Source organism: Thamnophis sirtalis, unplaced genomic scaffold, assembly GCF_051295495.1.
Source record: "Thamnophis sirtalis isolate CommonGarterSnake01/CBP01778 unplaced genomic scaffold, rThaSir2_p1.2 scaffold_13, whole genome shotgun sequence".
NCBI classification, from domain to species: domain Eukaryota; kingdom Metazoa; phylum Chordata; class Lepidosauria; order Squamata; family Natricidae; genus Thamnophis; species Thamnophis sirtalis.
Window position 1 is genome coordinate 16,295,314 of NW_028261393.1, and position 112,071 is coordinate 16,407,384.

The 112,071-nt window shown below is 45.3% G+C and overlaps 1 protein-coding gene across 2 annotated transcripts; it reads left to right on the plus strand.

Annotated features, from left to right (window-relative positions):
- The first annotated feature begins 7,114 nt into the window (after positions 1 to 7,114).
- ASAP3 (ArfGAP with SH3 domain, ankyrin repeat and PH domain 3) lies at positions 7,115 to 98,788 on the plus strand. 2 transcript variants are annotated; one of them, XM_087728128.1, is made up of 26 exons: positions 7,115 to 7,269; positions 28,611 to 28,683; positions 33,064 to 33,209; positions 42,292 to 42,366; positions 49,028 to 49,077; positions 51,747 to 51,873; positions 65,975 to 66,060; positions 68,036 to 68,111; positions 70,759 to 70,845; positions 74,063 to 74,172; positions 75,475 to 75,544; positions 77,773 to 77,860; positions 80,015 to 80,063; positions 82,168 to 82,355; positions 83,693 to 83,826; positions 84,089 to 84,183; positions 85,985 to 86,165; positions 87,599 to 87,684; positions 88,975 to 89,090; positions 90,341 to 90,408; positions 91,345 to 91,452; positions 91,663 to 91,891; positions 92,059 to 92,332; positions 95,614 to 95,788; positions 96,997 to 97,119; positions 97,880 to 98,788. In XM_087728128.1, exons 1-26 carry the CDS (start codon positions 7,144 to 7,146, stop codon positions 97,952 to 97,954), a joined length of 3,015 nt encoding a protein of 1,004 aa, XP_087584254.1. In that variant the 5' UTR covers positions 7,115 to 7,143; the 3' UTR covers positions 97,955 to 98,788. The 2 variants fall into 2 exon arrangements, with proteins under 2 accessions (XP_087584254.1, XP_087584253.1); XM_087728127.1 differs by lacking the exon at positions 97,880 to 98,788 and adding an exon at positions 97,353 to 97,560.
- The last annotated feature ends 13,283 nt before the right edge of the window (positions 98,789 to 112,071 follow it).

Below are 112,071 nucleotides of genomic sequence, written 5' to 3' on the forward strand. Positions count from 1 at the left end.
CGCTTCTCTGAATACACTCGCTCTCCCAAAAGGGTGCTTACCTAACATAGTGCATGCACCGAAGCACTTCTGGCTTGAAAGGATTAGCCGGTGACATCACCATTGCCCAGGGGCTGCCTAGTTGAGGGTTTCTTTCATATCCTTATTAATGTGCCCACCGAAGTGGTACCTATCAATCTACTTGCAACCACTGACTTTTGAACTGCTAAGTTGGCAGGAGCTGGAGCGAATGACGAGATCTCGCCCTGTCACAGCAGCACCTGGGTCTCAAACACAAGCTTGCTGATTGTCAACCCAGAGTCCTAACCATACGAGCCACCCCCAATCCTCGGTTGTTAAGTTGGTAACACGGTTGTAGAATGACTCTGGGCTTCCCCACTGACTTTCCTTGTCACAAGGTCACAAACGATGATAACAATGACCAGGGGACACTGCAACCTTCATAAGTATGATCCTCTACCAGGCGTGTGAATTTTGATCACATGACCATGGGGATGCGGCAATGTCGTAAGAGTGAAAAATGGTCATGTTACTTTTTCTGGTGCTGTTTTAACTTTGAATGGTCACTAAGTGAAAGACTGCAAATCACCTGTCTATGTTTTACAAAGGAAGCTGCTATGGCCTGTGAGATGTAGTCAGATAGCCCACCTATTGTGGTTTTCTCTTCTTGCAGGATCTCTTTGCAAGATGTCAACCTTTCTCCTCGTATGTAAAACCAGTCCTCTGCCAACTTTGGACTTTAGAAACCATTTCCTAACAATAAAAGCCAGCCAACAAGGGCCCAGAAGGTGGGAGCGTAGTCTCTGCTGGATATGAGCAAAAGCTAGATGACCATCTATCGAAGATGCTATTGTGAGCGGGATCTTGGGAGCCTTAGTGGACAACCAGTTAAATATGAGCCAACAGTGTGCAGCGGCAGCCAAAAAAGCCAATGCAATCCTAACTTGAATTAACAGAGGGATTCAATCAAGATCAAGTGAGGCACTAATACCACTCTATAAAGACTTTAGTAAGACCACACCTAGAGTACTGCATCAGGTTTTGGTCACCACACTATAAAAAAGATGTTGGGACTCTAGAAAAAGTGCAGAGAAGAGCAACCAGGATGATCAGGGGACTGGAGGCTAAACGTATGATGAATGGTTGCAGGAACTGGGAATGGCTAGTATAATGAAGAGAAGGACCAGGGATAGCAGCCTCCCAATATTTGAGGGGCTGCCACAGAGAGGAAGGGGTCAAGCTATTTTCCAAGGCACCTGAAGGCCAGACAAGGAATAATGGATGGAAACTAAACAAGGAGAGATTCAACCTTGAAGTAAGGACACATTTTCGGGCCATGAGATCAACCAACCAATGGAACGGGCTTTCCTTCTGAAGTTGTGGGAGCTTCATCACTGGAGGCTTTCAAGAAGAGATTGGAAAGAAGAAAGAGGGGTAGAGAGGGTGGGAGAGAGGATGGGAGGGAGGGTGAGAAGGAAGGGAGGGAGTGTACTGGGAGAGAGGAGTGGTAGAGGGGGAGGGGAAGTAGGGTAGAGGGGAATGTTGGAGGGAAGATGGAAAGTTGGAGGGGGGTGAAAGAAAGGGTGTATGGAGGGTCGAAGAGGTACATTGGGTTTCTATTTTGGGGGGTATTGTTGACAAGAGGAATGGCTGTGTTTATTGTTTAATGTTATATGGCCCCGGTTATGCACAGTATATATGTGACTGTACGAAATGAAAATGGAAAAAAATAAAAACACATTTATTAAAAAAAAAAAAAGAAGAAGAGATTGGACTGCCATTTGTCAGAAATGGTGTAGGGTGTCCTGCTTGGGTGGAGGGTTGGACTAGATGACCTACAAGGTCCCTTCCAACTCTGTTAATCTATTGTGGACTCCTGGATCAGATGGTCTCCTCTGTCTTTTCAACCAAAATGTTAGATGAGCCAATGACCTCTTTAAAGTAGAGATGGGAGGAACTGGACACCCTACTCATTCTGCATCTTGGCAGCTTTAAGATATGCAGACTTCAACTCCCAGAATTCCCAGAATTCCCCAAGCATGCCGACATGCACACTTTTTAAAGTTCCCAAGGTTGAGAAAGTCCTGCATTAGATATCAAAGAAATATTCAAATCAGTGAGATTTACTTTCGAATGATGGGGTTCAGGCAGCTGATGTGACAATCCACATACAAATATGTGGGAGTAAACCCATTGAACTTCCTAGGATTTACACATAAACAAACAAGACAATTTGCATCTTGTTCCCAGCAACATCTTCGAGAAATTGGCTTACATTTTGCAGCCACAGCCATAGTCCATCCATTGCAAAATGGATGGTCCCTGAGAATCAATGCTGTGATTTCTACTGGCTGGGGAATTCTGGGAGTTGAAGTCCACCTATCTTAAAGTGGCCAAGGTTGAGAAACACCTGGATGGATGGACTTCAGGTTGACGTCAAAGTGGAGAAATACCTGGATGGATGGATTTGAACTTCCACAGAAAAGCTGTGCTAGCTGGGGAATTCTGGGAATTGAAGTCTACCCAACTTCCAGTTGCCAAAATTGAAAAACATTGATCTAAGAGCATGTCCTATCTTCCAAACAACCTGCAATAGCAATAGAATAGCACTTAGAGTTATATATCGCTTTACAGCGCTTTGCAGCCCCCTCTAAGCTGTTTACAGAGTCAGCTTCTTGACTCCAACAATCTGGGTCCTCATTTTACCAACCTCGGAAGGATGGAAGGCCAAGTCAACCTTGAGCCTGGTGAGATTCGAACTGCCAAATTGCAGGCATATGCTATAAGGCAGTGTTTCTCAACCTTGTCAACTTGAAGATGTCTGGACTTCAACTCCCAGAATTCCCCAGCCAGCATTCGCTGGCTGGGGAATTCTGGGAGTTGAAGTCCAGACATCTTCAAGTTGACAAGGTTGAGAAACACTGCTATAAGGTTTCCTACCTTGAGCAAGGGGTAGGACTAGAAGACCTCCAAGGTCCCTTCCAACCCTGTGACTCTATGCTTCTATTCTTTTATTTGCTTCTAAATGGGCTACCAGATTTTTGTCTGTTTTTTCCTGCAACAGATTAATCAAACTTCTTTTGGAGAGCTTCCTGAGTCCTCCAGACATATGTTGTATCCATATACCGTATATACTCGAGTATAGGCCGACCCGAATATAAGCCGAGGCACCTAATTTTACCACAAAAAACTGGAAAAGTTATTGACTCGAGTATAAGCCTAGGGTGGGAAATGCAGCAGCTACCGGTAAATTTCAAAAATAAAAATAGATACCAATAATGTTTTTGAATATTTATTTCAAAGAAAAACAGTAAACTAGCGGTGTATTCAATGAAATACTTCACTCACCTCATGATGCTGATGTCCCGCTGTGATGATGATGTCCCGTGCTGCCGCGGGAGCGATGTCCCGCCTCCTATGACACACGGCACAGTGATTTCTATCATTGGATCACTGTACCAGAGGAGGTGGGACATAGCTATGTGGCTGCTTGCCATAACAAGGAGGAGGTGGGACATCGTTGCAGAGCGGCAGGAGGGGGAGGAAGGGGAATCATAAGACAGCCCTGCATTACATTAGAACGTGAGGAGGGGTGGTGGTGCGGTGCGCGCTGCGCGGCAAACTGAAACAGAGGGAGGGGAAACTCACAGGGGCGCCGGGCCATTCACGAGCCTCACCCAGCGGCATGGCCCCACCCCTTTTTCTCCTCCATTTCAGGCAAATTTTTCACTGACTCGAGTATAAGCCGAGTCGGCTTTTTTCAGCCCAAAAAGTGGGCTGAAAAACTAGGCTTATACTTGAGTATATACAGTAACTGCCATAAACAGACTTTATATCACTTCACCTGGGGAATCTTATGGCCTGGGTATCATATACAGATCCTATTAAATCACAAGGGCGGAAATGACCTTGAAAAATACTCCTTGTAAAAAAAAAAAAATCTATGGTAGAGATCTTCACGAGGGCCCCTGAAGGAAATTTTCTGCAGCAATGAACAGAGAGCTCAACTCAGTTGCTGGAAAAGCCAGAAATGGATATACCCCAAAGAGAGTTCAAGGAATCCTCGATTTGCAACAGTCCACTTAATGACACTGAAAAAAAATGACTTAGGACCATTTTCCCCACACTTACCACTCTTGCAGCTTCTCCACGGGGGTCATGTGATTTATATTCGGATGCTTGACAACTGACTCACATTTATGACGATTGCAGCATCCCGTGTGTGTGTGTGTGTCCTGTAATCCCCTTTTGCAAACTTTCTGACAGGCAGAGTCAATGGGGAAACCATAGGTAAAGGTAAAGATTCCCCTTGCACATATGTGCTAGTTGTTCCTGACTCTAGGGGGCGGTGCTCATCTCTGTTTCAAAGCCAAAGAGTCAGCGCTGTCCAAAGACGTCTCCGTGGCCATGTGGCCAGCATGACTAAACACAAAAGGCGCACAGAATGCTGTTACCTTCCCACCAAAGGTGGTCCCTATTTTTCTACTTGCATTTTTACATGCTTTCGAACTGCTAAGATGGCAGAAGCTGGGACAAGTCACGGGAGCTCACTCCGTTATGCAGTGCTAGGGATTCGAGCCACCAAACTGCTGACCTTTCTGATCGACAAGCTCAGCGTCTTAGCCACTGAGCCACCGCATCCCGGGGAAAACCATAGTCACTTTAATAACTGTATTACTCATTTAATGACTGAAACGGTTCACTTAACAACAGTGGCAAGAAAAGTCAGAAAAACAGGGCAAAACTCACTTAACAAATTTTTCACTGTGCAACATAAAATGGTGGGCTTCATTATGGTCGTAAGTCGAGGAATACCTGCAATAGTGCTGGCCCCCCCGCCCATTGCTGGGTGGATTACTCTGGCCCAACCACCGTGCCTGCCCTCTCCCTCACGCAAGTTTTGCTCCTTGAAAGTGAAAACCTCGAAGCTTTCCCTTTCAAGCTTCCCTCCCCCATGAGCCACTTTGCTTTTTGCACTGGGAGTCACCTTTCAAAGTGGAATAATAATGTCTATGGAGATTCTCAGTCATCCAGGGTATTTCACGAGAAGAGTCCTCCACTCCTCTGCTCACAATAGAATCTCTTATGCCACCAGTCTTGAAATTTTGGGCCTGGACAACCTAGAACTACGCCACTTACGGTCTGACTTAAGCCTAGTACACAAAATTATCTGCTACAATGTCCTACCTGTCAGTGACTTCTTCAGCTTCAGCCTCAATAATACACAGGCAAACAATAGATACAATCTCAAGGTAAACCGCTCCAAACTCGATTGCAGAAAATACGACTTCAGCAACAGAGTGGTCAACACCTGGAATGCTCTACCTGACTCCGTTATTACAGCCTCAAACCCCCACAGCTTCAACCTCAAACTGTCTACTGTGGACCTCGCCCCATTCCTAAGAGGTCCGTAAAAGAGGGCGTGCATAAGCGCACCAGCGTTCCTGCCATCCCTGTCCTACTGTCTCCGTTTATTTGTACTCATTTCTTATGTACCGTGTTTCCCCGAAAATAAGGCAGGCTCTTAATTTCTTTTGACCTCCAAAATAAGCGCTTGGCCTTATTTTCGCGGAGGTCTTATTATTCTTGAGGTGCAGGAGGCGGAGAGCGTGGTCACCTCCTGGCTGCTGCTGTGTTGCCATATTTTCGGGGAGGGCTTAATTTTTTGGGGGTGTGTGTTTATTTTACTGCATGCGCTCAAAAGCCCAGTTGGGCTTATTATCCGGGGAGGTCTTATTTTGGGGAAAACAAGGTAAATATACTTATGCCTGCTTCTACTTATATGTTTATATGCTACATTCTTGTTTTCTTATACACGCTTGTCAAACCAAAATAAAAATAAATAAATAAATAAATAAGTAAGTAAGTATGTAAGTAAGTAAAGTAAATAAATAAGTAAATAAGTAAGTAAATAAGTAAATAAGTAAGTAAATAAGTAAATAAGTAAGTAAATAAGTAAATAAGTAAGTAAATAAGTAAATAAGTAAGTAAATAAGTAAATAAGTAAGTAAATAAGTAACTGTTCCGATATCTCAGGGGTTGCCACAAAGAAGAGGGAGTCAAACTATTCTCCAAAGCACCTAAGGGCAGAACAAGAAGCAATGGGTGGAAACTAATCAAGGAGAGAAGCAACCTAGAACTAAGGACAAATTTCCTGACAGAACAATTAATAAGTGGAACACCGTGTCTCCCGAAGTTATAAGTGCTCCAACACTTGAAGTTTTTAAGAAGATGTTGGATAGCCATTTGTCTGAAACGGTGTTGGGTTTCCTGCCTAGGCAGGGGGTTGGACTAGAAGACCTCCAAGGTCCCTTCCAGCTCTGCTATTGTATTGTATTGTAAATAAATAAATGAATAAGTCAATAAGTAAGCAAATAAGCAAATAAACAAACAAATAAATAAATAAACAAATAAATAAATAGACAAATAAATACATGTCCCAAAGGTGCTTTCGGACTTTCTGTCCAGTTGTGCCTCTTGGGGGGGGAAAAAGATTTCAACGAGGAAATACAGTTTGCAAACAACCGACAAGAAACAGGTGGAAGCTGCTTGGTTCGCTGTTTTGACAGAGGATCCACTCCGGTGTGTGTGGGGGGGGGGTGCGGGGGCATGAAAGACGTGGAAGGGGTTTGGGGGGCAGAGAGAGAGAGAGCGAGGCATAAGGTTACTGCTGGGTGCGCTTTGTCTTTAACGGGCGGGGGTCCAAAAAAGCTCCGGCGGCGTAACAATCTGCCCACGTGACGTCTAGGAAAGTCTTCCGACGGAGGGGGAGTAAACTTCCAAACGCGCTTGGAGGCGCCTCGAGTCCATTGGCGCACCGGAGCGGAGCCGGAGCGAGGGATGTGAAGCGACGCCGAGCCGCTTTGGAGGGGTCTCCTTAACCGCTCGGACCCAACGGGGGAGGCTTCGTAGCCCTCTTTTTTTTTTTTTGCAACCAAGGGAGACTGACTCCCCCTCTCCTCTCCCTACCAGCTCCCCAACCAACCCCCCCGGACTCCTTCCTATGCCCCGGTGGCGTCGCCCCCTCCCCAGCCTTGGGTGACTTTCTCCCACCCCGCCTCCCCTTCCTTCGGGCTCAGCAGCACCTCCTCCGATCGCACCGGGCGACCTTCCTTCCCCCCCCCCCCGCCCCCTCGCTCCAACATGCCCGAACAGCTCAGCGTCTCGGAGTTCGTGGCCGCCACTTCGGAGGATCTCAGCTCGCCGCTGGCGTCCGGCTTCGCCGCCAAGATGCAGAAGTGCCGGGGCTCAGTGGGGGCGCTGGAAGAGGTCAGTAGTGGGGATGGTGTGTGTGTGTGTGTGGGGGGGGAGACAGAGACGAGAAGGGGGGGGGAGAGGCTGCTCGCTCCCCAGAAAGAGAAAGTTGACTTTCTCTTGTTTGCAAAAACTTTCCTTTGCGCCGGGAAGGGAGACGCGGCGCTCTGCTGGCGATGGATGGCGCGCACCTGACTGGCTGCGGTGTTTATGCCCCAGCCCTGTTTACCCGGAAGGAAGCCACCTTCCCTTTGTTCAGCGGGGCAGGTACTTGGCAGGTGAGCGGTTCTGCGGCCGCCTTGCCTTAATTCGGCTTTTGAGTGCTCTGCCACTTTATTATACCTGTAGCCTTTATTGTCATTGTACAAAATAAATGCAACGAAATTGGTTATTATTTCATGAATACTTATTGGAAATTATTTTATTTATTTCTTTAGTTTGCCAAACATGTACCGGATAACAGGTATAAGTGTAAACATGGGTATGAACACAGGAAATGGGCATGAATAAATGAGGACAGTAGGACAAGGACAGAAGGTACGCTGGTGCAGTTATGCACACCCCTTTTACTGACATCTTAGGAAAGGGGTGAGGTCCACGCTAGACAATTTGAGGTTGAAGTTACGAGGGTTTGGGGATGTAACAACAGAGTCGGGTGGTGCATTTCTAGGCATTGACCGGTCATATTTGAAATCATATTCTCTGCAATTGAGTCGTATTTTCTGCAGTCGAGTTTGGAGCGGTTTACCTTGAGTTTGTATCGATTGTTTGCAGGTGTATTATTGCGGTTGAAGCTGAGGTAGTCATTGACAGGTAGGACGCTGTAGCAGATAATTTTGTGTACTACGTTTAGGTCAGACCTTAGTCGGCGTAGTTCTAGGTTGTCCAAGCCCCAAATTTCAAGCCTGATGGCATAAACTGGAAATATTTTGAAGAAAAATCTACTTGGGGGGAAGAGGCTACCGCCCGCCTTCTCCAGCTATAAATGATCTAGCCACAATTTAAGCCTAGCGGGTGGGCTGACCCCCATCCCGTTTAGCTGGCTTATGCCCGGTTCAGTGCTGTCGTGCAAACCTGGAACATGGGCTTAAGTCCAGAAAGTCAGTTAAGTTCACCGTGGGGCAGCTTTCTCGAGGGAGGGAGGGAGGGAGGAGCTCAACCAAGTTGTCTGCTACAACATTTTACCTGCCAACAACTACTTCAGCTTCAACCTCAATAATACACAGGCAAACAATCGATACAAACTCAAGGTAACCACTCCAAACTCGACTGCAGAAAATACGACTTTAGCAACAGAATCTTCAATCCCTGGAATGCTCTACCCAACTCCATTGTTATAGTTTCAAACAGCTTCAACCTCAAACTGTCTTCTGTGGACCTCACCCCATTCCTAAGAGGTCCGTAAAGGGGGAGTGCATAAGCGCACCAGCGTGCCTACCGTCCCTGTCATACTGTCCCCATTAATTTGTACTCATTTCGTTCATGTCCATGTTTACATTAATACCTGCTACCTTGTACATGTTTGACAAACTAATAAAATACAAAAATACAAATACAAAACTTAAAGAGGAGCAAAGTTGTTACTAACCAGGTTCCCCGGTCTAAATCTCCCAAACCCTCAACTTTTCAATGTCTTTCATCCCAAGCCCAGCTCTAAGGGAAGAGCTTCAAGACTTGGAAGTCAGAAATCCTGCTTCGTATGGGGTGTAGTAGAGCCCACACGGCATCTGTCCCAGCTGCAAGGCATCACAAACTGAGTTAAGGGAGGGTTGGATACCCCTTTCAGAGGAGAAATACAGGTAATTGAGAAGCTGAAGCTGAAATGTAAGGGGAGAAGGCTCTATACTCGGGGCATCCAATGTGGGCAGCTTTAAGACTTGTAGAATTCAACTCGCAGAATTCAACTCGCAGAATTCAACTCGCAGAATTCAACTCGCAGAATTCCCCACCAGTTTTAAAGTTGCCAAGGTGGAACAACTCCTCTTTATGTACTTTTTAAAATAATCTATAAAGGATATTGAAGCAGCTTTTCTTCCTCTAATATCCCCTAAGCCTGTCATGGCGAACCTATGGCACCTGGGCCACAGGGGGCACACAGTGGCCCTCTCTTTTGGCATGTGCGCTGTTGCCCCAGTTCAGCTCTACAGCGCATCCGCGCACGCCTCCTGCCAGCCAGTTGGTTGCTGGGTCTCTGCAGCGCATGCACGGGGGAAGGGCACATGTGGCTGGCGTGCATGCATGCGTAGGGTGGTGGTGTGTGTGTGGGGGATACACATGCATGCACAGTGGTGGGGCACGTACAGGGGCATGCGGGAAGGTGATGTGTGCATGCATAGGGGGTGGAAAACATGCGAGGAATGTGCACACAAGGGGAGGGCAAGATGCATGTGCGGGGGCCACACACACATTGCATTTTGGGGGTTCATGCACCTGCTTTGGCCACTCGGTCCAGAAAAGGTTACCTATCACCGTCCTGAGCTTATTAGATTTAAAACTCCATAGCTCCCAGTTATTGTGCTGGAAAAGGCAGCTGGCTAAAAAAAAATGCTGGTTGCTGTAATTGCAATGTATGTTGAGGCCCTCTTAACACTCAAGCTTTATAGAAACTGGATGTCAGGAAACCCACACCTGCCTGGGGCCAACCTAGGAAACCTGTGGAAGGTGTCTGTGTGCAATTCATCTGTCTTGCAGGATTTACACCTCATGCTCCATAGTGATATAGTTGGTTTTGCTGTTGTAGACCAGACCGTGGGCTCATTAAATGGTTTATAGCCTGTTGTGTCTTATTCGGCTACCTGTAGTTAAATCCTTGTTTCAGGTAAAAGGTGATAATCTAGTCACAAGTTCTTTACATCGTGTTGTCATAGAACTTAACTTTTCCCAGATTTTTCCAATTCTCCTTTGTGAAAGTGAAATACGTCCGAGGAGATGAGTGCAAAAGAGCCACAAAGGGAGAGATGCTTGAGACATGCTTGTGTCGTCCCCACTGTATTTACTTTATTTGCTTCTACAAATAACTCGAGGTGAAAAAAAAAATATCCAACACAACTTCCTCCTCCTATTTTCCCCACAACGACAACAATAATCCTGTGAGGTGAGTTGGACTGAGAGAGAATGACAGTCCCAAAGTCTTTCGTGGGACTTGAACTCAGGGTCTCCTGCTTTCTAACCTGGTTCTTAACCACTAGACCAGTGATGGCTAACTTTTTTGTCGTCGTGTGCTGAAAGCGCCCGCACGCATGCCTGCATGCATGCCTGCACCTATAATGCAATGCGCACAGCAGAGACCCAAAAATCAGATGGCCGGCGGGAGACATGCAGGCATGCAAGGTGGAACTGAGCTGGGGCAACAGTTTGTATGCCCGCAGGTTCGCCATCATAGCACTAGGACAGGGGTCGGCAAATGTAAACACTCAAAGAGCCATTTGGACCCATTTCCCACAGAAAAGAAAACTCCGGGAGCCACAAAGGTCCTAACCGGAATCCCCCTGTTCAATTCTGGAGCTGACCAGAAGTTCAGTTTCCCCACCATAGAGTCTCCTCCTAGCGCAGCATACTTTTTCCTCTATCTGTCCTAACAGAAAGCCCTATCAATTGTGGAGACAACTGGAAAACCCTCCCTTTCCCATAGAGTCTTGTCCTGGCGCACTGTGCTTCGCTCCCCCTCCCCCACTGGAAGTTCCTCTCAAAATTGTGGCGCCGGCAGCAGAGCCGCAGCAGAGGGAGGAAAGAGCCACATGTGGCTCCAGAGCCGCAGTTTGCTGACCCCTGCGCTAGACCAAACGGGCTCTCATTTCCGGTTCTTCAAAAAAGGTCCCAAGAATCCTGGTGCACCTGCATTATATTTCCCTCTGACTTTTCTGGAATTGGTCAAGGCTACTTGGTTCTTTCATGCATCAAATCCACTGCCGACCACACCAGCAATGACATTCACTATTCCCGGTTAGGATGATTCTTCTGCCTCAACTTGTCTCTGTTCCCAATTCCCCCGAGGTCACCTGACATTGCTCCAAGGTTATGGGTGACAGGTGTAGGTGATTTTATGCACATTTGAAGCTACCATTGGGCAAAGTACTGTTGTAACGCTGGTTCATTAAATGTATTAAATTTGTTTGCTGCCCATCTCGCTGGAAGGCGACTCTTAAGCTTAAGGGAGTTTTTACTAATGGCTTGGAGTGAGAAAAGGGTCGTCATATCCCAGGGACGAGGGAGAAAGTAAGGCTTGCCAGGGCACATAATTATGTGGTAGGTCGGTGCAAGAAGTGATATCATAATCAGGCAGATTCAGAATGAATCAGATTTGACTCCTGGTAGCAGCACAGAACAGGGATGCGGTGGCTCAGTGGCTAAGACGCTGAGCTTGTCGATCAGAAATGTCGGCAGTTCGGCGGTTCGAATCCCTAGCGCTGCGTAACGGAGTGATTTCCCGTTACCTGTCCCAGCTTCTGCCAACCGAGCAGTTCGAAAGCACGTAAAAATGCAAGTAGAAAAATAGGAACCACCTTTGGTGGGAAGGTAACAGCGTTCCGTGTGCCTTTGGCATTTATTCATGCCGGCCACATGACCATGGAGACATCTTTAGACAGTGCTGGCTCTTTGGCTTTGAAACGGAGATGAGCACCGCCTCCTAGAGTTGGGAACGACTAGCATATATGTGGAAGGGAAACCTTTACCCAGCAGCACGGATGAGAGATCAATTGCCAGTTATTGAGTTATTTCCAGCTGCAACTTGTCCTTTGCTAAAGGCGGTCCTGTAATTTATTTGATCCAGTCTGTTCTCCTTATCTCTCCTCTTTCCCTTCTATTTCCAGCAAGTTAGCAACGGTAAGTTTTGTTCTTCTGCCTAGCATGTCGATGAAGCTTCTTAGATTCAGTGGAGGAGATGTTACTCCTTCCAATGAAGATCATATGATTCCTTCCTTCAATTCTCTTGCAACTTACAGAATGCTGAAATAAGAATTTCCCCTACTTGGACATTCTTCTCTCTGCAAAAGAGGACTCTATCGTTTTCTCCGGCTGGTTGAGAATTTCTATCACATTTTTTTTGTTGCCGTTTTTGAATTTAGTAGCTGGTTGGAATGCTGACAGTATTGTACCAGGTAGTCCTTGACTTGTGATCACAATTGAGCCCACATTTTGCTAAGCGAGACATTTGTTAAGTGAGTTTTGCCCCATTTTAAGATCTTTCTTGCCACGGTTGTTAAGTGAATCACTGCACTTGTTAAAGTTAGTAACAGGGTTGTTAAGTGAATCTGGCTTCCCCACGGACTTTGCCTGTCAGAAGGTCGCAAAAGGGGATCACATGACTCCAGGACACCTCAACCGTCGTAAATATGAGTCGGCTGCCAAGCGTCTGAATTTTGACCATGTGACCATGAGGATGTTGTAATGCTTGTGTGACAAATCATCAAAAGTCACTTTTTTCAGCGCTGTTGTAACTTTGAACTGTCGCTAAATGAACTGTTATAAGTCAAGGACTACCTGTAGTTGCTTTTTAAAAAAAACTACAAGGGTTTTTCTCCTTTGTAATCTTGGCTGCTTATCTGCTGTGTATAAATTAGATAGAAATGAAATTGCCTTGATAAATCCGTTTCCAGGTTTCAACCTTTTGTCTTGCTTTCACCGTACTGATGGCTTAATGCAGGGGTCGGCAAACTTAAACACTCAAAGAGCCATTTGGACCCATTTCCCACATAAAAGAAAACACTGGGAGCCACAAAGTTCCTAACCGGAAGCCCCCTGTTCAATTCTGGAGCTGACCAGAAGTTCAGTTTCCCCACCATAGAGTCTCCTCCTAGCGCGGCATACTTTTTCCTCTACCTGTCATAACCAAAAGCCCTATCAATTGTGGAGACAACTGGAAAACCCTCCCCTTGCCATAGAGTCTTCTCCTGGCGCACTGTGCTTCTCTCCTACCCCCTGAAAGCTCCTCTCAAAATTGTGGGGCCGATCGGTGACGGAGCCGCAGGAGAGGGAGGAAAGAGCCACATGCGGCTCCAGAGCTGCAGTTTGCTGACCCCTGCCTTAATGTTCCATTTGTGGAAAGGGTTTACCATGGTCTCTTGCGGGTGGAATTGTCTGTTTTACCCCTTGTGGACTGGATGGGTGGATGGATAGTTGCAAAGGGAGAGAAAGAGAAAAAGAAAGAGAAAGAGAGAGAGAAAGAGAAAGAAAGACAAAGACGCCACAGTTTTACCATTTTCTCTTTTACGAACTAGAAAAGAAAGTGGCAACATTCTTTTAGCTCTGACTTTGTTAAAACAAACCAAAAAAGTCCCCATGTTGCATTTGTCTCATCCATGATATTGGGGAGGAGGAGAATTTACCATTACAGGCAGTCTTGCCGATAGGAGTGGCAAGCTTTGCTTATACAGGACTGAATTGCAGCAGGCAAACCAAAGGCTGCAGAAGTTTATTTATAATGGAAGTTTATTTATATTCCATCTTTGTTATGTTAATACATCAAGGTGGGGAAAGTATGTAATATTCCTTCCTCCTCTTCGCTTTTCCCACAATTACAAACCTGCCAAGTAGATTGGGCTGAGAGAGAGAGGGAGGGAGGGAGGGAGGGAGAGAGAGAGAGAGAGACTGGCCCAAGGGTGGTTTGAGGTTAATAGCATGCATATTGGCCTTCCAAGAATGGTGAGAGTGGGTGCTGCCTTTGGGATAAACTGGAAATGTGGGTCTGCCCTAGGATGCGTCTGCCACTCTCCAGCCTCCCTGGATGCTTCTACTTCCCAGTCTGAAAAGGCCCCGTGGGAGGAAATTCCCTTGGCGTGTCCTGCTCTGGAATGTAATGCAAAGAGAGAAAGCAGACAGATTGCAGACAGATTGAGAAAGGGCTGTGAAGTGGAAGACCAGGCCTTTATCGAACTCTGGAGGCTAAAGCATACTAAGAACGGTTGCGGGAATTGGTTATGTCAAGTCTAGGGGTGTCAACAGGGGAGGGCTTCAAAATATTTAGCAAGGGGTTCTCTGCCACTCTGATGGGTGGGCGTGGTCATGGTGGGTGTGGCCTAGTCGGCCTCTTGCGCCACAGGGAGGGGGCATTTTCCCCCTCCCCTGACTCCGGGGGCTTTCCTCGAGCCTCTGGGAGGGCGGAAACATTTCCAGTCTCCCCGAACTTCCGGTAGGACTGTTTTTCACCCTCCCCAAGCCTCCGTGCATGCCCTGCATCCAATTTGGGGTTCTCCAAACTGTGCAGAATCTTAGCTAGAGCTTCTCCAGAACCCCCAGCAGCCAATCCCTGGACCATGTCAAACTCGATTTCATTGAGGGCTGCATCAGGATTGTGTTGGACCTCATGGGGGCTGTGGTGAGTGTGGCCAGGATGGGCGTTGGCCAGCTTGACGTCACTCATGTCGGGGGCACCTGTGGTGGCCCAAGTGCTCTGCCAGGGAAAATAGGCTTCCGAGATCCGTTTCTGGCTGCGATGGCCTCCTACAACTGCCTGCCAGCCAAAACGGAGCTCAGGAGGGCTGCCTGCAGAGGTGTTGAAGGCCGGTCCTTTGCTGTTTCCAGGAAAAAAAATAGATGAAAACTAATCAAGGAGTAAACCCATCTAGAATTAAGGAGAAACTCTCTAACAGTGAGGACAATTAACCAATGGAACAGCTTTGCCTTCAGAAGTTGTGGGTTGCTCCATCACTGGAGATTTTTAAGAAGAGACTGGAACAGTCACTTGTCTGTAATGGTATAGGAGCTCCTGCTTGAGCAGAGGGCTGGACTAGAAGACCTCCAAGATCCCTTCCAGCTCTATTCTAAATTCTAAAATGTGAGAAATGGTCAGAAATGGTGTAGGGCAGTGTTTCTCAACCTTGGCAACTTGAAGATGTCTGGACCTCAACTCCCAGAATTCCCCAGCCAGCGTTCGCTGGCTGGGGAATTCTGGGAGTTGAAGTCCAGACATCTTCAGGTTGCCAAGGTTGAGAAACACTGGTGTAGGGTCTCCTGTATTGCATTGGTGAGAATGTCAGTATTTTACCTTCTCCTCCTGCCACCTCTGCGCATGTGCTCAGCCTTCCCCACATGTACTTTTGGCTAAAAAAAAGGGGCCTAAATGGGATGCCATGGGACAGGTGTGCAGGGCTACCTGCTATTTCGGTTGCCAGTTGGGATGAACTGGTCCGAACCAGTAGAATGCTACCTCTGGGGTGAACAGTTTTTTTGGAAGGGAAAAGAGAAATAGGGAAATGGCAGCATCATGGACTTCCCTCTCTCCCTTGGAGCTCCTAGAAGTAGAATATGAGTGTAATCAATAAATGTGCTCAAGCATTTAATCTTTGATTTAATGTGAAACATCTGTTTTGGCATCTCCGATAAACGGTCTCTGTGGCATTTCCCCTTCTCCTTTTTCACTCTAGCAATAATTGAGTGCTAAACATCCGGCCTGTTTGAAATGGTGGCAGTATCTTGACAGGCCCTTGCAGCTTTCTAGCGGCAAATGTTTATTTTAAATTATGTGCATTAAGTTGACGCAAGAGGCTGGTGGAAGAAACCAAATTGCCTTTTCCTTCGGGGGTTCGAAACGGTCACTGCTTGCGGGCTTAGTTTGTGATATATACCCCCCAGGGAATAAAAAGGAAGGCTGTATATCAGGGGTGTTAAAACTCCATTTCATTGAGGGCCACATCAGGGTTGTGTTTGATCTGGGGGTGGGTGGGCGTGGCCAGAGTGGGCATGGCCAGCTTGACATCACAAGTGTTCGGGGGGCGCCTGTGGTGGCCCGAGTGCTCTGCCAGTGAAAACAGGCTCCCAATCTCTGTTTTCATCTGGGACATCCTGAGCTCCATTTTCGCTGGCAGAGGGTTGCAGGAGGCCATCCCAGCCAAAAATGGAAATTGGGAGCCTGATTTTGCTGGCAGAGGCACTGCAGGCCAGTTCTTCGCTGTTTCCAGTGCAGCCCCCTGGGCCACATCTAAGCACCGCATGGGCCGGAACTGGCCCCTGGGCCTTGAGTTTGACACTCCAGCTATGGATCTTTAATGTTTCTAACCAGGAAGACAAATTGTTTCCGGTAAGAATTTTTACATATATACACACACAGACGGAGGCAGTCCTTGACTTACAACCATTTGATCAGAGATCAAAGTTACGATGACGCTGAAAAAGGTGACTTGCAACTGGTCCTCACACTTAAGCCCATTGTAGCATCTCCGTGGTCATGTGATTCAAATTCGGGCACTTGGCAACTGGCAGGTATTTAGAATGGTTTTTAGCGTCCCAGGACCATGTGATTGTCACGTAAGACCTTTCCAGTTGATTTCCAACAAGCAGAGCCAATGGGGAAAGCTGGATTTGCTTAGTGGCCATGCGAGTCACTTAATGACTGCAGTGATTCAGTTAACAATCGTGGTAAAAATTTGGTATAATTGGGTGCCACTCTCTTAACAACAGCCTTGCTTGGTAAGGCGTGTCAAATTTTTCAACTTTAAATTTCCAAACATTAGGGGTGCTCAAAAGTTGTGACATGCCTTGGGGATTGTAAAGATGTAACAGATTGAACAGATTGACAGAGTTGGAAGGACCTTATAGGTCATCTAGTCCAACCCCGCTCAAGCAGGAGACCCTACATCCTTTACCTACACAATCTATTTTGGTTACTTTAATATAATTTAGATGTGCTTGGTAAGTTAACTGCATAAATATTATAACTTCTAAACATTTTTTCTTTTCTTTTTTCCCTGTTGGGTAATGGAAATTATATATAACAACTTTAATAATTTTTATTAACATATTTTTTTAAAAAAGGAAGATAAAACTAATAAAAAACAAAGGGCTAAACAAAGCTAAAAATTCAGGAAAAGAAGAAAAGTAAAAACAGTAGAAAAATAAATACAACAAAGTAGTTTCTGATCTTCTTTACAGAAAGTTACAGCTACTGTTATAAATGTATCTCTTATCTCTGGTTAGAACATCACTCTCTTCTTTCTATAGTTTATCCTGTCTAACCATAAAAACTGTAAATCATAAGGCCCTTGGCAAGCATTTAAGTTAATCTCTTGTGAACTGCGGTTCCTCTGGATCACAGGGCTGATTTCCCACAGATTGCAAGTATATGCCTGCTCAGGATAGTAGTACCTCTAACTGAAACTCATTGATTTAAGCAGCAGTTTGGGGAAAGCCAATTTAGGGATTGAGAATTCTTAAACCTCCAATCAAAATCCAATGTAATCCTCTCACATCACCCTGTTGGTTATCCTCCTTGTTATCCGATTACAGATACAAGCTTGTTTCCATCTCTTGTAGCAACACAAGCTATGCACCGGAGACAAATTCCTTGTGTATCCAATCACACTTGGCCAATAAAGAAATTCTATTCTGTCCTGTCCTGTCCCGTCCCTTCTCCTCTCCCCTCCTCTCCCTTCCCTGAGGTGGCGCAGTGGTTAAGTGCAGCACTGCAGGCTACTTCAGCTGACTGCAGTTCTGCAGTTCGGCTGTTCAAATCTCACCGGCTCAAGGTTGACTCAGCCTTCCATCCTTCCGAGGTGGGTAAAATGAGGACCCGGATTGTTGTTGGGGGCAATATGCTGACTCTGTAAACCGCTTAGAGAGGGCTGAAAGCCCTATGAAGCGGTATATAAGTCTAACTGCTATTGCTATTCCCCACCTGTGGCGGCCCGTGGTGCCTCTGCCAGCAAAAATGGGCTCCCAATCTGCCTCCTGCAACCCTCTGTGTGCAGCCCTCCTGAGCTCCATTTTCTCTGGCAGAGGGTTGCAGGAGCAGTCCGAGCTGAAAACGGAGATTGGGAGCCCATTTTCGCTGGCAGAGGAACCACGACCCATCAGAGGAGGGGGGAGGGGAGAGGAGAGAGGACAGGACATTGAAAGCCCATTTTCGCTGGCAGAGTGCCTGGGCCACCACAGGTGCCCCCGACATGACTGATGTCAAGCTGGCCACGCCCACCCACCCCCAGATCAAACACAACCCCGATGTGGCCCTCAATGAAATTGAGTTTGACACCCCTGTCCTATGCAGTGCTAGGTGAATAAAAATACTCATATCAAAAGTCTTATATCACAGATTTTGCCACCTATATGTATCCCGATCGCAACTGTTCCATTTTAGAGTGTGCAGCATTATGCAGAACACAGAAAAGGGGTCGGAAGTGGCAAGCTGAGGAAATTGGAAGCTAGAGCTAAGGAAAAAGAAGAGGAAGCCACTAAATCTATTTTGCATTCTTTTATAATTGTTCGGTGTTTCGAACAAAGCTTTTTAAGGCTCCGAGTCTCCCTATTTGGCATTGAGAGGGTGCCCTTAATTTACCTGTCCTGGGGCCAGATAAACTTACTGACTTTTGGGATAAATATTTATTCTTGTCACCCCATGCCACACAGAGCAATAGTTTTGCAAGATTCCAGATGACCTGGGATTTTCTAGGATTTGTGTGTTTTTATGTAATTGCTCGGTTGTGTTAAACTGATCCAATGCTCTGGCTCTTTGAAAAGAAAGTTTCCACTTTTTAATACCACAGTTTCTGGATACTTCCGGAAGTGCAAATAACGCTGAAAAAGCTGGTTGCTTTCCTCTAAATCAGGGATGTTTAACTCAAGGCCCGCGGGCCGCATCTGGCCCAGAGGTGCTTAGATCTGGGCCACAGAGCCACCCTGGAAACAGCAAAAGATTGTTTGACCACACTGTCTTTGCCCCCCCCTAAAGGTGGAGTTGAAGTCCACAGGACTTAAAGTCGCCAAGGTTGAGAAACACTGCCTTAGCATCAGCCATCACGGGTACCCCCGACACGAGTGACATTGATCTGGCCACGCCCACCCCATCCATGCCCAACCCCCCTGAGGTCCAAAACCCTGATGCGGCCCTCAATGAAATCAAGTTTGACACCCCTGCTCTAAATCAGTGGCCCCCAACCTTTTGGGCACCAGGGATTGATTCCGTGGTGAGAGGTTTTTTCACAGACCGGTGGGGCCATGGTTTTGCATGCTGCCTGTATCCCGGGGATGGGACTTCGCTTGTTTGCATGGTCCGGCTGCCGGCAGGCCATGGACTGGTATTCCACAGACCTGGGTTGGGGACCCCTGCTCTAAATCATCATGGGATTTAGATTTGTATGAAGTTTGCAACCCAGACTCTTCCAGGTTTGCAATGCTTGGCTGTGCCGTGAATTAATCATCCTTCTCTCCATTGTCCCACCCGGCTGTCTCTGGTTTTGAAATAGGATTCTATCTGTGTAGAGGGTTGAATAGTCAGGAGACTGGGCGAAGCCTGTTTCTTACCATCTCTCCTGCGCCAACAAAGAATTAACATTTTTTTTTCATAGGCCAGTGTTTCAAGGGGAGGAGGGCAGTTTGAAGCAGAGGGGAAACTTTCTACACAGATTATTTGCTTTGGCTGTCCCAAAGCGTGACCCGTCAAAACCGCGGTCCACTAAAGTGCGCCCGATCAAAGCGCGTACGTGACGTCATCAGCAGCGCGACAAATAAAATTAAAAATAAATTAAATTAAAATTAAAATAAAATTAAAGCAAGTCGATTCACGTAAAGGTAAGGGTTAGGTTTAGGGCTAGGGTTAGGGTTAGGTTAAGGGTTAGGGTTAGGTTTAGGGTTACGTTAAGCGTTAGGGTTAGGTTTAGGGTTAGGTTAAGGGTTAGCGTTAGGTTTAGCGTTAGGTTAAGGGTTAGGGTTAGGTTTAGGGTTAGGTTAAGGGTTAGGCTTAGGGTTAGGTTTAGGGTTAGGTTTGGGGGGGTTAGGTTTAGATTTACGCGTTAATTTTAAGTTTACCGCTCACAGCGTGGTGTTTTCGTCGCACTGTGATGACGTCACGTACGCGCTTTCGTCGAGCGTGCTTTAGTCTACCGCGGTTTTGTGGTGGAACCGTCCCAAAGGTGCTTTTTCAAGAGGTAGCTGGACTTTCTGGTTTTTCTTTGAAGATATTTCGCTTCTCATCCAAGAAGCTTCTTCAGTTCTGGGACAAGCATGACCCTTTGGGGCAACTATGACCTGAATGATTGAGAATCTCCATTAAACACTATTCTTGGGCAATCCAAAGCTGCTTTTTCAAGGGGCAACTGGACTTTCTGGTTTTTCTTTGAAGATGTTTTGCTTTTCATCCAAGAAGCTGGTTGAGAAGTGAAACGTCTTCAAAGAAAAGAAAAAAAAAACAGAAAGTCCAATTGCCTCTTGAAAAAGTATCTTTGGGACAACCATGACCTGGATGACTGAGAATCTCCCTAGAGATTTGATCAATGTATATGGCCACCAATTTACCAAGTGAATTATTTCCTCGTGACCCGTCAAAACCGCGGTCCACTAAAGTGCGCCCGATCAAAGCGCGTACGTGACGTCATCAGCAGCGCGACAAATAAAATTAAAAATAAATTAAATTGAAATAAAAATAAAATTAAAGCAAGCCGATTCACATAAAGGTAAGGGTTAGGTTTAGGGTTAGGGTTAGGTTAAGGGTTAGAGTTAGGTTTAGAGCGTTAGGGTTAGGTTTAGAGCGTTAGGGTTAGGTTTAGCGTTAGATTAAGGGTTAGCGTTAGGTCTAGCGTTAGGTTAAGGGTTAGGTTTAGGGTTAGGTTTAGGGTTAGGTTAAGGGTTAGGTTTAGGGTTAGGTTTAGGGTTAGGTTTGTGGGGTTAGGGTAACGTTTTCGCTTTAATTTTACATTTACCAATCACAGCGCGATGTTTTCGTCGCGCTGTGATGATGTCACGTACGCGCTTTCGTCGAGCGCGCTTTTGTCTACCGCGGTTTTGTGGTGGAACCTTATTTCCTTGCCCAAAATTAAATCAAGGCTGGAAAATACCTTCCCGATACCCAGTGCTTATGCTAGGACAACCTTACCCCAGACGTCTATGGAGATTCTCAGTCATCCAGGTCATGTTGTCCCAAAGATACTTTTTCAAGAGGCAACTGGTCTTTCTATTTTTTTTGAAGACGCTTCACTTCTGATCCAGCTTCTTGGATGAAAAGCAAAACATCTTCAAAGAAAAACCAGAAAGTCCAGTTGCCTCTTGAAAAAGCACCTTTGGATTGCCCCAAGAATAGTGTTTAATGGAGATTCTCAGTCATTCAGGTCATAGTTGCCCCAAAGGGTCATGCTTGTCCCAGAATTGAAGAAGCTTCTTGGATGAGAAGCAAAATGTCTTCAAAGAAAAACAAAGGAAGTCCAGTTGCCTCTTGAAAAAGCACCTTTGGATTGCCCAAGAATAGTGTTGATGGAGATTCTCAGTTATCTAGGCCAGTGTTTCTCAACCTTGGCAACTTGAAGATGTCTGGACTTCAATTCCCAGAATTCCCCAGCCAGCGAATGCTGGCTGGGGAATTCTGGGAGTTGAAGTCCGGACATCTTCAAGTTGCCAAGGTTGAGAAACACTGATCTAGGCCATGGGTGACCCAAAGGAGCTTTTTTCAAGAGGGAACTGGATTTCTTGGTTTTTCTTTGAAGACGTTTCACTTCTCATCCAAGAAACGTCTTCCTCCGAAGAGCTGAAGAAGCTTCTTGGATGAGAAGTGAAACGTCTTCAAAAGAAAAACCAGGAAGTCCAGTTGCCTCTTGAAAAAAAGCACCTCTAGGACAACCATGACCTGGATGACTCAGAGCCCCCAGTGACATTTCGCTTTGGCTGGTTAGAGTCCACAATTTCTGCAAGTTTATCAGGCATTTGGCATTCCGAGTGAACATTTATTTAATTTTATTCTGGCATCGCTGGAGTACATTGAGAGTAACCCTGGGCAGCTCTCAATGTACTACAAACACTGCCCATGTACTAACATTATGTACCAGGAGAGAATTTCTTGGCAGAGCATGTGACTTTGTTGCCCTCCCCCTCCCCTCCCCGGCCTGGCCATTGTTCAATAGGGTCCTTTGCGGTTGCACAATTTTGCATTTCTGTGTGTATGCTGCATCTCTGTTTGGAGCTGGAAAATCTGCATTAATTTCCCTTCTCTTACACGTCTTCCATTTTTTCTTATTTTTTTGTGTTTGTTCCTGTTGGTCTGATAGCCATAATAAAACTTTGATTTGATTAGGAGGAAGAGGTATTATTTCTGTTTATCGCGAATGTGACCCGTCAAAACCGCGGAGGACAAAATCGCGCTCGACGAAAGCGCACATTTGACGTCATCACAGCGCGACGGAAAAAATTAAAAATTGAAATAAAAATAAAATTAAAGCAAGCCGAATCACATAAAGGTAAGGGTTAGGTTTAGGGTTAGGGTTAGGGTTAGGTTAAGGGTTAGGGTTAGGTTTAGAGCGTTAGGGTTACGTTTAGCATTAGGTTAAGGGTTAGCGTTAGGTTTAGCGTTAGGTTAAGGGTTACGTTTAGGGTTACATTTAGGGTTAGGTTAAGGGTTAGGTTTAGGGTTAGGTTTAGGGTTAGGTTTGGGGGGGTTAGGGTAAGGTTTTCGCTTTATTTTTACATTTTTCGATCACAGCGCGATGTTTTCGTTGCGCTGTGATGACGTCAAATGCACGCTTTTGTCGAGCGCAATTTTGTCCTCCGCGGTTTTGTGGTGGAACCATCGCGAAAGCTCCTACAGTATTCATCATGTTCAAAACTAGAGAACGATTTGGGGACAGTTGAAAGACTCTGTTTTAGAACGAAACATTCTGTCTTATCTACATGGAACTCTGAGCTCTTGACTCCCTTTTAGTAAACCAGGTGAGTCTTTACCTGCTTGCAGTTCCTGGAGAGCTGCATCACATGCTTCTCTTACTGCTTTTGTGTTTTCTGAATATGCATTGGCCCCAAAAGGAGAAGAATGAAAGTTGGAAGATCTGGACTTTCTTTGGATGGGCCTGCCAACAATCATTAACTGCTCTAAAGACCCCACCAAAATTATGGTCTAGTTAAGATGGGAGGAGATCATGATACACTGAGTGAACATCAGTAAGAGTTATGGGTGTGCCAAAGAGGTGGTTTGTTATTCTTCTTTGTCAGGTTTTGATGGGAAAGAAATTGCTTTTGAATATTTGGGGGATGGATGAGGTGTTGAGGGAAGGAGAAAACATTCCCATCAAACCTCAGAGCAAATAGTATGGGTTTACCTTATTATGAAGTTCAAGAGAGGATCTTGATGCTCTCTCAGTTTGATTGTTTGTCTTGCAGACGTTTCCATTACCAAATTAGGTAACATCATCACTGCACTGGTGATATCTAGTTCAGTAATGAAACATCTACAAGAAAACAGGTGTTCCGACCTTGGCTGCTTTAAGATCTGGAGGCTTCAACTTCCAGAATTACCCAGCCAGCCAATCTGGGAGTTGAAATCCACAGATCTTAAAGCTGCCAAACTCGGACGACTCTGATGTAAGCCATTTGACTTTTAATTATAAAAATGATCAATAGATGAAAAAACATTGAGGAACATTAACCTAACTTGGATCCCTCTTAAAAATCCACTTTTGCAGAATGACTAAATGGCATTTAACTAGAACTTTAAAAAAATGCAATTTCTACTGGCCTAGTGAGGTTAAACTTAGATTTGTTTGGAGGTGAGGGTCTTATCCTGGACTCTACATTCCAAGACCGAAGAGTGTTTAGGAAATTTACCAGGTCTCTTTCTCTCTGTGTGTGTCCCTCCCTTCCCCAACAATAAAGGTAGAAGATCTCATAACTTCCTGGGCTATCAAGTTTTACTAGCAACTGTCAGATTCTATATGAATCTCTTTCCGTTCTCCTCTTGGGCAGCTGTCTACATCCTTGTTCCAAAGTATTGTATAGTCATTAGTTGTTTTTTTAAAAACAGGGTAGCGATGGTGGTAAAAACAATGCAAAAGAGGCATTTTTACGCCAGTCTCCATTTCCCACTAAAGACAAAACGAATGACCCCAAAAGAAGTCCCGATTTGCATGAAATGCCTAGATGCCAATTCATAAGCACATTGAAAAATAGTTGTACTGTATCTCAACATTTGGGGAATCTGGAGTTTTGGGGAGGAAAGCGCGTGCTTGCTGAATGTTGAAGGAGAATTCCATCTATGCCTTAACTCTTCCTGTGAGGAAATGTGTCTGGGAACTCACAGCCTTTCAGTTTTTACCATGTTTCCCCAAAAATAAGACAGGGTCTTATTTTCTTTTGACCCCTTGAAATAAGCGCTTGGCCTTATTTTCGGGGAGGTCTTATTGTTTTTGAGGTGCAGGAGGCGGTGAATGTGGTCACCTCATGACTGCTGCTGTGCTGCAACATTTTCAGGGAGGGCTTATTTTCAGGGAGGGCTTATTTTAGCGCATGCGCTCAAAAGCCCAATTGGGCTTATTATCCAGGGAGGTCTTATTTTCAGGGAAACAGGGTAGCTGGTGCCTTCCATCAAACTAGAGATACGTTGCCAAGTTGAGTAAGGTGGTATATTTTGAATCAGCCTGAAAGGGCACTTTCTCTGTTTGCTTTCCCTTGTGATGATTCAAATTCCTGGAGGTAAAAAACCAGTGACCGGACGGCATGCTGAATTCTTGGCATCTCGTAATTCTTGGAAAGGAATTGAGAGGCTTATAATCCTGGGTTGACCTGATTTCCGTTTTTGGGCTCCTTGGCATGGCAGCTGCCCAGACTGCCCACTGTTGAGTAGCCTGTGCCAGTCTCTGTCTTGCTCCCTGAGGATTTCCTTTTGTTTGTTTTGTGAGTATGTATTACGCTCCTCCTAAATTTAGATTACATTGCTGTCATTCTTGGGCCAGGTTTCCTTGCCAATTGGCGGCTTCTGTGCTGTACTAACTGGTACTCGCTGCATTGAGATTGAGAAGATGGAGAATGGGCCCATTGACTGACTGGTGTCCATTATGCAATAGAGAGAGAGAGAGAAACGCTGCCAAGGAGACCCTATTTTTGAAGCTTGCTGTGATTCTTGCTGGCTGGCAAAGTCCATTTCGAACGGGTTCAAGGCCCTTTCTCGAAATCTAAGTGTCAATGGGATCCTTGCACAGAGAGATCTGTAGATCTAATAGAATTGGACAGAAGGGGGTTTTGTAAGGACATCTCCAGCTGCAGAACCGATGTCTCTCATCTCTTTTTTTCCGAAGAAAGTCTACTTTTCTCCTTTATTCTGGATCTCATCTCTTGGGCTGAGTCATTTGTCTGGGGATGGGTGCTCAAGGATTGTCCACTCCAATAGATCAGGCCAGGTGTTTGGCTTGTTTTCTGTTGGCAGGAACAGCCAAAACAACAATGAAAAGTCTCTCAAAATACAATGTGTACACCCCAATTCTCCTTTAAGAAATCCCTTTTCAATCATTGATGATAGCAATATAGCAATAGCAATAGCAGTAGACTTATATACCGCTTCATAGGCCTTTCAGGCCTCTCTAAGCGGTTTACAGAGAGTCAGCATATTGCCCCCAACAATCTGGGTCCTCATTTTACCCACCTCGGAAGGATGGAAGGCTGAGTCAACCCTGAGCCGGTGAGATTTGAACCGCTGACCTGCTGATCTAGCAGTAGCCTGCAGTAGCCTGCAGTGCTGCATTTAACCACTGCGCCACCTTGGCTCCTTACTGATTACAGTAAGACTGTCAAACAGAAGCAGTCCCCTGATCTTGCTATACCAGTCTGTTGTACCTTAACCCGGGGTGGGCTACTATGGGTTTGCCCAGGTTTGGGAGAACCCATAGCTAACATTATGGCCAGTTTGGAGAACCTCCAAATCGCATTCCTGGCTGGCTGCACCCCGCCCTCCCCTCCCAGGAATCTCCATGTTGCCAGTATTGGATGCGAGGTAAATGCAGCTTCTGTGTGGAGGCTTGGGGAGGGGGGAAAGCGGGCCAGCACAGCTTTTCTGTGGAAGTTCAAGTCCATCCATCCAGGTGTTTCTCCACCTTGACGTCAACCTGAAGTCCATCCATCCAGGTGTTTCTCCACCTTGACGTCAACCTGAAGTCCATCCATCCAGGTGTTCCTCCACCTTGACGTCAACCTGAAGTCCATCCATCCAGGTGTTCCTCTACCTTGACGTCAACCTGAAGTCCATTTCTCCAAGTGTTTCTCTGCTATTGCTGTACTCTCCTAACAGAACAATAAAAAGCATTGCAAGATTTGCACTGTGTTGCAATGAATGTGATTCCTTCCTTCCAGCTTGATTCCTCTTGATGGATCTTGCACTGCTGGATAATAACACCTCAACCGACAGCCTGTCTCCGTTGTGCACGGGATCCACCTGGGAGAGACGCCCCTCCCTGGATCCTCTTGCAGTTCCTCTAACAAGATCAGGCATGCCAAGACTTCTGCTGTCGGGTCTGCCTTCCCCAGGTGAACTCTTGTCATGTGAGGTACGGGAGAAACTGGAGGCTGACTCAGGTAGTTTGGGTCCAATTCACAGCCTCTCTGACCTTTTGCAGGTAACAAATTCCCGGTTCAGCTCCAGGCAAAAGAGAATTGGCAGCAGATGGGAAAGACCTTGCTAGTTGGAATAGATCTGTGTTTCTCCACCTTGGCATCTTTAGAATAGAATAGAATAGAAATAGAAATAGAATAGGAATGGAATGGAGTGGAGTGGTGTAAAGTAGAACAGAGCAGAGCAGAACAATAGATTTGGAAGGGATCTTGTAGGTCTTCTAGTCCAACCCTCTGCTTAGGCAGGAAACCCTACAGCCCTTCAGACAAATGGTTATCCAATCTCTTCTTAAAAACTTCCAGTGTTGGAGCATTCACAACTTCTGGAGGCAAGTTGTTCTACTGATGATTTGTTCTAACTGCCAGGAAATTTCTTAGTTCTAGGTTGCTGCTTTCCTTGATTAGTTTCCACCCATTACTTCTTGCCCTGCCTTCAGGTGCTTTGAAGAATAACTTGACTCCCTCTTCTTTGTGGCAGCCCCCAAGATATTGGAACACTGCTATCATGTCACCCCTAGTCCTTATTTTCATTAAACATTTGAGGGAGGAGGGCAGTGCAGAAATGTGAAAAATACATTAATAAATAAAAAATCCAGATCAGTGTTTCCCCAGCCATTGTATCCATGTGTCTCGAGCAGCATGATGTTCCTACTTCTCACTGCCATCCCAGCATTCAGTCCTGATTTTGATAAATTTCATGGGGTCGTTAAAAATGATGATGATGATTTGCATGCTTTCAAACCGGACAGGAGCTGAGGCAAGGAATGGGAGCTCACCCCAACCCACGGTGCTCAGATCTCAAACCTGCTTTCAGCTTTCCAGCTGACAAGCTGAGCATCTTTAACTGCTTTCCCTGCATCTCTACCAATGTCTAAAATCAGGAACCAAAAATGCTAAAATTTCATCGGATCAAAGGAGGCCGTAGAAGAACTGATACTGTACAAGTTCTCTTTCCAAGCTAACTTTCCCAACAGTGGGGAAACCATCTTCTCTTATTCAGTACTGCAAATGTTATCCCTTGTTTGACCTTAAACAATGATTTTCCCTCCTGCCAACGATTACACTCCTCAAGTGTTTTCCAGCACTGTTATCATGACTGAAGCTTCGCCAAACTGCAATTAACTCTTTGCTGATTCAAGCTTTTCTCCCTCTTTTCCATATCACTTGTATAGTTGTGCCTATTGTTGTTCAGAGCAGGGGCCTACAATGATTTGATTGCTTATTTGCACCCTATAACTCTCATTAAGTGTTGTACCTTATGATTCGTGACGAATGTATCTCTTTTATGTACACTTAGAGCATATGCACCAAAGACCAATTCCTTGTGTGTCCAATCACACGGCCAATAAATAATCCTATCCGGTCCTGTCCTATCCTGTCCTGTCCTGTCCTGTCCTGTCCTGTCCTGTCCTATCCTATCCTATCCTATCCTATCCTATCCTATCCTATCCTATCCTATCCTATCCTATCCTAACCCAACTCAACCCGTTCTGTTCTGTTCTATTCTTAGATCACCATACATTCAACCATCCTGGTTAGGTTATGTAAGTTTATACCTCCTTTATACCATTTGCATGCTTTCAAACCGCTAAGAGCCATGGTGGCGCAGTGGTTAGAGTGCAGAACTGCAGGCTACTTCTGCTGCCTGCCGGCTGCCTGCAATTTAGCAGTTCAAATCTCAGCAGGCTCAAGGTTGACTCAGCCTTCCATCCTTCCAAGGTGGGTAAAATAAGGACCCAGATTGTTGGGAGGCAATAGGCTGACTCTGTAAACTGCTTGGAGAGGGCTGTAAAGCACTGTGAAGTGGTGTATAAGTCTAAGTATTATTGCTATGCTCTTGCTACACTGGCAAGGAGATGGTGACAGATACACACTGTTGCATTACCAGCTAGGGTGGTTCAAGATTTCATTTTGTGTGTAAACTCCTCCACTGATTAAGTGAACACTTGTGACATACAGTCCTGCAAAGATGTCACTGGTTTTCTGTTTTTTTTTTTGTTTGAAAAGGGGCTTAAATTAGCTACATTAACCCAACATTTAAAAGCCTTTGCAATTTTCCCCTTTTTGTATTTCAGAGTTTGGATGGAGACCAAGCCATTCTTCAGCGGATCAGGAAATACGTGAAAGCGATTCATGTTTCTGGACTCAGTAAGTTAATGCTCTTTATCAGCTGGTGCATCAGCCTAGGAGGCCATCTGGCTGATCACCCGTGGGAGGGGTGTGGGTTTGTGATGTGCCATCTGGCTTTGTAGATACAGGCTTGAAAGCAGCCGCATGTTAAGCTGTAGGCACAAAAGCCAGCGCGGCTCAACGTTGGCAGCTTTCAGGTGTATGAACTTCAAGTCCCATGCTGGCTGGGAAATTCTTGGGTTGAACATTGCCAAGGTTGAAAAAGACCTAGGCAAAAACTGCCCCCACCAAGGGGGAAAACAATTACAACTCTCATACCCTCAAGCAAAATCTCTACAGTAAAACCTCCCATTTGTAGCATGGGAGCATTTGCAGCATCCTAAGTTCTAATGGCTAATAGAATAGAATAACAGAGTTGTTACTCTAATAATAACAGAGGTCTTCTAGTCCAACCCCCTGCTTAGACAGGAAACCCTACACCACTTCAGACAAATGGTTAACCAACATCTTCTTAAAAACTTCCAGTGTTGGAGAATTCACAACTTCTGGAGGCAAGTTGTTCCACTGATTAATTGTTCTAACTGTCAGGAAATTTCTCCTTAGTTCTAAGTTGCTTCTCTCCTTGATGAGTTTCCATCCATTGCTTCTTGTCCTGCCCTCAGGTGCTTTGGAGAATAGTTGGACTCTCTCTTCTTTGTGGAAGCCCCTGAGATATCTACTATCATGTCTTCCCTAGTCCTTCTTTTCATTGAACTAGACATACCCAGTTCCTTTATTGGCCAAGTGTGATTGGCGTGGCACGACAAAACCGCGGTCCACTAAAGCGCGCCCGATTAAAGCGCGTACCTGACGTCATCAGCAGCGCGACAAATACGACCGCGGAGAAAAAAGGGTGCTTTAAAAAGCGCTTTTAAAGCAAGCCGATTCACGTAAAGGTAAGGGTTAGGTTTAGGGTTAGGGTTAGGGTTAGGGTTAGGTTAAGGGTTAGGGTTAGGTTTAGGGTTACGTTAAGCGTTAGGGTTAGGGTTAGGGTTAGGTTAAGGGTTAGCGTTAGGTTTAGCATTAGATTAAGGGTTAGGTTTAGGGTTAGGTTTAGGGTTAGGTTAAGGGTTAGGTTTAGGGTTAGGTTTAGGGTTAAGTTTAGGGTTAGGTTTGGGGGGGTTAGGGTAAGGTTTTCGCGTTAATTTTAACTTTACCGCTCACAGCGTGATGTTTTCGTCGCGCTGTGATGATGTCAGGTACGCGCTTTCGTCGAGCGCGCTTTAGTCTACAGCGGTTTTGTGGTGGAACCGTGATTGGACACACAAGGAATTTGTCTTTGGTGCATACGCTCTCAGTGTACATCAGGAGAATAAAATACATTCATCAGGAATAAAAAGATACAACACTTAGTGATAGTCAAGGTTACTTATAAGCTATCAAATCATACTAGGAAACAAATAAAAGAATATAAATTGAAAGATACAAGCAACCTGGTTATAGTCATAATTGGGAAGAGATAGATACTAGGAAGGAAGAGAAGAATAATAGTAGTACAGCCTTAGTAGATAATTTGACAGTGTTGTGGGAATTAGTTGTTAAGCAGAGTGATGGCATTTGGGGAAAAAACTGTCCTTGTGTCTAGTTGTCTTGGTGTGCAGTGCTCTATAGCGTCGTTTTGAAGGTAGGAGTTGAAACAATTTATGTCCAGGATGTGAGGGTTCTGTAGATATTTTCACAGCCCTCTTTTTGACTCATGCAGTATACAGGTCCTCAATGGAAGGCAGGTTGGTAGCCATTGTTTTTTCCCCCCTGCAGTTCTAATTTTCCGTTGAAGTCTTTGTCTGTCTTGTTGGGTTGCAGAGCCAAATGAACTGTTGTAAGTCAAGGACTACCTGCATTGTCATGAAACGTACTGCAGATTGATCCTGATGTTCAGCTAAAGCCAAGAGACCTGTATTCGGTCTCACAAACTTTTCCTAATCCTTTTCTTTTTCCTTATCGCCTCCTCTCCTTAAACGTCTCAAAGGTTTCTGCTTTTCCTACACCGTTTATAAACATCCCTTGACGGCTCGTTTCCTCCTCAGCAGCCAAGAATGTCTGCTTGTTTTCTCAGGTTAATATTACGTTGGGGGTTGGATTCCTAGGTAGCCCATGATACCTGGTCTCCCTTCAGGGCCTTACGGTGTTGGTCTGCTGTGATTCCTTCGTCAAAGTCAATGCTGCAAACCCGGGAGTCGATTCAGGCGTCTCTTCTTTTCAGACCCAACTACAGGTTGTGCTCGGCTTACTTGGGCCACAATTCGAGCCCCAAATTTCTGCGGTTCAGTGATACATTGGTTAAGTGAGTTTTGCCCCATTTTACAACCCTCCTTGCCGCGGTTGTTAAGTGAATCGCTGCAGTTGTTAAGTTAGTAACATGTTTTTAAGCAGTGGTGAAATTCAAATTTTTTTACTACCGGTTCTGTGGGCTTGGCTTGGTGAGTGTGGCATGGTTTGGTGGGCATTGCAGGGGAAGGATACTGCAAAATCCCCGTTCCCACCCCACTCTGGGGCCAGCCAGAGGTGGCATTTGCCGTTTCTCCGAACTACTCAAAATTTCTGCTACTGGTTCTCTGAAGTACTCAAAATTTCTACTACTAGTTCTCTGAACTACTCAAAATTTCCGTTACCAGTTCTCTGAGTTACTCAAAATTTCTGCTACTGGTTCTCTGAACTACTTAAAAGCTACTGGTTCTCTGAACTACTCAAAATTTCTACTACTAGTTCTCTGAACTACTCAAAATTTCCGTTACCAGTTCTCTGAGTTACTCAAAATTTCTGCTACTGGTTCTCTGAACTACTCAAAATTTCCGTTACCAGTTCTCTGAACTACTTAAAAGCTACCGGTTCTCTGAACTACTCAAAATTTCTGCTACTGGTTCTCTGAACTACTTAAAAGCTACCGGTTCTCTGAAGTACTCAAACTTTCCGCTACCGGTTCTCCAGAACCTGCTGGATTTCACCCCTTGTTTTAAGTGAATCTGGCTTCCCCATGGATTTTGCTTATCAGAAGGTTGCAAAAGGGGATCACATAGACCCCAGGACACAGCAATGGTCATAAATATGACCCAGTGGCCAAGCATCTGGATTTTGCAGCATTCCCGTGATCCTGTGATTAAAGGTCGTAACTGTGAAAAACGGCCCTAAATAACATTTTCCACATTTTGAACGGTCTGAAAACGAACTGTTGTAAATCGAGGACTGCCTGCAGTTTGTATGTCTTGTTTTAAAGGACTAAGAGATTGCTTTATCAGATCCCTCATTCTAGAATCACTTGCAAGGATTCCAACAAGCCACTTCTGCAAAAGTCATCAACCCATTTATGCATTGTCATTTGGTTTCCTTTTGCCCTAAAAAGGGCAGTTAACCCACAAGGGTACAAAAATAAGGGATTGTTTCTTTTGTTCCGGTTCATTTAATTCACCTTCATGCTGACGCTGAGAAGTGGGCTTGCTTGGAAAATGAATCAATGATCATCCAGATGATTGTGTGTTTCCCCCCCCCTCCCCACTCTCTGGAAGTTCAACTATAAAACCCATTGCTATTTCTTCCCAAGGTCTGCTGGGGCTCACCACTTGCTGAAGGAGTGCAGGGGGCGTCCCTGGCTGATTCATTTTCATGGCTGCACAGGGGGCACAGCTTTTTCCATAGTCTTCCACCGCATTTGCTTTCATCTTTGGCCACCAAAATTGTTTTCTGGGGAGGTGCAGAATTTTCAGGAATCCAAGCTAGCTTCCAGTCATGGCTGCGCTGAAGCACTTCCGGTCTCAAGATCGCAGGGACATACAGTTGGGATCCCTTCCATGCTAGTCCCTCCCTCATAGTTGAGACATCTTTATTGTCTGTCAGCCACTGGTAGTGTGGTTTTAATGCAGTTGTCAAGTTTGTCCCGGTTGTAGTCAGGTGCAGGGGTGGGTTTCAACCGGTTCGCGGCGGTCCCTGCGAACCAGTTGGTCGGCGAACCCGGAAGTAAGTAACTTCCGGGAACGGCGAAGGGCCCACCCGCCCGCCCGCGGTCCTTACCTGGTTTTGACGAGTTCTGCGCTTCCATGCATGCGCAGGACGCATACAGCGCCTGCGTGATCCTCCAGGAGCAGCTGGAGCATCGCACAGACGCTAGTACGCATGCGTGCACCGCGCGCGTGCACGAGGACGCCGCCGGCCCCGTTCCAACCGACCCGGTTGGAACAGGGCGAGAAACCCACCCCTGGTCAGGTGCCATCTGGTTTGGCTTCTAGTGGTGACTTGCGCTGCTGGTTGTGTGGGGAGGGAGTGGGGAGTGTGGGGAGGGAGGTGGGGAGATGGCTTCCAGGTCTGACAGTCCGCCCCCCCTTCCATCCTCACCTTTATTTCCCCTCTCCCGTTTTATTTTGTCAGCTCACGTGGAAAACGAGGAACAATACAGCGAAACTCTGGAGAACTTTGGCAATAACCATCTGTCTCAGAACAACCACGAACTTTCCACCGGCTTCCTCAACCTCGCTGTTTTCACCAGGGAAGTGACTGCGCTTTTCAAAAACCTGGTAAGGGGCAGAATTGGGCATGGATTGTCCCTGGCTGGTCAGGTTTGCTGATTTTCTTTTTCTTTTCAAGATGCGAATTTGAGTTGTGGGCCCCTGGGCACGGCTTCCCCAGTTCAAAAGTAGTGAGCATAGCCAAGACAAAACCTCTCTGGAGAAGCCAACGATGATGGTTGATTACGGCCCAGGCAGTCACAAAAAGCCGGCCTCATGGTGGGCAACTGTTTCCTATGTTAGCTTGGCTGCTCTTATCCCAAACACATGTTTTTTCCCCCCCTTCCTGGCGGGCTGCCAATTCCCTGAGCTGAATGGCTGCCAGTGAGGAACCGCAGAGAAGTTGTTTCAAGGTGGTCTGTTCAACAGGAGGGTGGAGTAAGATAAGAGGAGCTTTGCTCTACAGCTGGGGTTTGTTTGGGTTAAGTGCAGCCCCCCCCCTCCCTACTCATTAACCAGGCACGATTTAGCATTTGTTGAGCCTTTCCTGCGTCAGAAAACCCTTGCATCCATTCTGTTGCTAACTCTCTAGAGTGGTGTTTCTCAATCATGGCAATTTAAGAGGTCTGGAACAGTGGTGGGATTCAATTTTTTTTACTACCGGTTCTATGGGCGTGGCTTGGTGGCCGTGGCATGGGTTGGTGGTTGTGGCTTGTTGCCGTGGCAGGGGAAGGATACTGTAAAATCTCCATTCCCTCCCGATCAGCTGGGAATCGGGAGGCAGAGAATGGATGGGGGCGGGGCCAGCCACAGCCGGTATTTACCGGTTCTCCGAACTACTCAAAATTTCCACTACCGGTTCTCCAGAACTGGTCATAACCTGCTGAATGCCACCTCTGGTCTGGAACTTTAACTCTCAGAATTCCCAGCATGCTGGCTAGGGAGTTCTGGGAGTTGAAGTCCTAACTTCTTGAAGTTGCCACAATTGAGCAACACTGCTCTGGAGAAACTTTTAAGCAGCTGGGTTGCAGCCATGGGCACTAAGGGGAATGGTCTGGGGTCAAAAGTCTCCAGCCCAGCCTGGTGAAAATCTGGAAGTAGAGATGGCAATTTCGGTGGTGCAGTGGTTAAAGTGCAGTACTGCAGGCCACTTCTGCTGCTGCCGGCTGCCTGCAATTTGGCAGTTCAAATCCCACCGGACTCAAGGTTGGTTCAGCCTTCCATCCTTCCGAGGTGTGTAAAATGAGGACCCAGATTGTTTGGGGGGGGGGCAATGTGCTGACTCTGTAAACCGCTTAGAGGGGGCTGTAAAGCACTGTGAAGCGGTATATAAGTGTAAGTGCTATTGCTATTATGCTAAGTCTATCAAATTCAGCCCCTGTAGTTGCTTCTCTGGGATTTTTTGCTAAGAAGGGAAGAAAAGTTTCCAAGCCTGAGGTTTGAGGGTTGAGGAAATTGCATAGGAACGGAATTGCAATTCCATTTGGATTTGTACCGGGTCCAGTGTTTGGGGTTTCTCTCTCTCCATATGAAGTCTGCATTTTAATTTTATAAAACATCCCAAATAATCATCTTTTAGTAGTACGACATGATTTATTGCAGTTTACGGTCTCATAATTTTTACTGTGCTAACCTTGGTTCCTTATATTTATGCTTTGCTCATAGCTTAATAGCGGTTGTCAAGCTTTTAAAATGACATGATATATCTAGTTATTCACAACTATTCACGGTGTGCTAGAAAATTATAGTCTTGATGACATTTGTAAATCCCTGGTTGACTCATGTGTAGCCTATTCTTTTATCCCTGGTTTTTTGTTGTTGTTCTATTCTTCCTTCCCTGTTTATGTATTTTTTTGTAAAATGTCTAATAAAGATATATTACAAGAGAGAAAAGAGAGTGGCATTGCAAATCAACAGCTGTGTTGTGGCCCACCAGCGGCTAGTGGAGTTGGCAGCAGAGTCTGACAGTGAAGAGGTTGGGGAGGAACATGGGCTACTCCTGGAGGCTGGGGACGACTCACATGAGGACTCTGCCTTGGAGGCAGAGACGGGGCCAAGGCCGTCTGGCAGTTCTCAGCTGCCTTCAGAACTAGAAAGAAATGAGGCAGAGGAACAGCTGGAGCCTGTTCCCAGTGTGTGCATGCGCAGAGCTGCCAGAAGAAAAGAACATCTAAGAAATCAGGGTTGACTTGGGAGGAAAGCCACAGGTGGACAGTGAATGGTCCCTCCCACAGGAAATAAAAGAGGAGTGGAGGGGGAGTGGGCTTTTGCAGGAAACAATTCGCTAGTTCCAGGAGTGTGAAGATCTGTCCGTGAATCTCCGAGACTCTGTGCCAAGTCTTTCCTTGCACAGCACCTCATTTGGGAAATATTTACATGGCAGCTTTCCAAGATAGATAAGGTCTGTGGTCATAACTTCACCTTTGAAAGACTGTTTGCCAGGCCTTTGCTGAATATGAATGAGAGGAATTTAATAAAAGGGGTTTTGTTGTGATTAGGAATCTGCTTCGTGCTTTTTGGAGAAGCCTAGGTCAGATCAAGCTGGGCCTTTAAGCCTGAAAAGAAATATTCACGAACAGATTTAAATGTCTATGGAGATTCTCAGTCATCCAGGTCGTGCTGGTGCCAAAGATGCTTTTTCAAGAAGTAACTGGACTTTCTGGTAAAAAAAAGGCCAGTTGCCTCTTTAAAAAACAGCACCTTTGGGACAACAGACTTAAATATTTCTCAAAATCAGGACAGGGTGCTGGGATGGCAGTGGGAAGTAGGAACATCATGCTGCTGGAAACACATGGATGCAATGGCTGGGGAAACATTGATCTGGATTTTCATTTATTCGTCTATTTTTCACATTTCTGCACAGTCCATCTCCCTCAAATGTTTAATGAAAAGAAGGACCAGGGATGATATGATACCAGTCTTCCAATATCTCAGGGGCTGCCACAAAGAAGAGGGAGTCAAGCTATTCTCCAAAGCACCTGAGGGCAGGACAAGAAGCAATGGATGGGTTCTGCCAGTCACTACTGCTGGTTTGCTCGTGGGCGCTTCGCGTGCACTTGATGTGTGCTGCACGGGCATGCACAGTGCAAAAAAAATTATTCTGCACATGGGCAGAAGCAAAAAACAAGATGGCGCCTATGGTGCTGCTGAAAGAACCGGTTCGAGGGGCGTGGCGAGCCTGGGTCGCTGCCAGTTCCAGCAACCCAAGCCGTCAAACCACTATCGGTTTGGCCGAACCGATTCAAACTGATAGGAGCCAACCACTGAATGAGTGGAAACTAATCAAGGAGAGAAGCAACTTAGAACTAAGAAGACATTTCCTGACAGTTATAACAATTAATCAGTGGAACAGCTTCCCTCCAGAAGTTGTGGGTGCTCCAACACTAGAAGTAATACAATAGCAGAGTTGGAAGGGACCTTGGAGGTCTTCTAGTCCAACCCCCTGCCTAGGCAGGAAATCCTATACTATGCTAAACAAATAATTCCCTCACCAAGGCTGCATTACTATTACTATTAGTCTTCTCATCGTTTCTATCACCCATCTCCTTCCACTTATGCTCATACGCACCGGGCGCTTGCTTTTCTGGTTTCCAGTGTTCCCGCACACCGTGTGAAGACCAACTGGCTGGTGCGCCAGAGCCAGAAGAGCAATGGTTTAACAGCTCTTGTGCCCAGAGAAATGGCTTTGCATGCCACTTCCAGCATGTGTGCCATAGATTTGCCATCACAGATATAGATGGTGCATTTTGGCATGCCTTGCTGCCTTGAATGGCTGTCTTTGCAGATCCTCTCTCAAAACCCCAAATATTGACTTAGTGTGATGTGTAAACTGGCTGTGGTTTGTTTGAAGCATGACTTGTCGAAGAATCCTCTGGGGCTGGGATCCTCATGTTATGCTAAGTCATAATTATGGTTTACAGTCCGTGATGGCTGGCTGGCTTCAAAAATAGAGGGTTGTGTCTGCTTCGGAGTGAACCTCACATCTTTTTAACTGATCTTGAATGATTCAGTCATTCCTGTAAGTTGTGGGACGTTCGTCCTTCCGCACACATGAATTTGGTTAGGCATGAAGAGGTGGTCCTCTACTAATCTCCTGCATCCTGAGTTGGGAAGGTTTTCTTCTTAAGGTAGAACTATGCATGTTGTCAGCATCCTTAACCAGCAGGATAGTTGGCTTGGCTGGAAGAAGATGATGGAAATTGTCCCTGAAGCACATCTACAGCTCATAAGTAGATGGAGCCGAGGTGGCGCAGTGGGTAGAGTGCAGTACTGCCGCCACTTCAGCTGACTGCTAGCTGCAGTTCGGCGGTTCAAATCTCACCGGCTCCAGGTTGACTCAGCCTTCTATCCTTCCGAGGGTAAAATGAGGACCCAGACTGTGGGGGCAATATGCTGACTCTGTAAACCGCTTAGAGAGGGCTGAAAGCCCTGTGAAGCGGTATATAAGTCTAACTGCTATTGCTATTGCTATAAGGTTGTTGTTTATCCAGTTACATAGAATAGAATAGAATTCTTTATTGGCCAAGTGTGATTGGATAACAAGGAATTTGTCTTTGGTGCATAGGCTCTCAGTGTACATAAGGAGAACTTAATACATTCATCAAGAATAAAAAGATACAACACTTAGCGATAGTCAAGGTTACTAATAAGCTATCAAATCGTACTGGGAAACAAATAAAAACAATATAAATTGAAAGATACAAGCAACATGGTTGCAGTCATAAGTGGGGAGAGATAGGTACTAGGAAGGAAGAGAAGAAGAATATATTCTTAGTAAATTATTTGACAGTGTTGTGGGAATTATTTATTTAGCAGAGTGATGGCATTCGAGAAAAAACTGTCCTTGTGTCTAGTTGTCTTGGTGTGCAGTGCCCTATAGCATCGTTTTGAGGGCAGGAGTTGAAGCAATTTATGTCCAGGATGTGAGGGGTCTGTAAATATTTTCACAGCCCTCTTTTTGACTTGTGCAGTGTACAGGTCCTCAATGGAAGGCAGATTGGTAGCAATTGTTTTTTCTGCAGTTCTAATTATCCGTTGAAGCCTGTGCCTGTCTTGTTGAGTTGCAGAGCCAAACCAGACAGTTATAGAGGTGCAGATGACAGACTCAATAATTCCTCTGTAGAACTGAATCGGTTCATTTACATATGAATATTTTACAAAGATTTGCATACTACATCTTTTACATACGAAGCTGCCAGAGCTTCCTGTTAGAAGCCTCAATTATATCATTATATCAGGTAGCCCTCAACCTACAGCCATTTAATTCAATGACTGTTCCAAGTTACAACGGCACTAAAAAAAAGTGATTGATGACCATTTTTCACACTTATGACCATGCTTATGAATATTTCCAAGTCACATGATTCAGAAACAGGCATGTATTTATGATGGTTGCACCATCCCAGGGTCATATAATGACCACCTGAGACCTTCCCAGCTGGCTTTTGACAAATAAAGTCAATGGGGGAAGCTGGGTGTCAGCATTCCAAATAGCATCCAAAATTAAATCAGAGTCCAAGGCAAAGTATTGCTCAAAGTTCCAATTTATTAAGAGAGCCATGTTGACACATCTGGGAGAACTCGAATCTGAAAGTTTCCTAGTTTTCCCCACCCAGTTGAAAGTTCAAGATCTTGCCCCCATACTCACAAGTCCATCACATGGTCCAATCTCCCACTGCCATGCTTGCAGTTCCGCCCATCCAATTCCGGTCAGGTACAGAAGTGCAGAGACAAAGAATGACCTTGGCTTTCTAGAAAGAATGTTGTTATGGCTACATAGCATCGAACTCCATACAATCCCCCCTGCCATTTTCCCACAATAGAAAAATGCATAGTAGAATAATAGAAAGTGTGGCAGGCCCAAGATCCAAAAGAAAAGATGGCTGCAGGCCTGACACCGGGTTTACTTAATGACCACCTCATTCACTTAACAACTCTTGTGGTTCGCTTAACAACCATGGGGGAAAAAAGGGGTTGTAAAATTAGACGCAGCACACCTAAGAACCATCTTGCTTAGGTCCAAATTGTAAGCTGAGAGCCGTATGCTATGACTTCGGGGTGCACATTATAGTACATGCGTCATTTTCATGACGCGGGAGAAGCCCCTTGGATATACCCATGGATGTTCCACCTTTTCCTTGCTCAAAAGAAAAGCCAGTTTTAGGTGGAGGCTTTGATTTTCCTAGCAGCGTCTCTAGCACATCTGTACCTGATCAAAAACTATCCCATAGCTTCTGTTTATTTCTAGCCTGTGGGTGGCACCTTTAAAAAAAAAAATTGGGGGTGCAGCCATTTGGGCTCCGATGATGGTGGCTTTGCCCCCCCCTCCAGTTCTTCTCCTTTTCCAAATCCATTCCTTCCCGTGGAGGTTAGTTGGAGTCTTGGATGTTGCCATGTGGTTTCGTCTCCTGGCTCTTTTGGACTTCTGGCTGAATCGAAAGGATTTCTCTGTCTTTTGGCGGTTTTGGATTTGGGGCTTTGGGAATCCCCACCCCAGTTTTAGAATGTGGCCTTTGGGGAAGGGCTGCCTGCCTGCATGGCTAAACAGGAAAGGTGGTTTGTGGCAGGATTCAACTGCCAACATTCTTCTGAGGCCGTCCTAAAAACTCTGGAAGTGGGAAAAGGCCTCTCTAGCCATAGAAGGGAGGGAAGCTGTTGTAGCTTATGGCCCACATCTCATCTTTTGTACATTGAAATTCACACAAAAAAAGCTTTGCTGAAATCTATTCAGGTTGTCCTTTATTATGACTGCAAATGGAAATATTGTTTTCAAACGGTATGGACATTAAGTGTTGTGGCCCGCCAGCTGCCAATGGAGCTAGCAGTAGATTCGGACAGTGAGGAGGTTAGCAATAGCAATAGCAATAGCAGTAGACTTATATACCGCTTCATAGGCCTTTCAGGCCTCTCTAAGCGGTTTACAGAGAGTCAGCATATTGCCCCCAACAATCTGGGTCCTCATTTTACCCACCTCGGAAGGATGGAAGGCTGAGTCAACCCTGAGCCGGTGAGATTTGAACCGCTGACCTGCTGATCTAGCAGTAGCCTGCAGTGCTGCATTTAACCACTGCGCCACCTTGGCGCAGGTTAGGGAGGAACATGGGCCAGTCCTGGAGTCTGGGGAAGGCTCTGATGAGGGCTCTGTGTCGGAGGCAGAGAGGGAGCCAGGGCCGTCTGACAGATACCAGCTGAGTCAGACATCAGTGAGGCAGACAAACAGCTGGAGCCTGTTCTCAGTGGACGCATGCGCAGAGTTGCCAGACAAAAGGAACAGCTAAAGAACAGGGGTCGACTTGGGAGTAAGGCCACAGGTGGACAATGAATGGCCCCTCCCAGAGGAAATAAAAGAGGAGCAAAAGGGGAGGGGAGTTTGCTGGAGACAATTAGTTCGCTTAATTGGTTCGTGACTCTCTGAGACTCCTTGCCAAGTTTTGCAGGTATCGGGCTGGCAGCTCTCCAAGCCAGATAAGGTCTGTGACTGTAAATCCTCCCTTGAAAGACTTTGCTGGAGGTGAATGAGCAGAATTCACAATAAACTAATAAAAGGTTTTTTTTTGTCGGGAGAAGGAGTTTGCTTCATGCTCTTGGGAAGCCTAAGTCAGAACATTAAGTGAGGACCTTCCCTTCCAGCTTTCCCATTGACTTTGCTTGTTGGAAGCCAGCTGGGAAGCTTGCAGGTGGCAATTGTGCAACCCGGGTATGCTGCAACCATTGTAAATATGAGCTGGTTGCCAAGCGCACCGAGATCATAACTGCATGAACCTTGGGATGCTGCAATGGTGATAAGTGCGAGGACGGGACGTCAATCATTTTTTTCAGCACCATCGTGACTTCAAGCAGTCACTAAATGAATGTTTGTAAACGGAGGACTGCCTGTAGTATTTGCATGACTTTCCATCATTACAGTCAGTAGTTTATTTCATTGTTATGATTTTAAATACCCAGCAGTTTGAGAAGGGTTTGTTGGGAGTATACTCCGAGTGTTGGGTAGGCAATATAGATTCATATATAATAACAAATGGTCGATGTTGCTTTAACTGGGTGAATGTACTTATCAGCTGTAATTAACTTTACAATAAGAGGGAGTCAGGAAAGCTCTCTCTCTCTCTCTCTCTCTCTCTCTCCCTCCCTCCCTCCCTCCCTCCCTCCCTCTCTCTCTCTCTCTCTGCTTGTCCTATGCTTGATGACTCCTTGCTCGCTTGATGACTGGAACGTGAACTGTGACTGTAAGCAATTGTTTGTTTTTTGAATTGTGTTTTGGACACACATCTACTATCACTGCTTGTGAAGCTATTGTTAGTAGTAAAGCTACTTGTTTTTACTAGCAGTGTCTGAGACTCTATTCGTGTGTTTCTTCTACTAGCAACGTTCCTTCTCTCTCTTTCTGTACATTCCGCTGCGCTACTTTCTGTCTCCCAACGGAGATACCCCTAACAGAGTTGTACGGAGTTCTCTTGTTGCTCAGATGGCTGAAGCGTTGAATGCTGTTTTGAACTGAACAATACTGTATTTTTCGGAGTATAAGATGCACTGGAGTATAAGACGCACAAAGGTTTTAAATAGGCACATTTTTAAAAAAAAGGTTTTGCACTCTGCAAATCTCCCAAAAATTTTTTCACAAAAAATGGGCCTGTTTCCCCCCCAAAAGGCATGAATAGCCTTTAGGGGGGTTGCAGAGTGCTCCTAGAGGGTGCCCCCCCCATGAGCAAAAAATGCCCCATTTCTGTGAAAACAGGCCCGTTTTTTGTAAAAAAAAAATTGCATGCATAGCTTTTAGGAGGCTGATAGAGTACTCCTGGGGGCTGGGGGCAAATAATGGCCTGTTTTTCACTCAATTCTTCCTTCCCCAGTCCCCAGGAGGTTTCTGAAAGCCTTCTACAGGCTCTGCATGGCCATTTTGGTGAAGGGGGCGAGGCTTCGGGAGGCAAAAAATGCTGTATTCAGTGTATAAGACGCACCCAGATTTTCAGCCTCTTTTTTGAAAATACAGTAATTTTTCTCTCTCTGTACTAACTGTGATTATTTTCAACCGTTTGAAAATTGGACATTACAAATTACTGATGAGCCTGGGCAGATTTGATGATAATTCAAGATTGCTTTTTTTGTTTGCTTGGAGGTATGTAAACGAGTCTCCTCTTCCATCTTTTCCCAGGTGCAGAATCTGAACAACATAGTCTCTTTTCCTCTGGACAATCTGTTGAAAGGACAGTTGAAGGACACCCGGCTGGTAGGTTTATTTTTTTCTCTTAAGGAATCAGGAATCATTTACCTGGGGGAGAAATGTAGGCTTGGAATTGGGGTGGGCCAGACATATATTTGAGAGAGACCTGGTGGTACAGTGGTTAGGATGCAGTATTGCAGGATGACTTCCTGTGTTTTTTTAGCTTGTGACTTAGCTTGATATTTAAAAAAAGTGCTATTTAGATCTGTCAGAGTTTGTTGCAGCAATCACATCCAGGAAGCACACACAGGTAACTGATTCAGCAGGATTCATTAACTTCTCTTTATATATAATAAAACACATGAAGTAAATATGCAATACCAAAAGCAGGTTTTCCAATGTGGTAGTAAATACAAGCAAACATAGGCAGAGGAGAAAACAGTTTCAGTTTCAGTTCAGAGCAGTAGACTAATTTTTGAGCTCAGCACAGACTCAGAGCTATAGAGCTAAGCTACATCCAGGCTCCTAGCTGTCTCCAGAAAATACTGTTTCCAAACAGCCCTCATTGGCTGACCTTGTTGCCATGTCTATTCCAGTCTATGAACATACTCTGACAAGATCTGACTTGCCTCCATGCATGATTATTTATTTATGTTTGGATTTACGTACTTCTATTCAGAAGCAGGTTGCAGGTGACCATAATAATGGTGGGGACTGTTTATTTTTAGTTACCTCATTCCATACTATGGGTGTCGGAAATATCGGCAGATTACAAGTTTATTTCTTTAACTGGAATTTGGGTTGAATTGATGCGTGACTTCTGATTTAGAAAATGGCACCTTTGCAGGGACAAATATAAATTTCTTAACTCATTTGCATGATTGGACTCTGTATGTTTATTTGTTTGTGGAAAGCTTATTTTTATTTCCTGCTAGCAAAAATGCTTACAACAGCTCTTGCAACGTAAGATAGGCCAAGAATAGAGGCTCCTGTCATGGCCATAGAAAAGGCTACTTTGCTCTGCTCGCTTTTGTTAAGTTCCCATTCCACTCTGAGGTTTTCCAGACTCTTCAGAATCATCTCATATTGGTAACTTGCTTTTTTCATTTTGTTTCACTTCAGTTCCTTTCAAGCTACTGCAGTTGCATAGCATAGTGGCTCTATAGACAGACCATGATTCTGTACTGTTCGAACGACGGCTGTCAATGCGTGTGCACACAGTTAAAATCAAGCACCAATGCCTCTTGTTTTTTTCCTTTTCTTGCTGTGTTTCTCTGCTTTCTCTCCCCCCCCCCCAAGCGCCTAATCCATTGTAAACTGGCTAAACAGGAAAACCCGCTTTGTTCCATAAAACAGGCTCACTCAGTTTTCTGTTTTCTTTGCGGGCCCTTTCTGTGGAGTTGATTTTCTGGCAGAGGGAAAGATTTTCCCCCCATTGCTACAGGCCATTTCTTTACATCAGATAGTTCATTGCGTGCTGTTTCTAAGGAACCGAGTCTTTGGAAGCGCTGTGGGCTGCCAATCAGTGGGATTTAACAGATCACAACGGGTTAAGTAAAGCAGGCTGGACAGGAAGTAGTAGAGGTTGCTTACCCCACTACTTAAGAACAAATATTGGGGAATACATGAATGGGCACCTCTTGTCCAGTGATCTGTTGGCAGATGTAAGAGAGACTTGCAATCATTAAAAGAAATACTTTTTACTCCGTTCATAATTAAATTGCAGAATTCACTGCTGTCTGTTGGGGTAAAGGCAACCTGTTGGGTTTTGAAAGAAGAGTAGAGTATCAGGATATGATGGCTGTTGGCATTAAAGGTTGCTTGCTAATTAGTGAGATGTGGTGGTCCAGCAGCGAAAGATGCTGTGCTTGTCAGCTGGAGAGCCGACATCCCAGACATTGAGGCCCTTACCAGCCCCAATTCCTGCCTACTTAGCAGCTTGAAAGCATGCAAATGCGAGTAGATCAATAGCTACCACTGCAGTGAGAAAGTAACAGTGTTCTGTGTGCCTTTGGCATATAGCCATGCTGGCTACATGACCATGGAAATTGTCTTTGGACAATGCTGGCTCCCTTGGCCAAGAAACGGAAATGAGCACCGCTCATCCTGGACACAACTGGACAGGGAAACTTTTTTTTTTTTTTAAAAAATAATTTTTATTGAATGTTTTGAATCTTTAAAAACAGTAAAGAAGACACAACAAGGAAAAAAAAACACAGAACATAGATAACAATGTACAGTAATTTTACAGCTTTTTATATCGACTTTCCTGCTTAGCTTTTATAATTCTCCCTTCTGCGCTGCCTTCCTATTACTTTAACCTTGCCCTATAATGTAGCAAATGTAGTATTAACACTTATGTTGAATGTTGAATGTTGATTTTATTTATATGCCGCCCTTTTCCCCCGAAGGGGACTCAGGGCGGCTCACAACTCAACCAGGGAAGGGGGATACAAACAAGAATTTAAAACGACATAAAAAACAATGCATGATTAAAACACAACAGTAATACCAATTTGAGACGGGGGCAACAGTTCTTTAGCCCCAGGCCTGTCGGAACAGCCAGGTTTTAAGGGCTTTGCGGAAGGCCTGGAGGGTGGTGAGGGTTCGAATCTCCACGGGGAGTTCGTTCCAGAGGGTCGGAGCAGCCACAGAGAAGGCTCTCCTCCGAGTAGTCGCCAGTCGACACTGGCCGGCGGATGGAATTCGGAGGAGGCCTAATCTATGGGATCTAATCGGTCTAGTGGAGGTAATTGGCAGCAGGCGGTCTCTCAAGTACCCAGGTCCAATACCATGAAGGGCTTATAATAATATTCATCATCTGTATCACCATATATTTGTATTCTCTATTTTCTGTTTTGGCTTCTGATTTCTAGCCACTTATACATTTTATTCCGTACTTTATAGACGTCCGATTCTTCTCTTTCTTTTAGTTCTATTGTCATTTTATCCATTTCTGTGCATTCGAGTATTTTCCTGCTTGTACTTTCATCTGAGGGTGTATTGATTTCTTTCCAGTTTTGTGCGAAAGCAATCCTGGCTTTAGTGAATATGTGTATGATTATGTATTGAGATTATTTGTCCATGTTTTGGTCTAGTGGTACTAATAAGAATGCTTCTGGTCTGAGTTCTATTTGTCGCTCAGTAATTTCTTCCAACCATTTCCGAATTTTGCACCACTACTTCCTTGTGATGGGGCACGTCCACCAAATATGAGAGAATGTTCCAGGCTTGTGGCTGCATCTTCAACACTGGGGGATAAATTTGGGTACATTTTGGCCAATCTCGCTGGAGGCAAATGCCATCTATAAAACATTTTAAAATCTATAAAACGTTTTCTTTATAAGCTACTGCTTATAAAGCTAATTTATAATTTCTTTCCATAGTTTATCAGGACAGGGACAGGGAAATTTAACTACCGTATTTTTTGGTCTATAAGATGCATTGGGTGGAAATACCTGTGCAACTTACAGAGCGAATATTGCAGGGGAGGGAGGGGGGTTGGTACTTGTCACCGCCACCCGCCACCACTGAGGAATGCTGGAGCCTTTGCTGCTGAGCAGCTGATTGGCGGTTGGATCGGCTTCCCAGAATACCTCCGATCAGCTGTTCTAGGCAGCGGGGATTGAGACTGCTGTTTGCTGCTGCTGCTGATGGCTGCGAATCATGGCAATTGGTAGCGATGAACAGCGGCGGTGATCGAATATAACATTGTGGCGAATATAATAACAAATATGTGGCTTATGATTGTTCAATGACTGTACCCAGATCACACACTGTTTGATGGAAATGGAAAGTAATATAAATGGAACAAATAAAACATTAGCAAAAAGAGAAGAATTCGATGTGTAGGAAGGCCAATACCAGCTAAAAAAAACCTGGCAGTTATGATTTCACATTCTTGCGTGCAGAATAATAATCCTGCTGTAAGTGAGACACAGAATATTGGATTAGATGGGCTGCGGGCCTGATCCACCAAGGCTCATCAGGAAACCTTACAACTAATTGATATTTTTCCTTGGAAATGTTTTACAACCTGCTAGTTCATCTTGGTTGTCGAATGATCTAGCTGACTTTGGCTAGTCTTGCAAAAGCTAAGCAGGGATGAATCTGGCTATTCCTTGGATGGGACACCAGATTAAAGGCTGTGCTAAACACCTCCCACCTGGCTGCCAAGAAAGTTACAGAGATGCAGCTCTGAATGCAGAAGTTACATTCCAATTGAGTAAATCTTGATGCATTCGTGCTGTGCAGTGCTTTAAAGGATTTGACTCAAGCCATAAAGGGAATCACAAAGATTGGAAACTGAAGACATTTTTATTAGGCTTAACCACAACAAAATACAATAAAGAGACTTTATTGTAGAATTATATCTAATTCTGCATATTATTACAGCGGCCAGAATATTATACGCGCAGAAATGGAACAACAATACAATGCCAAGTGAAGATGAGATAATATGGAAGGTTTTAGAATGCGCAGAGATGGATAAAATGATCAAGGAAATTCAAGGAAAGGAGGAAACAGAGTACTATTTAATTTGGGAAAAATGGGGAAAAGTGGTTAGATGACAGAAGTAGGAAATAAGAATTTGGAAAAGGTAATTTGTATTCTAGAAGAAGTAGGAATTAGTGATACAAATGTAGGAAAAGTAGGATTTACAAAAGTTGGAAAAGTTATATATTAGTAGAGGAACAACAAAGAGTGTCTGATACAAATAACCAAACATAGACTGATAAGCAAAAGAGTAAGAAACAATAGGATTATGTTGTGGCCCAGCAGGAGCCATTGGAGCTGCAAACAGACTCCGCCAACGAGGGGCCTTATGAGTCGGCTCTGGAAGAGTTGGAGGACCCTGGACAGGGTTCCAACTCCGAGCAGGACGCAGAGAGGCTGGTTGGCCACCAGGAGGCGCCTGAGGCATGGAGCAGCGGTGAAGCCGAAGTGAGTGTGCTCCTGACGTCAGGCCTTGGAGTAGTGATGAGGAGACAAGGGAGGTGGTCCTGGATGCCCGGTGATGCTGGGCAGATAGATAGAGAACAGCTACACAGATACAAAAGATAATTGGACCCAGGTGGTCGTAATTAGGCTCCTCTCAAAATTGTATTTAAGGAGAGACTCTGGAAGGAGTCTGGTTTGAAGGAGTCAACTTCCTTCTTAACGCTGGAGAAGCTGTTATCTGTCTCTGTCGAAGTCTGAGTTGCTGCCAAGGTTCTTATCTGTTTGTTATGCTTGGGCTTTCAGCCACCGAGATTTATGTTTCCTGCTAATAAAGTGCTGTGGAATTCCAGCTAAGCTTGTCTCGGCATTCGTTACTGGATGGAGGAGGGGGTCAGAACAGATTATAAGTGTAAAATTACATAGAGATGTATTGAGAGGGAAATAGTGTTTGCAAAGATGCACCGATAGATACAGTATCTGCTGTAAGAAGGAATGTGTAGTTCCGATGTTGTTGGTAAATGTTGTGTATGTTTTTGTCTATGTGTATAAGTATAATACATTTTTAAAAACTAAATAAATAAAGGATTTGACTCAGAAAGAGGTGTTTTGAGACCCGGGGCTGTTACTGTAGCAGCTGTGCATGACTCATTAAAGCAGTCACATCTCTTTCCAGGATTGTGCAAAAGATGCTGAGAACCAGAAAGGAATTCTCTCACCTCACCACAAACAGAACAAACAAAAGAAACGTCTCCCATTTAATGTTGACTTTGGCCAACCCTGGGATCAACTTTTTTTGTATTATTCCTATCCATGCTTGACCTGAAAAATTCCTGAACTTAAAAATTAGGATAAATGCTATGGTGGATACCATGTTAAGTGGGGGCGGGGAGGGATGCAGTAAAGAAAAACATGGAAGTTGCTTCCAGAAGAACATCTAGTTCAGCAAATGCTGGCTGGGGAATTCTGGGAGTTGAAGTCCAGACGTCTTCAAGTTGCCAAGGTTGAGAAACACTGGTCTAGTTAATGATAATGTCACTTTTTCGTGTCCTGAGGAATGCAATAAGCACTGAGGCTAACATGTTGAACAAGAGCTTACTTTTCTTTTTAAACTTCTATTTCCCCCCACACAACTAGATTTTTACTTTATTAGACTTTTTCTGGTGGTGCAGTGGTTAATGTGCAGCATTGCAGGCAAACTCTGAAGTTCGATCCTGACTGGGCTCAAGGTAGATTCAGCCTTCGATCCTGCTGAGGTCAATACACTAGCACTTAGACTTATAAGTCTAACGATGCTTTACAGCTCTCTCTAAGTAGTTTATAGAGTCAACATATTGCCCCCCCCCCTCCAACAATCTGGGTCCTCATTTAACCCTTCTAGAAAAGATGGAAGGATGAGTCAACCTGGAGCCTGGTGAGATTCGATCTGCCAAATTGCAGACAGCCGGCAGCCAGCAGAAGTAGCCTGCAGTACTGCACTCGAACCACTGCGCCACCATGGCTCATTGAGTCCCCTTCGGGGAAAAGGGCAGCATATAAATGTAATAAATCCAATCCTAAATCCAAATCCAATTGCTTATGAAGGTGCCTGAGAAACCCAGATTTCCAGCCTCCAGCCCCCAAGGAGATGGTTCGAATATCGGCCCACAATGCAGAGATCCATATGTGTTTGAGGGTTTGCGGGGGGGGGACACTTTGCCCAATGATACGGGTGCTTGTGTGGGCGTGTTCTTACCCTCCAGTAACTCCCTTGTTGATTCTTTCTCCTTTCTTCTCTTTCCCTGGGCAGGATTCCAAGAAGCAAATTGAAAAGGCTTGGAAGGATTACGAGACCAAAGTGTGAGTAACCAACCCTTACTATTGCCTCTGGCAGGAGCGGATTGATTCTTCCATCTTCTCCTAAACAAAAGTGTTTTGTTGTGGACAAGCCAGAAGGGAGGTTGTGGGATTTGGGTGAGCCAGCCAACGCAAGTGTCCTTTACAACGTGCCCCTGGGCTATCCAGTATTTTCCTGGCCGTAGTGGTTAAAAGTGCTATGGATTCCAAAAGCAAAAAATAAATGCTTTGAAGAACACTTGGAGCTCACCTAATACCTGTCAGTCACTGTTTAAAGCAGCCGCTCCTTTTCTGGGGTTGCTTCGTTGTCTTCTGCAGCTGCAGGGCGATCCCTGGAGACACCCTTTGATTAAGAAGTTGTAGATGGGCATTTATAGGCCTAAACAAATTGTATTGGATTGTATTTGGTTTATTTGTATGCCGCCCTTCTCCAGGAGGGACTCAGGGCGGCGAACAACTCAGGGGGGAAAGGGAACATAAACAACAGTACACATAATTAAAATACATGAAAATCACACAGCCATACCAGTCGAGAGGGGAGGGGAACTCATCAACCCCAGGCCTGCCGGCACAGCCAGGTTTTGACGGCTTTCCGGAAGGCCTGGAGAGAGGTGAGGGTCCGGATCTCCACGGGGAGTTCGTTCCAAAGGGCCGGAGCTGCTACAGAGAAGGCCCTCCCCCGGGTAGTAGCCAGATGGCATTGGCTGGTGGACGGAACCCGGAGGAGGCCGAGCCTGTGAGATCTGACGGGTCTTTGGGAGGTAAATGCCACGTATTTTCTCAGGATGGCACTGCGATTCCAGAAAGCAGCCATGCAATCCTCGGGAAAGAGCCAACTGCTGTAAGGAGCGGTTGATGGGCCTAGGGCTGTGATGGCAAACCTATGGCACGCATGTCAGAGGTGGCATGCAGAGTCCTCTGGGCATGTGTGCCATCACCAGCTGCTCTTTCAGGTTCCCGGAAGAGCAGCTGCCCGGGGAAACATGCACGCTGGCCAACTGGTCTTTGCTTGTGCATGCGCACTGGAAACTGGAATAGCAACTGGCCAGTGCGCATGCATGTGCCAGAAACCGGAAGATCAGCTGCCCAGCAAGCGCATGCGAAAAGGTTAGCCAACAGTGGCCTAGGGGTCTCCAAAGTTGGCAGCTTTAAGACTTGTGGACCTCAACTCCCAGAACTGCTGCAGAGGACTTCTGGGAATTGAAGTCCATGAGTCTTTAAAGTTGCCTGGTGCGGAGACCCCTGGACTAGGAGCGAGTCCATAAAATCGTATTCACTTAAGTGGCTTTTTCCCTTTGAACCCAAAGCAGTGCGCAGCTCAAATGGAAGGTATCGTTTGCATGCTGAACCCGGGATCTTGAAAACGGGCTTGGGAAAAATATCTGTGTAAGCCCTGGGATAGATAAAGGCAGTCCTCGACTTACAACAATTCATTTAGTGACTGTTCAAAGTGACGATGGCAGTGAAAAAAGTGACACATGACCGTCTTTCAGAGTTATGTGATCAAATTTCAGACGTTTGGCAACTGGTTCATACTTATGACCAGTGGTGGGATTCAGCCAGTTCACACCTATTTGGGAGAACCGGTTGCTAACTTTCTAACCAGTTCAGAGATCGGTTGTCGGAAGAAATCTCATTTTGTTTTTCCCCACTTTATAAGGCTAATCCTGTAAGGAAGGCAAGAAGGAAATATTCTGGTGTTGTTTCTAGCCTGAACTTTATTGCCCTGATTACAGAAACTGCTGTTAACCCTTGTTACATTCTAACAGCTAAGACGAAGCGCCCATCGACATAAGTGATGTTGAATTGGCCACACCCACCCAGTCACATGACCACCAAGCCACACCTACCCAGTTGGTCATTAGGGCAGAGAACCGGTTGTTAAATTATTTGAATCCCACCACTGCTTATGAGCATTGCTGTGTCCCAAGATCATGTGATCCTCTTCTGGGACTTTCTGTCCAGTGGGAAGCCCAGATTCTTCTCCCGCTGGCGCAGTGGTTAGAGCGCAGAACTGCAGGCTACGTTTGCTGATTGCCGGCTGCCTGCAGTTTGGCAGATCAAATCCCACCAGGCTCAAGGTTGACTCATCCTTCCATCTGGCTGAGATCAATAAAACGAGGAGCCAGTTTGTTGGGGGCAAAATGCTGGCTCTGTAAAACCACTTAGAGCAAACCACTATAACCGTAAAGCACTATGAAGCGGTATATAAGTCTAAGTGCTATTCACTTAACAACTAGATTACCAACTTATTAACTGCAGGGATCTTTTGTCAAGAAAGGTCATAAAATGAGGCAAAACTCACTTCACAAACGTCTCATTTGAAAACCTAAATTTGGGGCTCAACTGTGGTCGGAAGCCGAGGACTACCCGTAGTGGTGGTAAAACGCCTCAGCGTGATCTTGGCATCTTGTGGAAAGGCCTCTGTGTGCTGAAAAGCTGGTTAGCAGCTGCCAGTCCGTCTTGAGACCTGGATTGAGCCAAGTAGATCATGGCGTGACCCAGACCTTAAGGCGTTTCCCTGCATTGCAATCTGTATTAAAATAAGACCGCAAGTAACAGACAGATGGCAGCCACAACCACCTGTAGAATTCCCCGCACACCATTTGTACATCACAAATGATTCTCACTCTTGTCTGTCTTGTTGCCTCCGGGGTTCTCTGTTGCCTTAGAGCAAAGCTGGAGAAGGAGAAGGAGCGAGCCAAGATATCGGGAGTCATCCAGACGGAACCTTCGGCCGCCGAGATCACAGAGGACCTGCAGAAGGAACGCCGCACTTTCCAGCTGCAGATGTGCGAGGTAGGAAATGGCTTCTTCCCTTTATGGCACAAAAGAATTTTTGGCCCAGCAAATCACTTCAATGCATCGGAATAGGCAACCCACCTGCGTGCTTACAGTCAACAATGGCCTTGTTAACACTTTGGTGACCCCCACAGTGATTTTTGGTGGTGGCGCAGTGGCTAGAATGCAGTATTGCAGGCTGACTCTGCTCACTGCTAAACGTTCTATCCTAACCAGCTCAAGGTTGACTTAGTCTTCCATCCTTCCGAGGTGGGTAAAATGAGGACCCATATTGTTGGGGGCAAGGGACTGACTCCGTAAACTGCTTAGAGAGGGCTGTAAAAGCACTGTATCGTGTTCCTTAACTTGCAGGTGGGAGTCTCATCTCCCCCTCTCTCCCAAGATACAAAATCAAATCAACCTATACTGCAGTCAAAGACCACATAAGGAGGGCCAGGCACAAGGAACTTAAAAATATAAAACAAAATTCTTAACAAACAAAAAAGAAATCTTAAAAAAAAAAATTCTAAAGGAGTGGCCCAAGAAACTAAAACCAGCAGGATGAAAAAGTTAAGTCGCCTTATCTCAGGGAGGAGCCAAAATGTCAATTTTATGACCTGTGGACTTCGACTCCCAGAATTCCTCTGCTGGCTCAGGAATTCTGGGAATTGAAGTCCACTCAGGTCATAAACCCGCCATAGCTGCCCAACTCTGCCCTATCCCTGTACGATGATCCAGTTTTTGTTGGCCTTCACTCTGGTCAAACTGGACTTCCTGCCCTAATTAAAATCTTTGGGAAGGCTACCAAAGGCAGGTTCTGTACTTGGAGTTACGCGACATGCTTACTCTTTGTCCCCAGTTGAATTGGATCGTAAGGTCTATGTGTGTTTTGAAGGAGTCCAATCTACCCATCTGGTTAATCATATTTCAGGCTGTAAAGACTTAGAACAGCGATGGCTTTTTGCTTCCGAGTGCTGAAAGCATATGTGTGTGTGTGTGTGTGTGTGTGTGTGTGTGTACACCCATAATGCAATGCGCGCAAGCCCTCTGACCCCATGCATGCGTGTGCGATTGCCCCTGTGCATACAGCCCCCGTGCATGCCCATGCTATCACCATGCATGCACCCCATGCATGTGTGCGTGTCTCCTGCACTCTCCCCACGCATGCATCGACCCCAAAATCAGGTGGCTGGCGGGAGTCGCATGCGCAGTGGAACTGAGCTGGGGCAATGGTTCGCGTGCCAGCAGAGAGGGTTCTGCGTGCCACAGGTTCGCCATCACGGACTTAGAACTTTCCTTGGTGCCCTTTTAGCAAACATTTTGTAGCTGAGACTCCTCTCCTTCCTAGCACATTCCCCTAGGTGCAGGGTCTGCTTTTCGGATCATTGAACATCACTTTGCACCGTCAGCTGCGTCTCCAGGCCGCAGGGCCTGTGGCTTGGATCTCTTTGTTGATGGTGTCGTTTTGGATGCCCGTGAGGTCACCAGCCTTAGTAGGCAGCCTTGGCCACGGTGGAAGGTACTGCTCTCTGGATGTGTCCATGCTATGTTTTAGCCGATGCGGTATTTAGCAAAAGACCTTAATGGAGATGGGAGACAAAGGATGGAGAGGAAACTGGGCTAATGGTAAATTGGCCTCCTTGCTTGGATAGCATCCAAACAGCTGGAAGCATTTTGGGGTTGCTGCGCGTACATACCCTCCTCGCTTGCTCTTGGCCTTCTCCCAATCTGTTGCATGAAGTCACAGTTTCCCAAAAGTGTGTTAACTCTTTTGATTGAATAACCAATCCAATATTTAGATGAGTGGGTCTCTCCCTGGATCTCACAACCAACACTGCTTGGATCACTCCCCTTTTCTCTGTGGCAAACGTCTTTTTTTTTTTAATTGCATTCTGCAAAATGCTGTTTGCTTTGCAGAATAAAATGGCTTGTGTGTACTTACAGGGAGCACCTGATCTGTAGTGTTGTCAAAAAACCTGACTTTGACTTAGGCCAAGAATTAGCGCTCTCTCTTTCTCTCTCTCTCTCTGTTGTAATAGGCGGTTTTGTGTACTGTGCACATTAAGGCTACTTCCTGGTGGTTTACAAAACCTTGTTTGGGTCTGTGTGTTCAAACTTGTTCAGCTTCTTGCCCAAGCTATTGCACGCAAGATAGACTCATTAAAGTAAATAGCTACAGTTATTGTGAAAGAAGTCTTCTCATACATCAGATGAACAGAGTTGGAAGAGACCCTGTAGGTCATCTAGACCAGTGTTTTTCAACCTTGGCAACTTGAAGATGTCCGGACTTCAACTCCCAGAATTCCCCAGCCAGCATTCGCTGGCTGGGGAATTCTGGGAGTTGAAGTCCGGACATCTTCAAGTTGCCAAGGTTGAAAAACACTGATCTAGACCAACCCCCAAGCAGAACATACACCATTTCTGACAAATGGCAGTCCAGTCTCTTCTTGAAAGCCTCCAGGGATGAAGCTCCCACAACTTCCGAAGGCAACTTCTGTTCCATGGGTTGATTGTTCTCACTGTCGGAACATTTCTTATTTCTAGGTTGAATCTCTCCTTGATCAGTTTCCATCCATTATTCCTTGTCTGGCCGCATGCACCCATCCCGAGCTCTGTTTTCACTAGCAGGGGGTTGCAGAAAGCCATGGCAGCTGAAAACAGAGCCCGGGAGCCTGTTTTCGCTGGCAGAGTGCTTGAGCCACCACAGGAGCCCCTGACAGGAGTGATGTCGAGCTGGCCATGCCCCCCCCCCCAGGCCTCCCTGAGGTCAAACACAACCCTGATACTGCCCTCGATGAAATTGAGTTTGACACCCCTGGTTCTAGAGAACAAGCCATATGATGAATGATTGAGGGACTAGTTATGTCTAGACTAGGGGTGACATGACAGCAATCTTCCAGTACTTGAGGGGCTGTCACAGAAAAACAACAGAAGGAAGGAAAAAGGGAAAATTACTATGTCTTTTATGTTTAATATGCCTCTGTTTCCTCTGAAGCAACTTGGAAAGGGATTTGAAATACTTAAAACAGTAAAAACTATGCATTAGTTAATAGGTGAAGAAGAAGAAAAATAATTGTTCTGGAGTTACAGTATGTGGACACTTAAAACCAGAACTGAATGCAAACAGCTTTTTAAGAATTGTCCACTGAACATGAGAACCATCAAAAAAATGTGCTAGAATTTTTGCTGTCCCCTTTTAATTAGAAGGGATCTGAATTGGGGGGGGGGGAATCTGGGTCAGAAATACCTGGTTTTAAGCCCGAAAATGAGGGCTTGACAGATTTTTTTAAAGGAGTTTCAAGTTCGAAATGCTATAAATTCAGCTAAAAACTCCTCCAGAATAGTTGAAAACTCCCTATTTTGCTCTCAGGCTTTTGACTATGAAGCAGGGTGATTGATTAGGAGGGTGTTTGGAATTCAAAACATTTTGCACTCGCTGTATGACAACCAACGGACATAAAAATGCTTTCAAAAGAATGCCAGATCTCGCTGTCTCTGAAGACAGTAAGCATGCTTTCCATCTGAAAGGACTTTCTCAAGTTAAGTCTTCTGATATGCCTGCGTCAGCATCTGCCACATTCAAACCTACCAGCATGTGGGAAGTTTCCAGAATGTCTTGCTGTGGGAAGTGGCAAATTTCCATTTCCCAGAATGCCCTTAAATTTAACATGGCTCTGATGCATTGTGGGAAATGCAAAATGGTAGTTTTAACCCCTAGGAGAATGGGCAGCCTCTTTTGCAGGGTTAGCCCAATTCTGAATCTTTAGCAAGGCTAATTGGTTTAGTGGTAGTTCTTCATGTGAAAAGAACTTATTAACATGACTATCAGACGCAGTGGCTCAGTGGCTAAGACGCTGGGCTTGTCGATCAGAAAGGTAGGCAGTTTGACGGTTTGAATCCCTAGCACCGTATAACGGAGTGAGCTCCCATTACTTGTCCCAGCTTCTGCCAACCATGCAGTTTGAAGGCATGTAAAAATGCAAGTAGAAAAATAGGAACAACCTTTGGTGGGAAGGTAACAGTCTTCTGTGCGCCTTTGGCATTTAGTCACGCCAGCCACATGTCCACGGACAGCACTGGCTCTTTGGCTTTGAAATGGAGACGAGTACCGCCCACTAGAGTCAGGAACGGCTAGCACATATATGCGAGGGGAACCTTTACCTTCACAGAGCAAATTGGAGGCGGTAAAGATGGTGAGCTTGTCAACTGGCAAGCTGACAGCCTGGGTTCGAGACCCAAGTGCCGCGGATGATGGGGTGAGCCCTTGCTACTTGCTCCAGCTCCCAGTGAACTTTTGACAGTTTGAAAGCAAGTAGATAAATAGGTACCACTTTGGTAGGAAGGTAACCACATACTGTGCACCTCAATGTATACTCATGCTGGCCACATGACCATGGAAACGTCGTAGGACAATGCTAGCTCTCTTGGCTAAGAAATGGAGATGACCCCTGACCCCTAGAGTCAGACATGACTGGACAGGAAAAATGTTTACCTTTACTTTTATCAGAGCAGCTGGTGAGAAATAGTCGAATGCAGTTTTTAAGATGTGTTTTCACGATACAGGCTTATTGCGTTCATCAGAGAAAGGGGGACTATTTCCCCACCCCAATTCTCATAGCAATACTGTTTGCCTGATAGAGATTTAATGGATGTTTTGGCTTTAAAGAGGTACTCAAGGGAAGCGATCCAACTCTGTATAGAAGTAAGAGAGAAAAATGGCTAAGTCGTGGCTGCTGGGGAAGAGTTGAAGAAGTTGGATAGGGTTAAAGAGTTTTGTGATGCCAGGCAGTGGTGATTTCCGTGTGTGTGTGTGTGTGTGTGTGTGTGTGTGTGTGTTTTCCTTCTTCTGGGTTCTGTGGAAGGGTTGGGGCTGGGCCAGAGGGTGAGTCACCTCTTTGAATAGCCTCACTGTTAAATAAATAGCAGCACATGGAAGCACTCAAGGATTCACTTGCAGCTTATGAGGGCAGACAGAGGAACTTGATGGAAATCGACATCTCTCTTGGAGTCTGGTGTTGGACACAGCTTCTCCCCCCCCCAAACCTATATATCAGCACCTGGAAGTTGTAGTTCAGCAAATCTGGGAAAGCGAGTGATCTATCAGAAGGCTAATTCCTCCGGAGAGCTTTGCCTGTAGAAATCAGTGGATAAACGTTCAATCACAGATTCTTTCGTTCATGTCATCGGCCTTTCCCAGCCACTTATGTCTTCAGATGTGATTGGGTAACCGTCTCCAGAATTCCCAGCCTAACACGGGTTAGAAGAAAGGTCCATCTGAGTTCAGTTCCAAGTGAGGAGAAAGACACTGGGAACATGGTGGCTGTTTGGAAAGATGGTTTAATGATGAACAGAGACACATGGTTTGAGGCCCTGGGCAAAAAGGCACTTGGGGGAGAGAGAGAGAGAGAGAGAGAGAGGGAGGAAGGGAGGGAGGGAGGGAGAGACAGAGACAGAGACAGAGACAGAGACAGAGACAGAGACATACCCTCTGTTGGGCTTTGAATTTGAGCTTGTATTCTGATTGGTTGTCAGACTCCCATGGGGCCATGCAGGGGCAACTCTGTAGGCTGTCCTGAGTCCTAAGCTTTGGTTGACTCTTGCTGGGTGATGATGTAATGAAGGGGCTTTAGGATGTTGGGGGTTGCGAATTGGTAGTAAAACTGGCAGTAACCCACCTCTGGGCTGGGAGTAGAAATAGGTTTCTATCGGTTCGGACCGGTTTGGCCAAGTAGGTAGTAACTCTGCCAGCCATGAACCGGTTCTATCGGCCCAGCCACCATCTTGTTTTTTTGCTTCTGTGCCTGTGCAGATGCATTTTTTAACCTACTGCGCATGCATCAAGCGCACGTCCAAAGTATGTCCCTCAGTGAACCGGCAGTAGAAGAAGCCGGAACCCACCCCTGGCTGAGAGATAGGGATTGGCCCAAGGCCATTCAGCTGACGTAATGCCCAAGTTAGGTCTAGAATTCCTAGTCTCCTGGTTTCTAGCCTGATGCCTTAACCACTGCACCGAACTGGCTCTCTCCCCCAAATGATTAGATCTGACCAAGTCATGTAAAGGCAACTGTATTTTGCAGATGGGAGAGGCACTCCAATGGGAAGTTATACGTGAACTCTAATGGAGTCCAACCATAGAGGGGAAGGGTAGATACAGTGATGGGATTCAGCCAATTTGCACCACTTCTGGAGAACCGGTTGTTAACTTTCTGAGCAGTTTGGTGAACCGGGTGTTGGAAGAAATTAGTAGGGCATACAATCAGTTGTTAAATTATTTGAATCCTACCACTGGGTATATACCAGCCTTCTTTCCTATAGCATATGCTAAATGGGTTAGAACTACATTACCCAAAGTTCCCAGGCATTGGGAACGTTAGTTATAGATTCTAGGACTTGTAGTTCCAGCACACCTGAGGTTGATGGTAGGTTGGGGAAAAATGAGGTAAAATCTCCTTAACTTTAATACCTTCATAGACACATATTTCTTGGCAGTAACACAGGCATGGTTTATCATTGGCTTTTACTGCACGTTTTTCAGACTTGGTCTGAAGTCCTGATTTTCTTTGGATGACTTTCACCATTCTACTCTTGATCCTAACTGGGCCTGCCCTTCTTAGTTGAGATGTGGTTGATTGTGTGCTGCCACCTACTGTTCAATCAAAGCTTTGCCCAATTTTTTGGCTTGCCTGGGCTGCACTGAGGGAATGGTTTTGGGTCGCATATAAAATATATAATGGGATAAGTACCGTGTTTTCCCCAAAATAAGACAGGGTCTTATTTTCTTTTGCCCCACGAAATATGGCCTTGGGCTTATTATAGGGGGAGGGCTTATTTTGGGGTTGCCGGGCAGATGCTCCCTTGCGAGCGGGCTCCCGAAGAGTGGGGCACAGCTAAGGGATGTGGCACTCTGCTCGCCCCCCAGCTCCCGCGGCTTGGCACATTTGGGATACCCCCTAGGTCAGTGCATGGAGCTCTGCCCGGCTGGAGAACGGGGTTGCACGAGCGCCTGTTCTGCCCCCAGCAAGCATGCCTCCCAGCCCCACCATGCCCTGGCCCAGCCGCCGCCGCTGCGCTCCGAGCATAACTTCTTCTCCGGATTCCAAACTCCAAAACTCGGCTGCCGAGTCTTCCAGCAGTGTCCGCTCTAGGAGTGCGCTCTATGGTTGTGGGCCGGCTGCCAGACAGAGAGTCTTCCGGGCGGAAAGTCCTCTGGACAGAGAGTCTTTGAGCAGCCAACTCACAACCATAGAGCACACTCCTAGAGCAACCGCTGCTGGAAGACTCAGCAGCCGAGTTTTGGAGTTTGGAAGCCAGAGAAGAAGTTATGCTCGGAGCGCAGCGGCGGTGGCTGGGTCAGGGCATGGTGAGGCTGGGAGGCATGCTTGCTGGGGGCGGAACAGGTGCTCACACAACCCCCCTCTCCAGCCGGGCAGAGCTCCATGCACTGACCTAGAGGGTATCCCTATTGTGCCAAGCCATGGGAGCTGGCACATTAGGGATACCCCCTAGGTCAGTGAATGGCGCTCTGCCCGGCTGGAGAGGGGGTTTGCCGGGCGGCTGCTTGGGAGCATGGTCACCTCATGGCTGCTTCGCCCCTGAGGCTGTGCCCGGCTCTTCGGAGCCCACTTGCAAGGCAACTCCCCCCTCCGGCCAGGCAGAACGCCACTCCCCAACCTAGCGTTATCCCAAAGGCACCAAGCAACCTGAATGCCTTTCCGCCCTCTGGCTCCCGTGGCTTGGCGCCTTCGGGATACCGCTAAGTGAGTGAGCGGAGGGGGGGGGGTTGTCCAGGGAGCTTATTTTTGGGGGGGTGGGCTTATATTTTTGCCCATGCGAAAAATGTGGAAAGGCGTTAGCTTCAGGACAGGTCATATTTTCGGGGAAACAGGGTAACAAATGTACTTTTCATATAAATTTCTACTGTATTGTGCGGACATGTGTTAGATCCACCTGCTTTAAGACAAAATTTAAAATTAGCTCTGTAAACAACAGGAAAAGTGATTTTATTTGTTTGTTTATTTATTAAAGTTTTTATGCCCCTCTCTTATGAGGTGACTCTGGGAAGCCGAGTAAAAATGAATAAAAAGAGTCTGGCTGTTAAAATAAAGGATTATAATGAGGGGAGATTAAAATCTTCAGATCGGGTTGAAATGTAGGAAGCTGTGGTAGGTTGAGCCAGGCCATTGGTTGCCTCATGTAGTGCAGTATTATTACTCTCTTCTGGAACCTTCCATTCTGGCCTGGCTTTCCTCAGTGTCTATGACGTCCTCTTTCAAGGGGAACTAGGAACGAGTTTATATTGCATTGAGTGATCCGGCTCAGCTGTAGGCTTTTTAGCCTTGGCGATAACCGTAAAATTCAATACGGTCAGCTGTTAACCACAGATCATTGAATGCTTCGATATGTATTGCATCCAAGTGCCCTCAGCGAAAAGGAAAATAAAGCACATTATGCTTTATTCAATCCGAGTTGGTCTCAGAAGACTCCCAAGTTCTGAGTTTTGGATTCGTGCCGAAACCCATCCTCAGGGAATTTCTCTCTACTGGGATGTGTGCTTTGGGCTATTCTATGTGTCTGCATCAGGGGTGGGTTGCTACTGGCATTACTGTGGGTTCGGTGCAAAAAAATGCTCCGCGCGTGTTGTGGCCCAGCAGGAGCCATTGGAGCTGCAAACAGATTCTGATAGTGAGGGACCCTATGAGTCGGCTCTGGAAGATGTGGAGGACCCTGGACAGGGTTCAGACTCTGAGCAGGGACCAGAGAGGCTGGTTGGCCACTAGGAGGTGCCTGAGGCATGGAGCAGCAGTGAAAGTCAAAGGGAGTTTGTCCCTGACGTCAGGCCCTGGAGCAGTGGGGAGGAGCTAAGGGAGTTGATCCCGGACGCCAGGCAAAGACGGGCAAATAAGCGTTGACAGCAACTATGGAGATACAGAAGATAATTGGGGCCAGGTGGTTGTGAATAGGGTCCTCCCAAGAGAGTATATAAGAAGAGACTTTGGGAGGAGGCTGTTTGCAGGATACAACTATTATACTAAAGCTGGAGAAGCTCTGGTGTGTATTTCTTATCTGTGGAAGTCTGGGTTGCTGCCAAAGTCTTGTTGGCGTGTTAATTTACTGTGAATAAATTGTCTAGCAGTAATCTTGTGTTGGCATGACTCACTGTACAGAGAGGGGTCAGAACAGCGTGTGTGCGCATTTACACCAAAAAAGGGAAAAAATAACATTTCTGCAATGGAGATTATTCTGCACATGTGCAGAACCAAAAATCAAGATGGCGCCGCCAACAATAGAGCCGGTTCAGGTGCGTTGGTGGCCGAACCGCGCCGAACCATTGGAACCCAAGTCTGATCTTCATATATTCCAGTAGAGAGGGAAGTTCCCTGAGGATGGGCTCCAGCACAAGAAGAGGCAATGGATGGAAACTAATCAAGGAGAGAAGCAACCTGGAATTGAGGAGAAACTTCCTAAATGTGAAGACAATTAGCCAATGGAACAGCTTGCCTTCAGAAATTGTGGATGCTCCAATGTTGGGAGGTTTTTAAGGAGAGACTGGACAGTCCCTTGCCTAGAATGGTATAGGGTAGAGGTGTCAAACTTCATTGAGGGCCGCAGTAGGATTGTGCTTGACTTCGGGGAAGTGGGCTGGGATGGGGGTGGCAAGGGTGGGCGTGGCCAGCTCGACATCACTCATGTCGGGTGTGTGTGTGTGTGACCTGAATACTCTGCCAGTGAAAATGGGCTCCCGAGCTCGGTTTTTGGCTTCGACGGCATCCTGCAACCCTCTGCTGTTTCCAAGATGGCCCCATGGGCCAGATCTATGCACCCTATGGGCCAGATCCGGCCTCCGGACCCTTGAGTTTGACACCCCTGGTATAGGGCATTGTTGGTGAACCTTTTTGGCACCGAGTGCCGAAATGTGGGTGCAAGCGTTCGTGCATGAATGCGTGCACGCAGAGAGCAGCCGCCCAGTGCGCATGCACACGCTGAGAAGATGATCTTCTGGATTCCGGCGCATGTATGTGCACTGGCCACCTGGTCTTCCGGTTTCTGGCATGCATGCATGCACGAAGACCAGCTGGCCGGTGTGCATGCACGCCCTGGAAATCAGAAGATCATCTTCTCGGCATACGCATGCACACCGGATGGATGCTCTTCTGATTTCTGGTGCTCCTGCGCATGTGAAGACCAGCTGGCCGGCATGCCGGAACCCGGAAGAGCAACAAGTGATGGCTCGCGTGCCCAGAGAGATGACTCTGCATGCCACTTCTGGCACGCGTGTCCTAAGGTTTGCCATCACGGTTATAGGGTCTCCTGTCTGAGCAGTGGGTTGGTCTAGACAACCTCCAAGGTTCCTTCTAGCTCAATTCTGACTGACTGACTGATTAAATCCAGAAGCTCAGAAGACTAAGCCTCTGGTCCCAGTGACCGACCCAGATTGGATCTTACACCAATGCCCAGGGACCTGTATGTTTCCCTTTATTCAGAAGCCAAACTGCTCACAGAACACCACACAGGCGTGTTACAATGAGTGACAGGACCTTGTGCACACCTCTTTATTAAATAAGTGGAAGAACACCATGCTACACCTTTCCCTACTCCTGAGAAAGAGAGGTTTGAAAGCAAATTCATTTCCATCCAGAACAGCGAGAACTGTTTGAAACATCATTATCCAACCTTTCGGCTTGTCTGGGTTGCATTGACGGAAAAGGAATTGTCTTGGGCCGCATATGAAACATATATAATACCGTTCGTGTATATAAATCACACCATAATGTTAAAACGTTTACGATCTTGTGGGGCCGCATTACTAGCTGTCCAGGGCTGCATGCGGTCCCTGGCCATGGATTGGATGCAGCTGGTTTAAAAGAAGTGCAGAGAAAGTTCTCTGCTTAGCATAAATGTCAGTACTAATAAATAAGTAATAAAATAAGGCCATATCTGGGGCCATATGAATGTCTTGGCCTGGCCATTGATGGCTTTTGCAAAGCAAGGAAATTGTATGCATGCACACATACACCCAGCTTTAAATTCCCAAGAACTCGGCCACATATGTTTAAATTTAAACAAAATTATACTGTAATGGCCTTCCCCCGGAGAAGTGCTACAGTAGAATGCAGATGAGAGCTGTTGAATGTCCATTCTAATAAGTCAAGTTTCCCAAACATACCTCCCCTCCCCTTAGCCCAGTGTTTCTCAACCTTGGCAACTTGAAGATGTCCGACTTCAACTCCCAGAATTCCCCAGCCAGCATTCGCTGGCTGGGGAATTCTGGGAGTTGAAGTCCGGACATCTTCAAGTTGCCAAGGTTGAGAAACACTGCCTTAGCCTTTTGCTTGGCTTATCCTTGGCTCTTAATATTTCTGAATCTCCAATTCTCTGGACTCTTTATTTAGTCACACTGTTGGCAGGAAAGCAGTGAAAGGCATAAATATTGTGGCTCTCTTAGCTTGCAAAGCTATGCTGTACAGAAAGCGTTTTCAAAACCCAACACTTCCCCCTGTGGGACATTACCGAGTCTTGCTTGTCAGGTTTTTCTGCAAAACCCCCATTGCAACATTTGGGGACATCTGGCAGAGAAGCTTTGCTGAATGCTTTTATTTTTTATTTTTTGCATTGTGTCACTGTGAAATCTTCCCCCAGCTGAAACATTTGGTTGAATTCTAAAGAGGGAAGGGGAGGTTGTGATGGTTTGGGGGGGAAGCACAACAGACTGTGTCCGACTCTAAAATCGCTCTGGTTTCTCACAAGACTTGGCATGTTTCAACCGACCAGATGGGGCGTGGGATTCTCTACACATGTCCGTGAGAATGTATTTTACTGTGGGAAAAAGAATCCCAATTTTATGAAAGACCGTATGGAAATGTTGATGCATTGAATGCTGAACATTTGGGGAGGGGGGGAAACTGCAAGGACCAAGGGATTGTTACATTCATGTTCAGGTTTGGTTTCTAATTTGTCTTGGGGGTTGTTTTAAGGTTCGGTAATCGTGGAGGTACTGAGGAAGCTTCTGTTGTGGCCTGCCAGAGGAGCTGGCAGCAGATTCAGATAGTGAGGAGGTTGGGGAGGAACATGGGGCAGCCCTGGAGTATGGGGAAGGCTCTGATGGGGGCTCTGTGTTGGAGGCAGAGAGGGGGCCAGAGCCATATGCCAGTTGTCAGCTGCCTTCAGAGTCAGACATCAGTGAGGCAGATGAAAGTTGGAGCCTGTTCCCAGTGTGTGCATGCACAGAGTTGCCCAATGAAGGGAACAGCTAAAGGACAGGAGTTGACTTGGGAGTGAGGCCACAGGTGGACGATGAATGGCCCCTCCCAGAGGAAGTAAAAGAGGAGCGAAAGGGGAGTGGAGTTTGCAGGAGACAATTAATTCATTCTTGCATTCTTGCCAAGTATTGCAGCATCTGAAAGATATCGGCCTGGCCATTCTCCAAGCCTGATAAAGGTCGATAATTGTGAACTATCTTAAAGACTATGGGATGGGACTTTGCTGGATAGGAATTCAGTGTAAATTAAATAAAAGAGGTTTATCAGGCTGAGGACTCAGCTTTGTACTGCTGGGGAAGCCTAGGTCAGAACAGCTTCCCATGGATGTTACACGACATTCCATGGTCTGAAATCTCCCTAGTTATCTAAAACTTTTCTATCTTAAAACACCTCCAGGTAAAAGTCCACCCCTCCATATTTTCCATTGTAGGACTTAAGTGAAGCATGGGAAGCCAAGGGTTGCAGATTGCCGCAGAAAAGATTGTACATCAAACGGCTACTGAATGATAACTAGTAGGGGGAAAAATCTACATAATGTTTATTGGTTTACTTATTTACACCCATTTAAAAAATGCCCAACTCCCAGTAAACCTTGGCATTTTACATTCTAAAAAATTACAATAAAAATGAATTGTACTCTGTAGCCTTTGGGAACCAAGAAGTACAATATTATGCAGTCAGTGATAATAATAATAAAAAGGGTGGTATGTTCTACAAACTTAACATAAGTGCTACGTCTGCATTGATCCTGGAATGCATATATCAGCATAACTGATATTTCTAGCTCAAAAGTGCTTTTTCAGGAGGCAGCCGGACTTCCTTGTTTTTCTTTGAAGATGTTTCACTTCTCATCCAGAGCTGAAGAAGCTTCTTAGATGAGAAGTGAAATGTCTTCAAAGAAAAACCAGAAAGTCCAGTTGCCTCCTGAAAAAGCACCTTTGGCATAACTATGACCTGGAAGACTGAGAATCTCCATTGGTATTTCTACATTCATGCTTCTGAGAGATTATTTCAGGAAAGGATACAGAATATGAAGGAAGCATCTTGGTCAGGCTAAGTACTTATATTGTGGTACATATTAAGAGTCGTTGGCCGGACGTCATGATTGTACAAGCTTGTTCATTTCAGTCAAGAGCAGACATTATTTTGAGAGCCTCCCTTGGTTCACTGATTGTACTGAAGCATAATGCCAAATGGACCAGTGGTGGGTTGCGGATTCCGTTCCAACTGGTATGGTTGGAACAGGCTTGCCAGTGTCCATGTGGACATGCGCAGCGCACACATGCACCTTGGCGCTTCTGCAAGCCTCTGTGATGCTCCAGCTGCTCAGCGGAGCATTTCGCAGGAACTGTATGCGCTGTGCGAGTAAGCACTGAAGATGTAAAAGGATGATAAGAAGCGTGGGCAGATGGGCCCTCCGGAGCACCAGAATGGAATGGTATCCGGTGCTCCGGGCTGTCTCCACTACACCCGTACCGGGGCGTACCGCTTGCAAGCCACCACTGAAATGGACCCATCATGTGTATGGATAGCTCTCAATTTACAACCAGTTGTTTAGTGACCATTTGAAATTAATCAGTGGAACAACTTGCCTCCAGAACAACTTGCCTTGTGGGTGATCCATCACTGGAGGTTCTCAAGGAGAGACTGGACAGCCATTTGTCCACTTGAGCAGGGGACTCTGACTAGACCTCCAAGGTCCCTTCTAATCCTATATTATTCTATGTTCTATGTTCTATGTAAGATGGTAAATAAACAACAAATAGGTTGGCTCTCTTTTACTAATAAAGTATTGACATTTTGAAGAAGCTGTTATCATTAGACCGTAACCTGTTGTTCTCATCTCCCCTTTTCTTGCCCAGTATCTTCTGAAAGCCAACGAATGCCAAATGAAGCAAGGGCCAGATTTTCTGCAGAGCCTCATCAAGTTTTATCATGCGCAACATAAGTAAGTTTGCTACTTAAGTTGGGTCTGCAGTTTATGATGGTGTGTCAGCATTAGCCCTTTGGATGGGCTTCTTGAGCAGAGCTGAAGAGTCCTTGAGGCTGTTTCAAATAATAGGAATAGGAATATTCTTTATTGGCCAAGTGTGATTGCACACACAAAGAATTTGACTCATGTGCATAAACTCTCGGTGTACATGCAAACAACAAAGTGGTAAGTCATAGATCATCAGTCATAAATCGTAAGAAACAAACAACAACTGATAAATGATAAGATACCAAAAGGAGAAGGTGGTAAGAAAGATGAGAAGATGAAAAAGATGAGAAAGATAATAACAATACAGCCCTACTTTGTGGTTAGATATCCTTAGGCATAAGACAGTTCTGTAGGAATTAGGTGTTCTGCAAAATGTTTCAGGTTTCAGGTTTCAGGTTTTGTTTTATTTATATGCCGCCCTACTCCCAGCGGGACTCAGGGCGGCTCACAAACCCAAGAGGGGAAGGGAAACACAAGAACTACAAATACAAGCATTTAAAATAACCAACAGACACACAATCGAGAGGGGAAGGCTTGGAGAGAGGTGAGGGTCCAAATCTCGGCGGGGAGTTCGTTCCAAAGGGCCGGCGCTGCCACAGAGAAGGCCCTCCCCCGGGTAGTAGCCAGATGGCATTGGCTGGTAGACGGAACCTGGAGGCCAACCCTGTGTGATCTAATGGGTCTTTGGGAGGTAATTGGCAATGATGGCATTGGGGGGTGGGGGCTGTCTTTGTGTCTAGCTGTTTTGACATGCAATGCTTTATAGCAGTGGTCACCAACTGGTGGTCCGTAGACCACTGGTGGTCCACGAGAAAATGTTGGTGGTCTGCAGAAAAATCTTTTTTTGCAGGTTTGCATTTTTTATATTGCAGGGATCCTCCCTGATTTATAAATCAGGGATCCTCAAACTACGGCCCCTGGACCAAATATGCCCCACTGAAGCAATTACTCCCACTCACTGACGGGATGAGGTCCTTCAGGCATTTAGCTTGGCTGCCTGTTTAGTAGCTCTAGCCCTTCTCTCCCTCCCTCCCTGGGAGTCCAGGCACTTCAGTGAGCAGCAAGCAAAACTTCAGCTGGGCTCTTCCAAAGACAGTTTGCAGGGAGCCGATTTAGTGCCCGGGCTGGTTACAAGACAAACATTCATTTTTGACCGTATTTGAGATTCCTAAGCTGCAATGGACAGCAAACCTAGGGTTGACTCCAGGCGCTTCTCTCCACTAACAGGCAGCCAAGCTAAGTGCCTGAAGGACCCCCATCACTTTACTAATTCATATTAGTGATCAACGGGATTTAAAATTATGAATTTAATGATCCCTGAGGTCCGAAAGTAGCAGGGGTCCCCAACCCCCAGTTCATAGACTGGTACTAGACCTCAGCAGGCCAGAAACTGGGCCACGCAAACAAGTGAAACCCCACCTGTGGGATGCAGGCAGCCTGTGAAACCACATTCCCCCTCTGGTCCGCAGAAAAACCCCTCTCCATGGAACCGGTCCCTGGTGCCCAAAAGATTGGGGACTACTGCTCTATAGTGGTGTCCTAAGGGAAGAAGTTGAAACAAGTCTGTTTCAAATGTGGTTAAAACACCTGAAGCTATGGTGGTGCAGTGGTTAGAATGCAGTACTGCAGGCTCCTTGTGCTGCCTGCAGGCTGCCTGCAATTTGGCAGTTCGAATCTCACCAGACTCAGAGTTGGCTCAACCTTCCATCCTTCTGAGGTGGGTAAAATGAGGAACCCAGATTATTGGGGGCAAATATGCTGACTCTGTAAACCGCTTAGAGAGGGCTGTAAACCACTGTAAAGCGATATACAAGTCTAAGTGCTATTGCTAATCTCTGGCAGCAAATTGAGCTAACCTCTTTCTGTTTTCTTCTTCTTCTTTTTTCCCTTCCCCATCCTTGGCTTTTCAACGTTACTCTGCTGATTTTCGAAATGTTTCCAGTTTCTTCCAAGACGGCTGGAAGGCATCTCAGAACCTCTACCCGTTCATCGAAAAACTAGCCGTCTCTTTACATGCGGTAAGTTGTCACTGGATTTCCACAGGGCCTGTGAACTAATTTTCAGCTCGGGGCTTAACAAGGATTGCTTTCCTAGCTAGGAAAAGGATTGGGTTGCTAGATCTTCAGTACTACCATTACCACCATTTACCACCATTCGTTTAGTGCAGTGTTTCTCAACCTTAGCAACTTGAAGATGTCTGGACTTCAACTCCCAGAATTCTCCAGCCACTGTGAAGCAGTATGTAAGTCTAAGGGCTATTGCTATTTCTCCCTTCCTTTCCTTGGCCCTGGTGGTGCAGTGGTTAGAATGCAATATTACAGGCTGACTCTGCTCACTGAAAGCAGTTCGAGTCTCACCAGGCTAAAGGTTGACTCAGCCTTCCATCCTTCCGAGGTGGGTAAAATGAGGACTCAGATTGTTGGGGACAAGAGGCTGACTCTGCAAACTGCTTAGAGAGGGCTGTAAAAGCACTATGAAGCGGTATATAAGTCTAAGTGCTATTGCTATAAATTGAGGCAAAACTCACTTAAAAGTTGTCTCACTTAGCAATGGGTATGTTGGAATCAACTGTGGTCATAAGTCCAGGACTACCTGCATACTTATTTTTACCATGCTTAGCCTGACCCATTCAATACCATGCTTATCCTTTCAGTTCTCTTCTGGGTTTCCTTTCCATGCATGGTGCTCTCCCTCTGTGACAGCCTAGCCGTTGCTTTCTTTCAAATCCCACATCAAAACTGTTCTTTACTGCCTATCTCTTGAATGGGAGAAGTCCATGCATCTTCAACTTGCCAAGATTGAGAAACACAAATATATATTTTATTGAGGGACGTGGTGGCTCAGTGGCTAAGGCGCTGAGCTTGTCAATCAGAAGGTTGGCATTCCGGCGGTTTGAATCCCTAGCGCCACGTAACAGAGTGAGCTCCCGTTATTTCTCCCAGCTTCTGCCAATCTAGCAGTTTGAAAGCACATAAAAATGCAAGTAGAAAGATAGGGACTACCTTTGGTGGGAAGGTAACAGTGCTTCGTGCACCTTCGACATTTAGTCATGCCCACCACGGAAATGTCTTCGGACAGTGCTGGGTCTTTGGCTTTGAAACGGAGATGAGCACTGCCCCCTAGAGTCAGGAACGAGGGGAGCCTTTACCTTTACGGCATATCCAAAGTTTTGGTCCATACTATTGAATGAGTTCTTGAAATACTCCACCAAGCTGCCCAGTGCAGAAGCTTCTGTGGATGATTTCTCTGCATTTTTGTCTGGAGAACAAGAAATTACCCAGGGATTTTTCGAAGGCAAAGAAACGCCTGTTTCTTTTAACAGAGACATTGCAACTCCGAAAACACAATGGAAGGGGCTGCTGCCTCCTGTCTCCCCTTGGGGATTTCATCCAAGCCAAAAAGATTACAAGAATGATGGGGAAAAGATGATTCATTGGAAAGCAGGAGAGCCACACGCTTCCCTTGCCAATATTGTCACTAAACAAGCCCCATCCTGTATCCCCATGGGATAATTTCTTTGGGATTTTCCCCCGTCCCCTCTTTTGAAATAAAACCCTAGAGCAATTTTTGTTTCCCCGAACCGAAGGAGACCTGGAAGATGAACAATTCTCTACCTGACTGTCTTTCTGAAGAATTAAGGATGGTGGCTGGCAACGATGAGAATCTGGGGAAAACGACACGAGGGGGGAACAGTATGATTAAATCTGCACATCTGTGTAGATGGTGCTGTTTGCATAAAAACCTCTCTGTTTCCAGAGAGGAAATTAGGAAGAAATCTTACTTTTTCTACCCTGCACACCCTAAGTGGGGCCCTTCTAAGGCCTGATGTTATGTTGCACCTTGTAATCTTCGGTTGAAGAAAGCAAAGCTTGAGGGGATCTAGGACAACTTGCCGTGGTCAACTCATTGTGGCCAACTTGGTGCAACCAACTTGGTGCGGCCAACTCGCCAAAGGACAATTCGCCTTGAGATAATTCAATTGCTTTCTGGGAGTGATGGTGAACCTATGGCACTTGTGGCACGTAGAGCCCTCTTTGTGGGCATGTGCACCGTCGCCAGCTGCTCTTCTGGTTTCCGGCAGCTGGTCTTCACGGGCACCGAAGCACTGGAAAACAGCCTGAAAATGGACCCACAAATGGCCAAAATCAGGCCTTTTGGGGGCTGTTTTCAGTTCATTTTTAGGCCATTTTCAGGTTATTTGCGGGGTGTTTTTAGGGTTGAAAATGGCCTGAAAAATGGCCTAAAAACAGCCCCCCAAACAGCCTAAAAACGGTCAGAAATGCCCCCAAAACAGGCATGCGCACACCGGCCAGCCGGTCTTCAGGTCTCTGGTGCTCCAGCACATGCACGCACATTCCAGTTTGGGTACAAAGTGCCGAAAAGGTTCCCCATCACTGCTGTATGGATTATTTCGTTCAGTTACTTTTACTATCAGTGACCACATTTTTGTCAAAATAATTGTAATTCTTGTGTTTCTGGATTATCTTTATTTTATTGTTATTATTAGCCACTGAAATGAATTCAACTTTTGTATTTGCTGACTTGTCCCAAAGTGAGTTGTCCCGCATCAAGTTGAGTTGTCCCATTCTGTGCCTGAGGATGTGCATTAAAGTGATAGGATAGCTCCAACTTGCTTGTCCTTAGCAATTTCTAATCTTATTTTAGCTTCGTCAGGCCAAGGAAGAAGAGGTGAAACAGCTTACTCGGATCCGTGATTCCCTCCGAGGCATCCTGCAGCTGGAGAACAAAGGGGTAAAGCTTCGAGGGTCCTTTGGGAAGGCGGGGAGAGGGTGGAATGGGAGTGGGGGGCCTTAATCAGGAACTCCTGGGGGGTCTATGACAAATTGCAATGGATGCAATGATTTGCTTTTTTGCAAAAGTTTGGTTGTGCATTTTGAAGGAATGTCTGGGCACTGCACTGCGCATATTAATGTATTCTATTAAATCAGACTGCATTTATAAGTATAATCTTTGCTGTCATTGTACTTAAATACAACGGAATTGGTTCGAAATTTAGCTTCGGTTTGATTGCATTGCCTACTTTTTGGCTCCCTGTATGTGCAAACGCATACCAGGGTGGTGCGATGGCCTAGAGGTGGAGCTCTTGCCTCAGGATCAGGAGGCTGTGAGTTCGATCCTGGGTAGAGGCAGATATTTGTCTCTCTGGGCACACTGAGAATATATCTGCTGAACAAAACTCTGCATTGGCAAGAGGAAGGGCATCTGGCCATTAAAACACTCTGCTGGCTCCATTCAGTTGCCCAGACTCCACCCTGGGGTCATTAAATGGAGATGATGATGATGTGCAAACACATACCCAGGTAGCCCTCCACTTACAATGAAGGTTGTTTAGTGACCATTGGAAGTTATAATAGCACTGAAAAAAGAAACGTACGACTATTTTTCATATTTAATTATCATTGCAGTACCCCAATGGTCACGTGATCAAAATTTGGATGCTTATCAACTGGTTCATACTTATGACATTAGCGGTGCCCCAGGATCAGCCTTTTGCGGCCTTCTGATGAGCAAAGTCAATGGGAGAGCCAGATTCACTTAACAACTGCCTTGCTAATTCAATAACTGCAGCAGTCACTCCAAAATAGTGGCAAGGAAGCTTGCAAAATGGGGCAACTCACATAGCTACTGTCTCGCTTAGCAACAGATATTTTGGGCTCAATTGTTGTCGTAGCTGAGGACTACCTGAAAGCAGGAGTGGTTGGATACGTATGTGTGACGTCTGTGGATATATCGGTATATGAATTGACTAAACGAAATACAATAGCTAAAAACCAAAGTAATTTCTCTAAATTTCCCGTATCCTTCCTTTCAACATTTAAGTTCTGATTTACAGTATCCATCTACACCAGTGGAAAGTGGAGTGTGTTGATTAGTTGCCAAAAAGTTGCTGATCTCTCTTTTAGATTAAGTATTTTTCAAACTTGGCATCTTTGAGATGTTTGGACTTCAACTCCCAGCATTCCCTGGGCAGCTCAGCAAAGAACTCAGCTGGCTGGAGAATTCTGGGAATTGAAGCCCACGCATTTTAAACTTGCCAAATTTGAAGAAACCCGTTTTTAGATCGTTTGGAATCCAACTGCTCCCCCATCACCCCTGATTTGTATGCCCTTTCAACAACGCTAATTAACAGGCTCTGCAGCCCTATAAAACTGTCCAAAAATATTTTTAATTTGCTGTCTTTTTTCAGCTCAGACAAGTCAGTCTGGCAGATTGGATTTTTAATAGCTTGCTTTGGCTTGCCAGTGTGTGGAAGGAAGCCATCAGATAGTTCCAAAAAGGATTTTAAGCAGTAGCATCACCATCATGAGATGCCATGAAAAACCCTAGGAATTTTTGAGTGGCACCTGGTGGGTGCCAATAAGTGTACGAGTTACTTCTTTCTGCCTTGGTGCCTACCAGCTCTTAGCCCCATGGCACGTTAGAGATGGTTTAAAAATACATGTAATTTTTTTTGCCAACTTCGGGCGTTATCTAGAAGGAGGCCTCTTGGACTCAAATAAGTTCTATTAACTTTCTTAGAAAATAAATAAAATAAATGCTCCCACGTTCAAATCAAGGTGTTGGTTTTCACCTTCATGGTGTGAGCTGGGTTATTTGAGGGACTCTTCTCCCTAGTTATATCAGCCCATCCCATTAGATGTGGGGCACACTAGGAAACTACATTTGGTGGGTGTTGTGGCCCGCCAGCAGAGCTGGCAGCAGATTTGGACAATGAGGAGGTTGGGGAGGAACATGAGCCAGTCCTGGAGTCTGGGGAAGGCTCTGAGAAGGGCTCTGTGTCAGAGGCAGAGAGGAGGCCAGAGCCGTATGCCAGTTATCAGCTGCCTTCAGAGTCAGACATCAGTGAGGCAGACAAACAGCTGGAGCCTGTTTCCAGTGTGTGCATGCACAGAGTTGCTAGATGAAAGTGAACAGCTAAAGAACAGGGGTCGACTTGCGAGTAAGGCCACAGGTGGACAATGAATGGCCCCTCCCAGAGGAAATAAAAGAGGAGCGAAAGGGGAGTGGAGTTTGCAGGAGACAATTAGTTCGCTTAATTGGTTCGTGACTCTCTGAGACTCCTGCCAAATTTTGCAGGATACGGGCCTGGCAGCTCTCTACGCCAGATAAGGTCTGTGACTGTAAATCCTCCCTTGAAAGACTTTGCTGGATGTGAATGAGCAGAATTCACAGGAAATTAATAAAAGGGGTTTTTGTCGGGACCAGGAGTTTGCTTCAGGCTCTTGGGAAGCCTAAGTCAGAACAGTGGGTTCCACAAGATAGGTCTTCTCTGCTGTGGTGTTTGCCTTATATGAGTCATCTCTCTGCCCCTGAAGTGAGGCTGGCTCCCTCCCTGCTGATATTTTGGAAGTCCCTCAAAACCTGATTATGCCATCAGGCCTGGGATCTCCAGGGAATCCATGAGGTGGTCTGTGAGGTGACTCCATTTTTACTAACATCTCCTGTTTTCTCTTGGCCTTCTGTTTTTATTTTTATTTTTTTAAAGGTTTTTATATATTAATTGTTTTATTAATTTTATTATAAATCACCTCAAACCACTTTTTTATCCGATGAGCAGCCATATAAATTTGACAATTAAATAAGTAATTGCATATATCCCAAAGCTTTTTGGAGCACCTGGCATTCCTAAATGAATAGCAAGAAGCCAGAAAAATTGAGATCGTTTATGAAGGTGAGGTTAAAGCGGTGTTTTTCAACCCTATCGACTTTAAGATTTCTGGACTTCAACTCCCAAAATTCTCCAGCCAGCACACTAACCAGGGGAATTCTGGGAGTTGGAGTCCAGCAATCTTAAAAAGTTGTTAATGTTGAGCAATACTGGGCTAAAGGATGGGGCAAATAGCAAGATGGTAAACCAGGGCTGTTCTCTGTTGCATGGATTTGCGAACCACCAGCAGCCATTTTGTCTGAGCTCTCATAACCCATAATTTATTTCTATTGCATTCAGGAGAACCTCAACAGGAAGAACTCTGGCAGTGGGTACAGCATCCATCAGCATCAAGGCAATAAACAGTACGGGACTGAGAAGTCTGGCTTCTTGTATAAGAAAAGTGATGGGTAAGCTCTCGGAATGTGCTCTGTGCTGCATCACAGGATGGGGTGGGTGCAAATAAGCATCTTCCAAAAGGCCTTAACCAACATTTTATTTTAATTGACCCGTTCATTTCTGAGATGTCATCATTTGTCAAGGGCTCACACTCTCTCCCCTCCCTGTTTTCGAGGGCAACCTGTAGGCTGCCCTCCCTCAGTTCTTCTTTCCAAACCTATCATCACCTCATCAAGAGGGCATCGTTCAGAAATCTAGAGACGTGGGCATAGCTCCAGAAATGGATTTTCATGTAGGTCACTTTTATTTCTTACCTCTGAGATAGAGATAGTAGGCCTACGATATTTTGCTTGGGAAAGTCCTCACCACGACAGGAACTGTTTAGTGAGGAGGTAGTGTGAGGAGGTCATCAAAGGTAATGTTTTCAGAAAATGAATTGTTTCAGGAATACTGGAATCTCATTTGTTTCCCTTGGATCAGACCACGTCTGCCATAAATCGTGTAGAACCAGCCCTGGAATTTACCAGACTGACATTGTCTGGAAGGTTTAAAAAAAAAAAAACCATTCTTCTCTTTCCTGGAAAGTTCCATTCCCTAAATTGTATATTTTGCACATTCCTGTTTGATTTTTACAGTGCTAAAGCCTTTTACTCAATTTCTTTCTTTTTTAACCACCTGTTTGCTTAATGATAGATTTGGGCAGCCTATACATTTAGTAGTAGACAGATAGACAGATTCATTCCTGAAGGTATGCACTCGGGCATAAAATCCTCTTACCTTTGCTACCTGTTCGGAACTGGGAGCTCACCAGAGGTGGGTTCCCACCGGTTCGGTCTGGTTCGGCTGAGTAGCTAGTAACTCGGCCAGCCACGCCCCTGAACCGGTTCTATCTGCAACGCCTTAGAGATTGCCATCTTGTTTTTTGCTTCTGCGCATGCGCAGAAGCTTTTTTATACTACTGTGCATGCGCGCATAGCATGCATCAAGCATGCATATTGTGCATCAAGCGTGCATAGCGCACATCAAGCACACGCGAAGCATGTCACCAGCAGTAGAAGAAGCTGGAACCCACCTCAGGAGCGTGTGTATGCATGCCCAAAGCGTCCGTGATGATGTCTGGGCGGGTGGGCGGAGCCTCCCACTGCCGCTACCGGTTCGCCCAAACTGGGGCGAACCGGCAGAATGCCACCTCTGGATGCACTGCTACCAAGGGGTGGCAACCCTGGATCTACAAGAACAGGAATTATGTGGCCTCTGACACAGGCTAATTCTCAATATTGTGTTCATTTGTCTTTCCTCTTTGCTTGCCCTAGAATTCGGAAAGTGTGGCAGAAGAGAAAGTGTGGGGTGAAATACGGATGTCTCACTATTTCTCACAGCACAGTAAGTGGGGTAGAGGGTGGAACTCCTTCGCTGAAAAATTACAGATTAAAATTGCTTTTTGTTGATGCACCCTTGGGGGATGTTCAAAGAAGTCTCTTCATACGCTTAACCTGGCTCTGGTGTTGTCCACGTTTTGGCTTTGAACAGCACATCGAACCATGCATTAACCGAGCAGGATGGATGCAAAGAAGGTTCTAAGACTGGACAAAAGAACTAATAGAGCGAAGTGCGTTGTATGAACATAGTTGATCGGCTTGTCTAGAGCACTCCATATCCTTCTGGATATACTATTCCATAGGATTATCCCCAGCACAGCATAGTTCTGAAAGAGGTTCTGGTGTGTTCTGGAAATAAACAGAACATTCTAGAATTCTCCAGAACTGAGGACTTTTGCACACCTCTCTTTATACTGACCTGATTAAACCTATTGCCTGAACATAGCCAATGAGAATGGCATGGGAAAGGTCCAGTATGTTATTTGATTGTGCCCTCCAAGCAGGGGTGGGTTCCTGCCAGTTCTAACCTCTTCTATAGAAGAGGTTCCACAAATCTACAGTGCCGTTCAGAACCGGTTCCAGCTCCCTCCCCCAGCCCGTCCGCACATCATCAAGATGAAGAGCGAGAGGAGGAATTCTGGGAGTTGAAGTCCACAAGTCTTAAAGCTGTCAAATTTGAACACCCCTGAGGTTTTTTTTCTAAAGGGTTAGGGGTGCAAGGGTCTTGTAACTTGACAGCTTTAAGACTTGTGTGCTTCAAATGCCAGAGTTTCTGAGCCAACATTTTGGTTGCTAAGCAAGAGCGTTGTTAAGTGAATTTCACCACGTTTTACAAGTTGGCCACGCCCACCCAGTCACATGGCTGGCAAGCCACTCCCACCCGGTCACATGGCCGGCAAGCCACTCCCACAAAGCAGGCCACATCTACAGAAGAGGTTCTAAAAACATTTGAAACCCACCACTGCCTTCAAGGAGAGTGCAAGGTACTATTTCCTGTACAGGGTATACATCATATTCTTATGGAATGTGCTCTGGCAAGCTCCAGGTCTTCGCACATGAAGAATTTAAAGATGTAATCCATCATGGCTGTCTGGGTCCCTGCACAGTAGATTTCCCTGCAGAGATGGTGGCAAATGAATAACGTTGGCTACCTATCTTGCAGGGGTGAAATTCAGCAGGTTCTGACAAGTTCTGGAGAACTGGTAGCGGAAATTTTGAGTAGTTCGGAGAACCGGCAAATGCCACCTCTGGCTGGCCCCAGAGTGGGGAAGGAATGGTGATTTTGCAGTATATTTCCCACCAAGCCATGCCCACAGAACCAGTAGTAAAAAAAAATTGAATTTCACCCCTGCTATCTTGCCTTGGCTAAAAAACTTTTAGGGGAAAAAAACCAGCCATTCATGAACATTGAAAACGAGTGAGTAAAGCTTAGAGAGAAATGGAATAAAAAGTGGAAGAGAAAAATACAGGTCGCTATTTAAAAACCTTGTAAATTACACACGAATCCACTGAGATTGCCTATACGACAGCAAATTTTCCAGACAAGTCTTAAGAAATTAATTTATGGAGAAATTTGGTGAATTTCTTTATAATTCCAGGCTTTTTCAACTTTCAGTCTTCATCTGATTATATTATCTGGTTTACACCCGGTTGCGTTCTTCTTTGCTGCACAGCAAATAAACATCTGTAATGTAGAATAAGAGCAAATGTCAGTAATTTGATTTATTGGTCATATTTCTCCACTATTATTCAATTCTGAGAATGTGATAAAAGAATGAGGAAATATAGCTTAGTCCTCGAATTACAACAGTTCATACAGTGACTATTCGAGAATACAACGGCACTGAAAAAAGTGACCTTTGACTGTTTTTCACACTTACAACCAGCCCAGCATTCCCATGGTCGTATGATCAAAATTCAGACGCGTGGCAACTGACTCATATTTATGACAGTTGCAGTGTCCTGAAGTCACGGGATCCACTTTAGTGACCGTCTGAAAAGCAAAGTCAATGGGGAAGCCAGATTCGCTTAACGACCGTGTTACTAAATTGCAGTGCAGTCACTTAACAACGGTGGCAGGGAAGGTCGTAAAATGGGGCAAAAATTCACTCAACCAATGTCTCGCTTAGCAACAGAAATTTTGGCCTCAGCTGTGGTTGTAAGTTGAGGACTACCTGTAATATTTGTATTTGATGAAGCTCCTGGTCCCTTATCCCAACTTTTCCTGAACAGATAAACCGTCCTCCAGTAAAGTTAAATCTCTTGACTTGCCAAGTGAGGCCGCATCCAGAGGATAAAAAGTCCTTTGATCTTGTGACACGTAAGTAAACATTTTATCACAATACTTGGGCTGCATTGTCCTCTTTAAATATCTTGCACCGGAATCAGTGGTGGGTTCCAGCCGGTACGGCCCGGTACGGGGGCACTGGTAGTAACCGGGAGCAGCTGACAGAATACCGGTACGGTGGCTCATTTGGCCTACCTGCCCACGTTCTATACTAGTTTTTAAAGCAACCGGCCAATTGTGCACGTGCGCACTGCGTGCGGCACCTTTGCGAGCTCCAACAAGCAGCTGGGTGTCGCAGAGGCAGTGGAGTGCGCATTCGTGTGCACAAAAAAAAGACGCACAGCCCCGTAAGCACCGCAACAGTAGCGACGGGGAGAGGAACCCACCACTGACTGGAATAGCTGAGGACAGAATGCTTTTTCTCATATTTCTTTCACAATAAGTTTAAAATTGGTTGGTTATTTGAAGCGAGGAGAACTGGATTAAAGTGGAAAGAAATTGTTATCGCCCGCCCACTTATCATAGCTATGAAATGTAGAGGGTTTTTTTTCTACAGCGAAACATATGCAGGTCTCTACGTAGGAGTAGCCGCCGTCTCTGTGCCGGTAGCAATCGTCATTCTGTCTGCACTGCTCATGAATTTTGCTCTGTGTGCCTGAGTGTCTCAGGGAAGCCAGTAATAAGCACTGTCCGGATATAGTTAATTTTTCTACCAGGTTTGAATCCCCAGGACAAGGGTTTCAGACTGTGCCTAGACGAGCCTCAAATTGCATGGCTAAAATTCAGAGACAAAATTTCCAAAATCCTGTTGCATGATTCCAAAGTACACTATATTGCCAAAAGTATTCGCTCACCCATCCAAATAATCAGAATCAGGAGTTCCAATCACTTCCATGGCCACAGGGGCATAAAATCAAGTACCTAGGCATGCAGACTGTTTTGACACACTTTTCTGAAAGAATGGGTGGCTCTCAGGAGCTCAGTGAATTCCAGCGTGGAACTGTGATAGGATGCCACCTGTGCAACAAATCCAGTCGTGAAATTTCCTCGCTCCTAAATATTACACAGTCAACTGTCAGCTGTATTATAAGAACGTGGAAGTGTTTGGGAACGAGAGCAACTCAGCCACGAAGTGGTAGGCCACGTAAACTCGTCCAACATCAGTGTGTGACCTCACAAATGCGCTTCTGGAAGAATGGTCAAAAATTCCCATAAACACACTCCTGAACCTTGTGGACAGCCTTCCCAGAAGAGTTGAAGCTGTTATAGCTGCAAAGGGTGGACCAATGTCATATTGAACCCTATGGATTAGGAATGGGATGTCACTTAAAGTAAGTTCATATGCGAGTAAAAGCAGGTAGCGAATACTTTTGGCAATATAGTGTATTTTAGGATAAATAAGCAAGGGTTTTTCGAACTCTCTCCCAGCCCTATAACCATTTTTATTTACAAAACAAGGTTGCCCAAAAGAAGGAATCTTGCTGTTGAATTCTTACAATGTAATTTTGGGCTGTTGGGGAAGGGAGCAAGGATATTACCTATGCACCACTCTCTGTCTCCCATTCTTTTTCTTTAGAAAAAGCTGGAAAAAAACAGTACAAGCTATGTTGCATATTTAATATTTGCTTTCATTATGCACTCTCTCCAGCCTCTCTCACTAACTGCCACCACTGATATTTATTCATTTCTTTTTTTAAAAAAAAATCATTTTTATTAAACATTTTTACCTTTAAAAATAGCGTGACCCATCAAATGCGCGCACGTCAAAAGCGCGCTGACAAAACCGCAGCGAGAAAACAGCGAGGATGAAATCGCGCCCACAGATGCGTGCCGATAAATGTGCGCCGATGAAAGTGTGATTAGGGTTAAGGTAAGGGTTAGGGTTAGCTTTAGGGTTAGGGTATTACGTTGTTTCGCGTTGTATCTTGATGGTGCACTTTCATTGGCGCGCATTGGCGCACGCTTCTGTGGGCGCGATTTCATCCTCGCTGTTTTCTCGCCGCGGTTTTGTCGGTGCGCTTTTGCCGAGTGCGCATTTGTCGGTGAACCAAAAATAGGGGGTGGGAACACCAATAAAAGAAAAAAAACAAGACAAACATAACAATATAAAATAGTTATACAGCTGTTTATTCATTTCTTATCTTCAAGGGATTCTATTATTATTTCTTTTTTTCCCTTTTTTTGCAGATAACAGAACATACCACTTCCAAGCCGAAGAAGAGCAAGACTGTGTCGTGTAAGTTTGAGAGTTCTCGGTCTCCTGTTGCATTTTGAATGGGAAAACCGTGAACTGGAAATATTAGTGGAGGTGTGACGATTGGATTAGGGTAGGATGCCTCAGGTCTTCTACTTTATTTATGTCGACAGGTAGTCATTGACAACAGTTCATTTAGGGACCATTCAAAGTTACAACAGCACTGAAAAAGTGACTTATGACCGCTTTGCACACTTACAACCAGTTGCAGCCATTTCCATGGTCACGTGATCAAAATCCAGGCGCCTGGCAACTGACTCATTCTTATGACGATGGCAGTGGCCCAGGGCCAACCTTCTCACAAGGAAAGTCAATGGGGAATCCAGATTCACTTAACAACTGTGGCAAGAAAAGTTGCAAAATAGGACAAAATTCACTTAGCAAATGTTCCACTTAGCAACATGAATTTTCAGTCTCAGTGGTGGTTGTAATTCAAGGACTACCTGTATTATATTTGTGTAATAAATTCAGGCCTGGACGCTAAAAGAGAATCAACGGTTCCTTTCTGCCAAATTTGCAGACTCATCGAGCATGCAAGAGGGTAGTGAAGGCAGATGGAGAGCTGAAATATCTTGATAAAGTCACTGCAGGAAGGGATTATCTATAGCAGAGGCTCCTGTAAAGGTGGGGTACGAGTAATCTAGCACAGACATTAGCAACTAGAGGAATTTATCCAACAGGCTTAATAGCAGTAGCTGTGAGAGGGATCTTGGAGTCTGAGTGGACAACCAGCTAAATATGAGCCAGTAGTGCAGCAGCCAAAAAAGCCAATGCAATCCTAAATTGCATTAACAGAGGGATACAATCAAGATCAAGGGAGGTACTAATACCACTCTATAAAGCCTTAGTAAGACCACACCTAAAGTACTGCATCCAGTTTTGGTCATCACACTATAAAAAAGATGTTGAGACTCTAGAAAGAGTGCAGAGAAGAGCAACCAAGAGGATTAGGGGATTGGTGGTTAAAACATATGGTGAATGGTTGCAGGAACTGGGCATGGCTAGTTTAGTGAAGAGAAGGACCAGGGGAGACATGATAGCAGTCTTCCAATGTTTGAGGGGCTGCCACAGAGAGGAGAGGGTCAAGCTATTTTCCAAAGCCCCTGAAGGCCAGACAAGGAATAATGGATGGAAACTAAACAAGGAGAGATTCAACCTGGAAATAAGGAGGAGCTTTCCGACAGTGAGAGCAACCAACCCATGGAACAGAAGTTGCCTTTGGAAGTTGTGGGAGCTTCATCACTGGAGCATCACTTCAAGAAGAGACTGGACTGCCATCTGTCAGAAATGGTGTAGGGTTGGACTAGATGACCTACAAGGTCCCTTCCAACTCTGTTAATCTGTTTAATCAAAGCTGAGTTGAGACATGGGGAAAGCTGGGGGGGAGACCCTGAGCGATGACGGTTGCAGAAAACGTGTGAAATGGTCAAGAATTGCTGGAAGTTTCAGTCCAGCAACATGTGGGAAATCACAGCTTGCTCTTCCCAGATGCAAAGCAGGGTGCGTCAGATTTGCATCTTTGCGTGTTTCTACAGGGAGTCCTCAATTTACAACAGTTCATTTAGTGACCATCCAAAGTTACAATGGCACTGAAAACAGTGACGTATGGCCATTGTTCACACTTACGACCATTGCAGCATCCCAATTAATCAGTGGGACAGCTTGCCTCCAGAAGTTGTGAATGCCCCAACACTGGAAGTCTTTAAGAAGATGCTGGATAGCCATCTGTCTGAAACGGTATAGAGTTTCCTGCCTAGGCAGGGGGTTGGACTAGAAGACCTCCAAGGTCCCTTCCAACTCTGCTATTGTATTGTATTATATTGTTACCCTTGACTGTGCCACAGAGAGTCAGAAATTGGTTGCCCTTTTCCTTTTTTTCTTCAAATTACACTATATCCCCTCTTTTTCCCTCCCTCTCTTCTTACTTTTCCATTTTCTTTTCCTTTTGTATTTTATACTTTGATAAACTAATAAAAAAGTTTTAATAGTGTATTCTGGCCTTTGGATTAAATAGTCAACGCCCTATGTGCTGACTTCCTTTGTTTAATTGGTTGCACCCTGGTTGATGCTTTCTCCCATTCCCCAGGTGGGTATCAGTGCTCCAGAATAGTAAGGACGAAGCCCTTAGCAATGCTTTCAAGGGGGACCCAGCAGGCTCCGTATCCTCAGCTGGAGGCGTGGCTGACAGTGGATTGCAAGAACTCGCCAAGCTCATCATCGATGAAGTGAAAAACATGCCAGGAAATCGATGGTGCTGTGATTGTGGAGCCCCAGGTGAGTTTCAACAGCTTTTTTATGCATCCTTTTTCATGCAAAGGCTCCCGTGTGCCCAAGCACTTACAGGTAGTCCTCGACTTATAACAGGGGTGGGTTCCTGCCAGTTCCTGCCTTTTAGAACCAGTTCCAGCTCCCTCCCCCTGCCCGTCCACACGACGCTTGCCCTTCCCACCACTCACTGATTGGCTGGCTCACCAATCTCCCTGCCCGCCTCTAAGAATCCTATCTAAACCTTAAAGTCTTAAACCTGTCAAGTTTGAACATCCCTGGTTTTTTTTTTCTAAAGGGTTAGGGGTGCAAGGGTCTTGTAACTTGAAAGCTTTAAGACTTGCTCACTTCAATGCCAGAGTTCCTGAGCCAACATGACTGGAGGAGGAATTCTGGGAGTTGAAGTCCACAAGTCTTAAAGCTGTCAAGTTTGAACATCCCTGGGTTTTTTTTTTCTAAAGGGTTAGGGGTGCAAGGGTCTTGTAACTTGATAGCTTTAAAACTTGTGTGCTTCAAATGCCAGAGTTTCTGAGCCAACATTTTGGTTGCTAAGCAAGAGCATTGTTAAGTGAGTTTCACCACATTTTACAAGTTGGCCAAATCCACCCAGTCACATGACTGCCAAGCCACTCCCAGCCGGTCACATGGCCCGCAAGCCACTCCCACAAAGCAGGCCACACCTACAGAAGAGGTTCTAAATTTTTTTGAAACCCACCACTGACTTATGACCTCAATTGCCCATCCGCCTGCCGTCCTTACCTTTGAGTCCTTTGAGCTCTTCGGGGCTTCCGCACATGGAGCGTACGGCGCCTGGGCGATGCTCCGCCAAGCAGCTGGAGTGTTGCGGAGGCGTTGCGGAATATTGCAGATGGTAAGTACGCATGCGCCCGCTGTGTGCGTTCTTGTGGTGGACGCCAGGCCCCGTTGCACCGTACCGGTTGCAACAGGATCCGGAATCCACCACTGGTTTGCAGAATGAGTAGGAGAAGGAGGTGTCATTATATCAGTGGTGGGATTCAAAAAATTTTCTACCGGTTCTGTGGGTGTGGCGTGGTGGGCATGGCATGGCTTGGTGGGTGTGGCAAGGGGAAGGATACTGTAAAATCTCCATTCCCACCCCATTCTCCAGGAGAAGGTTACTGCAAAATCCCGGTTTCCTCCTCATCAGCTGGGACTCGGGAGGTAGAGAATAGATGGGGGCGGGGCCAGTCAGAGGCGGTATTTAGTGGCTCTCTGAACTATTCAAAATTTCCGCTACCAGTTCTCCAGAACTGGTCTGAACCTGCTGAATACCACTTCTGCCTTATATGTATGTCACAGCTTCTTCCTGGGTTGCTATCTTGCAGATCCCACCTGGCTTTCCACCAACCTTGGCATCTTGACATGTATTGAGTGCTCGGGGATTCACCGTGAACTAGGGGTGCACTATTCCCGCATCCAATCTTTGACACTAGATGTGCTCAGCACGTCGGAATTGTTGGTAAGTGTTAACATTCAGGTTGGAGCAAACACGTCCTTTCTGCTATTCTTTGATTCCGACGTCTTCTTTTTCGTGTTAGGGCAAACTTTATTGAGTTAGTAAAGGGAGGTGGTAGAAAATAGCACACCAAGTTTCCTTTCTCAACCTCTTGCCTCCATTTTTACCTTACTGGCTAGTCCAACATGGCTTGTGGATGCTCCTTGGGATGATATGATGATTCCCCATCCTGCCAGTAACGCAGTGGCTCTTGTCTCACTCACAGCTGGCAGTCAGCATTGGAAACGCCAAGTTTAATGAAGTCATGGAAGCCACCTTGCCAATCCAGAACAGCCCCAAACCTTCCTTGAGCAGCGATATGTGAGTCATATGGGTGTTGCTTTTGGGGGGCAGAGATGGGATGGGGGAAGGCTTTGGAGATATCTGATGAGGATGGACGTGGGGCAGAGGGTAGGGCCCCATCTCTGTTGTCAGAATACAACAAGAAGAAACAAGGGTAAGGTCACTCAGAATCACTGAGAGTTAATGGGCAGCCACATAAATCCTCTAAATAAATAAATAAATAAAACAAGGTCAGGACCTGGCTCTGTGGTTTTGCATAGGATGGGCACAGCCTTGTTTCTAAAAAGAAGAGTCTGTGGAAATTTGAACTGGCTGTTGGCAACTGCAAAAAACATTCACCTGCTCCACTCCAGGGGACTGGAGGCTAAAACATAAAGAACAGTTGCTGGAACTGGGTATGTCTAGTTTAATGAAAAGAAGGACCAGGGGAGACATGATAGCAGGGTTGTAATATCTCACAGGGTTGCAACAAAGAAGAGGGAGTCAAGCTATTCTCCAAACCACCTGTGGGCAGGACAGGAAGCAATGGGTGGAAACTCATCAAGGAGAGAAGCAGCTTAGAACTAAGAAAAAAATTCCTGGCAGTTAGAACCATTAATCAGTGGAACAATTTGCCTCCAGAGGTTGTGAATTCTCCAACACTGGAAGTTTTTAAGAAGATGTTGGATAACCATTTGTCTGAAGTGGTGCAGGGTTTCCTGCCTAAACAGGGGATTGGACCAGAAGACTTCCAAGATCCCAACTCTGTTATTCTATTCTATTCTTCTTAGTTTTACTATTTTCCCTACATTTATTTTTCACACACACACACACACACACACACACACGCACGCACACACACACACACACACACACACACACACACAAACCCAATATGCTTTTACCAGTAGGAAAACTTGAATGTTGCTACCCAAGCTGTGCACAATTTTAATAAATATAAATTTAATAAATAAGCAAATACTTGTGACTTTGCAATGTAACTCTGATATTTAGAAATCTGCTCCTTTGCTTTTCCCAGCTGGATGCTTTACCAGCCATTGTCTACCAAGATTACTTTGTTAGCCATAGATCTAGCAACTTGAGGTCCCAAAATTAATATTGAATGGTGCACGCCTGTGTAGTATACATTCCCATCACATGTATAACATCTTGGGTCATGCTTAGCAGCAGTCCTTGGGCTTCGAAATGCCCTCCCTGTGGAGTTGATATATCTCTGCATCATACCAACAGCCATTTTCAATCCTTCAGTTCTTGGCAGTCCTTGCTTCTGAATATCTATTACTTGAGGATTAAACAATGGGAATGGAGAACATAGAGAAGCACATGCCCATTGAAAGTACAGTGGTACCTTGGTATGCAACTGCTTTGAATCTCATCGAATTTGGAACTCAGTGTATTTTGATGCAAAAATTTTGTTCTGGTACTCGTTTGTTTGGTACTTGACTTGTTGGGTTTAGCTACACTTGTGACTCACTATATTATGCCTTATGGGAAAAATTTGTTTGGTACTCATCATGTCTGGTACTCATCACACCTCCTGGAACCAATTAACGATGAGTACCAAGATACCACTGTAATAAAACACAGGACTGGCTGAGCTGAGCCCTTCTTATGTACCTCTAAGGCAGAGGTGGGGACAATGGCCCTTTACGACTAGTGGACTTCAACCCCCAGAATTCCTGAAGCAGCGTGGCTGGTTCAGGAATTCCGGGAGTTGAAGTCCGCAAATCATAAAAGGGCCATCATTCCCCACCCTTGCCCTAAGGTCTCAAAAAAAACCCCAACACTTTTGGAGAACTTTTCCTCTTCCCAAATGCAGGAATACCAGGAAGGAATTCATCATGGCAAAGTATATGGAACGCAAGTATGTCCACAAAGTTACCAAGGAAGATCCTTACCGAGTCTGGGAAGCTATACGAAGCAGGGATCTCTTGGCACTGCTCCAGGCTTTTGCTGAAGGCCACGATCTGTCCAAACCTCTCGTGAGTCCTGAAGGTCAGGTAAGTGGGACAAAGTGAGGCCCAAGGAACAGAAGTCGGCCAAAACATGGCTGCTTTGATAAATGACCTTCACGTTCTTGATTTTTATTTATTGGCTAGCCATTAACCCAGAGTTGCCTGGATATTTATTTGTAGGGGGAAAATGCCAGTACCAAACATAATTTCTAATGTTAGATTTTCCCCCTTACCAGAGGGAGCACCCTTGTAAGTACTGTGAAGCTGTTACCATGGCAACTCCACTACATTGTACAGTAGAAGCCATTTTACGGCCGTATAGTAGAAGCCATTTTAAGGCACAACAGGCTGTATCTTAACAGAACACACACCCCGAGAGATTGGTATTGTTTGTGGTTTCGGCTTGCGGCCACTGTGGCATGGGTATTCTTGACAAAAGAATGGACAGTTATAGGTTGAATCTCTCATAACAGAAACCCACATCTGACAGACACCTATGAGGCTTCCTTTAATATCAACTTAGGATATTAAGGAGTCCTGGTGGTGGCACAGTGGTTAAAGTGGGGTACTGCAGTCTAACTCTGCCCATAGACTGAAGCTCGATCCTGATGGGCTCAAGATTGACTAAGACTTCCATCCTTCCAGAATTGGTAAAATGAGGGCCCAGATTGTTGGGAGCAATGTGCTGACATTGTCAACTGCCCAGAGAGTGCTGTAAAACACTATGGAGTGGTATATACTGTATTTTTTGAAGTATAAGACGCGCCGAAGTATAAGATGCACCTACCTTTTGGGGAGGAAAAGAAAAAAAAATCTGTCTCTGCCTCCCAGCAATTTGCCTTCTTGCAGCAAACAGCCTGTTTCAGTTTCAATTTCAGCACAGCCTGATTAGCACAAGCAGCTGATTTTCAGCCTCCTGATGATTAGCTGTTTCAGGCTGCAGGGATTGCCATTGCCTATTGCTGCCTCTGTTCGCCCCATTTTCAGCCTCCGTGCGCCCTGTTTTCTGCCTCTGCCCATCCTGTTTTCTGCACATTCCAGGCGGCGTGGATTGGAATGTGTGGAAAATGGGGTGCACAGAGGCTGAAAACAGGGCCCACAGAGGCAGCAATAGGCCAATCCAATTGACAATCAGCTGCTTGTGCTAATCAAGCTGTGCTGAAACTGAAATAGGCTGTTTGCTGTTTGCTGCAAGGAGGCAAATTGCTAGCAGGCAGAAACCAAATGGTGGTGGCCAGCGGGTGAGTGGGACTACATTCAGTGTATAAAACATACCCAAATTTTCACCCTCTTTGAGGGGGGGAAAGTGTGTCTTATACTCTGAAAAATACAGTAAGTCTAAGTGCCATTTCTATTGCTATCGACTTGATGTAATGTAATTCAGATGTCTTTGTGGTTCATTTTTTTAGATTTTTATTTTAATTTGACTTCCATTGTAAAAAGTTCTGCAAAATGTTTGCTTCTTCTTCTTCTAATAGGAACAAGGTGAACCAGCCTTGCATTGGGCAGTACGCTATGCCAACAAAACCTCCCTTCCATTGGTGGATTTCATTATTCAGAATGGGTAAGCCTTAGTTTGAAGGATCTTTATTACTGGATTCTGAGGCCCCTTCTGGAAGTCTTCTTCTGCTCCTGGTGTGGCTAGATTAGTGCTGAAGGGAGAGTAAGAATGAAACGCACTAGTCTTGCCCACATGCTTTCAAAGCAGCAAGCATCTCTACTTATTTAGACTCCTGATGCAGTTTGCAATAGATCCTGCCCCTTTTAATCCCTTCTCGCCCCTCCTCCCAACCCATCTGCAAATTTATTTGCAATCCTCAGAGGTATAAATTGTAATATTTATTGGAAGATTGCACTGGCAGAACCGGGGAGAAAAAAAGGTAGCTGTTCAAACAAAGCTGCGTTTCTGTTTGAAATTGAAATTACTTTATTGTTATTGTACGTATATATACAGTGTATCCACACAACGAAATTCACATAACACCCAGAGACCAGGTCCAACACACATGACAATCCCAAAACACCCCCCTCACCCACCCACCAGTGGTGGGTTTCAAAAATTGTTCGAACCTACTCTGTGGGTGTGGCCTCCTTTGTGGGAGTGGCTTGCTGTCCATGTGACTGGATGGGAGTGGCTTGCCGCCCATGTGACCGGATATGAAGATGCCGACGACACTTGTCAGAACCACCTTAAATTACCTCACACACAGCACTGGCCTGCATAAGAATATGATGTACATCTGTTTTTTAAAAGGCATCTTTGGTTTGCATTAAAACAATTTCAACACAGGCAATGTTCTGATTGCACCACAAACGCAGTAGTCGTCCTTACCTTTCACAGAGGCACTGAGTTTTATAAATATGAGCATGATTGTGTAGAATAATCATATCCAAGGACCAGTGGTGGGTTTCAAAATTTTTTGGAACCTCTTCTGTAGGTGTGGCCTGCTTTCCGGGTCCACTGGTGGAACCTCTTCTAACCGGTTCGGTAGATTTGACGAACCGGTTCTACCGAATAGGTGCGAACTGGTAGGAACCCACCTCTGCCACCCACCAAAAATTCCCCACCCCATAACCACCCAAGCATCCACTTGCATATAGGAGTAAAAGATCAACTGATGATGTTATGTCCAGTGTTGTCCATGCTGTATTAAATCATTTGGAACAACAGGGAACATATGTAAAGTTGTTTGCAGGTCACTTTGGAAGTACAAATGCCTCCCTTGTGCGGTGGTGCAAATTGAAAGCACGTGTCTTATGTCCTTTTTAAGAACTGAGGTTTCCCATGATGTACTGATGGAAAAAAACCCAATCAGACCTGAAATTTGCCACTTTGCTATCCCTCTGTACGTAGGGGAAATCTGGACCGACCCACTGCGGATGGGAACACAGCCTTACATTACGGAGTCCAGTATAATCAGCCCAATTGCATCAAGTTGTTACTGAAAGGGAAAGCTTCTACAAATACAGGTAGGATGCCCACCTGGATGGATATGGAGGGAGAAAGATTGGTAACTTCAGAGTCTTACTGCAAGGGAGTATGTGGCCGATCCTACCATAAGGCAGAAGGAAGCAGCCCGCTTGGGTGGCAGATGGCTGGAAACAACCCTCATGCATTTTCCTCTTGAGCTTTTTGTTTATTCTTGCTTTCTTGGGGGATAACGTTGGGTGTGCAAAGCTTGTTTTATGGCCCTAAACCTGCCTACTGTTCTCAGCATGATAGGATACTGGAGCCCACTGCCAGTACTGCAATAAAAATAAAATATAGCTGTGTGGTCAGTTTCGGTCAATGGAATTTTCCAGGCTGGCTGAGAATATTATCTTTTGCAACATCTTGGATTCAGAAAAGCTTTGGGGATTCTTAAAAGAGAATTGCTTCCTTGGATCAATTGAATAATGTGGTGGACAAATGCAGGAAGGTTGAGTGACTGGGCTTTGATGAATGTGATACCATAAAGTAAAGGTAAAAGTTCCCTCCTGCACATATGTGCTAGTCGTTTCCGGCTCTAGGGGGCGGTGCTCATCTCTGTTTCAAAGCCGAAGAGCCAGCACTGTCCGAAGACGTCTCCGTGGTCATGTGGCCGGCATGACTAAATGCCAAAGGCGCACGGAGCGCTGTTACCTTCCCACCAAAGGTGTCCCTATTTTTCTACTTGTATTTTTACGTGCTTTTGAACTGCTAGGTTGGCAGAAGTTGGGACAAGTAACTACGTTATGTGGCGCTAGGGATACGAACCACCGAACTGACGACCTTTCTGATCAACAAGCTCAGCATCTTAGCTATTGAGCCACCCTTGTGGTGCCATACTTCTATTAAAATATATAATAAGCTTTATGAGTGATGCAGTAGCCCACAGGTGGAGCTATCGCCTCACAATCAGGAGGCTTTGAGTTCGATCCTGGGTAGAGGCAGATATTTCTCTCTCTGGGCACACTGAGAATATATCTGCTAAAAAAAACAACCTCCGCATCGGTGATAGGAAGGGCATCTGGCCAGTAAACACTCAGCTCCATTCAGTTGCCCAGACTCCACCCTGCAATGGATTATGGAGTCATTAAAAGATGATGATGATGTAATAAGCTTTATGTGATTATCCCTATGAGGTGCAAGTATCTATACATCATTCAAAATTATGGTGCACCTGTCCTCGCTGTTTGGGTAGCTCATTGTTTGAAAATCTGTGGATTCAGATTGGTGTCTCCTTTTGATTCTCCTCCAGTAAATGCAGCTGGTGAAACACCTCTCGATATGGCACGAAGATTCAAAAATGCTGAGTGCAAAGACTTGGTAGGTGGAGGTAAGGGGGCCTTAGACCTTAGGTGGGAGAATTGTGCTTTCCAGATAATGTTACTTCATGATGACCATCCTTCTTGACCAGTAGCCAGGCTGTATTGACAACTTTTCTATAGCAGGAAGGTGTTCTGAGAGCATGAAGCAGACTCCTTGCCCCCCAAAAACCCTTTTATTAATTTATTGTGAATTCTGCTCATCCACATCCAGCAAAGTGTTTCAAGGGAGGATTTATTGTCACAGACCTTATCTGACTTGGAGATCTGCCAGGCTGATATCTGCAAAACTTGGCCAGGAGTCTCAGAGAGTCACGAGTCAATTAAGCGAACTAATTGTCTCCTGCAAGCTCCACTCCCCTTTCGCTCCTCTTTTATTTCCTCTGGGAGGGGCCATTAATCGTCCATCTGTGGCCTTACTCCAAGTCGACCCCTGTTCTTTAGCTGTTTCGTTCATCTGGCAACTCTGTGCATGCGCACACTGGGAACAGGCTCCAGTTGTTTGTCTGCCTCACTGATGTCTGACTCTGAAGGCAGCTGATAACTGGTGTGTGTGGGGTGCAAAGTTCAAGCATGCTAACATTTCATTCATGGATATGATTTATGACGCAAACTGAGGGAGGGGAGAGACGGGTAAAATGCAAAGACAATTAACCGGAAATCAGTTTCGGCTCCGCAGAAGAACATGCCAAAATATTGATCGTAATAAATGACTGGATTTCTTTTGAACTTTGTCTCGAGGCTCATAAATTAATTAGGTCATCTTTTGGAAACTTCACAGTGGGCTTTTCTCAGACTGCTGTCTAAGGCAGAGGTTTCTCTCTGACTGACAGGCAGGGTGTCAACCTGAAGAATGACATCACAACCTTTGAAGGAATAGGAGAACCTCTTAGATGGTGAACTGACCAAGGATGTCCTTTTTATCCTTTTGTGATAGCTGGAGCAGGCCCAGGCTGGGAAGTTGGCTATGCAGATCCATGTGGACTACGACTGGGAAACGTCTCAGGAGTTCTCATACGACAGCGAAGATGAGCTGGATGAAAAGGTGCTGGCATAACAACTCCATTTGTTGTTGTGTCCTGTCTGATAATGTTCCAGGGGCAGGGCGGGGTGGGCGGGGCCATCTGGTCCTTGCAACAACCTGTTCGGTAAATCGGATGCAAAATTAACACCCGGTTCACCTGAACCGGTGCGAACTGGCTGAATCCCACCCCTGATTCCAGGTGCTGATGACATCTGCTGCTTTGTCTGACAGATTAGCCCACTGCAACGGTCTTTTGGGTCTTCACCATCTCCCACCACCGGCCAGCCCATTCTCTTCTCTCCAAATCGGTGGGGCTGCTCTGGCATGGATATCAGCAACAAGACCTACGAGACCATCGTGATCCCTTCGCAGCCTGGTCAACGAAACTCAGCCACTGAGAAGACCCCACCGCCACTGCCACTCAAGAAGCCTCCGAAAGGGAGCAGCAAATCAAAACCAGGTGAAGCAAAAATGTTGGCAAACCTGTATGCATGCTCGCACATTACTTTGGGGCTGGTGGGTGGAGCCTCTTGCAGCCGCCATTACCGGTTCGCCTGAACTGGAGAGAACCGGCTGAATCCCACCTCTGTTCTGCTCCCATAAGTGATTGTTTCCCTTGCTTTCCAGATGCCTCTGAATCGCTACCCCATTCGCCAGACAGCCCTGACGTTTGGAACTCATCCCTTTCCAGCATCCCCAGTGTGTTGGAGGGTGGCCCATTCTGGCAACCAGCCAACGTCCGTAACTCTATGGAAGTCAAAGCCACAGCCTATTGGGAGACCTGCTCCGATGTCGGCGGTGCCTCTCAACGGCGAAGATCAGAGCCTACTCAGATGATAGCTCTGCAGCCTTCCCCTGGGACCTCTCCGGAACCAGGACAAACACCCCCAGTCAGGTTCAGGTGAGACCAGAAGTTATCAGACCAGATGCTGTCCATGAGAAGGGTGGCCATATGCATCACATTCATAAAATAAAAACCAATCCCTTGTATGTTGAGCAGCTTAGTAGGTTGAGCCCTGGTGGCGCAGTGGTTAGAATGCAGGATTGGAGGCTAACTCTGGCCACAGCCAGGAGTTCGATCCTGACTAGCTGGAGGTTGACTCAGCCTTCCATCCTTCCGAGGTCAGTAAAATGAAGAGCCAGATTATTGTGGGCAGTACACTGACATTGTAAACTTCTCAGAGAGTGCTGTAAAGCATTATGGAGTGGTAGATAAGTCTAAGTGCTACTGCTATTGCTTCTATTATCAGCAGTTTCCATTCCCTGTACAGTTTTCAGCTAAAATCTATAGGAGGACTTGGGTTCCTTCTGTTGTCTCTGATTAAGACAAAGCATTCAACCGTTTAATGGTTTAGCCTCATAAGAACCCAGCCGCTGCAGCTTGTAAACCATCATTAGTGGCTTAGCAAGTAAGGAGCCCGGCAACTGGAGTTTATTGAATATACTATGATTAAGCAAACCATAAGGGACGCGGTGGCTCAGTGGCTAAGATGCTGAGCTTATCGATCAGAAGGTCGGCAGTTCAGCTGTTCAAATCCCTAGCGCCGCGTAACAGAGTGAGCTCCTGTTACTTGTCCCAGCTTCTGCCCACCCAGCAGTTCGAAAGCACGTAAAAAATGCAAGTAGACAAACAGGGACCACTCTGGTGGGAAGGTAACAGCGCTCCATGCACCTTCACCGTTTAATCATGCCGGCCACGTGACCACAGAGACATCTTTGGATAGCGCTGGCTCTTTGGCTTTACCTAAGCAAACCATAATTTCTAGTTCTCTGTGTTTGGGACCCAGCCATTTCCCCAGCCTGGTGCATGAAGGAGGCTGGCGCATTAAGCTTCCGTAGCATGGTTGATTTGCTTACATATCACATATCACTTGAATCCAGCTGGTAGAGTATCCAGGCCAGGTGTGTGGAGTTTCACATGTTGCTCAGATGTTTGAATCCATTTTCCATGGCTATTGACATGGTAATAGTTTTCCCTAGCGAGATAACCAGTATTTAGTTTCTCAAATAAATAAACATACTGTAATATGGTTACAGTGTTGGCAAAGGAATTGGTGACTGTACAATAATTTGGGAGGCTGTTGTAGACAAACACCACTATAAAAGTTATATATAAGTAGGTCCAAAATTAGTCTATACTGGTGTCATTTCTAAAATATTCCTTCCTTATTAATAGTATCTATCATTACATTTATTTAGGCTTCCACCTTCAAGTGCAAGCATATAAAAGCATCATATCTATAAAACTATAGTCTCTCACTTCCAAAAAGGAGCCTAGATATTAATTCTAAATTGTAACTTGAGAAGGCATTCTCCCGATTCTCCCTGCTGATACGCATGCAGGTAGTCCTCGACTTATGACCACAATTGAGCCCAAAGTTTCTGTTGTTTAAGTGGGTTTTGCCCCATTTTGCAATTTTTCTTGCCATCATTGTTAAGTGAATCACTGCAGGCATTAAATTAGTAACACAGTTGTTAAGCGAATCTTGCTTCCCCGTTGATTTTACTTGTCAGAAGCTCGCAAAAGGGGATCACATGGGACACTGCAACCATCATAAATATGAATCAGTTGCCAAGTGTCTGAATTTTGATTGCATGACCATGGGAATGTGGCAAAGGTCGTAAGTCTGAAAAACGGTCATAAGTCACTTTTTTCATTGCCGTTGTAACTTCGAACAGTCACTAAATGAACTGTTGTAAGTCAAGGATTACCTGTGCATTATTTTAACATCTGTACCAAAGTGGGCTCTATTCTCTTCTACTGTGTTTTCCCGAAAATAAGACAGGGTTTTATTTTCTTTTGACCATCCCAAAATTACCGCTTGACCTTATTTTCGGGGAGGTCTTATTATATTTGAGGTGGAGGAGGCCCCTTAACCTTGTCCTGTGGCCCACGCATCAGCTGATCCAGAGCGGGCCGGAAGTTTGGTCTCTCTTTCTGGCACACTCTTGCCAGCCCCAACATTGCTGGGCCTGCCGTTCCTTTTGCATGACCCGTCAAAAGCGCGAACGTCATAAGCGCGCCGACAACACCGCGGCGCTAAAATCGCGATTTCAAAAGCGTGCCGACAACAGCGCGCTGACAGAAACGCGATTTCATTTAAGGTAAGATTTACAGTTAGGTTTAGGGTTAGGTTTAGGGTTAGGTTTAGGGTTAGGTTTAGGGTTAGGTTTAGGGTTAGGTTTAGGGTTAGGTTTAGGGTTAGGTTTAGGGTTAGGTTTAGGGTTAGGTTTAGGGTTACGTTACAGCGCGCTTTTGTCGGCGCGCTTTTGTCGGCGCGCTTTAGGGCTAATTAGTCACTCATTCGTCGCGCGGTTTTGTCACCGGGCTTTAGACACCGCGGTTTAGTCAGGCGCGCTTTTGTTGTGCACGCATTTGTGGTGGAACCTCTTTTTGTGGCCGCCACTAAGAGAAGGGCTGTGGTAGCTAGGGTTTGCGGGAGTGGCCTCCGCAAGGCCATTCCGCATGGATGGCAGGTATATGTGGGGTGTGTGGGGCATGCTCCTCTCCCCCAGGAAATGGCAGGCTGCGCATGCAGTTAAATATTTTGGAGGAGAGCTTACTTTTGTGGGGAGGGCTTATTTTAGTGCATGCGCTCAAAAGCCCGATTGGGCTTATTATCCGGGGAGGTCTTATTTTCGGGAAAACAGGTTATACATGCTGCTGATAAATCAACAAGGAGAAACAAAACATGCTTTTCATCAAATCTCTGACCAAGCATAAAAAGAAGGGTGAATGAGGAAAGAAAAGGAACACGAGAATAAACAAACAAACTAACTAACCAGATACCAGCTCTTAATGTTTAGGGCAATGTTTCTCAACCTTGGAGACTTGAAGTCCTGTGGACTTCAACTCCCAGAATCCCCCAGCCTGCACAGCTCCAAGGTTGAGAAACACTGGTTTAGGGACTTCTGTAATGGTTTATGATGGGAATGGGTTGCAAAGGAAGAAAGAGAGACAGAGCCTCTTCTCCAAACCTTCCCCAGCCTCCAGGAGTGGCCATGCTCTTCCCCAACCTCCTCACTGCCCGACTCTGGTGCCGGCTCTGCCGGCAGGCCACAACAATAAGTTCCGGAAGTCTTATTTCCCAGGCCAAATTGGTATCTCTTTTCGATAGTCCCACAAGAAGACACTCTCCACCACCAAAAATGATTTCTGAGACACCTTCTTTTCTCCTACAGCTCAGAGAGCACCAGGTCCTATCGACGGATCAGTAGTAGCAGCTCGATGGGTAAATATTCCAGCAGCCCTCTCTCCCCGCAGAGCCCTTGTTGCCCGGATGAAGTGTCTTTATGCAAAACTGCGATGCCAGGGCCGACACCTCTGCCTGTGCCAACGCCAAGAAGATTTGCACCAGTGAGTTATGGAGAGCCCGCAAGAGGTTGTGGTTTTTTTTTTTTTTAACAGTTTGAGCCATCTGGAGTTGGGGGTCTCCTTTCTACCCAGCATTAACATGGTATCCCTGGGCAGCAATCTGGGCTCAGTTATAGAATGAGTATCCATTTCAACCTTAGAGCTGATGGCAGCAATCTCAGAAAGCCAGGGGGAGGGGACGAGGTTGGCATTTTCCTCCAAGTTTCAAAATAAGAACCCATGCCAAGAGGCAGCAGTGATGGATCTGCCATGTGTTTTCTAGACCGTAGCAGGCACAGAGTAATACTGTGTTGGCAAGCAACAGCAATTGCTTCTGAATGCCCATTTGTGTTACGGTTCCAGGATCTGAAAGGCTGCCCTGTCAATTATCACACATATGTGGATGTGTCAATTTTCCATTTTTAAAGCAATGACGCCGCCAGTTAAATTTGTTGTTGTTCATTTATGTCTCTGCATATAAATATATAGGAGTATATCTATAGCTAAGCTAGAGGGACGCGGTGGCTCAGTGGTTAAGATATGCTGAGCTTGTCGATCAGAAGGTTCAGCAGTCCGAATCCCTAGTGGTGCGTAACGGAATGAGCTCCCGTTACTTGTCCCAGCTTCTGCCAACCTAGCAGTTTGAAAGCACATAAAAATGCAAGTAGAAAAATAGGAACCACCTTTGGTGGGAAGGTAACAGCGTTCCTTTGGCATTTAGTCATGCCAGCCATATGACCATGGAGACGTCTTCGGATAATGCTGGCTCTTCGGCTTTAAAACAGAGATGAGCACCGCCCCCTAGAGTCGGGAACAGTTTCTGGATTTCTGGGGGGCCCATTTTTCACCCTCCCAGAGCCTCTGCATTGGCCCTGCACTTAACTGGCATCTAAAACGGGCCCCATGGAAATTCCTGGGAGGGGCAGAGTGGGCAGGCCGAGCCAGTCCGTGCAATGACCAGTTCGGCGAACCAGATATAAAATTAATAACCGTTACAAACTGGCTGAATCCCACCCCTGCCTATGGTCAAAGCAACTTAGAGAGATTTGTTGAATGTTCCTTAGTGCAGAGAACACCCTATGCTGCTTTCATACAAATTCGTTTGCACCCAGCACCGCTGTCACCTCTCTGCCTCTTCAGCCATAAAAGCCATCTGGAGGAAGCAAGGGATTTTATCATAAAACTGATAATTACTCTTCTGCCCTTCACAGGCCAAAGGACGGTTAAATCGAGTCAAGGCTTTGGCTGACTGCAAAGGGGACAAGGCCCGCGAGTTGACTTTCTCCAAGGGCGAAGTCATCGTAGTAACACGGGAAGAGGATGAGCAAAATTGGGTCAGTACTGCTGCTTTTCCTCACCGGATTAGAGTAGAAATATAATTTTCCTCTGAGCTTCAGTGGAGAAGGAGAAGGTTGTCCTTTAGAGAAATACCTTGGGAAGCATTCCTGAAAAGGACACTTGCGTTTTTGTCTAGATTGTGATTTTTGTTCATCTTCTCCTCTAAAATCTATCTTCTGCTTACACGCAGCCCTTGACTTAATATCTCAGCATTTCATTTTATCTTTAGATCAGTAACTTTCAAGAGCCACTTTGGGAGAAACGAGAGCTAAAATTTCAACATGCAGAAAAGAGCAAGGAAAATGACCTTCATGGAGAGAAGCTTTTGGCTCGTCAAAAGGGGATGAAATGATTTTTGAGTCCAGAGCAGCCAGAGAACATTTAGAAGTGGCGCACAGAGGCTCATCCCTAATTTAATAAACTAGCTGATAACTTGGCTTTACCTGGGTATTTATTTATCCCAATCCTCCTTCCATGAACAATTTCTGTTGGATTTTCTCCATTACCAGAGGGAACCCCCTTGTGGAGTACTGTGAATCCGTTACCATGGCGATTCCACAGTGCTGTACAGTAGAAGCCATTTTAAGGCAGTGCAGTAGAAGACCTCTTACATAGCTGCAGATCTAATGAAACAGGGTTGCTTCACATCCAGTTCTTGTCATTTCTTTCCCTATGGGAAGAAACTGGGATCAGAGCCTAATGTGCTGCTACTCTTTATTTGTAGTTTCTCGTTCTCATGGGATGTTTTCCTTCCAGGTTGGATTCATTGCAGGTGATGGCACAAGGACAGGTGTCTTTCCTTCCAACTTCGTCCAGCCGTTGCAAGACTGAGTGGACCCAGTTTGGTCTTCTCTAAACAGATGAGACAGCATGATCTGCTCTGGAGACGGACAAAGTGTGGAGGGGGCTTTGCTGGATCTCCATAGAGCTCCATGGTCTTCATGGGATGTCATTTCCTTATTCAGTTCCATGATAATGTTGCTAGGAAGAGATGGTGGAATCTGGCTTTTGAGACTCTTTTTTCTTTTTGTAAACAGAAAGGGAGAGGGACCATGGACAAAGGACCTATATGTCAATGTAACTCGATGGACCTCTTTTTGTCCCTTCAATTGTGGAGGGAAGTATGTCACCTTCGTCGTATAACGTAGAGGCTCTACCACGAAATCACCTCTATTTTGCCACTGGGTCTCATTCAGATCGTCCTGTGCCCATTTTGAGCCATGGAGGAATGGATCCAATTTCTTCAGTGCAACCACTTGATTTAATACCAGTCTCAGTTTCCATGTCAACAACCAAGAGGGAGCAGAAGCATTTAGAAAGTAGTTTTCCAGGGGTGGGGGTGGGGGGTTGGAAATTGCAAGGAATCAATGCTGAAGATTGTTTGGGAAGCCTTGGGGGGGGGGGGTTGGGCAGGGCTGCTGTTAATCCTTGCTCCAATGGTATGAGTCACCTTCGTGTTTTGTTCATGGGGAAACAAGAATATACGACTCTCTGCGATAGAAGATTCTGGATTTTGTCTCGGTCTGGTTATTATTAACTCAAGCTGAATGGATCGTCACTCACCCAAGGATCGCCATTTTGTTTCCTCAGAATCTGTCTCCCTTCTAGGACTTTTCTCTAAACAACTTCATTAAAAAGAGAACCTCACCTTGTTGGGTAAAAATCCCCTCTGTGCAAAGTTGTTTTAAAAATACTGCAGGCAAGAACTTAGTGTCTGAAAGGGGTTAGGGTCCACTTAAGAAATCTGCAAAAAAAATTGAGGCAGCACCGTCAAGCTTGCTTGTAGTCTTCAGCTATCATTTTATCTGCTCAGTGTTGAACATTATATGTCTACAGTTTGAAAGGGCTCCTGACCAGAGGTGGTATTCAGCCAGTTCTGACAGGTTCTGGAGAACCGGTAGTGGAAATTTTGAGTAGTTTGGAGAACAGGCAAATAGGCTGCCTCCTCCCCCCGCCCCCAGCCTCCCAGCTGATCTTCTTTTGTTGCTCTGCACAGGAGAACGGAGCTGGAAAGCAGGTTAGTGGGGTGGGATGCAAATGTGGATTTTGCAGTATCCTTCCCCCAGGAGTGGGGAGGGAATGGGGTTTTTGCAGTATCCTTCCCCTGCCACACCCACAAAGCCACACCACACCCACAAATTCACGCCCACAGAACCGGTAGTAAAGAGTTTTGAATCCCATCACTGCTTCTGATGCGAACAGCCGATAAAAATCTCAATTTTCAATCGGTAGAAATTTGGAAACATTTCAATGGGCTTGCTGATTTAGGGGGAAAAATGTACTGCTACCCCAAGCTTCATCATCGTTGTTAGAAAAATAATGATCAGAACTAGATTAAATAAACTGTAGATTTCCATGAACTTTATGGGTTGATGGATTGAGTCCTGACAAATTCTCTCTGAAGCCACTGGGAGTAAAATGCAACTCACTTCATTTGAATTCAGCCTTTTTCCTAAAATGCCAAATATAACTTGAAGTTTTCTCTACCTCTCGCTGAGCTCAAAGAGAGGGCACCACAGTTTTGGCTAAGTGGAAAAAAATCCAACCGAGGAAATCCAACTATGGTAATCCAAATTTACCTCTCCTTTGCCATCGCTAAAGTAAGACTTCAACCTTTAAAAAAAAAAAAAGTCTTGTTCTTTAAAATAAGTATGTTAATACAGGTAGTCCCCAGATACAATGGAGCCCCAAATTTCTGTTGCTAAATGAGACTTGTTAACTGAGTTTTGCTCCATTTTATGACCTTGCTTACCACAGTTGTTAAGTGAATCATTGCAGGTTAAGTTAGTAACCCAGTTGTTAAATGACTTCCCCAGTGACTGCTTGTCAGAAGGTCATGAAAAGTGGTCACATGACCCCGGACACTGCAACTGTCATAAATGCGAGTCAGTTGATCATGTCACTATGTGGATGCTGCACGGTCGTGTGAAAAATGGTCATAAATCACTTTTTTTAGGGGTGTTGTAACTTGGAATGGTCACTAAATGAACTGTTATATGTCGAGGACTCTAATGAAAAAAGATGTACATATGTCCCTTCAAATGTTACTGTCTCAAAGCTTTAGATGTTAACCAAATGTCCCGGAATATCTATCATCGTGCAGAATGCCTAGGTGGCCATGAACAATTTCTAATGTCTTGCTCCTTAAGAGGTTAAATCTCTTTGTCGCTTGAATATTCCCAGTCTGGTTTGACCAGTTTTAAAGAGTCAGACTTTTTAAACTATATATAGTTTTTTTTTCATTCACTATTGTGCAAACCTTTTAACGACAGGTCTTTTGCAAGATCCACCAGTCTGTACGTTCATTTGAAATTTGCAAATTAAAAAGAGAGAGAGAGAGAGTCAGACAGAGAGAAAAACATTGTGACACCCAGTGAATGCTTGCTGTTTTAAAACAGTAAGAGGCTGAATTTGCTCAATAAACTCAATAAACATGATTTTTTTTTAGCCATGGCAACAACCAGAGTTCCTTCATTCTCCCTGAACAAACAGGAACGTTGTTAAATTGGCTGGTTAGAAAATTGGACTGATGAAAGGTGTGTTTTAAGAACATGGTACTTAATCCCCATTTTCTTCAGATCCTATGAATGAGAGGAATTGAAGTGACATTTTTTCTGGTTCGTGCAGCATGAATCACAATATAGAAAAGTCCATCAGTCCAGATACATATTCAGGCAAAAAAAGAAAGAAAGAAAGAAAACCTAGAGAAATAGACTTGGGGATACTAATAAGAAGTAGAAGGAACTATGAAGACATGTTTTAACGCCGAAAGGCAGAGGCCTGTGATGTGTACAAAGATATATGTAACAAAGGCTGGCTTTGAGCTTTCAGTTTATTCACCTACAGTTTTAGTTTCTTTTAAAACGTAAATCTTCTTAGGGAAAGAGGAATGAGAATATGAGAAGGAAATGGACATGTATGAGTAGTTATGGACAAGATTCTTAAATAACAAATGGCTTTCTCTTTTGGGGGGCATTTCATTTCCTCCTAATTGCTGTGTGGTCAGACGTGAACTCTCCTCCTAATCATACACTATATTGCCAAAAGTATTCACTCACCTGCCTTTACTCACATATGAACTTACCGTAAGTGACATCCCATTCTTAATCCATAGGGTTCAATATGACGTAGGTCCACCCTTTGCAGCTATAACAGCTTCAACTCTTCTGGGAAGGCTGTCCACAAGGTTCAGGAGTGTGTTTATGTTGGACGAGTTTACGTGGCCTACCACTTTGTGGCTTAGTTGCTGTCGTTCCCAAACACTTCCACGTTCTTATAATACAGCTGACAGTTGACTGTGTAATATTTAGGAGCGAGGAAATGTCACGACAGGATTTGTTGCACAGGTGGCATCCTATCACAGTTCCACGCTGGAATTCACTGAGCTCCTGAGAGTGACCCATCCTTTCACCAATGTTTGTCAAAACAGTCTGCATGCCTAGGTACTTGATTTTATGGAAGTGATTGGAACTCCTGATTCTGATTATTTGGATGGGTGAGCGAATACTTTTGGCAATAGAGTGTATTTTGGAATCATGCAACAGGATTTTGGAAATTTTGTCTCTGAATTTTAGCCGTGCAATTTGAGGCTCGTCTAGGTACAGTCTGAAACCCTTGTCCTGGGAATTCAAACCTGGTAGAAAAATTAACTATATCCGGACAGTGCTTATTGATTATTTGAATGAGTGAGCAAATACTTTTGGCAATATAGTGTTCTCTGGTTTTTTTAAAAAAAGCTGTGGATTAATTCTGGATGCAGAAGTCTTTTGCTTGTAGGAATGATAGCTGTACAGATAGTCCTTGATTTAAAACGCTTCATTTAGTGACCGCTTGAAGTTACAACGGCACTAGAAAATGTGACCGGTGACCCCTTTTTATGCTTACAACACTTGCAACATCCCTGTGGTCATGCGATCAAAATTCAGATGTTTGGCAACTGACTCATATTGCAGCATCCTAGAGTCATGTGATCCCTTTTGCAACCCACCTGATAAAGTCAACGAGGAAGCTAGATTCATTTAACAACTATGTTGTTAACTGCAGCGATTCACTTAACCACTGTGGCAAGAAGGGTCGTAAAATGGGACAATACTCACATAACCATTTCTCACTTAGCAATAGAGGTTTCGGGCTCCATTATGGTCGTAAGCCGAGGCCTACCTATACCTAACTGTATTGTGTAGCCCAGGGGTGGGTTTCAACCGGTTCGCGGCGGTCCCTGCGAACCGGTTGGTCGGCGAACCCGGAAGTAAGTAACTTCCGGGAACGGCGAAGGGCCCAGCCGCCCGCCCGCGCTTCTTACCCGGTTTTGACGAGTTCTGCACTTCCACGCATGCACAGGACGCATACAGCGCCTGCGCGATCCTCCAGGAGCAGCTGGAGCATCGCACAGACGCTAGTACGCATGTGTGCACCGCGCGCGTGCACAAGGACGCCGCCGGCCCCGTTCCAACCGAACCGGTTGGAACGGGGCGAGAAACCCACCCCTGGTGTAGCCAGTATGATAGTTGTAAGAGTGTCAAATGGCTGTGTCGTGACATTTGATGGCATTAGATGTTCCTCCATATTTGGGGGTCTGCCACTTCTGCAAGCAGCCTTAGTTCTCGCTCTCTTGAGATCAGCATTCCTGCTTATTATAGAATTTGTACCTTCAATTATTTTCTTGTCCCCAGCTAACATGCTAATGAAATCTCAGGGACGAAACCTTTGACAAGAGCATGGCACATTTGAAAGCATGCATTGGTCTTGAAAATGAAAGCCCCATATTAACCATTTTATCAGAATTTTTTTCTGTTCCACAGAAGAGTCTGGGGTAGCAGCTCATTTTTCAAACGGCACTAATTTTGCTCTAAAATGACTTCCGACTGTCTTTAGCGGCAATTTTGAAGGGGAAAAAAAGCATCACTAAATAGACTCAAGCATGAAGTGCTGTTTTAGCTCCAAATGCTGTGATGAAGCGGCAGTCCACAATAGGCCTTCTGCGTATCTCAGGGGCTACCACAAAGAAGAGGGAGGGGGGGTCAACTTATTTTCCAAAGCAAGGCAAGAAACAATGGATGGATACTAACCAAGGACGGGGAGCAACCTAGAACTAAGGAGAAATTTCTTAACAGTGAGAACAATTAACCAGTGGAATGCCTTGGCTTCAGAAGTTGGAGGTGCTCCATCACTGGAGATTTTCAAGAAGAGTTGGGAATGGTATAGGGTCTCCTGTTAGAGCATGGGGCTGGACTAGAAGACCTACAAAGTCCCTTCCCACTTTGTTATTCTGTTATCTTGAGGCTTACCGGAATGTCCTTGTGCTTGGATCCTGGATTGTTCTTATTCCCAGATAAATATTCCTGGAGACAAAAGTGTAATTTTGTGGCTCTATGAATCAAAAAATGAACCTTCCTATATTCATTGCTTTTCCTAGATCAGGTTGTCCAAAATTACAACTATAACTATCTGTTTAGATACAGAGACATGTTTAATCTGCCAGTGTTTAGGACAGTGTTTCTCAACCTTGGCAACTTGAAGATGTCCGGACTTCAACTCCCAGAATTCCCCAGCCAGCAAATGCTGGCTGGGGAATTCTGGGAGTTGAAGTCCGGACATCTTCAAGTTGCCAAGGTTGAGAAACACTGGTTTAGGGATTTAGATCCATCCTCTTTAATTTAGCGTGGATTAAATGTGGTCAAAGTTTTAAGTTTAGTATGGAGATAATTTAAGTTGTTTTAATCCTTTATACCTGGAGGCCAATAGTTTGCCAGTGTCAACTCATTAAAATATGTGGTTAACTGAAGAGTTTCATCTTAGCATATCGTGACACATGATTCAGCTTGTCTGGGCTTGGGAGCTAAGCAGAGTCAGGCCAGGTTAATACTTGAATAGGAGACCCCTAGGGTTGTTGGCTAGATGTGAATTTGGAGTGGGGGAAGCGTCCTGGAGAAAGGAAATGGCAAACCACTTTCGTCTTGTGAGAAAATAATATAAACAAATCTAGGATGTTACCAGGAGACAAGCTTGACTCAGAGATGTTTTGTTTTTTAAAAAAAGCACTTTATTAGTAAAATTACTAAAATTACAGATAACTGCATCTAAGAATAATGCACCACGATAGCAATTATTGGGCTTATCCTTTTAAGATTGCCCATCACTTTTGCAGAAATGTTCTTGCTAGTCGTCTCTGAAAGGTATTGCAATCTAGTAGGAATTTCTGGAAAGAAAATGTGCTTTCAAAGATGAAGGGACTTCTCAAATTCTTCCTAGGTGGAGAAGTATATAATCCAGGCATTTGTTCAGTGTTGACAGTGGTGCTGTGTTTGTTTGCATCCACACACCTTCTGTCATGGAGAATTATTTGTCAAGCGCCGGGAAGATTAAGAGAGCCAGACAGTTCAAATAGGCATAAAGATTGATTGCAAGCTTAAGCTGTCTAGAAGAATCTGAACTATCAACAGCCGAGGGAAATTAGCGGGAGATAAGAGGAGAAGGAATTCCGGGTGGGCTGGATTTAAACCTTTTGTGAGTGCAAGGGGACTCTTGACTGATGATGAAATTGACCCTGCCCTTGGGCTCAGCCTGGCAATGTCCGACATCAGTGGCTTTCAACCTGTGGTCCATGAATTCCTGGGGGAGGGGGCAGCGATGTCACAGAGGGAAGAAATGTTATGATTTAAATCTTGAATTAAGTCTTAGTGGTCCATGGCCACAAAAGTTTTTTAAAGGGGATCTATGGTGAAGAAATGGTCTACATCATTTCATTCCCACTGCTGGTGCCACACTTCCATTTATCCCCAAGGAAGGATATCAGAAGTCCTGTGAGATTTTTTCCCCCCAGATTTGAGAAGGGTGAGCAGCCAGGATGATAGGAAGCCATATTATAAGAAACACTTTCAACAAGAGTTGCATTCTCGCTCACTTACAAAGCCGGCTCAAAACATACCTGAGAACTTCAAAAGAAATTCCCAACCATACTGCATGAGTAACGAAACAAAAAGTGACGCAATCCTACATCTTTTAATAAGATTTGTTAATCAGCAATGTTGATACCGGATTCCTCCTGATATTTTTGCTCCCATGAATAAGAGTCACCCCGTAGGGGAGTTGGGTGGCATAAAAAATAAATAAATAAGATGAATGAATGACAGCTTTCCTATGATGAAAAGAAACAAGCCTTTTCAACAGGCAAAAACACTTAGAAATTGAAAGGCAGATTTTTATACAGTGTTAATACAATTAGGGCTATCTTCTTTGTGATATGATTCAGCGGTGGGCGTTCACCTCTCCATTTACTAGTTGCAAATGCTTCGAAATGAAGGTGTCTCATTTCCTTTATGTATGTTGCAAGATTTATTCAGACTAGAAACTTGCAAGAATATTGATTTTCTTGAAAAAGATCTTTTGGTACTATGATTGGTTTGCTGGACCCAATTATCTCTTGCTGCAAAATGAAATTACAATGAACAGCAGCTTTGTGATAATAATGCATTTTTTTTTTAAAAAAAAGACATGATATTTTATCTTTTTAAAAAATTACTGAATGAGTCATAACAAAAATGCCTTTTTGTCCACAGTTTCTAATAAAGTTTTTTAAAATGTATAGAGTGGCAGTGCTGTGTGGTCCATTATTATAGATTTATTCAAAATTCTTGTGTCTTAAGTTTGGTTCTGTATAAAACTTAAGAAAAATATAAGCAAGTAACAGCTACGTTCCCAATTTTCATACCCCCCCCCCAAAAAAAACCACAAGATTAAAGAGAGCTTTCTGGATAATGATCAGAACCCAGTTTTAATCACAGATGTTTGACCTATTTTGCTATTTGAATTAATTCCATTTAAATACCTCTGTTTTGGAAGTCAGGCTTCTAGTTTCTCAATTCTATATGGAAAATGTGTTTGTAGCCGTTTTAAAGGTAAAGGTTTCCCTTGCACATATGTGCTAGTTGTTCCTGACTCTTGTTAAAGTTTGCATTTAACCTTGATAAAACCTTGACAGCTCGAAGACATCTGGACTTCAATTCCCAGTATGCTGGTTGGAAAATTTGGAGTAGGAGAAAAAGAGGCAGACATTGGAGGTGGAGTCAAGAGAAGGAATCAGTCTGGAGTGGTTAGGTTCACACCAGCAATTTAAGACCAGCCCCACACCCTCCCCCTGGAATCTGTTAACTCTTATTTTGCACCAAGTTAGTGTTGACATTAAGTTGACTATATTCTTGTGTTTAGGAATTAGCAGTAAATCATCTTAACGGGAATATAACGTGTGGTCCCGGCCTGACATTAATCTCACTAAATTGGCACTAGATAAGAGTTAACTAAATTCAAGGCTGAACTTGGATTGCTTAGTGGAATGTAAGGACTCCAGGCTGATTCCTCTCCTGACTCCATCCTTGGGCTCTGCATCATCTCCTCCTACATTCTGGGTCAGTGGTGGGTTCCGGATCCCGGTGCAACTGTTACGGTGCAACGGGGCCAGGCATCCACCACAGGCATATGCGTGCTAACTGCCCACAATGCTCCGTGACGCTCGGCAGAGCATCATGCAGGCTCCGTACGCTCCATGCGCATACGCGGAAGCCCCGATCGGCTCAAATACAGGTAAGGATAGCGAGCGGGCGGGTGGGCCCTATGGAGCACCATACCAGAACTGTACCTGTTGTTCCCAGCAGGCACCGGTACGCCTGTACCAGGGCGTACCAGTCATATCCCACCACTGTTCTGGGTGTTGAAGTCCTTATATCTTCAAGCTGCCAAGGTTGAGAAACATTGTGATAAAGGGTGTTGGGTGAACCAATCCAGAGGTGGTATTCAGCTGGTTCTCAGCAGTTCAGGTGAACTGGCAGCAGTGGTTGCGGGAAGCTCCGCCCCGCCGCCAAAAGGTGGCTCATGTGAGCAAAGCGCGCTCACATTTGTGAAACAGGTAAGGAAAGTCAGTGGATCCCACTGCTGAACCAATCAGACAATCTTCCTCTCGGGCTATAGAACTAGAGGGAATGTTTTGAATTTTCAGAGGCTTAGATGCCATAGAGGCAGAATCCTAGGAAGGTGCAATCTCTTGCATCATTAACTTGGTCTTGGGTACAAAGATTGTATATTTTCTTTTTCCAAAGAAAACAGGTTTTTATTGCTTCTGAGATGGATCCGAGCATCTTTCTTGCAATGGTGTAGGTTAGCACCCACCCCTCTCCTAGAGAAATGAAATATTAGAAATATTAAAAGGGCAGAATATTTCCCCTAAAAGGGGAAATGTTGAATGAATGTTGGGTTTTTTTATTGCTAATTATTTTTATTCACATTTTCTTTTTGTGTTCTGTCCTGCACTTCCCTCCCTTTTTATTGTAAGCCGCCCTGAGTCCCCTCAGGGAAAAGGGCGGCCTATAAATGCTTAATAAAATGAAAAAAAAAAATGAAAAAAAAAAAAGGGAGGCAGAAACTTACCCGCCCTGTCAATGGGCCATTAAGGCCTGGGTCAGTCTATTCTACATAACAAAGATCTACCTCCTTCAGGCACAGCCATAGTAGGAGTTGCCAAAGCTCATTACATCATCGCCCAGCAAGGCTGAACCAAGCCTGGGACTCAGGACAGCCTACAGAGTTGCCCCTGCATGGCCCCATGGGAGTCTGACAACCAATCAGAATACAAACTCAAAATCAAAAGCCCAGAGAGGGTATAAAACTCAGGGACTCTCCGCATCTCTTCCCTTTTTTTCTTCACCCAACATCTTCAAGGCGTGTGATCCTGTCTACCATTAAAACCATCCTTCCAAACAGCCTCCATGTTTCCAGTGTCCTTTTCCTCACTTGGAAGTGAACCTAGAAGGAAATTTATTCCAACTGTGGTATTTAGTAGATGGGCTCCTTCTGGAGAGGGAAGAAGTGGGGATTTTCAGACAGAAATCTGGAAAAACAGAAATAATGGATTGTTGGCAATTTGCTGAACTTTCTCTTAGTGTGTGCCTGTGTGATTGTGTGTGTTGTTCCTAGTAATCCAGTCCTGAGGATTCTGGCAACAGCTTTTAAGGGTTTTCATCCACGCCTAGAAATGCACCGGGTAAAATAACTCAGCACTATACTTTTCTTTTTTGTTTTTTTGTAAGCATACAAAACGTGACTTGAAATTACATTAATATGAGTTGGTAAAATTTTCATGTTGTTGCCATTTCCCACACTATTCTTAAACTTCTTGAAAAGGGTGGTATAATTTATTATATTTGCATTTCCTTTCCTGCTCAAAAGACTTAATTTTGACTTATAAATTGTTAGGAATATAATCTAACGGTTGGGTTGGCAATATATAAATCATGTAACAATGTTGTAACTGTTTCTTTAAATCATACTGTAAAATGTGATTGGGTGCTGTATTCCTCAATCGGCCATAAGAGGGAGCCAGAATGCCTGTTAGCTCTCTGTTTGTTAGATGCTGGGCTGATCTGGAAGTGCCTTGAGCTATTGTAAATTTTGCAGCTGTTAGCAAACTTTGTGTACTTAACTGATTATATGATACTGGACTATGTTATTTGGATTATCCCTTAACTGAAAGACATTGATGACTGACTGTCTTAACTGTGTATGTCTTGGACTATTTGATGGACTTTGATACCTCTATTTCCACGAAAGTAAAAGCCTATTTAAACTGCAGTGCCTCTGTATGCTGGTTTGTGTGTTCTCCAACACAACTCTCACAACGCTTCACTGAACGTACTCGCTCTCCCAACGGGGAGTTTACCTAACATAATGGGGCAGCCCTTGAAGAGCATTCGGAGACTTCAACTTGTCCAGAATGCAGCCGCGCGAGCGATTGTGGGTGTACCTCGATACACCCACGTTACACCTATCCTCCGCGAGCTGCACTGGCTTCCAATCGGTCTCCGGATGTGCTTCAAGGTGCTAGTTATTACTTATAAAGCCCTTCATGGTATTGGACCTGGGTACTTGAGAGACCGCCTGCTGCCAATTACCTCCCAAAGACCCATTAGATCGCACAGAGTCGGCCTCCTCCGGGTTCCATCCACTAGGCAATGCCATCTGGCTACGACCTGGGGTAGGGCCTTCTCTGTCGCAGCTCCGGCCCTTTGGAATGAACTCCCTGCGGAGATTCGGACCCTCACCTCTCTCCTGGCTTTCCGAAAAGCCGTTAAGACCTGGCTGTGCCGGCAGGCCAGGGGTTGATGAGCTCCCTTCCCCTCTCGACAGGTGTGGTTGTTGGTTATTTTAAATGTCTATTTTGTATTTGCATGTTCCCCTTCCCGTTGGAGTTGTTCGCCGTCCTGAGTCCCTTTTAGGGAATAGGGTGGCATATAAATAAAATAAAACTTCAAACTTCAACACTTTGGGAGGTTCTGTTGATGTTAATGGTGTATTGTCTTTAAAGGGTGAAAGATAAACTGGGGAAGCGTGTTGAGAAGGTAAAAGATTTCGGACTGTTAAATGAAATGTGATGAACAAATATGAACTCTATGGTTCCAGATCAGGGGTGGTATTCAGCCAGTTTGGACCGGTTCGCCCGAACTGGTAGCAGAAATTGCAAGTGACTCTGCCCACTCGCCCCAACTCTATGGCATCCCATTTAGGCTCTTTTTTTAGCCAAAGTGCATGTGCGGAAGGCTAAGCGCATATGCGGATGGGACGCGTTCAAGCGAAGTGAGCGCGCTCACACACTCACATTAGCGTTTGGGAAGGTAAATGAACATCACTCCTCTTCCAGATGCTATAATAATTGTGGCCTGCCCAAACTATTCTCTGATAAAAGGGTGGTAGCCTTTGCTGAAAGATGCAAATAATGAATTAATTCACAGAATCAGGTAGAAAGTGACTTTTCCTGGATCCTAAAATTATTGGGTTTTTTTGGGAAAAAAGATTCTGGAACTCTGCCTTCATTTCAAAGTAGTCAGAGAGGAATTACCTCTTCCGTTTTAAGTCTATAAGGGACTGAAGGCTTTGTGTACAGGAAAAGACAACATGCCTCTTGAGATGCTGATCTCACTTGGCTGAAAAGGTTTGGGAAATTCAGCATGGTTTTTGTATTGTGTAGAAAATTCCTTGCTTTTGGCAAGTGTGGGCATGGCTGGAATCTTTGGGAAACATATTTTTACTGACTGTGTAAAAATTTTGACTGTACCTCTCATAATTCTCAATGAGGATCCATATTGATCGAGAATTCATTTAGATATTTCTCTATAGAGCCATTGTCAGAGTAGGAAAATTTTGGCAAAGTGGACCTCCGATATTATAATGCAAAAGACGTAGAAGAACAGCCAGAGCCTGGGGATGGAGTCAAGCAAGTAATCAGTCTAGAATCCTTACGTTTCTACAAATGTCTAAGTCCAACCCCTCAACCAGCCAATTCTATTGACTCTCATCTATCACCAATTTAGTGCCGACTCTTAATTCACTACGTGGTTTTGTATAGGCACAAGCAATAAACCATCTTATTTGGAACTTATTGTGTGATCCAAATTCTTCCTGACTGACAATTTCCCCCCAAAATAAAGCCTCTGAGCACCCCAGGGCCATTTCCTGAGAAGTGATGGTATCACCGGAAGAATGAGGCCAAAGCTTTTGTGATATGAGATTGGAAAGCTTCCCCTTATTTCCAACGTTTTAAATCATTTAAAAAAAACTTTTCTTTTTAATGCTTTGGTGAAGACAGGAGAACAACAGATAAGTGACGGTGCTGGAGAAATTAGAAGGAGATTAATTCTCGACTTGAGAGGAAAAACAGAATGAGCCAAGTCATGAATAAGGGCACTTCAATGAGAAAAAGATAACAATTTCACTGAGAGCCTTTTCAGTGGTATTGTAAAGCCGAGTACCAAGGAAAATGAAGAGATGCAGAGATACCCTCAAATGAATGCAGATCTGATTACTGAAAGTAGTATGGATTGATGGGCTCTTGAACTGATGAAACGTACAAACTTAAGAGTCTATCATGAAAATGGATACAAGACTAAAAAGGATTACCGTATATACTCGAGTATAGGCCGACCCGAATATAAGCCGAGGCACCTAATTTTACCACAAAAAACTGGAAAAGTTATTGACTCGAGTATAAGCCTAGGGTGGGAAATGCAGCAGCTACCGGTAAATTTCAAAAATAAAAATAGATACCAATAATGTTTTTGAATATTTATTTCAAAGAAAAACAGTAAACTAGCGGTGTATTCAATGAAATACTTCACTCACCTCATGATGCTGATGTCCCGCTGTGATGATGATGTCCCGTGCAGCCGCGGGAGCGATGTCCCGCCTCCTATGACACATGGCACAGTGATTCCTATCATTGGATCACTGTACCAGAGGAGGTGGGACATCGCTATGTGGCTGCTTGCCATAACAAGGAGGAGGTGGGACATCGTTGCAGAGCGGCAGGAGGGGGAGGAAGGGGAATCGTAAGACAGCCCTGCATTACATTAGAACGTGAGGAGGGGGGATGGTGCGGTGCGCGCTGCGCGGCAAACTGACACAGAGGGAGGGGAAACTCACAGGGGCACTGGGCCATTCACGAGTGTCACCCAGCGGCAAGGCCCCGCCCCTTTTTCTCCTCCATTTCGGGCAAATTTTTCACTGACTCGAGTATAAGCCGAGGCGGCTTTTTTTCAGCCCAAAAAGTGGGCTGAAAAACTAGGCTTATACTCGAGTATATACAGTATATCTGGCAAGGAAAGGGAGGAAGACAAGTAAGATGAATAGGTGGAATCAAAAGAGTTACAGGCTGTTGTCCAAGGGAGATCAAAATAGTGTCTCTGCAGTGACTGAAGGTCAAAGATGCTTGATGGTCCCCGTTTTCCTTTTTAAATAGTGATGAACTAATTCACAACAGAAATGTACAGGTAGTCCTCAAGTTACTACCACAGCCGGGCCCAACGTTTATGTTGCTAAGTGAAGTATTTGCTAAGTGAATTTGTCCCATTTTACGACTTTTCTTGCCACATTTCTTAAGCGAATCACTGCAGTTGTTAAATCCGTAG

Bases quoted from the DNA above. Each gene is read 5' to 3' on its own strand.
- ASAP3 (XM_087728127.1), top strand. From the start codon at position 7,144: ATGCCCGAACAGCTCAGCGTCTCGGAGTTCGTGGCCGCCACTTCGGAG. The intron at 87,685-88,974 runs GTAAGCCTTAGT...CTCTGTACGTAG, and splicing joins GATTTCATTATTCAGAATGG to GGGAAATCTGGACCGACCCA. The intron at 90,409-91,344 runs GTAGGTGGAGGT...CTTTTGTGATAG, and splicing joins ATGCTGAGTGCAAAGACTTG to CTGGAGCAGGCCCAGGCTGG.